The 116410-nt window shown below is 33.9% G+C and overlaps 5 protein-coding genes, 2 long non-coding RNA genes and 1 pseudogene across 9 annotated transcripts; 7 read left to right on the top strand and 1 right to left on the bottom strand.

The window, feature by feature from the left end:
* Positions 1-19288: 19288 nt before the first annotated feature.
* LOC133191432 (uncharacterized) lies at positions 19289-21479 on the top strand. Of its 2 annotated transcripts, none has more exons than XM_061327189.1 (2): positions 19289-19790; positions 20613-21479. In XM_061327189.1, exons 1-2 carry the CDS (start codon positions 19681-19683, stop codon positions 21205-21207), a joined length of 705 nt encoding a protein of 234 aa, XP_061183173.1. In that variant the 5' UTR covers positions 19289-19680; the 3' UTR covers positions 21208-21479. The 2 variants fall into 2 exon arrangements, with proteins under 2 accessions (XP_061183173.1, XP_061183174.1); XM_061327190.1 differs by lacking the exon at positions 19289-19790 and adding an exon at positions 20438-20470.
* Positions 21480-28509: 7030 nt separating this feature from the next.
* LOC133191663 (neurogenic locus notch homolog protein 1-like) lies at positions 28510-38077 on the top strand. Its single transcript, XM_061327405.1, has 5 exons — positions 28510-28582; positions 30387-30568; positions 36390-36519; positions 36700-36762; positions 37260-38077. The coding sequence occupies exons 1-5, from the start codon at positions 28510-28512 to the stop codon at positions 38075-38077; spliced, it is 1266 nt and encodes a 421-aa protein (XP_061183389.1).
* A 32372-nt stretch (positions 38078-70449) lies between these two features.
* On the top strand, positions 70450-78246 carry LOC133191661 (protein dispatched-like; annotated as a pseudogene).
* A 4781-nt stretch (positions 78247-83027) lies between these two features.
* LOC133191431 (uncharacterized) lies at positions 83028-85036 on the bottom strand. Its single transcript, XM_061327188.1, has 3 exons — positions 84909-85036; positions 84271-84773; positions 83028-83401 (listed from the first exon to the last, which is right to left on the bottom strand). Exons 1-3 carry the CDS (start codon positions 85016-85018, stop codon positions 83343-83345), a joined length of 672 nt encoding a protein of 223 aa, XP_061183172.1. The 5' UTR covers positions 85019-85036; the 3' UTR covers positions 83028-83342.
* A 948-nt stretch (positions 85037-85984) lies between these two features.
* On the top strand, positions 85985-94336 carry LOC133191157 (von Willebrand factor A domain-containing protein 7-like). Its single transcript, XM_061326866.1, has 12 exons — positions 85985-86357; positions 86570-86692; positions 86915-87088; positions 87186-87249; positions 87530-87627; positions 88336-88524; positions 88741-88932; positions 89372-89491; positions 91310-91468; positions 93638-93754; positions 93850-94004; positions 94115-94336. The coding sequence occupies exons 1-12, from the start codon at positions 86054-86056 to the stop codon at positions 94190-94192; spliced, it is 1773 nt and encodes a 590-aa protein (XP_061182850.1). The 5' UTR covers positions 85985-86053; the 3' UTR covers positions 94193-94336.
* Positions 94337-94859: 523 nt separating this feature from the next.
* LOC133191158 (uncharacterized) lies at positions 94860-100033 on the top strand. The gene is made up of 3 exons (XR_009721664.1): positions 94860-95043; positions 99012-99272; positions 99911-100033. It is a non-coding gene; the product is annotated as an uncharacterized LOC133191158 (long non-coding RNA).
* A 2615-nt stretch (positions 100034-102648) lies between these two features.
* LOC133191430 (uncharacterized) lies at positions 102649-105009 on the top strand. The gene is made up of 3 exons (XR_009721685.1): positions 102649-102832; positions 104456-104740; positions 104885-105009. It is a non-coding gene; the product is annotated as an uncharacterized LOC133191430 (long non-coding RNA).
* A 5034-nt stretch (positions 105010-110043) lies between these two features.
* On the top strand, positions 110044-113195 carry LOC133191429 (uncharacterized). Of its 2 annotated transcripts, none has more exons than XR_009721684.1 (3): positions 110044-110185; positions 112534-112827; positions 112949-113195. XR_009721684.1 is itself a non-coding variant. In XM_061327186.1 (3 exons), exons 1-3 carry the CDS (start codon positions 110562-110564, stop codon positions 112980-112982), a joined length of 366 nt encoding a protein of 121 aa, XP_061183170.1. In that variant the 5' UTR covers positions 110532-110561; the 3' UTR covers positions 112983-113195. The 2 variants fall into 2 exon arrangements, 1 of the variants encoding a protein (XP_061183170.1); XM_061327186.1 differs by lacking the exon at positions 110044-110185 and adding an exon at positions 110532-110599.
* Positions 113196-116410: the final 3215 nt, after the last annotated feature.

Genomic DNA, 116410 nt, shown 5'->3' with positions numbered 1-116410 from the left:
TTTGGTAGGGAAAACTCCGATATAGGGTTTAAAAAAGATAAGCATCTAATTTTCCAATCTCCTATGCAGAGTTGTCGTTCGTTTCTCTCAGAATGTATGAGCCGATGGTGGAGAGTGCTAATTTTCGTTCCGTTACAGGACCAAACCCGAGTCCGACTCCACGAACAGGTACTTAAAAAAGACTGAAGGATATTTCTTCCGCTCTTATCAAGAAACTGATGAACTCTATGCATCGTACAATCCGAGCTGCAATTGCTGTGCATGGGCGGACTTGCAATTGCACGCTGTGATTGAAGAGATGTTTGTGGGTGGGGGGTTCGAATGGTTACCTGCAACTCTCTAAAAGTCGGAAGATATAGCGTCCACTTTTCAATCAATTCTCCGGCGCTTTTAAATCATTTTCTTGTTTTACTGTTAAAATATGTGTTTGCAAATAATACCATTAAATAGAAATCTGCAGTTATTCGTAGTTAACTGCTTGTTACATTTCTTTTTTATGTCAGTATATAAACAATGAAATGAATTAATTTTCTTTGATGTTGATGCTGAATTTACGGTTGCAACCATTACAGAAAAAATACATATCCCGCTTACGCGGATTATGCATTTTTTTTTCTGTAATATAGTTGCAACCGTTAATTCCTGAAATTGTCTAACCTTGATCAACTAGTAGGACGATTTTATACATCAGGTTATGTAAAACTATTCACTGAAATAAAAATGAAGTCTTTGTACTACCAGGTAAATGTATTTACATTTTTTTCTTATGTGCTTTAAAATGCGTATTTAATTGTTTTTATCTTGGTAAATCTTTTTTGCAAAATCGATTGAATTATAAATACACATGTACTTATATGTATAAATATAATTTTACAGTTTTTTTTTTTTACATATCAATAACTCCATTTGTATTTCTTGGAGTACGAGTGACATTCATATTTTCTCATTCCGTCATGAAAAGTAACAACCAATTTTACATACCAAAGGGCAATGTATTTTAATATTTGCTAATGACATCCATATTTACATATTTTTTTTCTTGTTGATTCTGTACTGAGGATTATTTTTAAGACTTCATGATTCCAATGTTGTAGGTGTACTGTGATACTGTATATATAAAGTACATAATTAAAGGTTTTGTGGTTGTCGCGTTTGTCGATTTATGAGCCTTGTTTATTTAAAAAAAAAAAAAAAAGATTGAAGTTATTGGATGTATTCAAACCTACTCGAAGTTGTCAATTTATTTTTTGACATCATTGATTCGTTGAAACATTCAAAAATGTTCAGAAGAGGGGCATTATGATACAAGTTGAAATTTTGAACCGGAAACTGTTTCTAACAAAGCTTGTGATTGGTTGATAGGGGCATGGCCACTGGCATGCGATGAGGAGGTCCTCTGTCAAATCGCTATCCGATATGGAGACTGCCAAACACTTGAAAAACACTTCACATGAAGTGCAGGGCCCCATTTTTAGTAACGAAACTTCCGACAATTTGCGCTGGAAAATACCCATCGTGTTTTTAATTCAAAATATGATTTAACCAATTACATGTATTCATCACTGATCAAAATAAAGCGAGAAAAAAAATTACATTAGAGATAGATATATTTTCATGTAATTTGTTTATATGATTTTTTTTATGCACCAGAGAGTTTTTTTTATGACATTCTCATGATGAGTTTCAAAAACTCTGTCGGTCATGACTCCCCCCTGTGTATAAAAAGCGAATGACAGCACGAAGTATTAACATCAATGAAAATAAAACAACGTATTTATACTGGGCCACTTCCCATAAGTCCTGATATTATGTGTTACAAATACCCTTAGCCCTTGAAAATTAATGTTGCATGTGAGATAATGATAGTTTTAGGTTTCAAATAAAATACATATTAATGAAAAGGAAATGTTTATTTGAACGATTTAAAAGCGAGTAAAGTTACCCGTAGGGTAGGATGACTATGGATTTCTAGTATTCATTCAGTAACCGCTTAACACCACTTTTCTATGGTAATAATTTTTTTATTGTGATGAAATACTAGTAGCAGCAAATCTTTGGTAAAGAAAGAGTTTTTTCTCATTAGTTAATCCTGTTTTATGACATAAAAATATTACAATATCAAGACTATAAATACTTTTTTCTCTTATATCACAGACGTCAAAAGATTGCAAATTAAGCATCAGTGCCTCTCTACGAAGTATTTCAAAATTATTAGCGGTCATAGCATGACAGTATTAACTGCAAAAGTGCCACTAATACGTTTTTCATTTCTCCCTTTTTTCATGCCTTTCGTTGAAGAAAGCGTTTTTTTCAAGTGGTGCATTTGAATAGTGCCATTAATCCGCTTTCATTTCTTCCGCGACATGCTTTCCGTTCGAGAAAACCGTTATAGATTCTCAAGTGCTGAATATGGATGATAAGACTTTGGTTTTAAAAACCTTCTAAAATGTGTAATGCTTCTGTTGATTAAACATGTCTTTTTGTAGAAAAAATCTCAAATGCGCCTCAGTTACTGATAGCAATAAAAGAAAAAATACATACACTGTACTGTACTGCGTCACCCAGGCGACTTATTGCTACATTATCTGTCTTTTGTCCTCATGTGTAGTCCGTCGGTGGTAATTTTTAAAAACATTTTCAGCTTCTTCACGTAAACTGCTGAACCAGTTTCAACCAACTTTGGATAATATATAGAATTTTTGGGTAAATGGGAACATAAATTGAGAATTTCAAGCTGTTTTCCTTGGGCCTAAGGGGCAGGACAAAAACCATTAAAATTAATGTAATCTTCAAAAAATTTCTTTACTCCTGTACATCAAGAAGTCGAACTGTTGATTGAGTCCTCTTTCAAAATTGTGAAATTCATAGCCCCAGGGTCAGGGGTTATGTCGTTAGGACGAGACTCTTCTTTAATCTCTGTAAAAATGCTTAAATTCTTTAATAAATGCCTCTGCCTGTATATAAGCAGACAAACTAAATTACTTACTTACTTACTGCCCGTGACGGCTTTGGCGTATAGGACAGTAACGAGGGTTCTCCATCCTTGTCTGTCACTGGCTAGCTTTTGGAGTGTGCCCCAGCTTCTCTTTTGTTCTTTAAGTTCGACTTCCACTTCCGCCGCCAAGTGACTTTGGGCCTTCCTCTCTTCCGTTTTCCCTCTGGTGTCCAGAAGAGAGCTGTCTTTATGATGCTGTCCGAGTCCCTTCTAAGTACATGGCCAAGCCAGTTCCAGCGTCTTCTGATGATGATTGTGGCCATGTCCTCTTGCTGGCACCTGTTGAGAAGGTCTTGATTTGAGATGGTATTGGGCCAAAATATTCTTAAGATCCTTCTCAGGGACTTTGTATGAAATGTTGACAGCTTGTTCAGGTCACTCTCTGTCATTCTCCAACACTCTGATCCATACAAAAGGATAGGTAGAATGCAGCTTTTGTATAGTTTCAGCTTTGTTCTTGTTGTGTACTGACTTGATCTCCAAACAGTATGTAGGTTGTTAAAAGCTGCTCTTGCCTTGAATAGTCTCTCTTTGATGTCGGTCTCTGCTCCACCATCTGTTGTTACTTTGCTACCCAAGTATTTAAAGGTGTTGGTGCATGGAAGGATGTGATTATCCACTTTGACCGCTTGTGGGTTGTTTACATTTAGGGTCATGACCTCTGTTTTTTTTTGTGCTTATCTTCAGTCCAATGCTTCCTGCATATTTTTGTAGTCTGCTGGTTTTCTCTTGAATGTGCTGGTGGGAGTGGGAGAATAAGACTATATCATCAGCAAAGTCCAGGTCTTCTAGTGTTGTAAATGTACCCCATCTGATGCCTCTCGGAATGTCAGATGACCCAGTCAATGGCTATGATGAATAGTGTTGATGACATTAAACAGCCTTGACGGACTCCTGTTTTAACGTCAAACTCGATGCTGGTGTTTCCAACTCTGCATCTGAAGTTGACATAAAAACTCTTAATGACGTCTATTAGATGTTGTGGGATGCCATATGACCGCACAATTTTCCAGAGACTGTCTCTATGAATGCTGTCGAAGGCTTTTTCGAAATCAATAAAATTAATATATAACTGTCGTTGCCATTCTGTACACTGTTCAATGATGTTTCTTAGTGTAAATATTTGATCAATACATCCTCGCCCTGGCCTAAATCCTGCTTGTTCTTACGCAGTTTGACATCTACAGCTATGGATATCCTTCTGATGATGATTTTAGCCATGATCTTACTTGGGATGGAAAGCAGTGTTATTCCTCGCCAATTGTTGCAATCATTTAGGTTGCCTTTCTTTGGTATTTTAATGATGACTCCATGGTTCCACTCATCTGGTATGGTGTTTCTTTTCCAGATGTCATGGAAAATTGGCTGTAAGAAGTGGATCTGTTTTGAACAATTCTGCATTTAAGTTGTCATATCCAGGGGCTTTTCCATTTTTTAGAGTTTGTATTGCAGAGACAATTTCTGGAATTTGTGATGGTTCAATGATGTGGTCATTTGCTGGATAACTGATGTCAGGTTCACGAGTTAGAGGTGGTCTGTTTAAGATTTCCTTAAAATGCTCTGTCTATCCTTCATTTCCTTTTCTGATGACAGCAACTTTCCTGTTTTGTCCTTGAAAGGTAGATTGGGAGATGGTCCATTCCTGCCACTCAGTGCCTTGGTTATTTTGTAAAGGTTTCCTTGCTCTCCTCTATTGGCTGCCTCTTCTGCTTTTGTTGCTAGGTCATCTATGTGTGCTGTCTTGTCTGCACGTAGAGCCTTTTTCACTTCCTTCTCTATTTCACTGTATTCCCTTTGATGTCTCTCTTTGAGTCTCAGAGATTTGGCCTCATTTACTTTCTTTTTGGCATCTCTTCTTGAGTCAATCATTATCCATGTTCTAGGCATTATCCAGTCTTTACTCCTATGCTTCTGCCTATAACCAATACATTTCTCACTAGTTTCAGTGTAGATGTTGCTAATTTTTTTCCCACTTTTTGTCGATTGATGTTGCATATATGTTGTCCTCTGGTTCCAAATTTTGTAATATATCGGACTTATTCTTGAGCATGATGTTGAATTCATGTCGTACCTTGATGTCTTTAAGTTTATCCACATCAAATTTCTTTCTTGCCATGTTCTTTCTCTCTGTGCTACGCAGTTTTAGTTTGATAGTTGCTGTTACCAGGTGGTGATCGCTATCAACATCGGCACCTCTCTTTACCCTCACATCCAATAATGATTGTCTTCATTTTCCATTTATCATGATGTGGTCAATTTGACTTTTGTCTCTCATGTTTGGAGAGTGCCAGGTTAACTTATGAATGTTCTGGTGGGGGGATACCGGTAGTGTTCCTCCAATTACATAGTTGTTGGTGGTACAAAACTCTACAAGTCTCTCTCCATTTTCATTCATGCTTCCACAACCATGTCGTCCCATTGCCCTATTGTATAGTTCATTATCTGCTCCGACTTAGCATTCATTTCACCCATGATGATCTTAATATCTTAAGATCATGATGATCTTAATATCATGGTCTGGTGTGTTGTCTAGTTATTGCTGTAGTTGTTCATAAAAAGCACTCTTATGTTCTTCATCTGCATCGTTAGTGGGTGCATAGCACTGGAATAATGTCATGTTGACTTGCTTTCCTCTAAGCCGTACTGTTAACAATCTACTGTTGATTGGTTTCCATTCCATTAAAGACTTCTCAACCCCTTTTTTGAGAATAACTGCAACCCCTTCATGATGTTGTCCTGGTCGAGAAGATGGACAGACAAACTAAATGCATAGTTATAATGAACAAGGATGTCTCTTCTAAAATTGTGAAATTCATGGCCCCTGGGTCAATGGTTCTGGTTTTAGTGAGAGACTCTAATTTGTTCAGGTACTGAAAATGCATAAATTCTTTTAAATGTTTTTCTCTCCTCCATTGTATTCAGCAGAGGAACTAAGTGCATAATTATGATGAACAAGGGTGGCTCTTCCAAAATTGTGAAGTTTACTGCCCCTTAATCAGGGGTTCTGTACTAGGACAGGCTTCTATTTATCATATAAAGGAAATATATTCATTTTCTGCTCCTGAGCATCTAGCAATTACAAGTTTTAATGACTAAGAGGGTTTTTATCAGACTTGTGAAATTCATGACCACTAGTCAGAGGTTCTGGTGCTATGAGGGGGCAGGAAAAAGATATCCATTTATGAGTTATTGCAAATTATCATCCAACTAACTAATTTGTTGATCCTTGATCTTCCCTTTTCTTTTGTTTTTTGAGCTCTTGGGCTTTTTGTTTGAGGATGGTTTTAACCCCACCCCCACCCCCCACCCCAAACCTCTTACATGGCTTGTATCTGACCGACAATCGTGACCTAGTTTGCAGTCGCTTTCTATAGTGCATATCAAGGACTAAAAAATAAAATATTTTTTTCCATCGTTGGAACCCACAGGTTTTCTCTTCGTTACACTACATTCAACTTGAATGTAGTGTAACGGAGAGAAAACCCGTGGGTTACGATGATGATTTTTTTTCGTATTTTTGAATGCCCATAACACTAACATGTAAATTTGTATTGATATGTGAAAGAGCCATAGCGCATTTGATAGGCATTTTCGCCTACTGTAGTAGTGATTTCTCAAAAACATTTTTAAACCAATATTTTTTTGTACACTCTTAGTTAATACATTAGTAAACTCAAATTACACTATTATAGTATTTAAATATTAATAGTTCCCTCATACGATTAATATAGAAATTGTTCAGTTTGTATGAATTATATAGAAAATATTAAGGTAGCTACCTAAACTATGACAAACTGTTGCCAAAGACCACCCTTAACCAGAAAAACAACTTCTGAATAATTTTATTTGGGTATGACTACACCTTATTACATTTAGATAATTTTGGTTAAAGATGGTCTTAACATTGAAAATGATAAAAATATATATTTAATTTTCCTTCTCATATTTCCGTAAGATTTACTAATCTGTCTAAAATTTATCATTTTGATGTCAATGAATTCGTGGCGCAGGGGTATAATCGCTGGACTGAAAATCTTATGATTCCGAGATCGAGACCATTATTTTAATTTTTTTTTTTTTTGCGTTTCTTTTCTACGTTTTTTTTTTTTTTAAATTTTATATTGAACACAATTTCGAAAAGTTTCAATATACACGTTACACTTTGAAAGTATCTCGGGAAAAACAGTCTAAACTATTTTATTAAATTTTACAAATTAATACCTTTCTTTTATTGTTAAAGATTTTCTTAACCTTTTGTCTCGAAACTAGAGTAATGAGCATGTAAATGACTTTTATATGTTATACTTGCACTTAAGAAAATATACCACGTCCACAAATGATATTATATACGTTGGCTTTGAATTGAACAGGAATGTCTATAAATAGAAACGGGTGATTTCCTTTTAAATTCTCGAGTCGGCCGTGTCGTCGGCAAGGCAGCTATGGCTCTTTAGATTAAGAAAGAATTAAATAATACAATTCTGATAAGGCATGTCAAGCTTATGCACGGTATTTGGGGACTGAAAAAATATTTTTCATATCTAGTGTCTTAATATGAAAAGTTACGATTGTTGTTTATTTGTCACTTTTTATCAAGATTTATGTTATGAAATGTGCGTATTGACAAGGGAAAATATTAAAATCGTTATAAAGAATAAACATCTCGCAATAAGGAGTTAGTAATCCCGTTATAACGAATTTAGATATCTCGTTATACCGAATTAGTTATCTAGTTATATCAAGTTAGTTATCTTGTTATAACGAATAAATTGCATCGTTACAACAGTTAGTTATCTCGTTATAACGAGTTAGCTATCTTGTTTTAACGAGTAAATAACTTAAAACGACGAGCTCGTTATCTCAATATAATGGAGTAAGTTATTTCGTTTAAAGAGTAAATATCTCATAATAACGTATTGTCTCGTTAAAACGAAATAATTATCTTGCTTTAACGAGTTACTAGTATCTCGTTATAACTAGTTAGTTAATTCGTTATAACAAGTAAGTTATTATACAGTTAAAGTATATCATTGAGGGAGTTAGCAAGATTCCAGTTTCTCAAGGCCAGGACCATTTCCCGAGGCTTCGCCTTGGGAAATAGTCCTGGCCGAGGGGAACTGGAATTTTGCTAACCCCCGCAATGATAAACTTTTAACTGCTTTATTATATCGATACAAACGTAAAATTTAGAGGATTCAGATAGCGTGATTTCAAAGCAGGGATTAGCTCACTGAACTAACACATGGGGATTAGTCCATTCACATATCATACCAATGTTAAAGTAAAACCTAGAGGATTACGGATAACCGGGAATTAGCTTTCGAAGCAGGGATTAGCTCACTTGACTAAAACACTGGGATTAACGATTTCTAGGGAGAAAGTCACATCTAACGATCTAATGTTATATAGGGAAAAAATCAGTAGAGGTATACCGGTAATAACTCGTTATAACGAATAGGGTATCTTAAAACGAGTTAATATTTCATAACAAACTAGTTATCTTAACATTATGAGCTTGTTATCTCGCTATAAGTTTTCTCGGTAAAATGAATTGATATCTCCTCATAATGAGTTATCTTGTTAAAACGAGTTAGATATCTCGTTAAAATGAGTTAGATATCTCGTTAAAATGAGTTAGTTATCTCGTTAAACGAGTAAGTTATCTCGTTATAACGACTAAGTTATGAAATATATCGTTATAACGATTTAGTAATGAGTTAGTTATCTTGTTATAACGAGTTATAAGCTCATAATAAATTAGTTATCTCAATATTATGACTTAGTATTTTCTTTATAACGAGTTAGTTTTCTCGTTATTATAGGTAATTTATCTCGTTATAACAAGTTAGTTAATTCGTCAATATCTCATAAGGAGCTAGTAATCTCGATATAATGATTTAGTTGTTTAGTAATAATGAGTTAATTATCTCGTTGGTTATCGCGTTGACAAACACGTTGATTATCGCCTTATTATGAGATAATGGATTATAAATGGCAGTAGTTTTAAACGATTTTGAATTTATTTTCTATACTTTCAATAATTATAACCCAGTTTTTTTTTTAAATTCAGTTGATAGATGATTAATTTCGCGCTAGGCTTTACTTTTCTTATGATGAAGTTTTGAGTCGTCATCATATTATAATTAGTAAAATAAACTCTGAAACAACCACTTAAACGCATGAGTGGCAATGCTGTTTTTAAGGCAATTCTTAAACAAACTTTCTACTTCGGTTTCAAATAGTGAACATAAATAAAAATGTGTAAACTAGTACAATGTATGCTATTGTTCCTTAAACACACTAATATGCTCAGTTTGAGGAGCATCAAACAAATATAAAAAATGTAGGAACAATTTTAACAATATGAAAAAAATTGCGATCGAAAATTATTATAATAATATAGAACACCACATTACAGATGCAAGTAAAAATAATTCGAAACTGTACTGGAAATTATTGAGAGATATATTTAAAGTTAAATCAACTACAGACATTCCCCCTCTACAGTATACTTCTATTAATGGTGATGCATCTATTGCTTTTTCAAATGAAGAGAAAATAGATGTTTTAAATGATTATTTTGCTTCTATTACTTGTATTGATGATAGCGACGCTGTGTTACCGGATTTTTTTCTGCTTGCAATAGCACATTTGAGACCATCTGTATTTGTGAACAAGAAATCATAGATATTATTTCAATTCTCCCTGTAAATAAGGCAATAGGCCCAGACAATATTAGTCACAAGATGTTGAAATCCACAATGTATACTATTGTAAAACCGTTATGTTTATTGTTTAACAGGTCATTAGTTGATTGTATTTTTCCTTGTAAATGGAAAGTTGCTAATGTTCTCCCTATATTTAAGAAAGATGATCCTTCTATTATGTCTAATTATAGACCTGTGTCATTGTTAAGTTGTATTGGTAAAGTAATGGATCGAATCATATTTAAACACTTGTATAATCACTTTCATGATAACAAACTTTTTTATAAATACCAAGCTGGATTTCTACCAAGTCACTCCACTGTATATCAATTAATTGAAACATATGATACTATTGTTAAAGCTATTGACAACGGTGAACATTGTTGCATGATATTTTGTGATCTTTCTAAAGCTTTTGATCGTGTATGGCATAAGGGTCTCTTGTTTAAACTCAGAACTTATGGTATAGAAGGAAATTTGTTTCAATGGTTAAAGAGTTACATAGAGGGTAGATCACAACGAGTTTTATACAGAAACTTATTATCTGACAAAAAACCTTTATATGCGGGTGTCCCTCAAGGCTCAGTGTTAGGACCTCTATTATTTCTTATATATGTAAATGATGTTGCTGAAGAAATGACAAGTTTTTGTAGACTATTTGCAGATGATAACTCCCTTCAGCAGTCATCTAAAAATGTCAATACTATCGAAAACAAACTGAATTATGATCTTAACAAGCTAGAAATTTGGTCGAAAAAATGGCTTCTTAAATTCAACTCTTCTAAAACTAAAGCAATATTTTTCAACTTGAGAGGAAGTGTTAATTATCCTAAACTCTTCTTCCAGCAAAGTCAGCTAGAATTTGTCTCTTCGCATAAACATTTAGGGATTTTTTTCTCACATGATCTTAGTTGGTCTACACATATTGATACTATTCTAACTAATGCGTATAAAAAATTGGGCTTATTAAAAAAACTTAAATTTGTAGTAAATCGGAAAACTCTTTCACTCATGTACACAACCTTTATTAGGCCACAATTAGAATATGCTTCACTGGTGTGGGGTGGGTGTAATGTAGGTGATAGCGAAAAATTAGAAAAATTACAATTATGTGCTGCTAGAATTGTCACAGGCTTAACTCTGTTAGCTTCTAAAGATGCACTTTACTTTGAAACTGGATGGGAACCATTACATGAAAGAAGGAAAAATACTAGATTAACTACAATGTACAAAATTTATAATAATCAAGTTCCTGAGTATCTGACTGATATAATCCCAAATTTGCGTTGTAATTCATCAAGTTACAGTACGAGAAATTCACATAACTATAACATACCCAAATGCAGATTACAAACCTACAAGTCAACTTTCATTCCCCTTGTTATTGATGAATGGAACTCATTACCTTTTGTTGTAAGAAATTCTTCCTCATTATCTATTTTTAAAAAGTCTATTTCTTATAATAAAACTATGCCACCCTCTTACTTCAGTTACGGAAATCGACGCTTAAATATATTACATACAAGTGAAGGCTTCGACACAACTGTGTACTTAATAGCGATCTTTTTCGATGTAATATAATCTTGAGTCCCTTATGTTCCTGTGGAAGAGTAGAGGACACCCATCATTATTTCTTCTCGTGCAAAAAATATACAGAAGCCAGAAAAGAATTTTTCGATAAATTTCTGCGAATGGGAAAATTACATACTGTCGATATTCATACATTACTCTGGGGAGATGAAAAGTTAAACAATGTTGAAAATGAATACTTATTTTCTATTGTACAAACATTTATTAAAAAGTCAGGTCGTTTTGGTTGATGCAATAATTACTTCTTGCAAATTCTATACAGCTTGTATATTGTATAATGTTTCTCTGATTATTATGCTTTTCTGTGTTTTATTCATTTTAAGCTGAAACCCATATATGTAAATATGTTTTGGTATAATTCATATGTAGGGAGAGGGCGTATTAAGTTTTAAGAACTTTTGCCCAATCCCAATTGTAAAGTTTATAGACAATAAAATATGTTCAAACCAAATATGTGCTCGACTTTGGTTGATTATTTCCATTACTGATACTATTTACTTTCTAAAAATGCAGAGATATTAACTATTAAGTCAATTATCATCTCGTTATAACGAGATAATTAATCGCTTCAATGAGTTAGTCCTCTTGTAAAACGAGATGGAAACTCATTATTACAAGATAATTAACTCGTTATAACGAGATAAATAATTTGTGATGACAAGACAACTCATTATAACGAAATACTAACTCGTCATAAACAGTGCGACATTTAACTCCGAACACGACATGGTCCAGAATTTTTACTGCCATTTCTAATTGTGATGTCCAAAAATAAATTATAGCACTTGGTGGGATTTCTTAGCAGTATCACAGGGTCTCATGTTGAACTCTCTCTCTCACTTATTTCCTTTTTTAAAGATATGAAGTCCTAAAAGTCAGAATCCCATGGGAGAATGGTGGGATTTTTTTTAGTTCTAACAACTATCCCGCCTTTCTTCCATGGGAGAAAAAGTGTCAGATGGGATATTTTCTCTCATTGGGATTTTTTCTCCCACAAATTTGCTCAGATGGGAAAAAACCCACGAAAATTGATAATGAGTCATTTTTTCCCATACATCGTTAAACATTGGGTATATCCCCTAGATTATGATAATGATATCTCACTCATTATAATCTATGGGATATACCCCATGTTACAATGTATATCGTAATATAACTCGTCACAAGATATTTACTCGTTATAACGGGATAACTACATGTTACTCGTTATTGCAAGATAAGCACACTCGTTATAACGAGATACCACTTTTTCTCTACTTTCTCAAAACGAGCCTGTCCATTTACACAACCACATTTATAAAGCAGTAATTAAATAATGCACACTGTAGGAATTATGTTGAACATAGTATCATAGCGTGCTTAGTGATAAAAAGTTTAAAAAAAAAACATCTCAAACTTCGACTACGTGTCAAAACATTAATTTTTCATATTTTACATGTAATCAGTGATGTTCCTAGTTTCGGATTATTCAGGTGTAAGTTTTGGACTTCCAAAATTCACCCTACCGACCTGAATTTATAATTAAACCGACGGTATTTTTATAATAAGAAGTTTTATTGTTTCTGGAAAGTTTCCTGATGATAAAAACACGTAACTATAAAGTAATTAATGACAGAACAGGTAGATATGTAAAATTGATAAAATAATTTTAAAAAATACTCCGGAGTTATTGTTTTGCTAATTGTTTTACTGTAGTAATTTTTCCTTATCTATATTACAGTATTTGGGAAAAAATCTCTGAAATTTCAGAATTGGTAGTTTTAAAGAATTTCTCATTGAAAAGGACATAACACGCTAATATTTAGATATTCAGAATTATCTATCTGATACACATGTAGTTTCTCATTTTCATTAATATTCTGTATCAAGTTGAGAACAAGTCTGTTAGAACATGAAAAAAGGAACCGTGCTGCATGTTAAGGTACCTTTTGAACACCGACGCCATTTTTTACAATATCGGTAAATCGAGTATTAGTTTAACAAGATAACAGGCAAATTATTATGAAATTAAACTAAAGAGTGCGACTTAATCTACACAGTATGTCTCACAGTTGCAGTACTGTGCATAATTTCAAGGTAAGTGCATTCGCAGAAAATTAATTCACAGACAATTGAATTATTGCCACAGCCTTCTTTTAATCACGTGACCTGCATGTGAGAGTTTAAAGTAAGCTCGGATGGCATGACTCCAAAGGTCTTTCACCTCAAGGGTAGCAAATTAAGAAGTAAACAAGATCCTTATGTTCATTCAAAATAAGTTTAACTTGACCTTCACTATACCTTGTCTTTCATTCAATATCTGTTGAAACTATTTATTGAAAATTTGCCTGAATAGAAATATATATGATAAAGTTTGATTTTTTTATTATTTGTTTTTATATATGTGTGCGTAAGAGCTTCTCCTCTTTTCGTCATGAAAAGAAATAACGGAAAATCACCAACAGCGCAGTGGATGCTCTTTTACCTTTCAAAGCAGTGACATATCATTTTAATTCTGACGTTTTACACCCTTGTAAACAGTGGTAAAAAAGTGGGAGTTAGAGAGGTAGTTTAGTTTTGTCAACAATATTTAAAAAAATCGTTTCTATAAGATCATTTCATGCCATAAAAACTGGCCTGTTTGAAAGAAGCTCTCCCTAACATTTTTCTCTAGATCAATGCCGGAAGCTATTTTGACGTGTTTATATCAAGAAGTTATTAGTCTTTACTTCGTCATCAGTCGTCGTAAATTACAAACTTAATGGCTTAATAAGCTTTTCTCCTTGTTATATCGACATTTTCATTTCCAAACTTAGTAAAAACATCGGAAATACATTTTGTTTAAAGTTTTTGTCAATGGTTAGATGATTTCAAGCATTTCAGAATCTTCCATTTTTCATCTGCTAGGTTATATATTTTAATCAATATTTCTCTTTTGAATTGTAAGTTGATGTCCATTTTGGACATTATACTGATAAACACAGGGTTTGTCATACAGAATATAAAATTCTCTTCAGTGATATTTTTTATTTGTATATCTCAAAAAAGTATTGGCGACATCGTAAATTAAGAATTGAAGGCTGTAAAAATACAAAGATTATTTGGAATTTAAAACTTAGAATTTATTTCACATGTATGAAAAAATTACCTATACAAATACTTCATAAATCTAAATATTATCTTAAAAGTACACATAAATTATATTCGTAATTTTGCACATATTAAAATTACGCATACCGCATCGTCGCAAGCCACGGGTTTTGTGTCCATTCTGTTTCCACAAAATTTGGAAATAGAATGGACACAAAACCCGTGGCTTGCGACGATGCGCATACCGGTATTAAAATATTTGCAATGCTGTAAAAATGAACGTTTTTAAATCCTTTTTAAAAATTAACAGCATTTTTATATAACATTACAATGTTATACTCAAAGGCTAGAAGGTCATATCAAAAAAGGAAATGTGAAAAAAAAAAAATAATAAAAAAAAAATAAAAATAGCAATAGTACTACAAGTAGTCTAAACTATACTAAGCCCTGTATATTTACAATTTGATATGTTTCATTTGAAAGTAGAAAAACAATTGATCTTAATTCATTAATTTTCCGATATATCTATCTATCTATCTATCTATCTATCTATCTATCAATCTATCATTGAAATGTGACGTAAATATTGTTAGATTTAAAAAAAAAAAACCGGAAATATAGCATAACCAAGTGAATCAAATAAAAATTAAACTGAAACTGGTATGGGGAACCAGGTTTTGATTGAATTGCCGTCATATAAGTAATTGCTAGAGGTGTCCGTAAAAGACCACCAGCGGTCCGGAGAGATCCTGATGACCCCTTACCTTGACTTATTGCTGGTCTGGCGCGTGATTTTATCACATGTGGGATAAATAGAAATTTGGGATTTTGATTTAATGCAAGCATATTACCCTCCATTGTCCATCCAGGAATGTAAGATATGTACTGGGATTAATTCAAGAATTCTTGTGATAGAAACTTTGATTTTTAAATATTTGTTTTAAATGTGGCGAGTCGTTTTTTACAATTGAAATTGTCCTCTAATGCTGAAGGTGATTTACTGTCTTTTCTTTAAAAAAAAAAAATTCTTATTATAATATATTATACTGCCTTCTGAAATCACCATTTTGAGTAAATACATAAATTGTTAAACTACATGTAATTATAACCCAAGATTTATATTTATTTTGAAAACATGATCCCGAATCATTTAGTCTTTTTGAGAGAAAAAAAATCATTTTTTAAAAATTCATAATACATTATACTTGTAACCTTCGTAACTTTTCCAACTACATGTTACTTTATAATTACGTAACTTACATATTTAACAGTTATATTTATTTGACAGTCACAAATCCACGGTCATCCAAAATATCCCCCACACCGAGACCTTGAAATAATCTCTTCCTCCGAGGGACCACGTAAACACCCTCCTCAAGCGATGACCTTGGTCTGAGCAGAGTCCCCATAAAATGACCAGGCATTACCAGAACAAACCTGTTGCTTTGAAAAATATTTTCTAAATTAAACTTTTCGGTTCAAGATTAGGGCCAAGGTTTTACCCAGAGGAAACTGCTCTGTCAGCAAGTTGTAAAAATCTTTTTAACCTTATCATATTTAATCCAAAATTGACTGAAAAGTGTCTGAAGCACGTTGCGTAATGAGCAGACACTTAGTTGTCGGTGAATGATTGATGCTGGTTTTATTATTCAGTAAGATTTTTTTCTGGGGTTGAATATATATTGCTGTTGCAAAGTCAGTCTAAAGTGCACAATTAATTATTCTGATAATATATCACTTAATGTGAGACAATTTGATAACGTTAAGAAATGTTCATTTATTAACGATTTTAAGTAATTTTAAAATGTATAAAAACGAGATATGCAAATTGCATGGGATAACATTGATTTTCTGTGCTCATTTGATATCCAAGGACTCTATAATCAAGACCCCCACCCAACCCCAACTCATCGCTAGTTTTCTATTGATAATCTTTAGATGGATTGATTTTGAATGTGTAGAAGAACAATTTTCTTTAATGATAAAGCAAGATTTGCTGTTTGTTAAATAAAAAAAGGGGGCATCTTCTTTTGATTTGAACATATTTTATTGCAATAAATATATACAATGGGATTGGGCACAAGTTCTAAAAACTTAATTCGCCCTCTCCCTACATGTTATATCACAAAAAATTCAATCAGACGTGTCCAACAGCATGTACAAAGTAAATTAACTCACAACATAGAAACATATACTGCTAAATTATTATCTATACACATTTTTAGAAAAATCAATTAAATCTGCCTGAATGCTGAATATAAGATTGAACAATAGAGAAGAGATATTCATTTTCAGCAATACTGAGTGAGGTATCCCCCCAGAGTAAAGTATGAGTGTCAACAATATGAACTTTATTAAATCTCAAAAACTTATCGAAGAAATCTTTCCTGGCCTCAGTGTAATTAGGACATGAGAAAAAATAATGATGTGTGTCTTCTACCTTACCACAAGAGCATAATGGACTAGATATTATGTTACACCTATAAAGATCAATGTTTAGCACACAATTGTGTCGGAGTCTAGTGTGCAGTATATTGTAGCGTCTTTTTCCAAAACTGAAATAAGGCGGGGCTATTGTTATTTTTTGTGTGATTTTACTTTTAAAAGCAGATAAGGAGCTCGAGAGTCTGGTGTCTAGCGATAAAGAATTCCACTCGTTTACTACAGTTGGTACAAATGATGATTTGTATGTTTGCAGTCTACAGACGGGTATATTATAATTTTGAGAGTTTCTTGTTGTATACGCGGAAGCATTACATCGCATTTCAGGTATAATTTCACGTAGATAATCAGGAACTAAATTATTATGAATTTTATACATGGTATTCAATCTCTGAATCTTGCGTCTATCAATGAGCGGTTCCCAGCCTGTTTCAAAGTACAAAGAGTCTCTAGATGCAATTAAGGTCAAGCCAGTAACAATCCGCGCTGCGTGTAGTTGCAATTTCTCTAATTTTTCAGAGTCGATAGCTAGACAACCACCCCATACATCTGAAGCGTATTCGAGCTGAGGGCGGATAAATGAAGTATACATGAGTGAAAGAGTCTTTCGATTTATTTTAAATTTAAGTTTTTTTAATAGACCAATTTTTTTGTATGCATTAGACAGTAAGATTTCAATGTGAGTTGACCAACTTAAGTTATATGAAAAAGTTACCCCTAAATGTTTGTGAGTTTGAACATATTCTAATTGGCTATCTTGGAATAGGAGTTTGGGAGGTTCTATGTTTTTTCTTGTGCTAAAAAATACAACCTTAGTTTTGGATGGATTAAATTTTAGTAACCATTTGTTTGACCACTCTTCAAGAGATAAAAGATCATTATTCAGATTACTTTCTATAGATTTAACACATTTAGATGCGTACTGCAAACTGTTATCATCAGCGAATAATCTACAAAAGCTTGACATCTTGTCAGATACATCATTTACATAAATTAAAAATAATAATGGACCTAATACAGAGCCTTGTGGAACGCCGGCATATAAGGAAGCCGAAGGGGATACCAAATTTTTGTAAATAACTCTTTGTGTTCTATTTTCTAAATAACTTTTTAACCAAAAGTACATATTACTCTCTATGCCATACATGTTTAGCTTAAACAAGAGCCCTTTGTGCCAGACACGGTCAAAGGCCTTAGATAAGTCACAAAAAATCGTACAACTGGATTTACCATCATCAATATTTCTAACAATATTATCGTATGTTTCTAACAATTGATAAACCGTAGAATGACCAGGCAAGAAACCAGCCTGGTATTTGTAAAAAATATTATTACAATGAAAGTAGTTATACAAGTGTTTAAATACAATACGTTCCATGACTTTACCAACACAACTTAACAATGAAATAGGTCTATAGTTTGACAAAACAGCTGGATCGTCTTTTTTAAAGAGAGGAATAACATTAGCTAATTCTTTTGATTGGGCTGTTATTTAAATATGTATATTTTATATATATATTTAAATTATTAATGCCTTTTACCTGTTCAAGTAAATAATTAATAATATGCATTTTACTTTAATTCAATACAAATTACGTATCTTTAATAACGAATAATTGGTTTCACCCCATTCCGTTTCTCGATTAAAATGCATTAAAAAAAAAAGTATCCAACACATATCAAGCGCTCTAAACTAATTAAATTGAATCGTACATTATTAAGATATTCATACCAAAGAAATATGAATTCATAACGCGGGACTTTTATTTTTATATCAATTCAAGAATTTGTTCCTCGAAACTAGAGCTCTTATATTTTGATTCAATTTAAAACATAGCGAATATAAAAACCTGATAAAATGATGCCAATAATAAACTGATGACAATTGTACATTTATTTATAATCTACGAAATTTGAAAACATTATGAGAAACAAATTGAAAGAAAATGAATGGAATCTTTGTTGAATGAAATATTAAACAAAAAGTTAAAATAAACAGGAAATGCTGCAATAAATCTCAAATATACGATAAAGTTTGATTGCTTATAGCATCTGTAGAATGTTCAAACATTCTCAGAAGCCAGAAAACCCAGACACTTGTCAACACTTAGGTTCAATAAGGAACCCGACACAGGAAAGTAGCGCCCTGCCAATAGACACGCTTCTGTCTCTAAAACTACCAACTCTACTGAGGCGTTACTTTCACTCTTTTACGCCGATTCAAATGGAATTTTTTCTGCAGGGTGATGACAAATTCGTTTGATTTTCATCACGGCAGGCAATAAAAACCCGCAGGATGAAGTAACTAGAGAAGCCGTAAGGCTAAGTCAAATTTCTGACGTTTATGGTTCTAATCACAAAAAGAGGAGGGTTTGATGCAATCAACTTTCATTTGAAAAATTTATGTACAATATGTACACATTTATATAACACATTAGTGTTTACATTATATTGCTATCTCTTATAAAAACTGCGATCCAGTTCAGCAGGGTTCATATCACTGTATCCTATATAAGCCGTCTGCCCTGTGTTGGGGTTTCATTACTTTTTGATTTACACCGCTTGACGACAACCTTTAAAGACGATTTAACTTTTTAAAACCTATGTAAACTCATCAAATCTACATCAAGACTTTTAACCTTTGGGAAGAGAGAACTGTATTTTTGCCGTTTAATATTGGCTTCCGCATAAAATTCGCCGCAGATCGAGTGAAATAATTGGAATTAGTGCAAAGTGTCTTTATCTATCGATATCATTTAAAGAATCTTCCCCCAGTGTCCGTTATCAGAGGACAGATGATAACCCTGGTATGCCTGCCTCCCGCGGAGGTGTTTATACAGCCCCTTACAATTCGGATATAAACGTACCCCGCATGAGATGTTCGGACCAGAAGCTTCCAAGCCAGCAACCAGCAAACATATAGTGCAGTCCAAACACTTTTCTAAAAGGATTTTATTATTTGCCTTTAGCTTTTCAGCAATTATAAGGTTTGTTGATTTTTTTCTTATTTTTGAAATTAATTTCTTTCTATTCTATTCAATTGTTTTCTTTTATCAAAGATATTTAAATTCATTTTAAATCTTTGATCATCGAGTGAAAAAAATTAAACAAATGTTCAAAAAAGAGAATATTCCTCAAAGGAAGTGTTGATTTTTTTTACTTTTTTTTTTACTTTTTTTTTTTTTTTGCAAATAATATTATAAAGACGGTTTTGATTTTAACCGAATTTGATTAAATTTCTTGTAAATACATATTTAAATTAGAAAAATCTTATTACTGTTCATGATTGAATAATTTCGTCTTAAAGTAAAAATAACTTCTTGGAGTAAAGTAAGAGAGCATATCTCTCTGTTATAGAGTAACGTGACAGACAGATATCAAAAGGTTAAAATGTATTCAGTGTGGAAGAAAACAAAAGTTCCTGATAAGAAGGGAAGCAATTAAGTGTTTTGTTTTCGAAGACAGTCAAAGGGAAATGTAATTGAATATTAAGAGATCGGCGGCTTCCACACAAATTGTTGTATAGCAATGATCTAAGATACAATTTCAATGTAATGACCGGAACTAGTAAGCGCTTTCTCCTCCCTTAATTAACTTATAAATACTAGAAAATCGTGTGAAAATCGTCTCATACACTTAGTGTATAATTGCTCGTTCAGAGATGTAGGTAGGCAAATATTTGTGACATATCTGGCATGATGCTTAGACTCTCAATGAATTGGTGAATTACTACTGCTCATTTTTAGCCTATACACATTTTATGTGAATCATTTGAATAAAAATATAAAATACTTTTAATTCATTTACAGAATGTTGGAGTTTATCTACTTTTTCTGCCTGATTGGAGTGACAACAAAGATCTTTGCTTTACCAATATTGTCTACAGATCTTAGAGACAACAATTATTTTGGCGTACCAAGGGATGTTGAGGACGTGTCCGTTCCAGCACAATTTCTCGTTAATTATGAAAACTTGATGAACTCTGATGAGGATTTGAGTTACCCTGTCTTGCCATTACCCCAGAATCCACCAGAATGGCTGATGACACTGATTCATAGGATCATGGCCAAGTCGTCTGGTTTTTCCAACAGACAAAAGCGCGGGTATCCGGATTATTCGGATCCAGCCCTCCAAGCAATTTTACGCGCCTTTTACAATACATATGGCGGATATGGTGGCAGAATGGGTCTCCGATATGGACGCTCAGTTCGATCTGTACGAAACCGTATCCCTGTTCAACATAGAATTTTCCATAATTCGTTTTTGAAACGAATGAAAGCAGACTCCCATTCCAGAGGTCGTTTTCGAAGGTCATCGTACAGACAAGATGAACTACGAAGACTTATTAGAATGTTTTATTCAAGGGGAAAAAATGTCGGACGCTTAGGTATGAAATTTGGCTGAAAAGTGTGTTTTATACCTACACGGTATCCTATTGACCTCAAAGGCAGCAGACTATTGAATGTTATTCGTGTAAGATATGGACCAGTGAGGGCGCTTCACGATGTTTGCAATGCACTCTCTTAAACAATGAGTTGATGAATCTCTCTGTTATGTAAATAATGTACATAGTGTATTTATTTATACTGTTTGTAAATATTGTATATATTGTGCAAGATAAAAAAAAAACTCGATAAATCTTTGAAAAAAAAAATTAAAAGTTTAAAAGTATAATATTTTTTTGGGAGTCAATCATTAATATCGATGCGATTGTTTGTGTGATTGTTGCTCAGTTCTGTCTGAATCTCTCTTTTTAATGTAACCTTTCATTCATATTGCGTAGTTTGCTATTGCCAAAAATAATTTTAAGTGAAACGCACGATTTATTACTACAGAAATGTTTTAAAGTTCTGTTTCAAGTAGTTAATATTCATGATGAAATGCTTAAATTTGATAGCTTATTTTTAAAGAAACTATTTGAGCCCAAGTATAATCAACTATAAAATTCAAAATTCAAAATGACTTTCAGTTCAAAATTATATTCAGATTGAGGTGTTCCTCATGCAGCAACCTTTTAAAAGAATTATTCGCATGCAAATGATTTATGAAAAAAGAGGGCAATTTTATTCCAGAAGACCTAAATTGTATTTGCACGCTTCCCCCATTTTATTCAAATTAAAATCGAACGAAATGAACAGATCGTTAATGTATATAATTACAGACCGGTGATTGATGAGAAATATTGGATGTAACGACCAATACAAAAAAATTATTTACACAAGAAAACTTTCATGCAAGGAACAGCTTAAGGCAATGTTATTGGTTGCCTAATTGTTAATTTTAACCTGATGGCACGCATTTTGGTGATAAAATATCATTCAAAAAACATTAAAGTGCTGCCGATCTTTCACTCGCCATCCCTGATGTGTTCTTCTGTACTGAATTGAAATATTACCGTATAGCTACCAAAACGATCGTTTACACCGAAGCTTTTAAAGTGTTTCAGTTTTATGATGTCATTACAGAAATTAAGTGTATCATATTGAGCTCTTCTAGTTAAAGTAATGGGGAACTGCAATATATGCATTTTGTTTAACTTATACGTCTCGTAGTTTTACAATGATCATTTAATGGCAGTGGCTCTCTGAAAGAAACATACACAGAAAAGCAAAAAGAAAGAAAAAACTGTCTAAATACTGGTAAAAAGCTGGTAGTTGATAGTTCAGCAAAAATATATCTTAAAAATAAAAATTAAAGTTATATTTCGATGATAAAAATAGTAAGAATAAAGTGTATTTTTTCTTCTTCAGGAAAGTTATATTCAGAATTAAATTGATTTTGCGTATATTTCGATAGAAAAAGTACTTAGTTTACAGTGTATTTATTCTTCTTCGCAAAAGTTATGTTGATTCTGAAATTGTAAAATTACAAACCTCAGGCTTTAAGACCATAAAATGAGAACAGACTTAAGTCAAAATTTTGATTTTTTAATATCTTGAGTTTTGTTTAATGCATTTGCTTAAAAAATTGCAATTTTGCATAACATTTAAATTCAAACATATAATGAAAATTTTGTTTATCAAAATTATTTCAAAAGTTATATTGGTTTAAAATTTTGACTTAAGTCTGTTCTCAGTTTATGGTCTTGGAGCCAGATCTCCAAATAAAAGGCAAACTACACCAATTAAAATGCTGGTTGGCGACGTCGACCGCTTGAGCCGTGTAACCGAAATATTGCTTGAAAAATTGTCACCACACCCTTAAAGAATACATGTATGTGTACATTATTTAATATAATAAGGACAGATGATACAAGCTTTCTTCAAAAATCATGAAAATAACAACAAAAAGCCATCTTTTTTTGTAAAATGAATTAAGTTTAGCCATATATATTTTTTAATTTTTCATTTAAAGTTTCATAATTACCTGTATGTCCTATAAAGTGATGAAAAGTTGTATAGATTTAAATGTATAAGGGAGACAGCATAAATTTAATTGAATGGTGAACATCACAGAAAGTTGACATTTTTTAATATTTCAGAAGTTGATATTCGGATCATTTAAAGCCAAAATTAATCCAATAATATGTATTAATCCAGGCATCCATTTTTTTTTTTTAATTATCTGTGCTTATCATGGAATTAAATACAGGGTTCATGTAATGGAATAATAGTGGTTGCCCTGTAAAGTTTGAATTTAACAAGGTAGCAGTAAAACAAGATTTACAATATGACTGTCAATAGTTATTGTAAATATTCCCTGTAAATTCAAAATTTACAATTATATGATAGTCCAGCTAAATTCTCCTATTCGTGGAGATTGATTTATTTTTATTTCGAGTATGCCGATTTCTTCACGGCTACCACAAAAAGCTCTGGTGCATTCCTGTCTAAATAAACATGAAACTCCTTTGCAATGTACTCGGCAGTAGTGATGAATAATTTGTTCGCTTTTGCATGATGTAGAATCATCAATTGGAGTCTGTGAATATTCCACATGTTCCATTTTATCAGTGAATGTAATTATGAAATGTCTATTCTACCCTGTAAAACTACTTTCAATTAAAAATACACTTAAAGAAATGCTACACTTATTTATTTCTAAGGTTAGCATTAATTCGGCATCTTTGACATCCAGTTTAAATTCATCAGCAGTTCATTCAGTTTTCACGTTTCCTATTGTATGAGGATTAATAGAGGTGTGGACCACAAACCACTCGGTCATTTTCTCTTATTAAACTGAAGCTTTCCATGTTCCTGGGTGTCACAAATCTCAGCTAAAAATTGTATGCTTTATCTATCTCTGTATTTTTTTTAATAATCAAAAAATTGCTTTGCTGATGATCACTGTGAAGCATAAACTAAACATCTTTTTTTTTTTTTTTTTTTTTTTTTTTTTTTTTTTTTTAAAGTTTTTTGTTGAAGCTTAAAATGCGTAGAACAAGAAAATAAAAACAAAAACAAACGAGTCAAAGTATCACAGTACATACGTTATATTTTGTTATTAAATGAATCTTTAAAATAAAGACTATGAAACTGTATATGCTATTCAATGATCTTAGAAATCGAATACAATATTGATGTAGATATTTCAAAAATAAATAAATCAATAAATATGAAGGACAACGAATATATATATATATATATATATATATATATATATATATATATATATATATATATATATATATATATATATATATATATATATATACTTGCGCTTTTTACACAAACTATATCACCTTATTCTTTAGAAAGAAATATTTTTGGTGCAAAATTTTGCATTCAGTATATTAAAGAGGGTTGCTATAAGTTAAAAAAAAAAAAGATATTGCTATAAATTATCTTCATCCGTAATCGCACTGTGAAGAATGAAAATTCACGGATTTTTTTTTTAAACTATCAATTTGCACTTTTTTCAAAGAAATTGAACGATAGTATCTTCTACAACTGTTGTAATCTGGAGAAATTCAATTCATGTAAAAAAAAGTTCTGAAATACCCCAAAAAACTCTTTGTATGGTTAACATTTGTCAGCTATACACCAATAGAGCGTCAAACAATTGGATTATCAGCAGAGTTCGTGGTGCACTAAGACTTGGAGTTGAGAAATTTAACATATGACACTCGATACCGATTTCTTATGTCAATTTTATATCAGTAGAATCTTGTTTTAAAGCTTTTGCTGAAGTCTCGATGAATGTCAGTATTTTAAATCAAAAATTCTAATTCATTGTATTTCAAACAATTCAATCGCATTACGTTTCGGAGGTATGGCTACTGTACCTTTTCCCTTCAACTCAAGTTATACCTGTTTAAGTCGATTGATTGATTGATTGTATGTTTTTTTACGTCCCATTCGAGAATTTTTCCACTCATATAGAGACGACACCATATACCAGTGAAGGGTTTCAAATTTTGACCTTTACTCGGCACTCAGGGCCATTGAGCAGTGAGGGATCTTTATCGTGCCAACGCCTACCGTGACACGGGGCCGCAGTTTTTAAGGTCTCATCCGAAGGACCCGCAACTTTCACTTCAAAGAGTCGAGCGCATGGCGAAGGTACAGTAACGGTTGCTACCCATTTTTTATCGACTTAGGTCAGTCGCGGCCGAGATTCGAACGCACGACCTCCCGATCACGGAGCGAGCGCTCTACCGAGCTACCGTGAACGGTGTTTAAGTTGAAAATAGCCCAAACAATTGATATGCAAAAATGAATTTCTTTAATAAATTGTTCTCTAGTGTTAATCACACATTGCTGTGGATTTGAAAGGGATTCACTCATAAATTACTATAGATGTACGATAAATAAAGCTAAGAGTACTTGGCTGCTTTTTTCTGTAACATTTACTTGTGAATATCAAAGGTACCCCGGTACACTTTCTCATATATCTTATAGCACCTTGATGTTTGTTAAGTACATGTATGAAGTGTTGTAACCGTAGTTCTCGGTCATTATTTGATGTGGTATGGGGGAAATTATGATACTACTGATTCACAGTAGGGCCATCACAGGGCAGCCTTGTTGTAGATAATGGGGATAAACCGATAATCCCTGTAATGTCTGCAAATCTAGACATTCAAAGAGAAAAAAAAACTGCTGCGTTTTACGTTTCTCATAATATTAAACTCCATAATCTTTAGAAGATAATTGGTAAATTGAAAAACCATCACACTCCACGTAATTCTTTTATCTTCGAAATAAAATGAACGCAACTTTGCTGTGATATCATTGTTGATCAAGTAAATAAAATCTCCATCTGCACATCGTAATGTTCCACGCCCTAAATCAAACGAAGGTATACTCTTTGTTCAACAGATAAATTGCAAATAATAAAAAAGGAGAGAAAAATGCATGTTCCAAGACAAAGAACCGAATTTTAACGACTTTCTTTATAATGACCTTGACACTTTATCAAAACATCAAGAGGTTAACAATCTTCAGTGCAGCTAACCTATATTTCCCAATAATTGGTAAGAGAACAAAAAATTAATAGATGTTTATCGAATTTACGTAAAACACATTGGATTACCATGCATCCTCCTTATAACAACCCCCTCTCATCTTTTAATTGCGAGCAGATCGCATGCGCCTAAGAAACTGATCACTTTTTATTGTGGAGGTGTAACCGAGCAATTACAAATTGATCCATCAAAGAAGAAATTGCAGATTACTAGCCGAACACGCACAGCAGTAGGGCACGTGACGTCATTTTTGGACAGACACAAAAGGCGCTTTTATGTTTGTGTAGATTTGAGAAAGGTTTAAATGCTTTGAGCAAAAACTGGAAGGAAAAAGAATCAATAAGTAATAAACTGAAAGATGAAAAATTAAACCACATCGATCCAGCTGTACTCTATCACAGTAAAGTAAAATAAAATGGTAAACAAATGAGTGCCTTTTGGCGACATTCATCATATAATACAATTTTCTGTTTCCCTCTTTAATTTGAAAGAACATTTGTCCCTAAGTTTATTTAAGTGCCAGGACCTCCAAACGCAGAAGGAAATGTACAGCATAAATAAAATGAATTACTTTATTGCCTGGTATTTTCCTTTATGCTCAAGTTATGGAAATCGATATCAAAAGCTCAGTGAATGACATATATCAGGAAGTGCATTGCAAATATCGAAGAAAAAATACCAAATCTGCCATATTTTATTGAAAAAATTGTATATAAAAAAAAGTTATGGTCAATTAAAGAACACACAATTGAATAACCCTAACGTGAAGATGAATGCTTTCTATGAAAATTCAAGTCTTCTAAATCAGTAGTATTAAGACTTCTTGATTATTAGTAAATACATGTAATAAATTTAAATTAGATTTTCAAGGATTGTAACAAAGAACTCAGGAGTATCCATCATCTTCCTGCAACTTTAAAATGAAATATTGTTCATATTTAATTAACCCAACTTATACACTTTCAGGCTGCATGTAATCCAAAATCACATTTAAAATTTCCAAAACATTTAGATCTGAAAAGAAATACCAACATTTTCTTTAGTTGAATGGACTCTGTACTTTACAACTGATAGTCATCTTCCACATCGCTGTAGAAGACTGACGCTAATTAAGGTTATGTTATATATGTCTACCTGATCAATACATAGGGTTCACGGCGGGTGTGAAGGGGATGCTTACTCCTCCTAGGCACCTGATCCCACCTCTTGAATTTCCGGAGGTCCGTGTGTTACTTCATACTCACAGATTTGTATTGTTTGTAGATTCTTTTTTAAATCGTTATCTTCACCTTTTTCATGTATGTATATCAATTCGACTCTTTCACAGAAAGTAAAGACGGGACATATACATGCATATATTTTTGTCATTCCGTAAGGTATGGGACCAAGACTTTTTTAATTAATTATTTTTTTTGCACCTGTCCCACCCTGGTAGTAAATTTTGTCTGGTTTCTAAAGCACAACTAATCAGGTCAGCTTTACAAATGGTTGCGTCTTCTGACGATTAGTAGTGCCAACGACAGTGTGAGCAATCTCATTTTGCTCCCATTGGTTCGTGACTGTAACTTTAGAGGGTACCACTGGTCTTCAGTTTCCTGGAAAGAGTTTCCTCATATTTTATCGGGCATAAAAAACCCAATAAAACTGAGACATAGGAATATTCCACAAAAACAAGAAGATCAAGACATTTCGTTCGTGCGATGGAACAGACATAACATCATGCAATAACTTATCTGCAAGTTGATCATTTTAATTACCTATTTATTTACAAGTAAACAATAATGCGTGGATATGTTTCCTTTTTACTGTATACTTTCTGATCTAAATGAAATGCTTGTTGATAAAAATGTTTGTTATCATGCTGTCAAAATAATGTAAAATGTATGTAAGCATACTGTCCAAACAATTATTCTGAATGTTGAATTCTACACTGAGAAATATGATAACAAGAGTTCTATTATTGGTTCTATTTCATCCGACTTAACATATAAACATGAAGCACATATATGTGTACAAAGATAATACTGATAAAGGTAAATGAGGTATCCTATGGTAAACTGACAAGTTGATGATCACGCATACCATGTTTAGTGGTTGATTATTTGTTGCTCTTCTTTATGTATAGAGATATGCTTTACGTTGAAATGGAATAATCTGATGATAGAAACGCCTACGACAGACCAAACTGAATGTTAATACTTATGACACACCACTCAGGACTATAACATACATATCAGTGATAAGCAGTCAGTCATTGACCTAGAATAATAGTCCACACAGATCCCCCAGGACCACTACTAATGGCGCCACTAATTGTCTGGTTTAGTGTCCTAGGCGCAGTCACAGCCCAGTCTTGCCAAGTCCATTCTGATAGTAAGTAGACAACCCTCTATCTGGTGCCGTCTGATATACTTCAAAATAACCAATGACATGATAAAAATGTATCTAAAAAAATAAACAATACAGACAACGTAAATAATCTGGAAAAAACCCCTTCTGAGTTAAGCAAAATAGTACGGTACTTTTTTTGTGGGGTTTCAATGTCTTAAAAAAGACAAAGTTTGATCAATTAAAAAGTGAAGATAAGGAGTAGTGATATCTACGAACAATACAAATCTGTAAACTGGGCATAAGAAAGGACTGCCGGAAATTCCAAAGGTAGGATCAGGTACCGAGGAGGAGTAAGCATCCCCTGTCGACCGGTGACACCCGCCGTGAGCCATATGTATGGATCACGTAGACGGAATATTCGATAGTCAAATTTAGTATAAAAACAAAGGTATAAGAATTGGTACGATATATGTCAGTCAAATTCCGTTACTTTCTATATGGAAATTTCTTGCAAGTATTAAATAGTTGTATTGTAAAAGTATTTACGTATTAAATCAAACCTCCAGTCTCGAGCAAACTTTATTGTAATTTGAAGAAAATTGGTTACAAATAAATTATCCGTGAAATTATTTCAAACAAAGGAGCAGAAATCGGTTAAATAATCTGCTTACCTTAAAGTACAAAATGTAAAAAACAAAACATGCTTTCCAAAAGTTTTTTCGTTTGCAAACTTAATCTGATCGTCCTTTCAGTTAAATAGCTAATTTTTCAGATTTAGTGACTTTTGAATTAATTTTTATGCACTCTTATATGACTTCAAATTTTTAAAACAAATTATTGGTTCTTTGACAATTTACCTTAAAATAGGGTATAATAAATCTGCTCTTGGGCTTTCAAAAACTAAAATGATATTTAAGTTCTTTTAAATAAGCAACAAACTATTACTATAATTCTATTTTTAATTCTTGTAAAAAGCAACAAACAAATACCAAGTTTTGCAAAGTAATTCAAACTTTTATTTTGTTAGATTACACACTGACATATTTATAATCAAAGAGACAAATTAAATATAAAATGTACCAGCAATAAACCATGTCATCTCATTACAAAGGATAATAAATTTATATCCTTTGGGGTATAAAATATCACCCTATAAAATATAACTATAAAAATATCAACCTGTAAAATATATCTGTAAAATATTCACCTATAAAATCCAACTTTGAAATATCACCCTAAAAAGAACGCTTTCATGAGATACTTGACCTGCCATTTTCTGCATGTGGTGCTTGAATTTTTTAAAGTTAGGTCAAAGTTTATGTACGATTTCACAAAGTACATGTATGTTAGGTTTTGTACATAAGATAGAAGCTAAATATAGAAGCGATTTTTTTTTTGTATCTGACAAAATGTGAAACGAAAATTAAATCAGAGGTCAAATTCAAGGTCAAAAGCTAACAAAAATCTGATTAAAGAAAACGTGTGAAAATCAGTGCATATGCTTTAGGTCTATATGCCCACCACTCACAATTTAGATGATAAACAATAATCGACATTATGAATTTTTAAAAGTAGGTCAAAGTTCAGGACCAAGACCTAATTACCTTCGTTTTTTATACATTCGATACATCCGCCGAGATTTACTGTTAGGTAGAGCAGACTCCAGGTAAGATGAACCATGAATATCGCTCTGTTTTTCAGACTATAAAACTATTTTTAAATAACAATTTAAAAGACTGGTGTTTATCACTTTCTACTAATTAAAAACAACACGTAGTTCTTAAAAAGGTCTTGCTTGTATTCTCTAAATGTATTAGTTTTGCTCAGTTGCTTTTATCTTTAACAGCTTTTGAGACAGACTTTTGTCAGATGAAGGCTGCTGTGGACGTCCTTAAAGGTGACACACAGCGGATCTCTAATAATGAAGTGGAACTCTCCAAACTATGGCACACCATTCGTGCAGAAACAAAGAGTATTTACGACAACCGTAAAATGATTGATGTCATAAAGAGAAATCTGACTGATTTGGTAAGTAACTTACTAGAAAACAATCGCCTTCTCAGTTAGAATTTTAAAAAAGTTGTAGAGAAAGCTTGTTTAAGTTAATTAATTTGCTTGTCAATATACATAGGATATTGATTATGTTTGATATTCAATTTCACTAAAACGTGTTTCCATAAAAAAAAAGCAAGGATGTGGAAACAAGCTTGTGGCCTGCGTAATGGCATAGAATGTACAGAACAGGCAATCAGATAATAAACTAATAAAATAACGTACGAGTTAGAGGGAAAGGGTGTACTTCCGTTTCAGAAATGAATGAAATTCTTGTGAACATAGAGAAAATGTAAATTTATTCACTGTATAACTTTATAAATAAATAAATAGTAAATGCATTAAAAAGTTCCATAAAAGTTTAATTAGTACTCAGCATGTTATGATTAATACACGTATACAAGTACATGAAGCTGTTAGCGCAAAGTAAACAAAGTAGTCCGTCGCGTTATTTGTGCGCAAATGGTTACATTTATCGGATGCCTCACATGAGATCAACCTGTGACCTGCCGAAGCCGATCACAAAAGTATGCAAGACACCTACTGATAAGTCCTCTATCCGCGTACATATTTCTATCAAGCAAAATACAATGTATTTGACAAAGTATTGTTGCTCCCTTGCAAAGTTTAAGTAATTCTCATAATTACAAATATTAAAATCTTACTAGATTGATTGATTGTTTAACGCCGAGTCGGCAGTACTTCAGGCCTTTTCGGCGGTCTAATTGAGTAAAACACCGTTTACAGAAATCAGTCTGTGATAAATATAATTTATAATGAAATATATGGAGATAACGAACAGTATTCAAGCTCAAAAGTCCATTAATCAATACAAAATAGGAGCAGAGCAAACACGGACCTCCAAACAGCAGAGGTGGGATCAGGTGCCATGGAGGAGTGAGCATCCCCTGCCGACCGGTCACACCCGCCGTGTGCTCCTTGTCATGATCGGGAAATAACGGAAAAATCCGTCGACAATTCAGTGTGTAAATAATGGCCTAACAATTAGTGTGAAAAACGTCAGTCAGCATTTGGCTCAATGATAAATTGTATTTGCTGACAAGGTCATTGTATCGACCATAGAACTTACGAATGATGACTTTAAACGACAAAAAATTTCAAATTTCATCAAATCGCCGTGTCATATGTGGACATTGGAGGTCTTTCAACCATAAATTTGTTTACCAACATGCTTTCGTAATGAAATAAAAATCAATGAAAGTGTCGAAATACATGAATTTTGAATACCATTGCTTATATTATATCACATTTTTTTAATCACGTAGTGAGAGTAATGCAAATTTCCAGGGACAAGGGAGGAACATTCTAAACTTTGATAACTTTTCATTTTTATAAAAAATTCTTTTCTCTATTACACGAATAAGTGATAGTCTTGAACATTATTAAGTAATAACAGCCAATATTAATAAATGTATGAAAAGCAATCATATAAATTACAGTTTAGGTAGCCATAAGTATCTGTTAAAGATGGCCATTTTTGTAAGACTATTGTACATTATTTGCAGATTTGGTACAATGTACTATAAACCAACTATTATTCGCGTCATCTTATATTCGCGATTCACCAGTTTGAAATTGATCTGCGACGAATAATTTTCGCGACTGAAAAACATCCTCCATAAATACAAAGCAAAATAAGTTGCTCGCGGCAAAATATTCGCGAGTTAAAGTAGGTCGCGAAACTCGCGAGTATTTCTCGCGTGCAAATAAAAGTTGGTAATTTACAGTATCAGTTATTTTAATGAGCCGACATCTTACCTCTTTCTATACACAATGAAGTTAATGTTGCATGATGTAAGTTTTTATTGCAGCCCCGTAGTACACGGGTTTAGGGTAGGGTTTCTGCACCCCTTTTCTGAGAATAGTTTTTTGATGTAGCTTTACTATGTAAATTTTCATTTAGCAGCTGCTTGCCCCCCTAACATACCCCCATTTGTGTTGCTGTACGGTCGAACACTGGCAAATTCCAGCATTTGGAAAAAATGAATCAAAAAGTTAGAGAAAGGCCCAACTCTCTCTGCCCCATAAGAAATAGAATTTTCGAGTTTGGGGTGTTTACGTTTATTTATTTATATTCATTTTGCTTGTTAATTTTTTTTGGAGGTTGCCCCACCCCACCCCACTTTCAAAAGACTGTATTGTATAATATAAGTGTCATAAGATGAAGTAAGTTGATAAAAAATGTGTTCCTTTTATAAATAGAATAACAAAATCAACATAATACAGATGTTTGTGAGATGTTTTAAAATGGAAAACTTGATACCACTAGCCAAGACCAGTTTGCTGAAACAATTTATGACTACCGACTGCACTTAGAATATAGTGAAGCAATTTGAGGGTTTTGATTTTTCTGTTTTGAATTTTTAAAAAAAATTATTATCTTGATGAGAATTTTATAGAGAAAAAGATCCCAATTATAATGAACTCAGTGTTCCTTGCTTTTAGCTTAATAAGCAACAACATTATGTTCTAAACACTTAGTTCTTAACCAATCTCGCAGATGATTGAAGATTAAAATCTAGGTTTTAAGTAATTTTTGTCGGATTATATGCCAAGGTAGTTTCTTTTGCTTTGTTGGCCTGCCGTTTTGTATATGGGGTAAGCCTTTATTTCGTTTAATCAGCATTATCTAATTATCACAGAGGTTTTGTTGATCATTTAGCAGCAAGAAGTCCATCCAAACAAGTGAAATAATTGTCTGCTTCTAAAGTGTAACTTAATGAATTGATTAAACGAAATCTGGAGAGAGAGAGAGAGAGAGAGAGAGAGAGAGATGCAAAAACGTGATCATTTTTAAATGAATAAGTATGATTTTATATATTGGTTTCTCTAAACAACTTGATTTGGGTGGATATCAGATCTAACTAATTTCGATTGATAAATTCACTGAATTTTTAACACTTTTCGATGTTCTTAGCTGTATATCTTCAAATTTGCGCATTTATTTAGCGGCGTGGAATTTTCTTACTTGGATTAAAAAAAGAAACAAGAACAATTCTTGCTTTCAAATTCTTTCTAATTCTATGTCTAGGATGACATAATTCAAAATAATGGTCTGAATGCCTTATTATTGATTACTGTATGATAATTCTGTTTTCATTGTCTGAAATGCACATAACAATATATACCGGGTAATTACAGTACTTACATACTAGTAGTGTAGCACATTAAACGTTTAAATATGTTTTTAATGTATTATACAGATTGGTTATTTTGCTGTAGGTGTAAATTCATGTACATGTATTTTAAAAAAGTATTTGGTAGAGCATTCTTCTTTATATTTTTCAGAATCTCAATGAGTTTGATAATTTTTATCCACTATACTTTAAGCCTCACATCTAAGAAAAAAAGGGGGCACCTACAATAAAACATATCCCATATCAAATTAAAAACGAAATAATTATTCGATTATTTCTGAATATTGCAATGAATTTCAGATATAATGTAAAAATTTCATACAAATAATTGATATAATTTTATCTTTTACTAGTATCAATCAGTTACGTTAATTTTGCCGATATTTAATGTAATACATTGTTAATAAAATACTCAAAAATATATAATTTGATATCCTATTGCTCAATATAAACAGCGCAAGGAGGGGCAGATCGCCAGATAACTGTTAGTAGATCATTATTAGGAAAAGGAAACCGACAGTGATGAAAGTACACTTTAATCTAAGCAGTGTCACACCTTTACATCAAAGTCGGGCATCCTGTAGGAAACAGGATTCAGATTTTGATCAGCGAAAATTATATTAAAAATGCGATAAAAATCTCGCACGACGCTAAATCTCGTACATCTTGAGACTTTGATGTGGACATTTTAATGTCCCTGCTTTATAAGTCTGGGTCACTTAAAAATCTAAATTATATTATTCGCTTTTGAATTAGTGATGCTGCATTACTTATGTTCATTTGATAAAATTTAATGTCATTTAATAATCATTTATAAACAAATGAAGAGCTTCATCAGATCACATGCATGCTAGACATATAGCATAACTTATACGACAATCTTCTACAATATTTATCAAAAACAGGCTCTAATTCTGGACATCGTAGAAAGAATGACATATTTTCCAATTGCAGCATATTGTTTCAAAATAAAATCTATGATAATATGTATAGACTACATGTACATATTTACGAAAAAAACATTTTTGCAATTGATATTAGTAATTTAAATTTGTCAAAAAATATAATCTCCTTAAACCGTCACGTAATTGAAGAATTAAAATTTGTCTACAAAATATATAGTTATATAGGTTAAATACTAATGTCAAGCAAGAGCGTCATCATTCTTCAAATATTTACAGATAAAATTATATTTATTATTATTTACAAAAAATACATCCTTTTGATTAAGATTGAGACTTTCAGAGTAAAGTATATATAACACATAGTTAATATATAGGTCAATCATTTGGTTAGATGTGACCATTGATAAATTATAAATAAAGCACTTGAAATCTAAATATAGCTTACTCTTTCTCATGTTTCACGTTGTACTGTCGTCCTATGTCTTAATATTTATACAAATAACATAAGAACAATCCAGGATTATAGATGTAAATCTCTACAGCTAACTCCCAAAATTTACAAGATTTTCATTCACAAATACCGTAAGCACAATGTAAGCCAATATATGTTTTCGGCGAGTTAAATTTAAAAAAAAGTTGATTCAAACTGTTTCTCTTTAAAAAATATTCGTAATCGTGAATGATTTAGTGCCACTTAAAGTCTAACTTAAATTTCTTAGAGAAATTAAATTTGAACACAGACTGGGTGTACTTCCACACGTTTTAATAAAACCCTAAATAGGTTTTCCTTTAGAGTCTCGAGACTCAGTTTTTTTCTCATATGATATGTGAGGTACCTGTGCAATAATTTAGTAAGGAGAATCTTAATTTAATAAAAAAAAAGTTTTATTTAAGTGGCCTGTAGCTTGGTCATTGCTTCGACATACATATACATGTGAATTTGTAAAACATATATATATATATATATATATATATATATATATATATATATATATATATATATATATATATATATATATATATATATATATATATACAGTGTATGAATGTTAGGGCACCTCTTGTCTGTGTCATTAAAGTATTGCAAAAACAATATTTGCCTCTTTTCGTATACAGGTAATTAAAAAACAAACAAGAACAAAACAAAACGAACAAAACATTGCATGTATAATATAATTTGATTCATCCATTTGGATGTGAAAAACGAGAACAAAGGGTCCTCTGCGAGCCCCAAAAAATTGTTAAATGAGCAAAATATGAAATTTGTAGTGCATGCCAGAAATATATATACACTTTGAAGTTAAAAATTTGGAAAATCAAACAGAATAATCTACAGGAATAATGTATTACAAAGATATTCTCTTTTTTTAATTTAAATTTTTGTATTAGAAATTTCTTTTTCTGTAAAAAGGAATAATACACTTCCAAAAAATGTTTACTTATTAGTTCCTACTTTTTTTTTTTAACGATTTGCATACATCATTCAACTTCAGAATAACGTGTGGAATAAAACTTAACCAATTTGTCGCCACCTATTTTTATGGTTCCATATCATTAGTGCATTAGGGAAGATCAAGCCAAACCAAGTATCAATTTTCTCAGAATCTAATTTCATGAAAATGAAAAGCTACCATTTATTTGGTACAGCTGTAGGTGTTTATCTTTATATACGTCTTCAGTGTCTTTGAAGGTTTTTTATTTATTAAAAGTTTTCTCTGAAAAATCATTTCATAGAGCATCGCACCGAATACCAACCCAGATGTAATGGAAAAATTACATAACATTACATCGACTGTGGACGATAAAATGAAAAACCTCACCGACACTGTGACAGCTCTCGAATCCCGGATGAGGCAATTAGAAAGTACTTACTGAAACTAATTACAGTAACAAGAGTCTATTAATTTCATAGCAGTAATTAATTTATAATCAATAGTTCAAGAATTATTATATTTTTTATTATTCACATGCCTTTTTGTAAGACTATAGGCACCACTGCAAGTGGTTTTAGTTATTATTTTGTTTATCTTAATTTTACAAACAGTAAAGTGCAGCAGCTGTGGCACGAGAGGTCATCCGTGTGATTTACACCCTTGTGAGAATGGAGGTAAATATTAAAAAAGTAGATTAAGTGGACATAAAAAATGTTGACATGATTTCTGTAAGAATCAAGAAAGATATTTGTTTTCTCGAGTTACACGTTTTCCGTAAATCAAATTAAAATTGAAAAGAAATTATCACTTAGCTCTGCAGTATTGTGCGACATGTTTAAAATCCTGTAGATTCCTTAATTTTCGTGAGTACTTATTATCGCGAAATCACTCTTTAACGTCAAATATAATAATTATTCGCGAATGGACGGTTGATCAAGAGAATTTACGTGGATTTCAGCACCATAAAAATAAAAGGGAGTAATTTTATTTTGCGAGTGGAGCTATTGGCGAAATTTCGTGATAATTATTTTCCTCGCGTATAATTAGGAATCTTCATTATTATTTCTAATATGCATTTTATTTTTGCTAGTTTATCTTGTACAAAAAAAGCTATAAACTTGATCGAGGTACATCATAAAATTCGCCTTCTTTCAATTTTTTTTAATTTAAGGAAAGTGCGTGGAGTTGGGGAAAGACTTTTACTGCGCATGTCCGTTAGGATTCGCGGGAAAACTGTGTGACGTTACCGATCATTGCATCCCATCGCCCTGTTTGAACAATGGGACGTGCGTGAATAATGTTGTGTCCCATACATGTCTGTGTTCTCTTCCTTATACCGGTCCAAACTGTACAATCGAACTGACCGTCTGCGACACCAACCCATGTGCAAGGGGCATGTGTGTACCTGATGGAAAGAACTTCAAGTGTCTGTGTGACCCAGGTTTCTACGGCGATCTCTGCAACAGCGTAGTCGACTTAAGTCTTATCACCACAGCATCTTCAACATTACCACCAAAAAGTACACCTTCAACATTACCATCAAAAAGCACAACTTCAACATTACCACCAAAAAGTACACCTTCAACATTACCAACAAAAAGTACAAATTCAACATTACCATCAAAAAGTACAATTTCAAAATTAACACCCAAGACAACACTTTCAACATTACCACAAAAAGGTACACCAAAGTCAACAATCAATCCAACAAACAGCACAGTACAAAATTCTACAAAACCATCATCACAGGCAACAAAGTCCTCTCTACCACCAGGAACAAATATAACCACTGCAGCCGACCCCTGTGTTACACCGTCTATTTGTAACGAACCCTCTGTTTGCGTTGCGCGAGGAGTTAATTATGAGTGTGTATGCCCCCAAACAAATAAAACTATCAATGACGCTTGTCTTGAACCAATACTCGTTAAACCTTTTGACATTTGCTGCATTCAAGACATATGTCAACCAATATCACAACCAATTTGTTGAAAGAGTCCATTTGTGACTCTCATTGCACTCAGGGAATGGGCAAATAAACAGAATTCTTGAAGATGTAACATATTTGATTTTCATGGAATCACGTTTCCATTTATGATTTCTGTTGATAATCGATTGATATTTAATCAGTATAAACCCATGACATTGAAATACTACTAAAAAGAAAAGTAATCACTGCTAGACTGTGTTCTTGTATAATTATAAACATTGGTTTATTGCAATTCTGATAGTCGCTACACAAAGTTTATGTAGCGACCACAGTGTATCACAATTTCAGAGCGATTCAAACATCTGATTTTAATCAGATTGATATGCTTCTTCGATCATTACTCCTAACTATTTTAAAAGCAATTATACTTATTAACTCGAGTGCTTGTTTCTCAACGTTCAAGTACCATGATCCCTCAATATAATGTAATCATTACAATCTGTCACTGTGGCTCAGCTCCCGCTCCCTGGCCTCCCCTGACATAAGTGTTCCTTAGCCAATCGCTCGGTACTTTGAAGTGAAAGTCACGGGTCTTTCGGATGAGACCGAGGCCCCGTGTTATGGCAGGCATTGGCACAAATAAAGATCCCTCACTGCTCAATGCGGCCCTGAGTGCCGAGTAATAAAGGTCTACATGTAAATTTGAAGACCTTCATCGGTATGTGATGACGTCTGTATATGAGTGAAAAATTCTCGAACTGGACATAAAACAACTAATCAATCATTACAATCAATAAATCCTAAGTCACATTTTAACTTGTTGTAAATGTTTGAACGTTTACCAGCTCATGGACCTAGAGTAATAAGTACTCTCGTAGAAATTTGAGGTATGATTAACAACAAACTGAAGATTGAACGATTATTTTACATGTACAATCAAGGGTTCAGCGTTCCTAAGTTAAATCGCCGACAACAGCAGTAACTAGAGACCTTAATTCTTGATGTACTGTATGACCTTATGTCAAGGTCGTTACACGGGTCGTAGCAACCACATGTTTGATTTCATTTCAAGTTAAAGTGCAGACAAGGTCTTTGACCGTCTACGAAACGGATATTTAGGCAAAAACAAAAAAGATCTTACCGTTTAAGGGGAGGAATAATTACAAATGACTAACGCTGTGGTATTTTATTTTTGTTTTGTCCGAATATAACCTTCCTGCAACATGATATTTTGCTATTCTACATTTGTAATATAGAATTTAAAGTGACGCAATTTTATTTATTAATGCACTAGATGAAATCCCGCGCAAGCGCGGGGAATTGAATTTATACCACTATCGACAGAAAAAAAATCTAATAATATATATTGTAGTTTCTACTGACAGCCTACAGGCTTATAGCAGGAAGAAATACTTTGTTCAAAATCCCGCATGAAGTAGAAATACGTCTCCAACCCCCCCCCCCCCCCCCCCTGTAAAACTTAAATAACAATATCATTTATTGACGTTTATTGTGAAACCTGTTATATACATTTTACTATGTTATGGATATTGTACTTCAAATGCTCTTATTTCATTTCCGTCACGAATAAAAGCAGTGAATATGCACATTTTACTGAGAAATAGACTTTTTTGGTAAAAATTCACAGGTACTTGGGTCTTGGTTTATAAATATGTATGTACCTTATTGATATGTAAAAACTGTACCTTACCTCTCTTTTTTTTTTTTTTTTTTTTTTACATATCAATAAGGTACATGTATACATATTTATAATCCAAGACCTAAAAGTACCTGTGTAAAAATTAGCTTTTATTTAACGCCCTATGAATACACTGGCGGATTTAGAGGGGGGCCCAACCCCCTCCCGTTTTGTGTCCAAAATATACATAAAATTTAATAAATCATTTTTTTGGTGTGTCCGTGGGCCCCTACCCCAACCCCAAACTGGTCCCCCCCCTTTCAAGATTCCTGGATCCGCCACTGGAATAGGCCGAGTATTTGATACAAAAGACTGTATTCAGAAAAAACTGAAATGCACAAAATTATATAACATAATTGTATTTGAATAATGCTTTATTCATTGATATTCTCTTTTCATGTAAGCAAGTTTATTACGAAGTACAAATTGTACTTCGGGTTCGTTGCCACGATGCTCAGTGAAGAATATATACAAATTTTACCGATAAATTTATTAGGAAAACCTACTACATATATGTAATAGTCTTTCGATATATAAATATATTCACAACTTACAGTTTTATCAATGATTTACCATTATTTCAAGGACCATTCACACAAAAGCTATTTTTTTTTGTTTTTCTTTTTAACATCGGGCTCGATGCTATATGATGTTCTAGAAGCTTCCGTCAATATCACGATCGGTGAATGACGAAAATAATTTGCACATTTCCCTTTTTAATCGGTTATCACAACTTATTTCTTTTATATCATTTAAATCAAGTTTTGATTGAATAATTCAGTAATGACGTTTAATGAAATAAATAAACGTTTGCTTGTTGTCAGTTTCATTAAAAATTGCCAGTAACTTTGATCCGCCAACCGGAAACGCCACCGTACTCACGTTTTTGCTATTTCATGGCTGTTTATAGAAAGCAAAAGTAGACTTTTAATTTAATGTACGATACTTACAATGCAAGTGAAATCTAAATATAGTTTACGGACATCATCTTGTATCGTGTGTAAGTAAGAACTCTGGTGCACCCGTTTCGGAGTTTATTTGCAAAATTTATTAATTTATAAGTATAGATTTTTCACGGTGAATGTTACACAATTTGTGCTTGATACTCAATGAAATCTGGAATCCATTGACAGAACGAATCGTGAACACGGCAAAAGCACGGACCCCTGGAAACAAGTAATATACAAACAACACACACTGAGGTTTTAGTCAATGTAACTAAATCAAGGTCAAAACAAAGAATGTGTGCTGGGGCAAGAAAGATAACCAGATTACGATAAGTAAAGTATAAAAAAAAAAAAAAACGCAAAATACCCGTGAAGTCGCTATATTTGTACATTTCATGTCTGAAAATAAAATTAAAAGAACAATAGAATATCTTAATGAATTAGCCTAAGTAGTTGAAGACCAGTATTTTGATGTCACCTGATTCACTCAGGTCACCCATCGTTATCTGTTTTCGTCCTCGTCGTGTGCCGTCCGTCCTGGGTTATCATTGGAACATTTTCAGATTCTTCTCTGGAACCAATTTTAGCATAGAACATCTATGCGTGAAGGGAATAAAAATTGTGAATTTCATGGTCCCTGCCTCTGGAGCCTAAGGGATATATGGGTCTAAAAACATCAAAATTAGTGCTAATTTTAAAAATTTTACTCCTGGGCATAATGAACTCAAACTGTTGACATTATTGTTATCAGCATTAAGATCTCTACCAAAATTGTGAAATTCATTCAAATTTCTGGAGTTAAGGTGGGCCCTAATGATCATATAGTGAAAATACATTATTTCTTTGAAAATCTTCTCTGGTCCTGGGTATATATCAGATAAACTAAGTGCACGGTTATGAAGATCAAAGCTGCCTCTTCCAAAGTTGTGAAAATTGTTGCCCCAGGATGAGGAGTTCTACGGGAGGGGGACTCTATTGAAATATAGTGAAAGCGCATTATTTCATTGATTATCTTCTCTGCCTCTGTGTATCAAGCAAAAACAAAACAAAACAAAAAAAAACAACTAAAAAATAACAACAACAAACATAAAAAACAAAAAAACTACATATATAGACATGATGAGCAAAGGTACCTCTCCCAATTTGTGGCCCCAGGGCTAGGAAATCAGGTTGGATAATTTGAGATTTCCCCATCAGACTTAGATTTTGGGAGCAGACATTACAGAAAATATTCCTTTGTAATTATTAGGGATGTCAAAATATTTATTTTCTTTAGTCGAATATTCGATTGCATTATTCGAACGATAGTCGAATATATTCGAAACTTTTTCGGAAACTAAAATTTTATTTCAAACTTCACTGGTACATGACATATTTAACCCCGAATCCCCTTTTCTTAATTTTATTAAAAAGTGACACCAAATGTTACATGCAGATGTTCACATGGACCTAAAATGTGGATAGCGTTTGTATATTCAATAAATATAGAGCTCTAGTTTCTCCAAAATGTATGATTTCCTCGTCATTCATGTTCATAAATCGGTCTGTAAAATCGGTTTTTTAGGAAGCATAAAAAAATGACAGTACGATATATTTTTTAAAGCTTATTAAAATGATGGGGGAGGGGGGACACACGGTATCTGTGATAATGTTAAACATTTGAATATACTTTTTGTACCAACTATCAATATGTCTTTAAAATAGGTAAAAGAATATTAATTTTAAAATAATTATCGTAATGTCCACGGTAATAATGGGTACATGGTATGAGATCAAGTCCAATTAATAATTTTACAAAGAAAGCGCGATGATTTTGTTACAAAAACAACACATTAATTGACAAATAATTTTCGCGGAAATGAAGCATTTCTAATTACTATACTCTCTATGTAAAGTCAGCATTTTTAATGAGGAAAATTATCTTCTCGACTGCGTCTTAGGAAAGACGGTTTCTCAATATTTGGATGAGAATTCCATCTCTTTATCACTCTTTTATTGAATTTATTTATTCGAATGTCGTTTCGTTATTCGATCGTCGGTCCATTCGACTGATAGTCGATATTGTGAAGTTTCTCCTTTCGTTTGCAGTATACTGAAATATCAACTTTAAATATGGAACGCCATAGCTGCCTGAAGGTCACTTTCATATTATATGAGGTGGTAAAATCATTATATGGAGTGGTTATTTCATTATATACATTAAGGAAATCTTTATATGATGTGATAAGTTCAATATACAGTGTATACAGTTAAAAAACATAGTTTGTGTGAACACGTTGCATGTGAAGTGCCAAGTTCATTTCATTCAGTGCGACACCATTACATGAAGTGAAAAATTTATTACGTGCAGTACTAACATCATTACATTATAAAGTAAAATTATTATATATATATTTTAAAACCATACTATGCAGTGGTAACATCTTTATATGAGGTGGTAAATAATTATATGCCGTTGTTAATTCTTTATATGAGGTGGTCAATTATTTATATGCTCTTCCAAGTCTTTTTTATTTAAATATTTTGGATTTCAACGTTTCGGCTTGAGCATCACTGAAGAGACATAATTTGTCGAAATGCGCATTTGGTGCATCAAAATTGGTACCGTATATGATTTACATGCTTTTATAGTCGTTTCATGTTATGCAGTGGTAACTTCTTTATCATTCTTTTATTATCAAACTGTTTATATACTATTAAAAATAACATACATGTAACAATGTCATGTAACAATGTAATTTATTCATGACCCCCTCCCCCCCCCCCCATACATTTAATGTATGCATGTGGTGGTCAATCAATTACATACTAATTATACACACAGCCCAAGTATTTAGCTTGATGCCTCATTCATCACTCGTCCAAATCTTATTTTGAAAGCTTATTCACCAAAGACAAAACTCTCTTTTTTGATCATTTATTATGAAACAGGCAATGATGTTTTAAAACAGGTGGAGGGGGAGAGATAGAGAATAATTGTGTACACAACTGTGTTCTAGACAACGATTACTGGCACTAAGGAAAGAATAGAGAACATGCTTATTACAACTACAGGCATGTGCGGACCTAGAGGGGGATTCGAGATAGGGTTCGGACCCCTTGAAGTTTGTTTAATTATGTGTACATAGTTATTTGTTTGTTTGTTGTTAAAAGTCCCTCTCGAAAACTTTTCAGTCATATAGAGACGCCATTTGCCGGTGAAGGGCCGCAAATTTAGACCTATACTCGGCACTCGGTGCCATTGAGCAGTGAGGAATCTCTTTCGTGCCAGCACCTACTGCGCATGGGACCTCGGTTTATTCGGTCTCATTCGAAGGACCGGTCTCCAAGTCCCACAGTGGGATTCGAACCCGCGGCGTAAGGATTAACTCCTTACTCCGCGACCCTAGAGGAAACGCTCTAGTAAAGTATGCATCATCCCCCCTCCCTACCAAATAATATATACTGTAAACCAACTTTTATTCGCGACGACTTTATTTCGCGATTTACCGAGGGTAAACTAGTTCGCGACGATTAGTTTTCGCGACCAAGCCTTTTTTTGATCTGTTGTTAATAGAAAGAGAGACTTTAAGGACCGGTTCGCGGCGAGAAATATTCGCGATGACGAGGCTCTCGCGAAAATTTCCACTGCATATAAGGATTTTACAGCCTAATGTAACGACATTATCACTTCATTACATTATTTAACCACTACATATAATGACATTGCCTCCTTATATAATGATAAAACCGCTGCATATAATAAAGTTATCACTGAATATAATGATTTTACCACTATATATAATGACTTCACCACTTCATATAACGGTTATACCACCTCATATAATATGAAAGTAACCTTCAGGCAGCTATGGCGTTCCATATTTATAAGTATCACCTTGTGAACGATGTACAGTTTTCCTAGCCGAGAGTTGAAGTGGAAATTGTGTACGCTGTATTTTGCATTTCGACGGCAATATTTACCAACTTGAAATTGTCTTGACACCATGGTTATTGGCTTGAAAGCGAGTTACTCCATATTCATAGAGATGATGCAAATTTCCTCTTCCAATGATTTCATTATCAGACAAGATGTGTTTGTGAAACACTGATGCCCCCGTATGGCAGCTTATGGCGAAGGTTAAAGTTTCTCAAATGCAAGTCAAACTCCAGGTCAAGAAATCAAAAATGTTGGTACCCAAAGAAAGGTCTTGTCTCAAGAAGTAAAGCTGTGTAATATGAAAGGTCAAACTCCAAGGTCAAGGTCAAAGTTTTTGTTATCTCAAGAAAGGTTTATTCACAGGGAATGCATATGTAAAGTATGAAAGACCTAACACCAACTGTTCAAAAGTTATGGCCAAGGTAAAAGTTTTTCAAAAGTAGGTCAAACTCCAAAGTCAAGGTCAAAGGGTCAAAGTTGTTGTTATCTAAAGAAAGGTCTTCTCACAAGAAATGCATATGTGAAGGATGAAAACCATAGCACTAACTGTTCGAAAGTTTTGGCCTAGGTTAAAATTTTCAAAATTGAAGTAGGTCTAACTCCAAGGTCAAAGTTGTTGGTATACAAAGAAAGGTATTGTCACATGGAGTACACATGCAAAGTATGAAAGACTTAGCACAAACTGTTGGCCATAATGGCCAAGGTTAAAGTTTTTTCAATAGTAGGTCAAACTTCAAGGTCAAAGATGTTGGTACTCAGAGGAAGGTCTTGTCACAAGGAATACACATGTGAAGTTTGAAAGCCTTAGCTCCAACTGTTCAAAAGGTATGGCAAAGGTTAAAGTCTCACAAAATTTTGTAAAAGTGGGTCAAACTCCAAGGTCAAGGTCAAATATGATGGTACCCAAAGAAAGGTCTTGTCACAAGGAATACACATGTGAAATATGAAAGCCATAGCTCCAACCAATCCAAAGGTATGGGCAAGGTTAAAGTTTTTCGGACAGACAGACAGACGGACGGACAGGGCAAAAACTATATGCCCCCGAATCTTCGATTACGGGGGCATAATAAAATCCAAACTTACTGAAGAACTTCTAAGATAATTGTAAGTGACCATCTTGGTAATTTTCCTGCCCCGTTAACATGACCATCTGTGAAATCCAGATTAAGTGTAAGTTCAACTTGCAGTCCTTCTCCTGTATGGATAACCTTTTTCAGACCCATTAGTTTCCAGCCATATGAGGTGCTGCTTGAAGTATTCTTTCCTTAACATCTACTTGCAGGTCACAATATCTATTTATGTGTTGATCATTTTCTGACGCGTACAGCGACTGAATGCTAGATTTTTGTGCCTTTCTACTACCTTGTTATAATAAAGAATGTGGGGAATAGCAATCAAAAATGATTTATCTTCCTCTTGAATCAGGTGAATACTGATGAGAGCGAGATCCGCTCTGGTCTGTTCTTCACGAATATTATTCAACAACTTTGCAAACCTTTTATCCCCTGCTTGACGCTTTTATGTGTCAGTTAAAAAAATATATATTATCAATCCATACACTAAAATCAACTGATTCAGGGAACGTAAATATCCAGCGATCCATGACTGGATAAAGCTGTAAACGACCTCCAAACAAATAGTATACACCTACTTACTGGCTATGAGGACAATAGCAAGTTTATCGTCCCCCAAGACAGCAAATATTTCCCGAGGCGCAGCCGAGGGAAATAGTTGCTGTCAAGGGGGACGATAAACTTGCTATTGTCCGAATAGTCAGTAAATTGGTGTTTTATTATATCGAAGCTTGTGTTACGTCACAATCTGGATAAAATCAGAAAAGCGAGGGAAACGGAATGCTGCCGGTGAATAGTTTGATGACTATTTCACCATGGGCTAATAGCACAAAAACTATTCCACGGTTTAAAAAAATAGCAGGTTTATTCGTCATATTTTTATATAGATAAAATTCAGAGGTATAATAATACAAATTGTCAAGAACCAGATAAGTCACGTTATTAAAGACCAATTTGGTAAAATTAGATTGATTGAATGTTGTATTACATCCCGTTTGAGAATTTTTCACTCATATAAAGACGTCACAATATACCAGTGAAGGGCTTCAAATTTAGACCTTTACTCGGCACTCAGGAACATTTAGCAGTGAGGGTTCTTTATCGTGTCAACGCCTACCGTGACACGGGGCCTCGGTTTTTAAGGTCTCATTAGAAAGACCCGCAACTTTCACTTCAAAGTGCCGAGCGCTTGGCGAAGGAACAGTTGCTACCAATTTTTATCGACTTAGGTCAGTCGCGGCCGTGATTCGAACACACGACCTTCCAATCACAGAGCGAGCGCTCTACCGGCTGAGCTACCGTGACGGTGATGTAAAGTTAGAAGTAATACATGTAGTTATTACAATACGTCAATTAGCGGCGTTGCGTCTCAAGGCGAGAACATGCGTTATGCATCAGACACAAGTATGTCCAGGGAACGGAGTTTTCACAGTCCATATTACGAGGGTGTCGGCAAGGGTTCTTCCCAATAGTGAACTGGCGTGTTGACGTTTCTGTAAGTGTTTCCGGAGAAGAGTTTCTTGAATTCAAAAAATGAGAGTATTAATAAAGGGTTTCACAGAAATAATACCAGTCTGGTCAAGGGCTCTCAATTTCCCACAAATTATGGTTATCCCTGTGTAGATCACAGGATGAATGGTCCATAAATAATGCGGAAAGACTCATATTTGTTTTGAAAATATTGGTCTTGTAACAAATTCAAGCTCGAAGGTGCGACCCCACTTGTTCACCTGCGACTCGACTTTTCTCGACATGATTTTTTTTTGTCTGTACATGTAAGTAAGTAAAATACGAGTGACCGACGCTTAGAGCCAGTATCACATTAATGTGTAGAAAACCTGTATGTAAAAGTGGAAACGCTATTGTCTTGGTTATTACTTTGGAAACACTGGTTGCTACACTGATGAATCCGCAAAAGTGATGCTCAAACCGCTCGGAGATATATAATTCCAAACATGCGTCGGAATTTTCAGCAGTTAATATTTTTTGGTTTAAGATTCGAACCCCGGAATCAGTCTGAATTGTACCGCGCAAAAATCAAAATTAAAGTTAGAAAACGTAGAGAAAAATTAGAAGAATTGGCTCAAGATATAAAATCATCACTCACTAAATATGCCTATCCAAATATCATTCCAGAAACCAGGGAACAATTAACTTGCAAAGGATTGTTTTATAGATTCCTTATTCGACGCTGAACTTTAATTGGCTGTGTATCAAGCCAAAACGTCATCGCTTCAACAAGCAGTCACATTAGCCCTTGAATGTGAAACTTTCCAGAATGAGCGAAAACAGAGATTGGATTTAAAATGTAGTAAGAGCAATGATTGAAATTCAGAACAATAACCCTTATTCCCAACACCCCACATGTTGCCTGAACTATGATAAAAAGGCACAATCTTTAGAACCCCACACATTTAAGCGTCCTAAGGAGCAGATGTACCAGTCACATCCTCAGTGGTAAGGCACATGTCATTATTGTGGTTTGATTAGACACTGGAAGGCCGAAGTTTTTGTTTGTTTGTTTGTTATGACCCCCCCCCCCCCTTGAGAATTTTTCACTCATATGGAGACCACACCACCTGCCGGTGGATGGCTGCAAATATAGACCTATACTCGGCATTCAGAGCCATTGAGCAGTGAGGGATCTTTATCGTGCCAGCTCAGCTCTTACTGCGACACGGGATCTCGGTTTACCTTTTGTTAATTTCTTTAGCAAATCAATGAAAGCAAGTTTTCCTTGCTTTTCAATTACCATTCTTTACATCCTCTCTTCTCTGTCCAACTCAAATCTGGCTTATTCCAATTTGAGCTGGGTTTTTTTCTGACCTCCGCACTTTCTATGCTTTTCGTTTTCATTTTCATTGAAATAGTCAACAAAATAAGTCTCTTCGTCTGAAAAATTCAATTAAATTCGAAAATAGTGTACATACATAAATTTATTTAACAATTATTGAGGTACATATGGTCAGTCAATGTTATATTTAATACAACATTCTACAACACTGTCCGGAAGGGGGGTTACATTAGCTTATTTAAAAAATTAAGTACATGTAGGTCGCACCTTTAGATGTAATTTACATGTAAATGCAAATAAATTACTACAAGATGATCCTAGTGAAATATTTTTAAAAATACCATATACACTGTGATGTAGTGTAGTAGGTGCAGTATAGTACATGTGCGTACCTTTCTTTGGTGTCAGACAATCTAGGGATCGCTTTCTAATTTCTTTCCCCAAGTTATCGGACTTTTCATTCTTCTCTTTCTTTCTCCTTTCTTCCTCATCTTTCAACTCCAGTACTTCGTCAATAATGTGATTTTTTTCCGTTACTTTATCAGTACCAGATCTTGAAAAAAGTACTTGATAATAATAATGAGTTTTCAAACTGTCTGATCTTAAGGTATGTCACTCGTCAGTTCTTGAGAAAATTTCAGTCAGAACCTCGTACTTCAAAACTAATTATTACAATTGATTTTTTCTAACATATTTGAATTAAACAATGCAAATTATACAACATTCAATTTCAAAACTGCTCACAAATTAAAATCATACAGAAACAAGATTTATGAGAGACTATTTCTTGTGGTGGAAGGATGTTTAGTAGAGAATTATTCCAATATACACATTTGTTAAATTCAATTAATGGAACTTAAGTTCTTCATATTTTTACCCAGAGAATTTTTTCCGTTATATTTAATGCATGTTTCAATAAATATTTTTAGAACAAATTTTACAAATTCACTCAACAGACTTTGCCAAAAAATGAAGATATATTGAAGAAGTCAAAATAAAATTGACACTTTTTTGCCTGAAAATCGCATATTTTGACCAATATCTTAAAATTTACACCACGCCACAACCTTTTCTTTCATCATTTAAACTTCACAATACTTCCAACCGATCAGCACTTAACGACCCTCTATACACTGCACACTAAAGAGGTCTAATTCGATGGAATTTTTAAGCAGTTAGAGTGATCTGCCCTTAGAAATAAAATTAAATTAATCTACAGCACATTACTATATATGTAATCAATTCAAACATTTCTAATTTTTTATTACGCCAAGATAAATTAATTGAACACCTTATTTGCATGCATTTTCTCAATGAAAATAAGCAACAGTGATTTGTGTTAATCAATGATTTGTGTTAATCAATGAAATAAGTCGCCCGCGTGGCGCAGTGGTTAGAGCGTCTGCTCTAGAGTCGCGAAGTAAGGAGTTGATCTTTACGTCGCGGGTTCGAATCCCACTGTGAGACGTGGAGACGGGTCCTTCGGATGAGACCGTATAAACCGAGGTCCCGTGTCGCAGTGGGTGCTGGCACGAAAAAGATCCCTCACTGCTCAATGGCCGTAAGTGCCGAGTATGGGACAAAATTTGCAGCTTTCCACCGGCAAGTGGTGGCGTCTCCATATGAGTGAAAAATTCTCGAGAGGGACGTTAAACAAAATACAATTAATCAATCAAATGTTGTCTTTGAAAATTTTTCCTGAGGGTAAATGGCAGGTTCCCTATGTTTAAAATAAAATAGATAGACACAGTATTTACACCTTTATATGATATAACTTTCTCAATGTCCAAAAACATTTTCATTAGTGTATAGAGGGTCCTTAATTCATAAAAAGTTTGATGCAAAAAAAAAATTTTATTGCCTATTAAGATTTTTAAGATACCAAATATGATACTTTTTTAGTGCAAAAAGTTCACATAATAATTTTATGCGCATTGATTTACATGATTTGTTCAATGATTATTCAAACTATTTTACGTAAAATAAGAATATACTTATCGCCAAGATTTCACTTCGTAAAATATGATAAAGGTTAAAGAGATTAACCTAAGAGATGCAATTTAAGCGCAAAAAGTCAAATTAAATGAACCGTTGCTCAGCAGACGCACACTGACCCGCAGATTTCTTTTTGATTTCGGAGTACATGTACTTATCTTAAATATACTTCTCAAAAATCCTTGATATAAAATGTACTTCTCAAAAAATCTTTGATATAACTCATGTCACGAGTGACATACCTTAAATCAGATCCTCTAGATCCGCTCCTTATTATCACATGAAGAATGTAGCGTAAATAATAAAATATATACAAGAAGCAGATCCAGACAAAATATACGGTAAGTATTTATTCAGAGAGAGAAAGAGAGTGAAAGTGCACCTTTTGAGATTCTCTCGGTTTCCTCGCTTATGCTGTTCAATGAGTAGCTGTGTCCACTGTCTCACTCTCCTTGAAACTAGAATAGATTCCGATGACAGGGTTGCGGCGATTTCTGCCCATTTTCACGGGATAACTGGCTACAATTTCCCTCAAAAGCCAGATGCCATCCTCAGTTTTAAAGCGAATTTGTTTTTATCTCTCGGTATTCATTTCCCCCTAATTTTCAAGGAAGATTAAAACATACAAATTAATATAGAAATAGTATAAGGAATCGAGCATTTGGTTCTAAAGAGGGGGAGGAGCTGGCAGATTTAGGAAATAAATATTCTGTCCTTGAAAATAATCTGTCCTCCACCAGCAAGATAAAAATCGTCTTGACTGGTTCCTAACCACCACCTTTCGGGAATAAAGAAGTTTGAATTAAGGCAATCAACAAAACTGGTGCCCCCTTAGAATATTGGAAGGTACCCCCCCCCCCATTTTTTTGCTTGTCAAACTTTTACATGGATGAAAATAAATAATATGTCTCTGATCATTAAGTTTTACGCGTGGATCTATAGAATTCTACAAGACCAGTGGCAACAATAAAAATAATATTAGTTCTTTGACTTATGAAATTGTAAGCATATATCACAGATAATTCAAGATGACGTCATTTCAAGGAGTCACTTTACAATGAATTTTTATGATCATATAATTTTGAGACTTAGATGATATGAAACAAGATACACCGATGAACGTAATTAATTCTTAAGATCACAACAAACTGCCTGAAAAATATATATTTTATAATTAGTTTAGGAAGCTACAAGTTTCTCACCTCCGTGTACTATTGAAGCCACAAGTTGTGTAAAACTTACAACTAAAACTAGTATTAATTGTAACGGGGACCGTTACAGATGTTCCCCAAACGCTCCCCAACTTCCTTTTGGTGTCTTATTCCCTGTAAGCTTCATTAAATAAGGCAATCAAGTATATTGGGGTTTTTTACGCATTACACGCGCGCACAGGCATGCATGCACAAAATGACCATGTCAACTTGTCTACACTTTTAATACATCTTTATATTCAAATTTCATTAAAAGATAAAAAAAAAAATCGGCTATATTAAGTATATCTGTCATTTTTCGCATTGCACGCGCGCGCACGTGCATGCATGTCCATGATGACCGTGTCATCTTGTCAACACTATTAATATATCTACATATTTTGGGTATCAAATCATTTCATCAAAAAGTATAAAAGTTACAGCTATATTAAGTATATTGGTCATTTTAGCATTGCATGCGCGCGCACGTGCATGCATATGCATGTTGACAATGTCGTCTTGTCTACATTTATAATATGTCTATATTCTGAGTATCAATTAAAGCATTACATCAAAAAATGTAAAAGTTATGGCTATATCAAATATATTGGTCATTTTACTCATTGCACGCGCACGCACGTGCATGCAAATGCATGCATGTGCGCGCTGATCATGTCATTTTGTCTACACTTCTAATATATATTTATATTCTGAGTTTCAAAGCAATTCATCAAAAAATATACAAGTTAATTCTATATCATTTGTATAGGTTATTTCAATCATTGCGCATGCGCACACGTGCATGAATGTGCATTCTGACCATGTCATCCTGTCTACACTATTGATATATCCTGATATCCTGAGTATCAAAGCATTTCATCAAAAGATATGAAAGTTATGGCTATATCAAGTATATTTGTCATTTTACTCATTGCACGCACACGCACGTGCACGCACGTGCATGCATGTGTGCACTTATCAAGTCCTCTTGTCTACACTTCTAATATATATTTATATTCTGAGTGTCAAAGCAATTCATCAAAAAATGTACAAGTTAAGTCTTTATCAATTGTATTAGTTTTTTCAATCAATGCGCATGCGCGCACGTGCATGCATGTGCATTCTGACCATGTCATCTTGTCTACACTATTAATATATCCTTATATTCTGAGTATCAAAGTATTTCATCAAAAGATATGAAAGTTATGGCTATATCAAGTATATTGGTCATTTTACTCATTGCACGCGCACGCACGTGCATGCACGTGCGCGCAAAATGACCTTCGTTCCGCAAATCTACATAACATTCCTATTAACCCTAAAAAGGTTTCAACTCAATTGGATGTATAGTTTCGGAGATCACTCACGGACAAAAAAGTACCCAGGAAGAAAAATAATAATAATAATAATAACTAGATACTTATTGCCTAGGCAATAACAGGTCTTCCGTTTTCTTGACTTCTTTGGAAAAAAACACAATCTTGTCAAAAAGATTACTCTAAATAATTAATAAAAGTTATCTCAAGGCTTCCAAAGATATGTAAATACAGATTAAAACAAACGTAATTACTTTTCTGTTTTCTTTATGTACTTCGTCATGAACGAAAGTGCTCCAAATGAATAAAATGTTCATTCTACACCTAAATTATTCACAACTGATCATCCCTAAAAGTTTCCATGAAAAACTACTCATGTTTGAGACAACTTCCGGTTTTTCGGTTGGCACTTCCGATGAAAATAATTTGCATGGTCATGGTCTTTCTTACATCTGCATTAGCCAAACATTTCTGTAAAAAGTAAAAAACTTTAAAAATTCACTTTTTTGCATCGCTTCCTGTCACGACCGGAAGTGACGGCAACGTACGATTTTTACATGATGTAGATAAACTGGTGACTGACTATCAGTTCTGAAAGTTTTAGACTTCAGTCATATACTGTTTTTGAGCAATCAGGTGAACAAAGTTTCAATTTGAGGACAGAAAAACACGCGACCGGAAGTGCATTTTCCTAAGATGGTTGACTTCACACTAGACAATTGCAGTCTCAATAACATATGTAAAAATCATTGCAAAAACTTTATCAATACGTGATATTTTTGAGAAAGTTAAAATCCCGATTACAAAGTTTCTCTCTTATAACCGGAAGTTGTCGTCTTTTGTTTCCAGTGAGACCAACACATATAGAAACGGTGAAAGAGATTCAATTAAATGATGCAAATTTTATTTCAAAAGAGAAAAGTTGAAATTTTTAATTTCTTTGATCACTTCCTGTAACGACCGGAAGTGACGGCTGACGCTATTAACCCAAAGGGTTAAGCTTACTCCTTAAGTTCTATTTCTCTTATAAGTATAGTGTCTTATTCTCTTACTGTTTCTGAGATCTCACTTTGACAAGTTCTTATTTTGCGGACAGTAAAACACGCGACCGGAAGTGAATTTTACCAAGATATTTGACGTTACTCGAGACATTTGCAGTCTAAATAACATATCTAAAAACCATTTCAAATACTTCAACCATAAGCGATATATATGGGAAAGTAAAATACTAAAATTATGTACTTTTTCGCTTATAACCGGAAGTTGACATTTTTGTTTCCGGTGGGACCAACATATTTCGAAACTGCAAAACAGATACAATAATGTGATGTAAGATTTAATTAAAATAAGAAAAGTTGAAATTTTCGATTTCTTTGACCACTTCCTGTGACGACCGGAAGTAACAACTGACGGATCTAAACCAATTCTGCAAACGTACTTGTCATGATCTATCACTCGTGAAAGTTTGGTATTTTAAGCTTTTACCGTTTCTGAGATCTCGTCCGGACATGATCTCTTTTGAAAAAACGGAAATCGAACATATCTGACGACCGGAACTGAATTTTGCAAAATCCTTCAAAATGTTTTAAGTTTATTATATTTGTCATAAACTCTGAAAGTTTCAAGAAAATCCACCAAGCCATCTCTGAGAAATTGCTTGGACAAAAAACGGGAAAAAAATAATAATAATAATAAACAGTAGAATCACTATAAGGTCTTCCGTCTGAAACGGAAGACCTTAACTAGAGCAAAGCTCGTTGCAAAGCAACGAGTGGGTCTTCCTTCTTAGCTTGTAAGTTAACGTCGTAATAAAAGGATAAATATTTGTTTAATTTCCACCTAAAGGTTACATGTTTCTGTTTAGATTGTCAACTTTGCTAACATTCTCTTTCTTCTTTGACCCAAATATCAAGAGACCTCATCTCCGGAACTCTGAATCTGGAGTGAGCATGAGGATATATAATTCAACTGTACTCTCTCCAACAGTACTCCTGAAATTGTATCCAAAACACTAATACTCCCAGACCCTCATTTCTTGAACTTTGACTTTTGATTTTTAATTTCTAGACTTTTCTATTCATCTAACATCTTTGATGCAATCATGTTAGTAACACGTGTCATACTACAGAATCATCAGTGTTTTGCTACATCACTGTCATAATAATTGCTTGACAAAACATTTACACAGCATAACTGCATAGTAAGTAATCCAAATGTGTTACTGATTGAGGATATCCATTGTTTGACAATCAGTAAGTAGAAAAATACTCTTACAAGAAATGCACAGGGATGATTTCAGTAAGACACGGTGTCACTTGTGGAAAATTTTAACATAACATCTTTTTTAGCCTTTAACTTAAAAGTTAAACTTCATTATCTCAAAAACCTATATCTAAATACATGTACCATTTATATGGTGAAGTGAGTTGGTACTCCCAACCCCTTATTCTTTAAGTTTTTTACCCTGTATGGTTATCTGGAGTCATTGGATATCTTGATGTTTAATCTTGGTCCAGTTGAAATTGAGAAAAAATGGTTTTACTGTACTTCTTGGGTTCATTTATTCAAATGTTTTACAAGGGGGGAAAAAGACACATATATTTACAATTTTGTAACATGTTAAAATAATCTTTTACATGTACATGTATATTACACATATATTCAAGCAAATTTTTTTAATAAGAATTCATTAAAAATATTTGAATCCATTGAAGTTGATTGCAGTAGATATAATGTGAATTATGAGCCTAAGACACAACAAGCAAATTTAAAGAAAAGTGGTCTCATTCTGTAATTTGTCAACTGAAAAAGTTTGATGATAATAGGCCTGAAACTGTTTAAAATATGCCTCTAAATCATTTTGAAAAAGAATGGCTGCAAAATTTCAAAAGTAGGTAACCATGAACTACTTTTGAGTCAACATGATACTAGGTCCTTAGATGCATCAATTGACAAGATTTGATGATCCTAATCCTTATAGTAAGCAAAATATCAACATTTTAATAAATGTAATTTTTGGTCAACTTTGAAGTGAGCGGTTCCCTGTGCAAATTTTAATCTACAATATATCCTCATCCTTTTGTGAAAGTTTGGTGATAATCTGCCCAGTGGTTCTTGAGAAGACGATTTTTTAGCAACCAGTACTTTTGGTTTTATTTACCTAATTATCTCCCCTTGTTTAAGGGTCACAACCCTAAGATTACTATAAACGAGAGCCCTTGGGCCATGGATACACTGTGACAAATTTGACACTAATTGGCCAAGGGGTTCTTGAGTTATGGCCCATATCCTAACAAGAGGCCCATGGGCCACAACACTCACCTGAGTTACTTTGGCCCTGCTGTTCTTCACCAGACCCTCCCTCCCTTGTAATACTTATTGCGGCCCCACCCTACCCCCGGGGGCCATGATTTGAAAAATTAGAATCTACACTACCCCAGGATGATTCCACATATGTTTCAGTTTTTCTGGTCCAGTGGTTCTTGAGAAGAAGATTTTTGAAGATTTTGCCTATATATTTTAAACTTTGATTCCCTATTGTTGCCCTGCCCTACCCCTGGGGGCCATGATTTGAAGAATTTAGAATCTACACTACCCCAGGATGCTTCAACATAAGTTTCAGCTTTTCTGGCCCAGTGTTTCTTGAGAAGAAGATTTTTAAAGATTTTGCCTATATATTTCAATGTAAAACTTTGATTCCCTATTGTGGCCCCGCCCTACCCCTGGGGGCCATGATTTGAAGAATTTAGAATCTACATTACCCCAGGATGCTTCCACATAACTTTCAGCTTTTCTGGCCCTGTGGTTCTTGAGAAGATTTTTTAATGACCCCATCCTATTTTTGTCTTCTCTTGATTATCTCCCCTTGTAAAGGGGGTTGGTCCTTCATTTTAACAAACTCCCCTTCACCCAAGGATGCTGTGTACCAACTTTGGTTAAATTTGGCTCAGTGGTTCTTGAGAAGAAGATAAAAATATGAAAAGTTTACAGACGGACGGACAGACAAACGGACAGACGACGGACAACTGGTGATCAGGAAAGCTCACTTAAGCTTTCAGCTCAGGTGAGCTAAAAAGTTTACATACACCGCACAAATGGCCATAGCATTAGCTCTTTGAGCCTTTGGCTCACAAGAGCTAAAAAGATAAAAAGAATTATGTATCTTAGAGTTGTCTATTTGTAATCAAAGCTATATTGAAATCAGACCAATTTCTTGAAATAAAAAATTGCACTGTTGTAGTGCAAAAAAATTAATGATATTTTACATGTTGCTACAATATTCAAAGAAGGCATGTTGCAAAATTTTGAATTAAATTAGAGGGGTTATGACTGTTTCATCGCTAATTATAGATGATCAATGCGAAAACACAAAGTTGAGAATTGCAATGTCATTGAAAGTCTTGGAGAGCACCGAGCTATTAAAAAATTATTTCTTCAGACAGGTCATTTTTCAAAGTGCACAGTAAATTTTCCTTAAATCAATGTGTCCACAAACTTTTCTAACAATCCTTGTTCATGTACATGCCCTTAGCACTGAAGTCATTTGAAATATGCACATGTTAACATTTGTTGTTGTATATGCCAAAATAGCAGTTCTCTCTAAATTTTTTTGTAAAAATACATATATTACAAGTTCTTAATGTATTAAGGCCTGATGTGTCCATAATCCTAGATGGAAGGACTTTTATCCTTGTGTGACTGTTTAAATTTCACTATGCTGCTTATTCTTTCTCATCTCCAAACAGATGCTCTTCTGGCAAATATGGTCATGCTTGGTATCAAATTTCAGTTATCAGATGGCAGTCACACCTATCCAAAAGAAATTGAAATTTCTCATTTAAAATTAAAAAAAAAACTGTACAACTTATAAATGATAAATAGCAATGTTAATTTTACTCGGACAGCTAAGTGGCACAGTCAGAGGCTTTAGTCAAATGAAAGTCGAGTACTCGTTGAAATTTAAATTAATTTTTCATGTCATTTTCCTTTTTGTCTTTAAGAGACTGCTAGCCTGTACAATATTTAAACTACGTTATAACCATTATACAACAAATTATTGAATCATTAACATTTCCGTAGTAATAAATATATGTATCAAATGTATTTGATTTCAAATATAATATTTACTGCCTGTGGTTTTTTTTTTTAGTACTTTGGGACTCTGGGCTGGGGCCCTCAGAATTGGGAATTTCAGCATCAATTAGGCTAAATTAGGAATCTCCCAGAAAGCCCAATCACTTAAAAAGCATTGTCAAAAAGCTTTGTTTTTGTCTTTGTATTACTTTAACAAACTATTGTTATAACTAATCAAGACTATTCTTGGTATGGATTATCTAATTACTTGCATCAAGAACAATTGTGGTATGAATTATCTAATTATGAAGAAATCCAACTTGGCTGAGGTGGCAGAGGATAGTTTTTTATTAATGCCAAACATGTGCCGAGGGGTCTGGGGTCTCCCCAAATTTTGGCTTGTTTTTCCAAGATTTGGGCCTCAGTCGCACCAATACAACCCATCCCCAGGCCCGAGCAAGCAGGATAAAACACCCAGTAGTCTGTAAATCAATGCATGCCCTAATGAAAATTCAACAATTGATATGGGGCCATTCATCTTCCCTCTGAGATACACACCTTCTTCTAAGGCCTACTGCTTTTCAGCTGAATTTCCTTTGCAACTGACCACGTGTCTTAGGTTCGCATTTACAACTCTGTATATGATAAGCATCATAGTGACACCTAAAAGTTGCACATCATTTTTTTCAGCAAGCACTTTGCTACACTGCAAATGTGTCCCATAATTATTCTAATCATTTTTCTACATAAAATATCACATCAAACAGGGGATATCTCAATTTTTTAAGAAATTTGAACGGGTCTTTTAGTACAAAACTATCCCCTGCCACCTTTAACTTTCAAAGTTTGTTTTTTAATTAAAATAACTTTCCATATTTAGAAAGTGCAATCAATTCTGAGTAAAAATATACTAAATATGTCTTATTTCAATGAAAAATAAAAAAGTTAGAGGCAAATAACTGACCCCACCAATTGTCGGTCAACCACCTTAACCCCATATTCTTTGTGTTAAATCAAAAATGACCAACTCCTACAATCCAAAAGAATCTATTTCTTATCAAAACAGTGTTCAATGGTAACTTTGATCAATTTCAAATGCAGCTACATATAAAAAATTCAATAAGAATTGCATGCCTTCATGAAATGTACTCACATGAAACACATACTCTCCTATTTTTGATGTTTTGAGAAATCCCATTTTACCTCTTAAAGGACTTATCGCATGTTTCTAAATTATTTGAAATTAAAAGCGTAAAACGTTCCTTATGACCACAGTTTTTAAATTTTGTGTTTTTACTGCTGATAAACCGCAGTAATTAACCAATTATTGACCCAAATGGAAACCCCTGAATTAAAAATCTAAGTTAATTAGATAGCGATCACGTGACCCTGTGACGTCAAAGGCGACAATGGCTGATCAGCTCTTCACGTAAATCTTACTAAAATATACACGATACAACCTGAATTTTCTGCGTTATGGACGACCAAATCACTGATTTTATCGATATGAAATTTCATATCCAACCTTATATTTTAGAATTGTCAGCAAGAAATAACCTGAAAAATCCGTTAACATTGTAAAAATAGCAGCGACGATAGCGAGGGAGACGCGGCGAAGACGAAGAAACTCGCCATCACAATACAATTTGATTTGTCATTTTATCACATGTATTAACTTATTTGATTCACAAATTTAATATTACATAACTTTGTTATTCTTCGTTTTTAACATGATATTAATTTTTGCAAGTATGCTTTCATATGTTTTGTAAAGGTTGGCGGTCTTGAAAAATAATTTTCCGATCATGAAACATTGCCGTAATCAGACCTACAGATTCTAAATGTTTGGAATAAAAAACTAAAATATCTCAAAATTCTTATACCTTATGACTAGTTAATGTTTCTATAGTAATTGAAAATCACGGTAGGAATTAACTTTTTCAGCATTTTTCATAATTAATCTGCATTTGTCGTTGATAACTTCGTAAATAGTGTGCAACTTTTCATCTCTCTATCACTGAATTGTCGCCTATGACGTCAGAGCAGTATTTCGCCGAAATCCGACTGAAATATGCATATTGCCGTATTTGAATTTCAACTCTCAATATCTCTTAAAATATGCTTTCAACAACGTTTATTGTATTCAGAATTTTAATAAACAAGGTTGTAGATAATATTTTTCATAAAATTAAGATTTTTGAAAAATCATGCGATAAGTCCTTTAATTGCTTGAATTTATACATCTACAGCTTGTTTGCAAAAAGAAAACCTAACCTATTTTTCAGGATATTTATTGTAATATACAAAAACCCCTCTTGCATCAAAGGTTCAAGAAGAAGTGTCCTGAAAATTGCAGTTATCTACCCTACCCCTCCAACCATTACCTGATTCTATAGAAAATATACTGTGGAAATCTGATTTTACTGACTGTCCTTTTTCTGAGTATATTTCCATTCAATTTCAATGTATCTGAGTGATCAAATACATGCATTTGATTCCCCTGAATAATTAAAGTGATCATCCTGTCCTTACTTGGCATTTGTGAGTAAATTTCAGGTGTTTAGTAGAATCCAATAATTACATGAAAATGTACATATTTCTGATATTTTGTTCATTAAATATGCAAAAAGACCATCTGTTTTGTTATAATTTAAAGAAAAATATATAATCTAAATGAAAATAATGAAAAGTTTAAGTTCTATCACATTATAGAAGACAAATGAGGGGGGAAATGAAGGGGAGGGGGGTATTTTTTTTATGTAATTATCAATAGTAAGATGGGTCTAATTTGAAAAAAAATTAAAGCACAGCAATTCTTTGAATAAATGTGGTTCTGTGAACTGATATTTTTGCATACTGACTCATTCTTTTCTCAAAATAATGATATTTAGTGAAAATACATATAAACAAGAGGCCCAGGGGCCACATCGCACACCTGAGCACTATGGCTAGGAAAAAGCAGAAATCAGTTCAGTCTTGAAAGGTTGAAAAGTTTAAATAAAAAAGTGGTTCGGGGGGGGGGGGGGGGGGGGGGGGGGAGGGGGGGTCATGAATTGAACAAATTTGAATCTACATTATCTGAGGATGCTTCCATGTAAATATGACCAATCATGGCATTGCTGTTCTTGAGTAGAAGATTTTTAAAGATTTAACCTATGTATTCCTATGTAAAAATTTGATCGCCCATTGTGGCCCCACCCGACCCCCGGGGGTCATGATTTGAACAAATTTGAATCTACACTACCTGAGGATGCTTCCATGTAAATATGACCAATCATGGCTTTGCTGTTCTTGAGAAGAAGATTTTTAAAGATTTTTCCTATATATTCCCATGTAAAACATTGATCGCCCATTGTGGCCCCACCCGACCCCCGGGGGTCATGATTTGAACAAACTTGAATCTACACTATCTGAGGATGCTACCATATAAATATGACCAATCATGGCTTTGCTGTTCTTGAGAAGAAGATTTCTTAAAGATTTTTCCTTTATATTCCTATGTAAAACTTTGATCGCCCATTGTGGCCCCACCCGACCCCCGGGGTCATTATTTGAACAAACTTGAATCTACACTACCTGAGGATGCTTCAATGTAAATATGACCAATCATGGCTTTGTTGTTTTTGAGAAGAAGATTTTTAAAGATTTTTCCTATATATTCCTATGTAAAACTTTGATCGCCCATTGTGGCCCCACCCGACCCCCGGGGGTCATGATTTGAACAAACTTGAATCTACACTACCTGAGGATGCTTCCATGTAAATATGACCAATCATGGCTTTGTTGTTTTTGAGAAGAAGATTTTTAAAGATTTTTCCTATATATTCCTATGTAAAACTTTGATCGCCCATTGTGGCCCCACCCGACCCCCGGGGGTCATGATTTGAACAAACTTGAATCTACACTACCTGAGGATGCTTCCATGTAAATATGACCAATCATGGCTTTGTTGTTTTTGAGAAGAAGATTTTTAAAGATTTTTCCTATATATTCCTATGTAAAACTTTGATCGCCCATTGTGGCCCCACCCGACCCCCGGGGGTCATGATTTGAACAAACTTGAATCTACACTACCTGAGGATGCTTCCATGTAAATATGACCAATCATGGCTTTGTTGTTTTTGAGAAGAAGATTTTTAAAGATTTTTCCTATATATTCCTATGTAAAACTTTGATCGCCCATTGTGGCCCCACCCGACCCCCGGGGGTCATGATTTGAACAAACTTGAATCTACACTATCTGAGGATGCTACCATATAAATATGACCAATCATGGCTTTGCTGTTGTTGAGAAGAAGATTTTTAAAGATTATTCCTATATATTCCTATGTAAAACTTTGATCGCCCATTGTGGCCCCACCCGACCCCCGGGGGTCATGATTTGAACAAACTTGAATCTACACTACCTGAGGATGCTTCCACATAAGTTTCATATTTTCAAGCACAGTGGTTCTTGAGAAGAAGATTTTTTAATGATGCCATTAATTTTTCACGAATTCTTAATTATCTCCCCTTGGAAGAAGGCGTGGCCCTTCATTTGAACAAACTTGAATCCCCTTTACCCAAGGATACTTTGTGGCAAGTTTGGTTGAAATTGGCCCAGTGGTTCTTGAGAAGAAGATGAAAATGTGAAAAGTTTACAACAACAACGACAACAACGACAACAGACAACGGACAAATTTTGATCAGAAAAGCTCACTTGAGCCTTTGGCTCGGGTGAGCTAAAAAGAGTAAGTTTATAATTTGTAATTTCAGTGATATCGCAATAACTGAGCCCCTTTAATTTTAATTAATACTAAGTGATATTGCATCAAAATTTGATAAAATATATGTGACAGTGCCCAAACTATTATTATGAAACAAATAAATTTTTCTCAGACAAAAATTGCCTTACTCTGTTAAGAATTGTTAAGCTGATGCTTCAAACTCTTTGAAAATGTGTACCCCCCTTGTGTTTAGGTCTCTCTACCTAAATGAATAAGAGTCAAATAAAAGAAATATGGTGAGTTTTGAAAATGGCATACATCAATAAACTTATTTAGAGAAGAATTAGACTAAATTACATATTTCTGAAAATTGGTGTTTTCTTGAAGGTGGCAGAGGATAGTTTTTTTAAATGCCAAACATGTGCCGAGGGGGTACACATATACATGCGATCCATAAAAACATGTACATGGGGACAGTTTTCCAGGGGCTAATTAATTACACTTCATATGCCCATGGCTCACAAATTATGTCAACAAATTACATGTAATTTGCCTAGTAGAGTGCACATGTACCAAAAATACACCTGGGGTCTCCCCAAATTTTGGCTTGTTTTTCCAAGATTTGGGCCTCAGTCGCACCAATACAACCCATCCCCAGGCCCGAGCGAGCAGGATAAAACACCCAGTAGTCTGTAAATCAATGTATGCCCTAATGAAAATTCACCAATTGATGTGGGGCCATTCACCTTCCCTCTGAGATACACACCTTCTTCTAAGGCCTACTGCTTTTCAGTGAATTTCCTCTGCAACTGACCATGTGTCTTAGGTTCGCATTTACAACTCTGTATATAAGCGTCATAGTGACACCTACATGTTGCACATCATTTATATCAGCAAGCACTCTGCTATACTGCAAATGTGTCCCATAATTATTCTAATCATTTTTCTACATAAATATCACATCAAACAGGGGATATCTCAATTCTTTAAGAAATTTGACCGGGTCTTTAGTACAAAACTATCCCCTGCCACCTGAACAACAAAACCTGCTTGAAAAACATGCAATAAACAAACTAAATTTGATCACATATTTTTTAAGTTTTTCTTTGGGAAAACTTCCATTACATTTTGGGAAAATACAGGCATATTTTCAATTGGGACTGGGGCCGAATTTCGGCCCCAAGTCGGCTCTAAAAAAATCACTGACTGCACATTTTATCTATATACAGAACATCAAATGCTCGTATTTATCCTTTCTTTTCCTGCTGCTAGTACATGTACCCGTTATTGATTTCTTACCTGAAGCCATTTGAATGTGTCTTGTCAGTGACCCGTGATTGTTAAACAATTAAGTGTAACTCTTATAAAAACAAAATTTTAATTATGAGATTTTTTGCATTCAATCAATACAATTTAAAAATGATTGATATTAATATCAGAAAGAAACACCTTTGAATTATGCTCATAACCATTCCCCAATTTACATGTATTTATAAAGTTTTATTATTCTTCATTAATTGGTACGTAGTTGCATTATATGAGATCTGAGATCTTACGAAATTGCAGGTTGAAACTTTACAATTTGGATCCGACATCTTTTAAAGTATGCCAATGCATGTTTGTCGAACAACAAAATTCCTTTGAACAATTAACAAAGACTGGTTAAGCCTTTCCCTGAGTTTGAACACTGATACGTTAATAAATGAACTGAGCAGATCCAATTTTTTTTTACATTGAATTTAAGAGTAGCAAATTTTAAACGAACAACCGACTTAACAAATTTTAGTCGATAGTCAGTATGATTGAATGATAGTCGAGTACTCGAATATTCATTGACACCCCTAATGAAACCATCAAACAGAGTTCAAAGATACTGTCACATTTTCCGTGTATTATTTGTAAAAAGTACTCTATTAAATAGATGTTTACATGCAGTCTATTACAAAATATAATATAAATAGGGATTAATTAGGAGTTTTTTTTCATGATTTCACAAAGGAAATGCACATAACTTACACATGTAAAAAATTTATTAGGGATGGCAATGGTCAACTGGGTAACCATCTAATCAGTCAGAAATATAGTAACCGGTTTAGTATGGGATGACGGGTTATGATTTTCATAACCGGTTAGTCGGTATTTTTTGCATAATATGTACTTTTTAAATAATAAGCCAGTACACATATTTTTTTTTTAAAAATTACCACTTAGATCATGTAGATAGCATGTGTAAAACTATTCTCATTCAAGCAGATGCTCGACTGTCTCCATAAACTCCTGCTCGTTGGAGTTTACGGAGACAGACAAGCATCTGCTTGAACGAGATTAGTTTAAAACTGAAAAGTTGCTATCGACTTATTAAATTATTCACAATATACAGCCACTGTGAAAACAAATCCCCATTATTTTGTCATTACAGTAAAACATGCTTATAAGTGCCAGGGACAAATAGTTTTGATTCATTATAAATGTATTCATTTTTCAGTTTAGTTTTCAGTATGTTTAAAAACCACAGGGAATGAAAATCACTTCACTATATGCTTCAATTCCTTATTTAAGTCTGTTCGCAGTAAGCGTGTTTTACTGTATAACCCAAATACCACTCTAAGTTTACATACCCCAATCATAAAAAATTCTATTTTCTAATTTCAAGAACTAATTTTTAACTAAACAATGTTTTACATGGTAATTAATCTAGTTCATTATCTGTAATGGTAGCCTAGTTGTAGGGCATTCATTTTGTAATCAGGAGGCCTGGGCTTGATTCTCATTTGCTTTGTCATTAACCTAAGACATAAACATTCAGGTAGTGAAGGTTCCTTCACCAAGCGCCCAGCATTAGAATGAAAGTCAAAGGTTTTTCAGATGAGACCTTAAAAACCTCACAGTAGATGTTGTGACAATAAAGAACCCTCACTGCTCAATGGCCTGAGTGCCTAGTATTTAGGTCTATGTTTGAAGCCCTTCACCAGTATGTGGTAATGTCTCTATGCGAGAGAAAAATTCTCAAGTAAGATGTAAAACAACATACAATCAATCAAAGTATCAGTAAGAAGCTGATCCTTACATCGCAGGTTCAAATCCCACAGCTGGATGTGGAGATAGGTTCCTCGGATGAAACCGTATGAACCGAGGTTCTGTGTCACAGAAGGTGCTGGCACGAAAAAGATCCCTCACTTCCCAAAGGCCATAAGTGTCAAGTACAGGTCTATATTTGCAGGCCTCCACCTGCAAGTGGTGGCATAATAATATGACTTAAAAAAATTTGAAGGGGCAATAAACAAAACACAAATCAATCCTTCAGTCTTATCACAGAAATAATTCAAACTTTTATGTATAAATATATTTCCAAATTTCTTTTGCAATTTAACTGAGTGACATTTTTGAGATTTTCCAATAATAATACACATTTACTAACTGGGTTTGAGGGCAACATGTGTTTTGTCGGACCCAAGAACCAAACTGTTTGCCTGAGGCCATTAAGCCGAAGGGAAACAGTTTGGTTCAAGGGGTCAGCAAATTGCATTTTACCCCGAGAACATGGTCAATAAATGTTTTGTTATATCTTTTACTTTCTTTTTTTGTTTGACATACATGTATTTTGTAGTGGCTTCCGTGATGTAAATTTCCTTTACCAGCACTGAGGTAAAACTCTGTCAATTCCGTAACTTTCGAACACCAACGAATGCAAATGAGATTTAACTAATCCCGCGCATACTGTAATATGTAAGCAGTCCAATGATCTCATCGACAGGTTCAATATCTCACTTTGCGGTTCAACATAGATTTTTTTATGATTGCTCATGAAACCTTGGAAATGTTAGACATTTTGAGTGTACACTGGTATAGATTTATATAAGAACAAATTTTTAAAGGTATAACAAATTATAATATTAATTAAGGCCCTAGTTATAACAGCTATTCATACTTGTTGAAGAATATATAACAATAATTATCATGTTTATACATGTAGTATGTTAGATAGTGTATTGTTGAATTTTTGCATTTTTTTTGTTTCAATAAAAAAAATAAGTCTTGGTGAAATTACATGCTCTCATGCATTTAAATATAAGGTAAAGCAATGGGGATTTGACAATGTCATGTCAGGGCTATAATAAGCAGAGACTGAACCATAAAATAGATAACATACATCAGTGTTTGTGCGAACATTTATACATTTGCTGGCATATACATGTAAACATCAGTGCTGTAAGCAGCTGTTAGATTTTTAAATAAGAAAAATTCTAACCTTCATTTCCATGGTCCACGCCAATCATATATTAAAATGTCACCGTGAACTCTTTCATCACTCGCTACATTTATCACAGAAAACTCCGACACAAGACTGTTCATCGCTGTTAATGTGATCGTCAGAATTTCCTCGTAAACAATTTGCGCAAGAATATATATATCCCTTTAAAACTAATGCTCCCTGTACGCAACCAAGGATTTTATGTGCTTCGTAGATGTGGATTAAACGTGCATGTCTACATACGGCTCGTAAGTTAAGAAAATGTACAACTGTCAACTTCACATATTTTCTTCTCATTTTCTGTCTGTAAATATGTAATTCCGACTTGCATGGCTATTTTCGGGGACGTACTAAAGACTTGATATACTAAAGACCTGATATTCGACCCGATGATTTTTCAAAAAATAAAATAATCGGATTGAGTGTTATACATGATTTATTTTTAAAAATTATTGATTATGAAGCATTATGCTATACTAAACTTCACTTTTTTTTAAAATATTTGCCAACAAAGCATCAGATCAAATCACGTTTTTCGTATGCCGTGTCTTTAGTGTCTTCTTCCCACAATGCCGCTCGTGATTGTTTACATCCAGGTTACAAACAAGAGGCCCCGTTTAAGACTCTTTCTATACGGATGCATTTGTAAATGTTGATTTACCTTTACTTGTGTAAATAACTTGCATTTATAAACGATTTAAATAACAGAAAACAGAAAAATCGAATCAAAACAATTTATTTAAAACACAACAACTATCTAAAACGGTACAAGCATGTGTTACGATGCCCTAAAAGGCGTGGCTGGTTTGTAGACAACTTGTTCCTGTACGATTCTCGAATAATTATTATATAAAATAGAATAAAATATAGCTCGGAGCTTGTTTCTCTTTATACCACATGACAAGATTTAATATGTTAGAAATTATGTCATTCAAACTTTTTCATAATATTTTAATATTTTTAGGTATCCAAAAAATACTTTTATGACCTGCTGTCCCCTGAATATAGGGGCCAGCCCCTTTTTCTTGATGTTATCTGAAAGCTCTCGTAATTACACACAACTTTTATTCTATATGTCTTACCAAATTTTTATCAGTTTAAAAGTTATTAAACAAAAAGCAGCAAAATTTCATAGAAAAATAATTCTTAAAACTTGCCGTCACATAGCTTCCGAACTTAAAAAAATTAGCCTACAATTTTAATGTTCTGCGCATCTGCAATGTATTAGTTACAAGTTCTCCAGTTTTCATGCAAATATCTTGTGTCGTTATTGAGAATTCTACTGGACAAGAGACCCTCCAAATATCGATTAAAGGGCAATAACTCATGAACGGGGGTATATATCAAAAATTTGAAAAAACCGTTTTTAGGCAATAATACATTGTATCTACCCTGAAAGTTTCATAGCAATCGGACAAAAGGTCTCCGAGAAATCGCCTGCTGAAAATCGGCGGGAAAAAAAAAATAAAATAATAATAAGAAACAGTAGAATAACAGTAGGGTCTTCCGAAGGAAGCTCGGAAGACCCTAATAAGAAACAGAGTAAAAACAATATGTTCCCAAACTTCGTTTGGGGAACATAATTACGCGGTATGCAAAACTGATAATTCGGTGATTTCCCAAGTTACAAGATGTACACGGTCATCTGATTATTACTGTCTTTTCAGAAAATTTTGAACAACACCTTGAGTGGTTATCTGCTGTTTAAGACAGATTACATGTGTTAGTTTGACAATATATATCGTAAGAAATATAGTTTGTTCAAACAAGTGTCCTTTTTAGGTCACATTGTTAGTTCCAAAGGCATAGCTTACAGACCCTGATAAAAAACAAGCATGTAAATCCTGGCCAGAACGAGTAAGCGAGTTACGAAGTTTCTTAGGAACATGTGCTTATTACAGGCGTTTCATAAAGTTATTTAGTGACATAGCAAAGCTTCTTTCCCAACTAACCGAAACATATTCTACATTTTCTTGGTTTGAAAATAATAAGGTTTCATTTCAGACTCAGGGATTGCCTTGCCTAACTACTGCACCAGTACTAGGATATCCTGATATAACACAAGAGTTCATTTTGGATGCAGATACAAGTGCATTCTGCATAGGAGGTGTGCTCTCCCAAATTTACTTACCTTGCCATTGGTCATTTGCAAAATAAATTATTTTGTTAAAAACATTCTGATTGTACGCACAAGTATTCCAAAGTTGATTTTAAAATGATGTTTGAGTTTCTAATTATTTCTTTGTAGTTCTTGAAGATCAAGTCTTTCAACAATCTGTCGGAATTCCCATGGGTACCAATTGCGCCCCTTTAATAGCAGACCTATTTTTGTATTCATAAGAAGCAGAATTAATTCAAAAACTTATACATGAGAAGAAGAAAACACTTGCTATGGCCTTCAACTCGACATTAACGACGACGTATTATCAATTAACAATAGTAACTTTCATTCATATGTCGACTCGATATATCCCAGTGAACTTGAAATAAAAGATACCATAGAGTTTGACACGTCTGTTTCATATTTAGATATTTCACTAGAAAAAAGACGTAAATGGTAACCTCAGAACAAAACTTTATGATAAATGTGTTTTCAATTTTTATATCTTGAATTTTCTTATTTATGTAGCAGCATACTCTTATCACCTGCATATGGAGTTTATGTCTTCCACTTGATTCGATATGCAAGAGCATGCTCTGCGTACGAACAATTTCTAAAACGAGGCAAGGGTTTGACAAACAAGTTGATAAAACAGGGATATCCATAGTCTCGTTTGAAGTCAACATTTCGCAAGTTCTATGGTCGATACATTGACCTTGTCATGATCAGTAAATAGAATCTATCATTAAGTGGAATGCTGACTGACGTTTTCCATACTTATTTTTTGGTCATTATTAACTGAATTGTCTAAGGATTTTCGCTTTGCCTGATCACGACAAGGAGCACACGGTGAGTGTCGACGGGGGATGCTTACTTCTCCATGACACCTGGCCTGAACCTCTGATGCTTTTAGATGTCCGTGTCTGCTTCCGATTTGTACTGCTTAATTTAAGTCCGGAAGAGACACTTCAACGAAGGTCATGGTGATGTCTTGAAATGCCATCATTGCCGCTTCGAATTGCCATCAACAAAGGAAATACCTGATGGTAGAACCCATTGAGAGAAGACATCTTGGCATGCCTATTAGGTACAACGTCAGGGAGAGAGCCACCTTTTGTCAGCTACCTTCCCCTGTAGTCATCTTCACTGATTATTGACCAAGCAGTATTTCTCGCCTGTCTCCCCCCCCCCCCCCCTCCCCAAAAGGCCAGACCTCTCCTAAGAAACATCTGAGACCAGCATCCTCTCAATCTCTTGTGACCACAGCTACCCAGGCTTTTAGCCTCATCGTGCTAAGTACCACAGCCTTCTGCAACTGTTCCCTTGACTCCGTTGAGGTCGCCCTCTATTTCCATCCCTAGGCAGCCCCATGGAGGCTGATCTGAACGGATCTGACAAGTCTACTGCTCCAAATAAGAAAGTCATCACAGGGAATCAGTTTCTGCCTAGCCCGACAGATTACGACATTGCCAGTCCTTTGCCAGGTCTTGAGGACTCACAGACAGCGGCCATACTTGTGCTCTCTGTGGGGCCAAAGCCTGCTGCTGTATCGGTATTTGATCCTCTGTCTGTTTCTGCCCTACCTCCCTAACTATTTTTGCATCTGCAACTGTGACATTATCTGAAGTTGTTCCGGCTCCTGTTATCTCACCTTCATCTACTATTGCATGTTAACCCTAATGTTAACCCTGCTTACGGTCCCCGGTCTGATCCTGTTGCTGAGCCTCTGAACCTTGAAGGATTCATTGATTGGAGTCTCCTTAACCTCTTGGATACATCTTTTGCTCTTGTACCTTCTGTGGTTGAAGCTTCTTCTGCTCAGTAAAAGGCTATCCTAACATACGTTCTTCACCGTAGCGAGATCTCACATCTTTTGGCGAAGGATCCGCGACTCTTCTTTGAAGCACCAAGTTCGATGGAGAATAACTTTGTTGGCCGTCTACTTCTTGAAACCAACGCTGAAACAGAACGATTGGGCGCTTCTTCCCACAAGGTATCTTTGATTCCACAGCGCATCATGTGATTCAACAGATGTAAGATTGTTATTTTCCGATCATGAGAAGGAGCATACGGCGGGAGTGACGGTCGGCAGGGGATGCTTACTCCTCCAGGGTACCTGATCCCACCCTGATGTTTTAGAGGTTCGTGTTTGCTCTGCTCCAATATTTGTACAATGTATTATTTAGTGGACTTTTGAGCTTGCATACTGTCCGTTATCTCTATATATTTCAATTAATACTAAATTTCATTCCTCGGAAGCACTGGCACTCGATTTATGCTTAAAATGAATTATTTGCGTTTTCCTACACTTCATGATTGGAGCTACACGATTCTGGTTGGGAGTTACCAATCAGGTTTGGGAACTTTGATACCATAGTAAGTTGGAATAAAATTGTATGGTATTTCCAGAGCTCTATCTATATATATTTCATACAATATTTTATTTGGGAACCAGTCATTGCCAGTATGCCAAACCCTCCATCCCTTTTTATATCTCCGCTCCGAAGGAAAGGGGGGTATACTGTTTTACCCTTGTGTGTCTGTCTGTCTGTCTGTCTGTCCGTAACAAATTTTTCGTCACAGTTTTCTCAACAACTACTCATCGCAGATGCTTGAAATTTTAGCATACACTTTGTTGAGGCATGCCATATGATGGGATTAATTTTTGTACGAATCCAATGTCAACTTCCTGTTTATCTGTGCGTCTGTCCGTACCATACATAACAAATTTTGGTCGTAGTTTTCTCAGCAACTACCGATTGCAGATGCTTGACATTTTAGCACACTCTTTGTTTAGGCATGTCATATGGTGGGAATCATTTTTGTTCGCATCCGATGTTATCTTCCTGTTAATCTGTGCGTCTGTCCGTACCATACAGAACAAATTTGGTCGCAGTTTTCTCAGCAACTACTAATTGCAGATGCTTGAAATTTTAGCACACTCTTTATTTAGGCCTGCAATATGGTAGGATTCATTTTTGTACGAATCTGAGGTAAACTCCTTGTTCATCCTTGTGTCTGTCCATAACTGAACTTGTGTACATTCACATCAAAGCAGGGGTATTACTAATGAGCATTGGCTCACAGACTTCTTGTTTGTATAGTATTACTTACCAGGTCAAAGTAATAACACAAGACAACCTGGTTTTGTGTAAATTTTATTACATATAGTAACTACTGTTTCTACAATAAATAATTGTTGAGACTTTATTGATAGACTTGCGGTGTTCTCTTTCTCTTATTAATCGCCACATACTACTAAAGATCTCCGCCCGGGTATGTCACAGATCATTTTAGTGATGACATGGTTGTAATTTGGCCGTTTGCTGCGGAGATGTCTGTAAATCTAAAGGAAGATAGGTTAATATGGCTAGCTAACGGCCCAGATCTTGAAAAAGACCCTTGTAATCTTTATCACTCAAATGGATGGTAAAGAAGCAAGGTAAAAACAAGATTCCAGCATTAAAAGACCTGGAGGGGAAAAAGACTCCCAGGGGACAATTAAACAGATCACGGGAGCTGTGTCTGTTTTTCATGGTGTGGTATATCAATTGAAAGAAAAGACATACAACCCCAACACCATACAACTATATTCTAAGTATAGATAAAAAGACAAGACGTGTTCATGAAACACTGATGCCCCTGTATGGAAGGCTCATGGCCAAGGTGAAAGTTTTTCAAAAGTAGACCAAACTCTAAGGTCAAGATGCTCAAATGAATAATGTTGGAACCCAAAGAAGGTATCCAAAGGAACATACGTATGAAATATGAAGGTCCTATTACAATGCCAAGGTTATTTTTTTTCAAAAGTAGGTCAAGGTCATGAGGTCAAAAAGTGTTGGTACCCAAAGAAATACGCATGTAAAACATAAAATCTCTAACACCGACCGATTGGAAGTTATTGCCAAGGTTAAAGTTTTTCAAAAGTAGGTAAAACTCCAAGGTCAAGGTCATGAGGGTAAAAAATATTGATATCCAAAGAAAGGTATTGTCACAAGAAAATCAAAACCCTAGCACCATCCTTCAGAAGGTATGTATTTAAAAAGTAGGTCAAGGTCCAAAGGGGAGAAACATAATGGTATCCAAAGAACGGTCTTGTCACAAAAAATGACACGTATGATAATGACTGTATGTTGTTTTACGTCCTATTTGAGAATTTTTCACTCATATAAAGACGTCACAATATACCGGTTAAGGGCTTCAAAGGATGTTGTGCCAAAACTACTCTCTGTTGCCCCCTTTTCTACGACGAATTATATTTATTCTACAACGATTTTGATAGTTTTTCAAACGAAAGTGAATAAATACTACGCCTTTTGAATAGTTTCAATAGTTCCAACGCATTTTAATTACGAGGATTACTGCATTATCTATGATTTTTTAGACCCCATGAGAGCAAAATTCGGCCTGGTTTGTGACAATAGGATCTTTTATGAAAAGAGAATATACGGGTCTTAGTACATTACAGGGGTATGCATGTCCGAGGAATCTACCTTATATGGCTATTGTTATTATTTCGAACATACATGTAGTCGCTTATCGAGAACAACTGTCCAATCCGATGACTGAACGACAAAACATGCTGGTTTAATTACTACATGTTGACATTTTATCACAGACACGTGGCTTTGGTTAATTTACACATTAACTCTACTACATTTCAAACTTTTAGTGGTCATCTTTTTTTTTACATGATAATACGTATGGAACCTCAGTGTTTACCGTTTTGGGTCGAGAAATTTACAATGAAACGTGTATTCACTGATTCTCGGAAATACGTGTAGCCAATTGCCTAGGGACGCTTTACAAAATTACGAAAATGTATTTAAAAAAAATTATTTGTAATTATGAGCAGGGAAATTGCAGATTCGTGTCTAATCTGTGACTCAAATGAATAAAAAAATGTTTATCGGAAAACAAGAAAAAAATATGCCTTTTTCCCAAGCATTAAATTTCTTTAAAATTTTTGTTGTACTCACTCGTAATGCAATTCATTGAGCTGATTGGTCGGTTAAAAAGTCACGCCGGTGCCTCGATTAGCATATGAATGTATTCTTACGTCAGAAAAAAATGTTTCGTCGATCTGTTCGTAATGGGGAAGACCAGCCAGATTTTACAATGTTTTAAACACAACATTTGAGCGCAGTTAGGTACAATTTTCTCCTTCCATATATAAGTAGATTTCAATAAAATACAGCGACCAACCAAATGAGAAAAATGTACCCACTTGCGCTCGTATATTTAAATGGCTTCAAAACGTGGGGCGGGGGCAAAATGCAGTGGGAATTGGATGTAAAGATGGTACCCCTACTCAAAATAGAAACATAATTTGGAAGATATTTTCGGTAAAAGTAGTATTCCATGACGGTACACATATCAGAGATTAAGTGGATGCAAAGATTGGAGTAAAATTTAGATATTTTATTTGTTGTCAATTTACCGGGGGCCGTATTGCACATCATCCTCTAGACCTTTACTTGGCACTCAGGGTCATTAAGCAGTGAGGGGTCATTATAGTGCCAGCGCCTACCGTTACACAGCCTCGGTTTTAAAGGTCTCATCCAAAGGACCCGCAACTTCTACTTCAAAGCGCCTAGTGCTTGGCGAAGGAACAGTTGCTATCTATTTTTTTTTTATCGACTTAGGTCAGTGGCAGCCGGGGCTCCAACCCACGACCTCCCGATCACGGAGCGAGCGCTCTACCACGGTATGACGAAATCAAAGAATAGAAAAGGAACTGGAAGGAATTAAAAACGAAGAAAATAAAAATGCACAAGAGTCGAAGAATTCCTTGCAAGCATCCTTCTGCTGCAGATTTATTGCAAACTTTCCGATATTAGCATTTTTCTTGTCATTGACAATTCACGTGTTTGCCATAGCAACGACAGTGTCTCTTATTGTAGCCAAGGGAAATGTTTTCCCTGTGGACTTTTAGAAGATACCCCTTGGCCTTGTCCTGTATAACGACAGCACCAGAAGGCAGGATTCAGCGTGGCGGAGTCGTGACGCCTACCCTAGGAGAATAGACCGACCTGTGCTCGGCGATCACTTTCCTTCCTGGCTAGGAAGGTAGGTCAAGGATACTGTAGAAGTTATCACACAAGTCGACATATTCAGTAAGTTGATGTACACTTTCAGTGATTATGGTTCCACTTATTGCCAAAAAAACGAGGATAAACATTGTGTAAACCGAGGACAATTATCCGATTTTTTTATGGTACATACAAAAACTTCAATTCTCGATTTACTAATTTAGATTTTTAAAATCCAAAACAGGTGCTATGCAGTGCAACAAAACTTAATGATGCTAAGGAGTATGTCAAATTCTTCCTTCCCAAAGGCTACGACCCCTGTTAGCCCGGAAGTGTCGCATCTATTACTAAATTATTCTTAACAATTGGTTATCCGTTAAATAAAAAGACTGAAGACCAGATTCGTGATTTTTTAGTCTTTGAGGTGAAAGCTAATTTAATACACATTCGTGATAATATCACTGGGGACAAAATGCATATGTACTTCACAAGCAAAATGATATTTGAAAGTGATACCATACAGCAAACATTTAGTTACGAATATTTTGGATTTTTTTCACCTAGTTTCCATATTTATTATTCTTGGCATTAGTGGAGACGACTTCTTTATGTTCCATGATTCTTGGTGCCTCACTGGCAAAGGGAACTACCTTTCACTAGCACATCGTCTAACTGTATTTTACAAGAGAACCACCAAAACCATTTTTGTGACATCAATGAAAACAAAGGCAGCTTTTCTGGTCAGTGGAACGTCCCCACTTTTGCCCATGAGATCATTCGGTCTCTTTACAGGTATATTATTTGGTGTCAACTATTTGTCATCGTCGCAAACCACGGCCAAAATGAACGATCCTCTTCTAGTCTGGCCGTAGTTGAATAAAAAGAGAATATTTCGTAGTTCATTAAAATATTGACCAATGCGAATAAAGCATAGTCGGATAATGAACTTTGACGCGACCTTTCAATACCCAATCGCAGTATACGAAACATTTCTTGTATACTGTTGATGTCAATTGCGATGGAAACAAATATTGTCATAGTCGGATAAGTCACCCGCGTGGTGCAGTGGTTAGAGCATCTGCTCTAGAGTCGTGCAGTAAGGAGTTGATCCTTACGTCGCGGGTTCGAATCCCACTGTGGAACGTGGAGACCGGTCCTTCGGATGAGACCGTATAAACCGAGGTCCCGTGTCACAGTAGGTGCTGGCACGAAAAAGATCCCTCACTGCTCAATGGCCGTAAGTGCCGAGTATAGGACAAAAATTTGCAGCTCTCCACCGGCAAGTGGTGGCGTCTCCATATGGGTGAAAAATTCTCGAGAGGGACGTTAAACAACATACAATCAATCAATCAACATAGTCGGATAATGAACTTTGACGCAACCTTTCAATACCCAATCGCGCGTAAATATTCAAGATTACGACATATTTCCCTCAATAAAACGAATTAGGATTATCCGTTATCTCGATATCATTAGGATATGAAGACAGAAGGGGATGCAATTCCAGGCTTGTTACTGAAAGACAGGATCACAGTTTGATTACTTAGAAGATTCAACGACAGAAGGACAAAAACAGTTATATAACCGTAGAAAAATCAGTAAAAAATTGAAGATTTGGAAATAATAATTCGGTTTTTGTGACACAGATTCTTTACCTTTATGAACGTCAGACGGGTCCGCATGGTTATGGGCTGTTTTTGGGATTTCGTTATTTTTCATATACATGTATAATGCTACCAATCTCGACCCTGACAGCAAACGAATTAAAATTTTCCGACCCTCGCCAAATCAAGGAACGGCAACGGTTCATCATACCTACACATTCCAAAGAAATTTTGGGGATGAGTACACCATCGTGTATTTGGTCTGGGGTCTGTTGGAGAGGAACATGTCGTAAAAAGTCTGATTTTTGTCGTGGCGAAATGGTTTGGGATGATACGCTTGACCCTTCGTCACCAGAAGCCCAGACGGCTATCTATGATTTGTGCCAACGTTTGAAAAATGCCACCGAATCAAAGATAACTCGTCTGAGAATAAGAACAAATGTCATTACTGGAAAACCAGAAGTCAGTTGCCACCTGACAACCATGAAACGCTTTCTTCTGAAAATGTTAAGAGGCTAGAGAAAGGAGCCAATCTGACCTGAATGTCAGTGTACCACTGGATCGGGCCAAAATGACAAAATTTATATTTTCTAACAGTCATATTTACAATAATTCACATTCTCCTCCGCAAGACTTCGATAGATGGTTGGAGATAGGATTAGAATACTGGATAACAAACAATTTAAGTATACAGGAGAAACCAATGAAAATTTTATCAAATCTGATTGTCGAGGAATACATTATGGGACAATCAAATATTGCTCGGAACACACAAGCAGAACCATACATGTACATTTATTATGGCACAAAACTTATATATTTTGGAATTCAAGTTAATTTATCCGATAATGTTTACACCTTGGGATATAGTGAGGGAAGCTCAATTTATTAAGCCTGGGAACATCTGATTACGGACGGAAAAGATAAAATGCCAGTATCTTTGAAGAATGGTTTTCAGTGCACAAGATATACATGGCACTGGATACGGGTCCTGGGGGTGCTTTCAAATTATGCAATCAGGGGGATATTCATTGGTTTGTCCTTGGTCCTTCCTTTACTTATCTTTACTACGATGAACATCATCATTGGGTTCCTAGCGTAGATCGATATACTCCTAGTGACGGTGTGTGTTGTGGGATAGATAGCTCTTCAAAGTTTAAAATCAAGGATGGTCGAATCTCTTAACTTGTGCATGGTCGTTGGACTTTCTGTAGATTATGTCGTTCATTTGGCAGAAGCCTACAATATGTTGCCATTTGAAACCCGATAGGACGAAATCTGGGACATGCTGGAAAAGATGGGACTCTCCGTCATTTCCAGTGCCTTAACCACATTTGGGGCCTCTGTTTTATGCAAGGTACTCAAATTCAGTTTATCTATGAATTTGGAAAATTTGTCATGATACATGTAACTGCAAGCATGTCTCTTCTATTCTCGCTGTTTGCTTTAACTTTTCTTACGTTGACCCTTGGTCCTGAAGGCGACGGCGTTGTTTCGGAGGTTTTGTCAAACAGTGCTACTGTGGAATAAAAAGGAAGAAATGTATGATTAGGGATGCTTCCCTCTATAAATTTACGATACTTAAGAATGGATTCATAACTGGTTTCTGAATAAAATATTCAAAGTATATTTCCTTTTATGGCTTATATATGGAGATGTAAGGTTTAAAGATTAAAAAAATCATAGTTTCATTTATGGTAAACTGGGTTTTAAATCAAGCAAGGATAATATTTTGGGCGTAAATTGATTGTATGTTGTTTAACGTTCCGTTTGAGAATGTTTCACTCATATAGAGACGTCACCATATACCGGTGAAGGGCTTCAAATTTAGACCTTTACTCGGCACTCGGGCCATTGAGCAGTGAGGGTTCTTTATCGTGCCAACGCCTACCGTGACACGGGGCCTCGGTTTTTAAGGTCTCATCCGAAAGACCCCTAATTTTTACTTCTAAGTGCCGAGCGCTTGGCGAAGGAACAGTTGCTACCTATTTTTGTCGACTTAGGTCAGTCGCAGTCGTGATTCGAACACACGACCTTCCGACCGACTGAGCTACCGTGACACTATGGCGTAGAGTTTAAAAACATCACATGATCTGACTTTAAAATTTACTTCACTGTAATGAATTTAGTTGACACTTTTAAACGATTAAAGGTGAAAGGGGTTTTCTGACGTGAATTAAGTTATAATTAGGGACTGTAGTTTTAAAATGTAATAAATACATGTAAATATGATTTACCAAACAAACTACAATCTTGTTACTTTTGTAAGCTTCCAGTACAAGAGCAGATTTGAGTTTAAAAAATCGGCAAACGCTGCCCCCCCCCCCTCTTATTTAACGTTTGTTTTTAATCGTTTTGTATCGTCATGTGACTTCATCATTAATTTATGACATATAAAACATCGTTTATTGAATTTTGTCATATTATCTGATAAACCTTATGCTCTATCATCTTTTTATGCAGGAAAAAAAACCCATATGTTTCTAATTAAAGTAGCCATCACATGATTGGCAACAGTATTTCGTTTTGATCCTTACTGTTAAGGAAAAGGATAATGACCTTGACCTGACCTTGCTGTTTAAATAAGACGGTCAAATTTGATTTAGTTGATACCATCACTGAGCGTTTTTGTCTTCCTTAATATTCGAAAATTTCAATAATTATACCCTCTCCCCCGCAAACGAAGATTGGGGGGTATATATAGGAATCACCTTGTCCGTCCGTCTGTCTGTCTGTGCAAACGTGTCAGGTCAATATCTTTCTCACAGAGAAGCATTAGAATCTACTACTTTGCACAAAGATTGCTTATAACCTGAGGGTGTGTCATGACCTTGACCCAAGGTCATATGGGCAGTTCAAGGTTACTGAAAGAAAAATTTCATAATTTATGTCTGTTCCATATCTTCTTATGGATAAACTTGGCGAGTTCCCATTTTACACAAAGATTGTTCATGACCTGAGGATGTCATGACTTTGACCCAAGGTCATTTGGGCAAGTTCAAGGTCACTGAAAGAAAAAGTTCTTAATTCGTGTCCAGTCCACATCTTTCTTATGGATAAACTTGGTGAGTTCCCATTTTACACAAAGATTGCCTATGACCCGAGGATCTGTCATGACCTTGAAGTAAGGTCATTTGGGCAATTTCAAGGTCACTGACAGAAAAAGTTCATAATTCATGTCCGGTCTGTATCTTTCTTATGGAGAATAATGTTGGGAGTTTCCAATTCACACAGATTGCTTATGACCTGAGGGTGTGTCATGATCTTGACCTATAGTCACTGTAGAAAAAATTGATAAATAATGCATCCATACTTTGCAATAGAGAAATACTTGAAAAATTGTCATTTATTTTTTCAATATAATAAAAAAAATGTTATTATAAGTATTGATGTTTTATTAGGCTGCGCCTTAGTTTCATTCATCAAAAAATAAAATGAGCAATTACCGGTAAATGTTTAAACAAATTGTGAACACCTCTTAGATCCACCGAATACTAGTATTAGTGACTTGGCACCTTCTCTGAAAAACCTTGCGGGGGTATTTGTCCATTTTGGACAGTTTTAGTTTTAAATACAATAAATATAAAAAGCAATCCATCCATAAGGAGTTAAATGACAAATAGAGACATGCCTACGTCATAGAATCTGTTCATGCATTACATTTTTATAATCATCAGTACTTGTGTCAATGGAGACTTCTATCCCAAAGGGAACATTTCCACAGGCTTTTACATATTTATTAAGACAGATTTTTAAAAATAAATAAATAAATAAATACTTGTAATCTTGAAACATTGCAAATTGATTCTGAATGCAGGACAAAATAAATCATTCGAACACTTTATCTGCATATTCTTCCACAACAGCGTTTTTGTCTTTCAATACTTTGTTATCTATGAACATATTTTCCTTTGTGGTAAATGTCTTATATCCTGTATGTTTTTATGGTGTTGTTATAGCTATTCTTAATATTTTTTAGGAAGTTCTTTCTTTACACCTAAACAGATAAGGGATAAAAAGTTCCTCTGATTATCAAGCGTGACTGAAGATATTTTCCTCATCATATTTGATATCGATAAACTTGCACCTTGTTACATAAGAAACGCCTTGATAAATTTGCTGTTAAACACGTAAAAATCAATGCATTGAGACTACTAAGTGCACTATTGACTGTGCATACGTTTTGGTCTATATGTTGTATTTTTTTCCCCAGGCTTATATATAGTGTATATTTTTGGGTCTATATGGTGTATATTATTTGGTCTATATGTTATATATTTTTGGGGCCTATGTGTTGAATATTTTTTTGGTTTATATGTTGTATATTTTTTTGTCTTTATTTTGTTTACTATTTTTTATCTATATATTGTATATTTTTGGGTCTATGGTGTATATTTTTGGGGTCTAAATGTTGAATATTTTTTGTTCTATAAGTTTTATATATTTTTTTTTCTATATGTTATATAGTTTTTTATGTGTTTTTTTATTTTTGGTCGATATGTTGTATGGTTTTTTGGGTCTATATTTTGTTTATATTTGTTTATATGTTGTATATTTTTGGTCTATATGTCGTATATTTTTTGGTCTACATGTTGTATATTTTTTGGTCTACATGTTGTATATTTTTAAATTATAATGTTTTACCTTTACAACGAAGTATCAGCTTTTGTATTCGTCGATGAAAATTTTTCGTAAAAAAAGTATCAATGTAGACTTAATTCTGTTGTCTGGATTGTCAAGGAAACATACATTACCACAGGCTTTTACATATTCAGAAAGAATTATTGTGTGTTGAAAATTAATACTCTTGAAATATTTGAATTTGAGGCGGTCTTTTAATGAATTTGAAGGAATCAAATAAAGCAATTTGTTCATAATTTTGTCATATTGTAATTTTTGAATTTACCAGGTGGTAGTAACCACAAAAATTACAATATGACAATTGTCTTATTGTAATTTTTGTATTTACTACCACCCGGTTAATTCAAAAATTACAATATGACAATTTAATTAAAAACAAGTACAAATAAACAAACTTTTATTTTAAATAAACATATCTTTGAATCAAGTACTTTTACTACTTATTAGGTTTGTTACTGTCTACAGAAATTTATCTGGTTGTTTATTAATCTCATATTGGCCTCCGCCTCGTCGTCTAGGAGATTGATCAACCCGATATCTGTATGTCTTTAGACAGTCAGTAACTAACCAAGTAAGTAATTTATTTTCTCGAGGGTCATAGTGTGAAACACATAAACACAAGACAAGGCCTATCAACGCTGGTTTATCAAAGGAGGGGGTGGGGGGACAGACAAAAATAATTGTTAAATAAGAAAAAAACCCATCAAAACTCGGGAGGTGGTAGGATCTTTCTCTACGTTTTCGGAATTATTTTTAATGCAATAAAATGGCACTGATACAGAATCTACAGCAAAACAATATTCTTAACACAGCATGAGCCCCCTTACTACAACGGGCCTGCAAATAGAGATGATCAAGATTATGGAATACAACATATTTTAACTCTCTCAATTTACTTTGTCAGATATTGATTTTCACCTGCCGTACATAGAAATATATATAGCCGACAGTCACGTGTCTTTTAAACCTATGAAACTGCGACGTTTCAATCCGGGGGAAAATCATGCTTAATAGTATGTGCGCTAGATATATCTGGCAACAAATTTTAATTGCGCGAATATGTAAGAACACACAATTGAAAATTTTCAAAATTCAATATACAGCTTTACATTGATGGTTGCATGTTTTATTCATCCGAATAGAGATTAAAGTGATTTGGATTGCGGCTGGCTGATTTAAAACTTGTGCCAATCACAATAATATCACACGTGGTTTGAGAATTTCAGTTTAGTTTAAACTCGTTCAATCAATCCACGATTCCAGTTTAGTTAGGAGGTAATGCAGTTGATTGACACTGTACATGTTCATGTACGTTTACTAGAAGTTTGAGGAAAATAAGCGAGTACATTTTAATACATATATTAGTTGCACGTTCTTACAAATCATGCTCTGTCAAAGAGGTAAAAGAGGCAATATTAACAATTGTTATACAAATTAAAACCAAGAAAGAGGCCATGTGTGGATGGATTAATTTTCATGTTGATTCTATAGTTAAACGTTTCTGCGAGAATATTTCATATTGAAATGGCACAAACTATTGACGTTTTCAGCTGCAGCATATCGGCTAAATGTGTTGATACCACTTACTACAACATAGCCCAAAACTGTTGTCGTTCAAGGTGATAAAGTAAACTGAAACACATATCTATGTGCTTTTTATTATTGTCGAACTTTTAACAGGCATGGATCAGTAGACTTATTTACACGTACAAAACATCAGTATCATTCTTGAAATACTCCTGAACGATTAAGCTAGCTTAATTCGACTGACGAAAAATGCAGATCATGCAGGGGTTTTTTTCCCTAGAAATAAACATTGCACAATTGTTTTAGTCACATATATTTGATTTTCATAATAATTACAAACAAAATAGTAAAACAAAGTATGAAGAATAACCGACAAAAGCAAATGTTACATGTATATATTACATTAACAAGCACTTCACAATCCCCTTTGTCAATGCACACTTGGTTTTCTGTTGATTCTAAATATCCCACAATGGTTTTGCTTTGTCCATCACTTCCATTGACACATCTGTCTTTTCTAAGATTTGAAATAAATTTAAAATTATAAATATATACACAACATTAACAACTTCACATATATATAAAACTGAAATCTTGAACCAACTTTATATTAGAAATCGTGAAAGTGAATGATCATTTTTGCAATATCCAGCACAGGCACCTGACAAATGGTTGTTGTAACACCCCCAACCCTTCTACTGAGGATTTTATTTAGACACAATAACCTAGCAAATATACATGAATTCCTAGTCTATCATACCAATATATCAATCTTTGATATCATTTTCCGTTTTTGTCAAGTTTTAGAGATTGGCCCTTTATGGTATATAAAAATACTAAGGTAAGAAACAAAATCTTGTGAACACACAGGGTGCCCCGCTTCGAGGGAGATTTTCAACATTAATAGAGCATTGTCAATGATTTATGCAAGAGGCAATTATTTTACAAACCTTTTATAGTCAAAACCCGGTCATAATGATTTATTTGTCCTAAATTTATGTTAATTTACCCAATTTCCTTTCGCTGGCAATCTTATTGTTGGTCTTGGAAAACATCCAAGGAGTTCCGTTTAGGTATCTCTAGATTTTTCATAACGCTAAACAAAGTAGTACTTGATGACTTCCTGTTTGGCAGACAGTGGAAGGAATTCTGGTAAATAATCCCAAACTTAGGACAAATAAATCATTTTGACCTGGTGTGACTATAAAAGGTTTCTAAAACATATCCCTGAACTATAATACACTAAGAATTTATGTATATTTGCTAAGTTATCGTGTCTTAAAAAATTCTCAGTAGGAGGGAGGGGGGGGGGTTACCCCAACCATACGCAAGGTGCCCGATATCCAGCGTCCCTTGTATACAACATTAAAGAGAATATAAACATACCAGAGTGTAATGAAAATGGCAATGGGTCACCCATTTTAGGTCTCGACAATCCTCCTTTTGTGGACTCGTCAATAACCAATGTTTTTCTAAATCTCGTTGGGCTGGGTGAGTTGACAGGAGTCAGGTCTTCGCCAATCGAATGAGCGTACGACATCCGCGTGTGATAAGACGGAGGGCGCATGTCACTCAATGGTCTCCCACTTCCGTAAAATACATCATCATCAGTGGCAAGTACCATTGGCATTGGACGCGGTTCAACGTCCGGCAGTGCAACCTCGCTTAGGATGCTAGTTCTGCGCATTTGTGATTCTCCTGATTTGGACTCGCGGAAATCAGAAATGCTGCTGAGTCGGCGGAAAGCCTTCAGTTGCACATTATCGTTTACTTCTTTGTAATCGTGTGGGGGAACCCCGATCTCCAAGTCGTCTGCTTCGTACAAATCGTTAAGAATGACATCTTCCTGAAGCTCATCTAGTAGATCTCTCTGAGAGCTATACTCTGTGCTACAATGTAACGTGAAACGTTTGTTTTCATAATTCTTTTAATAATTTATTTTAACATTGAAACTTATTGTAAAAAATCTCTTTTGTTGAAAAAGATATGATTAGAATTGAAACTTTATAAATAGTTTAGCATACTTGGTTTTATGTTTCCTCCATATGAATATTCCCACACCAATTCCAACAAGTGCTTCTGCACCGAATAAAATAAGAACAAATTCCCAAATCTCTAGCATATTGCTATACATCTCATGAATTGGAAGTTCCCAACTGAATATAAAATTTGTAAATGATTCTAAGATACTAGATGCATGCATGGTACTAAAAATTGAGAGTATACGTTATATTCGTAGATGATACGTTAAAAATCACAGTCGCTAATTTACAAGACAGCATTTTGTTTTTAAAAAATATCCAATTAAAACAAATAGAAAATAAAATTTAAAAAAGAAGTGAATTTTACACAAGATTTTAAAACAAACCCATACAATTCTAGAGCTCAGTAGACAAAAAAAGACAATACCTTGTCTCAGAAAATGTCCATGTTAGAATGCCGAGGTTTGTTTTAATCCTGTCACACGAATCTATGGACCCTGGCAAAGTTCTTTTTAGTATTGATAATTCTTATCGATGCTAAGTGCTTGTTTATGTCGCAAGGTACGACAATTTATTTAAATTTTAAATTTACACAGCTATTAAAGTCTTCTTATAAAACGCTTTGAAAGGGATAGGTATAGATTTTACCATCGATCAAATTCATTTTTTCCCCAATTTTTTTAGTTTAGATACTTGGACAACCAGCTTTGAGTCAGGTCATCCAATTATTGAAGTACAATGTTTGAACACGTATCCGAACTATTGCAAAAAATTTGAATTGGTTACATTTTCATTTTTTGTAATGGTCTAATTAAATACCAATGCTGTTGTTGACATGAATATTAAAATACATTTATAACGTTAAATTAGAAATGAAAATATTAATTATACTATTTTCTACAAAAAAGGCAACGGCTTTGCATGCTAACCAACGATTTGTGTATGCAATAAAACGAAAAAGATTAACTATGACCTACAGACAACTTTTAAAATTTGTCTCAAATCTAAAGACAACTGTCTTTTAAAATTGCTTTTTTTTTCTTATCTACATTCTAATCTACAAGGCAGAAAACTATTGGAATGATAACTATGGAATGTCCTCAAGCGATCAGAACTTGGGATTTGTTTGTTTATCAATCAGGAGGTTGTGTCAATCTAGACCATAATGCACACGAACCCAGTGCAGTATGACAAAACCTCTCTTTCTCTCCCGTAGTTCCATATCTAACACTGTTGTTACAATGATCCTTTTGTCGTTATATTCTCTGTTTATTGTTGGTGTTGATGCATTCATTCCTAATGCCTTTACGCCGTATATCACTGACAAGGATTACACTCACCAAGATCTGACGGAACGCGGTATTTTGTTGGCGGTTGCTGAGTATTTCGAGAGTAAAGCCGCCCCTGGACAATCCGCCCCACCCCAGGCTGGATCTCTGACGGGGATAGTAAATATAACAGCACGGAAACTGTTTGACACTTACTATGGGTGTAAGTATAAAACTGGGGAAATCGATGTATTCCAAGACAAAGATGACACGGCAGATTTAATTTATACTTGTAGAAAAAGTCTCTCATTTTCTCACAATGCAGTGCGTTTTTCAAGAGGATAGAACCACAGAGTACAATACTAATCTAATGAACATGTTTTTACATGTACTTCAAAGTCAATTTTTATGTCTGATTTTATATTTTTATTCAAGCTTACGTTCCAGAGAAGAAGTTTCAATCTGCCATTGATGATATTGTCAATCACAACTCTCGAGTGGACCGAGATCACCCAAGAGAGGCTGCCTGGCATTTCAATGGCGAACAAATCAGCCAAGGTTTTGCATTTCTCTCGGTTTTAGACGGTTGAAGTATATTTTAGCTATTTCAGTTTTATGGATTTTCCAAATAAGCAACAAAATATACGGAATTGGTGTTTGTATTTTAAATCTACTTGATACCATTATCTTGCCTATTCATTGGTATATTCAGTAAGTTAATAACATTTGAGTATAATAAAAATCAACTATTTTTGAAGTAAAACTCATTTGTTTTAAAAGGGAATGATATTTTATTGAACCTACGATCGTCAGCTTTTGACGCCTTAAATGTCTCGCAACCAAATTATGCCACGGCTCGTAATATGATTGGACAATACTTGCATGTTCTTCAAGATTTCTATAGCAACACGAACTGGAAGAATATTAACACATCGACTTACTACAGTGATTTAGGTATGAAGATTCAAAATTTGTTCTCAAATGATAAATAAACAATTCATTAAGATTTCTGCGTACTCAGTGTTTGACACGCTATATTTTCTCACATCAGGCGTTCCTGGCAAATCACTACTTCCTATAGCAGCCTCATCTGAGGAAACCTGTAAAAACTGTGGGTTCGTACAATATCAACCTCTTTTACTGTTAAAACAAAAACAAAACAAAACCAAAAACAAAACAAAACCAAAAAACAACAACAAACAAACAAACAAACCAAAAGATAGATCCAAAGTGCTATGTTGAACCACTAGGTGTTTTGCTTTAATTGGAATCCGTAACGCTTAGTTATCAATCTATGCTATATTTAAATCTGCCATGTATTTCATTATGTATTATATGTATCAAAATAAATACAAATCACTCCATTGCTGTCGTATTACGATCTTATTTTCACAGAGCTTTGCTTCCTTGTTTGTTTGATCAGCCGGTGTTGCCCAACAACAACAAACTGACCAGCGGATACAGGAGTGGACAAGATATCGTTAAACCGTCACGTATGTCACCTTCTACTAATATTCTTATCTAACTTAGTACAGTTTATGTGTAATCAAAAATTCAAAATGATCTGATACATGTATGCTTTATTAAGATCAAGGACCTTCTGGTCATGTGAGGTTTTACCAATCAATAAAACAAATCATGTAAATATAAGGAATAAATGTCAGATTTTTTTTATTTTATGATGATGATGCGTGATAATTTTATGCATAAACGCCTTATGCAAACTATCACGCGAGCCAATTGCTTGATCACATCAAAAAACCCAAAAAATTAGAAGTTATTCCTTAAGTATTGTTAGCATTCACTCATTGTTAGATAGTCACTCTCACTCGTTACATATCATACTAGATAAATATTAACTCCAGTGTGCATTGCTCTCTTTCCATCGTAACACCAATGTTAAGTTTTTCTTCTGCCCCAGTATCACTGACCGTCTTAAAAATAACCCTTGTGAAATTGCTGCAAACCCTAACTCCCAAGTCTCAAAGGGTTGAGATTGTAAAATTAAATTAAGGCTTCTAATAGTGTTATGTTTTCTTTTTAGTGGCCAATTACATATGTTAATATATGTTTAGAAAGAAAAGTTTTACAAGCATGTCGTACAATTTCCACATTTAACACATTCAAGCACAGAACTGAAGATCAATAGAAGCTGCAATTTTTTACAGTATGATCGAAATTAAAAAAAAAAATATTTGCAGGACCAACAACAGATCCACAAGGAAAATGCAGTCATGGCGGGAAACTTGACACTAGTGCCACTACATCTGCTGCTGTGGGGGGAATAAACAAAGAAACAACGACAGCGGCCTACTCACCTCTCTCTATTGATCACAATGTAGTTTCAGACCTTGCCATTCAACATACGAAATATTTCTTCTCTGGCAAAAGTAAAATAAATCTGTATTGAGAAGTAAATTGAAATTTCTTGTCACTTTTGAGGCTTTATCTAGAATAAGTAAATAATATGAAGAGGACATTTTCACTCTAGCTTTCAAAACGTTTTACGACATACCGTTTGGTTTTTCCTGTCGTAGGTTCTCTCCAAATAAAGAACTTTTACTGGATACATATACTAACGTATAGTTTATTTATTTTCAAAATAGCTTATGGATTGAGAGCTGTGTTTGGGGATAGTAAATTTGAAAATCTTCTACAGCTTCACGCTGGAATATCTCTCTGCTTTGTTATTGATACCAGTGTTTCTACAGAAAGGGACGCAATCAAACAAGAAATTCAGAAACTGGTATCCTCTGGAAGTAATCCATACAACTATATATTGGTGTACACAAATCAAGGTAAGGGTGACAGATAATGTTTGAATTTTGAAATTTTATTATCAAATTAAATAATTAATTTAATTCAATTTTTATTTTTTTTTCGATATCTGATAATGAGGATTCGTTCCTCTTAAACAAGTACTTCGTATTTGTTTATGAACACTTTCGATATGAAATGTTTAAATGTGTAATGTTTTTTAGGATATATATATATATATATATATATATATATATATATATATATATATATATATATATATATATATATATATATATATATATATATATCTTATAGATATCGTAGTCTGAAAATACTTCTTAAGAGCCAATGTTTCTATTTACAAATTTTTAAATAATAAAAAAAAATATATAAGTTTTTTATCCTTTCTTAATTTTAATTTTTTCATGAATACTGTAATTGATATTTTCTTTGGGTATATTTCTTCTACAAATTCAGGTCAAAGTACGCCGACGGTTATAACAAAAACCAATGGTAATGATATAATATCTGCCTTCAGTTCCATTAACATACCAACGAACCATTCCTGTACCTACTCCGTATCAGGGACAGAAGCAGGTATTGTAATCAGTGTAGTCGTGTAGTGGACATACACATGATACATGGTGGATTTGTATTTTTAAAATGTGTTACCATTACAATATTAACATGTTCATGTGTATAGATTATTTCTTTCCATCACGATAAAACGGAAATCAATTTAACTGGAAATAAGTAAGAATTAATTTTCAAAGGCCCGTAGGAATCAATTTCATGGGGGGGGGGGGGGCACTATCAAGAAAAAAATAAGATCATCATTATAAAGTCTTCGTTGTTATTGAGGGGGCACAGTCATAAAGTGGTTATGTTTTCTATAGTATACTGTATATCGGCACAATTATAGTGGCCCCCAGGTTCCTGTGACCATGTTTCAGATCTATAAAAAACAAAATAATATACCGGTATAGATACAAAGCATAAAATTGGCCGTAAACTTTCATGTGTAGATCATGATACCTGATAACTATGTCACGTGAGGATGCCGATGATTTCTGCAGATAATACAGTGTGATAATGGTCTTAATATTAAATGTTTAGTGTTCGAAAAAATTATTATTGCATCAATAGCATCTGTAGTAAATTCAAAACAAATCTTTTCAATTGTTTAACTTCTTTCTTATCTGGAAACCCGTATTGGTTTTTCCTTTATACATTACACTCTCATTCTGGGGAGCATTTCTTTTAAAAACTTTTTTTTAATAAAATAACAAATTAATAAACTGGTAAAAAATGTATAAAAAAAAAAAAAAAAAAAAAAAAAAAAAAAAAAAAAACCTTTAAAAACATTAATAACAATCATTAAAGCTATACACGCTATAATTTGTGTTTATTATTTATTTTGTCTACCAAATAAAATTACCAAAATGTTGTGAATTATACAATTGAAATCGAACGCATTACAAATATGTCAAATTATAATTATTTATTTCCCAACTAGGAAAGAATGCCTCTATTTGAATTAATGTATCAGGTGACACTGTCGCAACTTTTAGATTCATAAAAAATGGCGTCGAGAAAACGAGGTAGGCTTTTGGTTTACAATTAACTTGGACATGAATGGCAAACGTCTTACTCATAATGAGTTATCTTTTAAAGCTACCGGTATCTTTGTTTTCATAATCGTGTTCAAAATGCAGCGTGCCTCTTTTTCTATGATTTCCCGCGGACATGTGTTAAGATTGTTTACACACTTTCCTCATTAACCATTCATCGATACAAATATTTATTGGCACAAACACAATTACAATAATTGGCTAAGACCCATTGAACATCACAAGATAATGTTTACATAATTTTATGTAGTAATAAGTAGATTTAAGATTTTATTAAAACCAAGAGACATACATCTCATAGGTATAAATATATTATACATATAGTTCACACTAGAACATTTCATATGAGCAAGATATAAAGTACATGTATAATATTAAGTATAAATAAATAAATAAAAAAAATTGTAAATCCAACAGTTCATTCACGAAAAGGCATCAATTCTTAATTGCAGATTTTGCTTAATTGCATTGTTATTACAAGGGCGTATTTAGTAAAATTTTGTGGAAAGTATTATTTTTTATTCTTCAATATGTTTTCTCAAATCATTTAAAATTCGGGGGTTTTAGCGTGTATAACTTAAAGAAATAATATAAAACAAATTTTTTATTCATGACTTTCTTGCAAGCTATCAATAAGGAATTATTCTATCGAATAAGTAAGAAATGACACCCCCTTTCCCCTTCTGCACTTTCTAACAAAACCACAAATAGATCGGCTGCTGCTTCAGCCTATTAAAAAAATCTTTTTCTTCGTTAAAAAGCCTGGTTATATTTAATTTTTTAGCGGTTACAGCGGCAGAATATGGATCCAAAATCTATGTATTCAGTGACGCTACACCGAAGAATGATATAACAATAAGATACATACAAGCCATGGCTACAGAGAAAGACTTAAGGATATCATTTCTTCTCACTGGACAATGTAAACAGAAACGCTCCACAAGTAAGTAATTAAAATTGTACTTGTTATGATTTAAAGCAAGTTGTTACTTATATTAAAATAAACATATTTTTTAGATGACTGAGCCGACGGCCCAAGTGACTTTTCTGATCAAAATTTATCCGTTGTCGTCGTCGCTGTAAACTTTTCACATTTTCAACTTCTTCTCAAGAGCCACTGCGCCAATTTAAACCAAATTTGCTACTAAGCATCCGTTATAAAGGGATTCAGGTTTGTTCAATTGAATGGTCACGTTCTCTTTCAAGGGGAAAATTTAATTTTAGTGAAAATGGCATATTTCGAAGACTCTTCTCAAGAACAACTGCACAAGAAATGATGAAACTTTTGTGAAAGCTTCTATATACAATCATATTCAAATCATGACCCCTGGGGGTAGGGTGGGGTCACAATGGACGGGTAAAGGTTTAAATAAGAATACCTAGGAAAACTCTTTAAAAATCTTCTTGTGAAGGACAGCAAAGCTATGGTAAGTCATATTTTAAAGGAAGCATCATCAGGTAGTGATGATTCAAATCTGTTCAAATAATGACCCTTGAGAGTAGGTTGGGGTCTCAACAGGATATCAAAGTTATACATAGAAATATATAGGAAATATCTTAAAAACATTTTCTGGTGACCTGCAAGGCCATGATCAGTCATATTCATACAGAAATATCCTCAGGTAACGTAGATTCATTTTTTTTAAATCATGACCCCTAGGGGTAGGATGGGACCAAAACAGGGGATAAAAGTTATACATAGAAGTTAATAGAATATATCTTAAAAATCATCTTTTGATAATGTGCAAAGCCATGATTAGTCATATTAATAAAGATGAATCCTCAGGTAGTGTACATTTAAAATTGTTCAAATCATGACCCTAGAGTTCGAGTGGGGCCACATCAGGGGATCAAAGTTATAATATGAATATTTAGGGAAAATCTTTAAAATCTTCTCAAGAAAAGCAAAGCAATTATAAGTCATTTTAATAAAGAAACATTCTTAGGTAGATTCAAGTTTGTGAAAATCATGACTCCTGGGAGTAGGATCGGGCCACAACAGGAGATCAAAGTTGTACATAGGAATATATATAAAAACCTTTGAAACTCATTTTCTCAAGAACAAAGTCGTGATAAGTCATATTAATACAGAACCATCCTCAGGAAGTGTAGATTAAAGTTTGTTCAAATCATGACCTCTGACGGTACATGTAAGGTGGGGCCACATTAGACAATCAAAAAATCAAAATCTTTAAAATTCATCTCAAGAACAGCAAGGTCATATTAATCGTATTAAATGTAAGCAATTTTGTTTAAATAATCATCCCATGTGAGAAGGTCGGGACTACTTAAACTTTTCAGTACTGAACTGAATTCTTCTTTTCTCCAACCAATGCGCTCAAATGAGCGATGTGACCCAAGGGCTCCTTGTTTTGTAAATACACTTATCAATTAAAGAGGCATAGATACAGATTTGTTTACAGACTTCAAAATGGTTAATAGAATTTCATGACTTTTATGTCGCGAGAGCATTTCACACCGACAAAAGATGTGTTTAAAAAACTTTTTTTTAAATCTGAAACTTAAGAAAACTACGAATTTTGGGCTTGTTTGTTTGTCATACATCATTGTCCTTTCCAAAACTTAAATTTATCATTAAACAATTGGAAAAATCTATGTTGGATTCGTAAAAGATATTAAAACTATTCTAGTCATCAATAAAAGTCGAAATAGAAATGTAAGAAAGCAGAACCTACGTGCCAGTGTTGTCATTTCGTGTTCAGTGATGTGTACAAATCGAACACACCTTCTAAAAAATAAACATAAACAATAATAGTGCTCGAGCCCATTTTTGCGAACACAGATGTTTGGTGTAAGGTAATGAAAGATACCGTTGTCGTTGACTATACAGAATTGCCATTTTGGTTCAATTCATTAAAGTGAAGTTTTTTTTTATTACAAAATAGAAAATGAACAAATTGGCACTGTAAGTTTGTCTCTGCACCTATAAACACATATGGTCAGAGACAATACTTTTTGTAACCTTTTGTTTGATTGATACTTTCTGCATTCATGACTCTTAATGCTTTAAGGTACAATGTATTGTTATTGATGGTTTAGCTTTATTCATAACACTGTGAACATACGTCTTCTACGTAAATGTTTATTGCAGACAAATGGTCTTTTCTTTTTAAAACCAAAAGAGAAGAACAAAAACAATTACACTTCACACACCAGTTTCTAGTTCCGAGTGGGAGTAATTGGATTAGGTCAACAAGTCCTATAACAGGTGCGTTCTATTTTCCAAAATAGTGGAATACATTAATACCTGTCTTTATATGTAAACAGGAAATTAATATTGTGAAAATTTTCTTTTGTTGATAGGAAAAAAGGTTTTATTGTCAGTGAGAATTAATGATCCAGATGCTATAATATCACTGGATTCCATCAGAATTGGCAACCTCAAACAGGCACTACATAAACTTAAAAGAGGTCGCATGTCTGGAGTATATTCTACATTTATATCAGACTTCCCAAAAGTAAGCGTATTTCAATCCAATTCCTTCTCTTGAGTTTTGAAAAAAGATAAGCTGCCAAGGAAACTTATTGCTAATTTTGCTATATTAATGAAAAGCTTTCTGATTCACAGATCCAAGGCTTAGACGTCTTCGTTCAGGGGATGACCAAAGATGGACTAATTTTTCAAAATAAATCACAGGAAATATAATTTAATTTGATAAACTGCTTTGTCATTCTGAATAATATTCCGTCCAACAGAATGATTTATTCCACTTCATTCAAGAATAGACATTGTATATTTTATATGACCACTTACAAGGAGGATGAAAAATTTTGTTCTTATTATTTATGATGCTTTCTATTTATAAATAAAATTTGCAATTCCAGTCATTTCGATGATGTTCTTTCGCAAGACTTGGAGAGACGTAACTTTTCAAATCCCAAAATCTTCATAGATGTTAAGAGATAAATACTGCACAAGTCACATACTAATGTAAAGTGTTAATTGGATCCATTCAATCATTATTCAAGGTCTCTTGCCTGAAATTGAACGAATATTGGACGTAATTAAATATGGTGATAACGAACAAGCTCAAAAGTTTATTGAAAAAATACAGATCGGGTGCAGAGCAAACACGGACCTCTAAAACATCAGAGGTGGGATCAGGTGCTATGGAGGAGTTAGCATCCTCTGCCGACCGGTCACATCCGCCGTGTGAAGAAGATCTTAAGATTTGCAAAATCATTTTCTGGCGCAATCTTATGTACGATGTAAATTACATAACAGGAATTTATTTACATCTGATTATTTTAAACTGAGATTAGTGTTGAAGTGAGGCGTGTCTTTTCAAGGATCATATTAAGATGTATATATTCTTAAACTGATAATTACTGACGAAAGGCATACAGCATAACATGTCGACATTCATCAAGAAACCTAATTTACATCTTCCAAACTATACATGCCTGAAGTCATTAATGATTATTGTGTCGCTGTTCTTAAGAGAACAGTCGTGTCGTTTTGTGATATTTATTATTTGAACGGCTGTCTAAAATAAGGTATGTACAAAATGTCTCCACACATTTTTCAGCCATATCTGTATAGGTAGCTGCTCAGTGTATGATGGTGATACACATGTCAATATCGTCATCAGGACGGATTACTTATTTTGAATAATGTACTTGTACCAACAATTATGCTAAGAATGAAATAACATTTCTTTTAAAATCGGTTTTTAACATGCGATTTGTTTTTATATATTGGAGGGTTTTTGTTACTGTTGATGTACAAGAGACTTTTCATGCCAAGATTTCTGTTAGCTTATCAATACCTATATTTATACTCTGAACATTTCCAATGCAATAGGATAATGCATGGTAGTGAAGCTAAAAATATCAAATTTAACAATACAAATTGAGAGCAGAGCAAACAAGGGCCCTGAAAACGTAAAAAAATGGATCAGGTGCCAAGGATCAAAGTATATGGGTCGCCCATGTGGCGCAGTGGTTAGAGCGTATGCTCTAGAGTCGCGGAGTAAGGAGTTGATCCTTATGTCGCGGGTTCAAATCCCACTGCGGGACGTGGAGACCGGTCCTTCGGATGAGACCGTATAAACCGAGGTCCCGTGTCACAGTAGGTGCTGGCACGATAAAGATCCCTATCTACTCAATAGCCCTGAGTGCCGAGTATAGGTCAAAATTTGTAGCCCTCCACCGGCAAGTGGTGGCGTCTCCATATAAGTGAAATATTCTCGAGAGGGACGTTAAACAACAATCAATCAATCAAGGAGTATGTATTCCTTGTCGACAGATCATACCGACCTTGAGTCCTTTGTCTTGATCTTATAAACGGAGTACTTCTAGCCAAATCAGTCAACATTCAAGTAACGACAGGTTATATTTGCAAATAATTTCATTGTAATGACTGAAATTGGAGAAGGGATGAATTTGAACGACAATGTTAATAACCTTGTAACATCAATATCTTTGATAGTAGTCTGCCTCAGTTTAGAAGTTGAATCGTACGCAGAACATGCATGCTCTTGTGTATCGCACCAACTAAGAGACATTCATGCATGACATTCTTAAGAGACTACCCTACCTATAATGTATTCGTAAACTTCATAAAAATCCCTACAATCAAATATCTATTGCCGGGTCAAGCAAATGCTCTACCGAGTCCCTATTTTTACTCCTTACAAAAATATGTTGTAAAGATAAACTTCAGACGTACTGTGGTATAGCATGCTCTAGAAGTGTATCAGATGGGGATTCTCAAAAAACTCCTTAAAAATGGGCTTTTTTTTTTTTTAATTTTATCATAGATAACTGCTTCTTCAATATAAATGGAACTCAAAAATTTTCACATCTAGTGATTTGTCTTCAACAAAATTACTTTGTTAAAAATCACACTGTTTCTACACACAAGCAGGATGAAGTTGATATTAAAAGGATGCTGCTGGAGTTCCTCCTTGACAACATTTATGTAGTCTTTGGAGACCAGGTCTTCCAACAAAATGTTGGAATTTTGTTAGGCACTAATTGTGCTCCTTTATTAGCCGACCTGTTTTTATATTCCTATGAAGCAGAATTTATTCAAAAATTTCTACTTGAGAAAAAGAAAACACTTGCTGTGGCCTTCAACTCGACATTCAGATGTATTGACTCACGGCGGGTGTGACCGGTCAACAGGGGATGCTTTTTCCTCCTATGCACCTGATCTCACCTCTGGAATTTGGAGGGGTCCGTGTTGAATGCCCTGTACACATTTTTAATTTATCAATGAATGATAGTTATTTCAATTTATATGTCGACTCGATATATTAAGCATCCCCTGTTGACCGGTCACAACTGCCGTGTGCCCTATGTATTGGTCATGTAGACGGAATTTTACGCAGTCAAATTCAGTATAAAACAAAGGCCCAACAATTGGTATGAAGTGTTTGACAAATGAGATGACTTCAGCTTTTTCATCATCAACTTTCCCTATTTATTCAGTAATATACCGTTCTGCCCTGCACATAGGGTTTATGTCTCCCAATGCATTCGAGCATGCTCCGAGTCCAATCAATTTTTAAACGGAGGCAGACTACTGACAGATAAGTTGATGTTACAAAGATTTGAACAACCTCGTTTATTTATAGTCAGCATTTCGTAAATTCTATGGTCGTTATAATGACTTAGCAAATATAGCCGATCATTGGGTCGTACATTTTTTTCGTATTTTTTATACCAACTGTTAAGCCTTTGTTTTAATACTAAATTTGACTACGGCTACGGAATATTTCGTCTACCCGATCAATACTTAGTGCTCAAGGCGGGTGTGAATGGTCGACAAGGAATGATTACTCCTCCCAGGCACTGATTCCACCTCTGGAATTTCCGGGGGTCCGTGTTCTGAGATTTGAGTTGGAAATAAGGAATCAAAGTGTGAGTGAAAATGAATATTGCTGATTGATAAAATGCCGTAGATATACATGTATCTGAATATTGAATTGAAGGCAACATCAAGAACATGCTAGAGAGAGTCAGTTATACTTGTTCAAAATAGAATTTTATATACTTACGAATAATTTTGCATCTTTATTAGATACACTGAAATGCATCCAGAAGATTTTCATAATTAAATTCAAGAATCTTTCTATATTTTCTATTTCTAAAGTTAGCGTGCATAATTATTATGAATTATGATAAAATTGAAACAAACTGCAGGATTCTAGTAGTATTATGTTAAAATATATACAGAACAATTTATTAAAGGTTATAAATATGGTTTTAGGTCTATATGCATACTTCTTTTCAAAAATACCGATGCAATGTCAGTGTTTACCAACTCTAGAGAGGGACGTTAAATTATGATGAATTAATGACTATTTATTCAGGCTAAAAGATGTGTGTATGGGTTATTTGATTTTGTAAACTTAAATTTCACTATTGAACTGCCCCCCGGAACTATACGAAGTGTTCAACATTCAATGGAAATGAACCAGTCTAATAAGCATTATATCCCCATTTTATACTTAAAGCATATTCTTAAAAACGACTGATTAATTAAAAGCTTTCAAAGCATGACAGGAAAATGCATATTTGTGCATTTTTAATTTCAACTCACGAAAGAGCCGGAAAACTGGTTTTAAAAAATAAAGCAAATAAATAAAACCGGTGTTCATTTAAACGTCTTTCAAAACAATCACACTGAGATAGGACTTAGTAAATATTATTGTTATACCTTTAAAAATGGGTTCCTTGTAAATCTATACTCAAAACGTCCAACATTTTCAATGTTTTACTGAGCGGTCATAAACATTTCGATGTTTGACCGCAGAGTGAGATTTTGGGCATGTCGATGAGATATTGCACCGCTTACGTCACACTGTGGCCTGGGTGGGATCTGCTTCTTCTAATTTACATTCGCTGGAGTTCGACAGTGACAAAATTGACCGATTTTTACCGCAGTGCGGGCAAAGGAAATATACATCTTGGAAACCAGCACGATACATGTTTGTCAAAAATAAATAAATAAAAGGTATAACAAAACATTTATTGACTGTCTTCTCGGCAAAATGCGTTTTGTCGATCCCTCGAACTAAACTGTTTGCCTGAGGCCGTCAGGCCGAAGGCAATCAGTTTGGTTCTTGGATCCGACAAAACGCATGTTGCCTTCGAACCCTTTCAATAAATGTATATTACTAACACCTATATAAGTGCATAGACGCGAACAGCTGACGGTACTCTAGGATATCTAATGATATTCACAATATCAAAGAGTATGTTAGAATCATGTGGAACATCTCTCTGCTTATCAACAAACTGAACAATAACATGGTGAATGATTGTTCAGTTTATCAGAGTGTTTATAGAATTAAACATATTATTTGATAGAGCAAATGTTCACCAAAAACATTCTTATAGGTGAGGTAAGAGAAACTCTCCTAAAACATATTTCCGATTGGTTCCACCTGATTGCGATCACCCTGAGAAAATATGGTTCAAGTAAATGATATAAAATACTGGTATTTTCTTTTCAGATAAGGAAAAAAGATGCTTAATTCAAAATACTTGCCTATATTTGCTTTATATATTCTTTACAACCTCGTAAATGTGAGCTCAGCACCATTAGCAGAGACAAGAGGTTCTATTGTACCTATTCGGGTGGAGGAGAAAGATGGCAAATTGGATCTTACTCTGGATGTACGCCTAAATGTAAAGGAGGATAACTCTACCCCTTCTCCTGTGCCAAACTTAAATGGCATCAATCTTAAACTTCTGTGTACCTATGTGAAAAATTTGTAAGTGGTGGAAAATGATTTTTCCCAGTTCTCAAATAGAAACATATTGACATAATTTCATATTTTACATTTTCATAAGTCTTAAGCGTTTATAAAATACTCTTAATATTATAGCTGCAGAACTGTAGCTCGATCTCTGCTTGAGAAAATTCGGACAAATAAAGCAGAGAACTACATATCTAAGTGTTGTTAAATATATGGTTAGTTATCGGATACTGTTCTTAAAGCAGGGGAAAGCATAAACTACAAGAAATAATACCCAAAGTGAGCGACAAAAATCGAAGTTTTTTTTAATTTTACATCGCTTGGATCTGTAGCTCTCTGCTTTACCTGTCCGAATTTTCTCAAGCACAGAGCAACAGTTCTGCAGCTATTAATATTAATACTAACTAAGGTATAAACGCTTATAACGCAGTGCCAGGAACGGACGATTTTGCTTCGCTATAAACGTAATTCTTAATATCAATATGATTCAAAACCACGGGCAATAAAAACCACTTCGCTGAAAAGGTCACTTCATTATAAAAGTTTACCTTAAAAGCGTGTTTTACTGTATGACTAAGTAGAGTTGTTTGTTAACACAACCATGTTAAAGAGTAACACATTTGAATTATTAGAATATATCAATTTTATTGCAGATGTCAAAACCAGTATGACAGCTGGGGAAAGAGAAGATAAGAATTCCTGCTATTTGTTGCCTCGAATGTTACTGTTGTTATTATGTAATTGCCTTAATACACCATTAAATATGAAAACTCTGACTTTCAAATTAATAATATCTCACCCACAGGATGGATATTGACAGGCTATGTCACGGTGTGCCATTAATGAAACATTGCTTAAAGCTAAAATACTGTCCAAAACGGCAGATGTGTGTTTATTAATAACAATTTAGTCCCCCGCTATCGGTGTCTTATTGGTTGGGATGCAGTTATTTATGGCATAATGTAACTGTCTTGTTTGTGTGCCCTGTCTTGTCTGTGCATCATATAAAAAAATATATAATTTATTGAATTAATTATAAAAACCTAAAGTCTCCTCCGGTTTCACCGGTAGGGGACTAATAACAGTTATGGTAAAGCTTAAAGCTTCTCAAAACAGCTTCAAACCTCAAGATCAAGAGGTCAAATATCATAATACAATCTGAAAAGTCGTATCACAAGTAATAGACATGTGAAAAAGTATGAAAGCCTTGTCTCTTCTAGAGCAAAAGTTATGGCCAAAGTGAAAAGTTTCGATAAGTAGGTCAAGAAGTCGAGCATGATGTACCTTTCTGAAAAGTGTTGTCATGGATATTTTACACGTAAAATTATGAAAGCCCCATTTTGTCTCATTCAACAGTTATTACATATGTTCAATTAATGTTAAAAGACTGTAGGTCAAACTTTAAAGTAAAGGTCATGAGGTCAAAAAACAGAAAACATTCGGAAAGGTCTTGAAACAGGTCACATCACACATCAAATATAAATGCCCTATCTTCTCTCAGTAGACGTACATTTTTTCCAGTGGGATTAATTTACGCTATGTACGCGGACACATAATTTCCGCGGACCTAGAGTGTTTTAATACACACTCAATGGCAATCGAAGCAATGCGCGTAATTTTCTACCCGCGGATTGAACAGAAATTGTTATTCCGCGGAATTATGACCCCGTGGAAAAAGTACGTTTAGTAGTTTTTTTTTGAAAATTACGTAAAATTCAAGGCCATGGGGTCAAATCTTATATCGTATTCGAAAACCTTTTGCAACAGGTATTGCACTTGTCAAATATGAATGCTCTGTCACTCTCATTCAAAATGTATCATCAATGTTAAAATTTTGAAAATTAGGTCACATTGACGGGAAGGTGACGTCAAAAATCAGAGCATGCTCAAAAAAGCCTTTCACAGGTAATGCATATGTCAAATATGAAAGCCCTATCTCTACTCATTCAAAAATTATTATAAATATTGATACAATTTTTGAACAGTAGGTCAAAATTCAAGGTAATGGGATCGAAAATCATGGTATTCTTGAAAAGGTCGTGTCACAGGTAATGTAAGACTGTTTTAGTCTGATGTAGGCAAAAATACAATGACACTGTGTGACGTCATCCATATGCTCGTTCCCGACGTCAGAGCTGTAATGGTAAAAGGGACAGCCGAGACTGCAAAACTTCTGGTTGAACATATTGTTTGACTTTTTAAGAATGTCATTCCTACAGATAATGTTTTCTTTTAAGAAGGACTGTTTTTGTCTTTATGTCTGCTTGCCTTTCCAACCACAATCAAACAAGAACATAACTCCTCTTTAAATAATAAAAATGTTCATTTATTGAAATATGCAATAGATGACAGTGAATCAAAAGCACAGTATAAAAACATGTACAAAGGTCACTATAAAAGTTATATACATCAACATCAAAAGTTAAGAGACAAATAAAATCAAGTTTGTACCTGAGAGCAACAACGAGTTACATCAAATGACTAGATACAATTTGGCATGATTGACATAAAATATATAACCAAATGGGTCTCAAGAATGGTGTCAATCTGTGTTCTCGGGCAAAATGCGTTTTGTCGACCCCTCGCAGGCGCGGATCCAGGAATTGAAGTTAGGGGGGCGCAAAAAGTAGGCAAGGGGTCTGGGGCCGCCTTGAGGCTACCGAGTAGACATTTTTACATTTCCTCTACTAAACTATGATTTACACTAACTTTTACAATTTGGGGGGGGGGGGGGGGAGGGGGCGGGGGCGCTCCCCTTAAATATGCCACTGCCTCGAACCAAACTGTTTGCCGAACAGTTTGGTTCTTGGGTCCGACAAAACGCACGTTGCCCTCGAACCCAGTCAATAAATGTATAATGTCTGTCACGCAAACGTTATCATGAAATTGTGGGGACAGTATCCTCTTATGTACAGTGCATTTTGACCTCTTGACCTTTAACTTTTTGACATCAGAATTAAAATATTATATGAGATAATATATCTTAGGTGGTACCTCTGTATCGAGATTGATGTGAAACTGTTCTCAAGATATTGATCCGACAACACTAGCTCTTCCGACATACTGACCAATAAACAGATACAAACCAATGTTTTCTTCAGAGACGAGGAGAGACGTAAATTATTGTTATGTATATGGGCATGTTTGAAACCAATTTTTATTATTTTTAAGTAAATCTAGGCTGCAATAACAACATTTAGAAAATCAATATTTAGGTTTCATTGTATATAAACGATAATTTTGACGTCAGTGTTTACATTTATGATATTACTTATGCACGCTTCCTTGGAAATTTGCATATATGTCTTAATAGTATGCAAAAATTGTTTGCCCACTTTCATTTTTAATTATATATGATACGCCTTACCATGTATTCCTCTAAATGGAGTGGTTAAGGTGGACTCTTAAACCACAGAGATAATTCGTACACAAGGAATTGTTGAAACTCATCACAACTAATTTGCATAACCGCAACCTTTCTGCCTGAAGTCATTAACGATTATTATGTGGTAGTTATAAAGAGAATCCTGTAAATGCTGTTTTAAAGTAAAAATCAACAACCGTCAAAATACAAGGTATGTTTAACATTTATCTATGTATTCTAGTCATGATCCTTAGTAAAATGTATATATCATTGTACAAAACCAAATACATTTTTCATTCATAACAACATATTAAACCTATATAAAAAATAAAGTTTTGTAATGGTTTGTATAAAAAATTTAAGAATAAATTAAATAGGGTTTTCACTTTGGAATTTTTTTTAAAATCACTACACTGTAGATTTTTATTTTAAAAAGCCTATATTAATGTTATAGCGAGCGCAGCGAGCGGCGCGAAGCGCCGCTCGTCACTGCGAGCTCTAACGACAACGCCTGGGCGAAGAGAAAATTCGGACTACTGCACATTCATTCAATAGAATTTTTTTTCCGCAGTAATTCTGACCCACAATGCATCGCTTCTTGTTCTCGCTGCTAACTTCGTTCACGCGGTGACACAACTAAAATTTCACAAAAAAATAAACTCACCTTAATTTAATGGCTATTGCATGCAGATAGTAGATTAAACATTCTTTGTTAAAATATTTGCACTTTTTAAACTTTGTTTATGGAAATGCAGCTAACATACGACGTCATGTGACGTCACAGTCTAGACGTTCCAAATGTCTCGTGTGGTTTGAAGAGGCGGATCTTAAAATGAAGTGAACAATGCGCTCGCCCCAACGGTCGCACCGTCAATATATTAAAAACGCATTATGAAGATCAACCTGTTTTTAAGTGTGCTATTACAAAAATCCGGCCTAAAGGTTTAACAGGTAATTTATTTAGCATGGGTCACGGCTTCGCATATTGTTTCTGAAATAGCCTGCAAAGTTTAATTAATTCCTCTGCATGGATTTCTTAAAACAGTTTCGTTGTGGTAGTGTAAAACTCCTATGAGTAAAGAGAATTGAGGGTAATTTTCTGTTTAATAATTCATAAGAAAACATATCTTTGTAAAATTGAATTTGTAGCTAAAATGCAAACACCTTCAAAAGCACAAATTAATTTATTGTTCTTCTTAATTAATATTATATGTGATTTTTAAAAAGTAAATACATGTTAGGTTTGTTATAGTTATTATCTTGCTTTAGTTAATATTTCTAATTGAGTGACATAGTATTCATTAATAAGACCAATAAAACGGATAAAACTTCCAGGAGTTCCAATAACAAACTGCATCAGTAATGTAGTATTCTCCAATGGCTCTCAGGGGCATGAAGAAGTTGCTATTTGAACATTCACGTTTCTTAAACATAGCTTTTCCGAATGTCTTTTCAAAGTTCCATGCAAGAATCACTATTGTGTCAATTTTCACATTTAATCATTTTTCTGAAGAAGATTTACTTCGATGTCCATAGGTAACGCCCATCACTTTAACAATGCACTAGAAATATGAGTTAATAGAAAATCCTTACTACGAGTATGAAAAAATTGAAATTCACAAGTCGCAATTGACTTGTTTTGAACATTCTAATAAGGCTAAGGTTGACTTAAGCTGTAGTTTTATTTTGTTGACGAGGAAGTGTGAAATCTTTTTTAGCATTCTTTCCTTATATTTATTTTAATTCTTGCCAATTTCTGTAACATTGATAATCATCAAGTGTATCCAAAATTCATTGTTTTATATATATATATAATTTAAATTGTATATTTTAGTTCTATCCGGATCAGAAACAAGAGGATGTTGGATTCCAAATACTTTGCTATATTTGTATTAAACATTATGATAAACAATATTTTTGGAAGTGTAATCCCAACTGTTGGAACCGAGACATTAACGAATTCCACAAATACATCACAAGTTCACTTGGGGGATAATGTTCTGGGTCAAGCTCTGGACATTAACATTAATGTTGAGGCAAAGATTAAAGAGCCTGTCACCGCTAGTCTGGATTTAAGTAAAGTCAATCTAAAAGTGCTTTGTTCGATTTTCAAAGATTTGTAAGTACATTTCTATTTGTATGTTTTTATCTTTCATTAAATTTTTTGCCTACTGGTATAATATGTATCTTGATTTTGAGGAAAAGCATTTTTTGTTACCAGTGAATTACCCAAAATCATTTGATTATTCATTTTTTTTTTCAGATGTCAAAACCAGTATGACAGTTGGGGTGGATAAAGAAACAGAAGAAGAATTTTATGTTGATGTATGTAAAAATTTAAAAAAAAAAAAAGGAAAGAAAACAATAAACAAATTATCGCATTTAAAATGATAGAGTTTTATATTGATAACTGGCCAAAAGGAGGCACAATGACATACTGATTTGTAATACTGAAGACTTTTTTGCCAAAGGCTCGAAGAAAAGTATGTCTATAACAACAGCTGCTTCTTATTTCTTGCGGTGTTGTGTACTTGTATCATCATTAATATTACGTACTACCGAAAGATTCGCCATCTTGACTTTGTTTCTTTTAAATGATTTATTGTTATCGTTTATGCATTTGTCATTCAATGTAATAATGAATGTTGTTCCAATTTGTCTTCAAACAATACGTGACATTACTTAAATACAAGATATCGTTATTATTTATTCGTTATAACTTAAGTTATATCTAAATTGAATGTAAAGAAATTGATTTGAGCAGAATTATGAACGTTTTGTTTTTGGAAGTTAATTTCTACTAAGTAGCAAATTACTGAAAAAATCGAAACAAAATATAAATGGCAACTTCTACCATGGTTGGATAACGTTAACAAAAAGCAATCATTTAACAATACAACAATGAAATAAAAAATATAAAATCATTTCTAAATGAACGAGTCATTGAACAATAGTCAAGTTGAAAAATACTACTTAACCATGCCAGGTCACTGTAAAACACAATCTAGAAGCTGAAAAGCACAGCTTTGACCCCGAAAAACACTGCGTAAATTAAAACATATATTACTTGTATAAATGAGAAAATTCAATATCGCAAATAAAATCGGCGGTGAAAAAAAAATGGATGGGTTGCTTATCAATTCAACACGTAATTTACATAACCATCTACATTGCAATGAATTATCAATCTCTTCCAGAAAGCTGACTATCTCAGTTATTCTGCGAAAAATTTTTTATCAAATTAACATAATACTGTTCGTTATCTCCATATTTCATTTCAATAAACAATTTTAAAGGCCCATTGTACTTTTGACAATATCAAACCCGGATATGCATTGGTTCTCAGTAGTATTTAATTATTACCAAGTGTCAGCAATGACTTGACATAAAAATATCAATATAATTTTTATTAAATACTGCAATTAACTTTTTGTATAGATGTCAAATAATGTAAAGAAGTAAAACATGTTTTAATCTCTCGGGGAGGACCAAGTCAAGTGGTCCACGATCAAAAAATCTTTTTATCCCTTCAATGATTAGTGATCCTTACATACCTGTATGAATTACGAAGTCGTTTACAATAGATATATATTTTTGTTTTTCTAAATGAACGAAAAAAGCAAAACTGGACTTAAAAAATTGCACATTGTATTGGTACATGTAGTATAAGCAAAATTTTAAGGCAAATTCGATTAGTATTAGCAACATACGATACAAACTGAGTAACTGACGATCAAACTTAGTAAGAATAAACTTAGATGAAAGAGATGAAAAAATCCATTTACAGTATCTATTGTTGATACGACCTTTTTCTGAAGCTTTTTTGGCTTAATTCAATTATAAAGCTACACAATCTTTAATGCTTAAAAAATACACACTGAAATATTCTGTTTAGTTATTTCAATTCATGGAAGTGTATATTTTGCTAATTTTTCTTTTGACACGTAACCGCTACTGATAACGATCATTGATCAGCCTCTGAATTTGTATAAATAACACATATCGAAAACAGAAAGCCAAAACGGACTCGTGGAAACATCAAAGATAGGGTCAAATGTCTTAGAAGTAAATGTACGTCTTTCTACTGGACACACTTACCGAGTGCTCTCTGTACTAATAAGATAAAGGGAGTAAATTTAGTATGAAACGAAAAAAAGCTGAAGATAACGAACATTGATCGATTTCAAAAAAAAATCTACAAACAATACAAATCTGTGAAAGGGGCATAAAACAGGGAACCCCGGAAATATATCTAAATGTCGAGTATAAGGCCACAGCAAGATTTTTTTTTATCATGTAGAAGTTTCTGAATAAATTCTGCTTCATAGAAATATAAAATCAGATCAGCTTATGAAGGGGCACAATGTGTCCATCGGAATTCCGTGTATGCTCTGCTCCAAATTTATACTGGTGCTATGGACCTTTGAGCTTGATTACTGTTCGTTCGTGGTAGATGTGGTAGTAAAACTGAGTTCTTCTAAAATGCAGTTGGAATAATGAACCTTACAAAAACAAAGAATATATCATTACAAGCTTTAGCAGCTGGAACCAAATAATATTAGTCATGTAATCTTACTAATTCTTTTAGCACTTCCGGTCAACTGAAAACGGAAGGGTAGATAGTTCACATTTTGTACTCTAAATTTCTAATGCGAATCTTTAATATATTTCTAAAAAGCTTTATCCATTCTGACAGAGTATCAAGGCCTTCCTTTAGCCCATCGTCTAGCATACTCCTTGACTGATGAGTTCATAATAAAATGAAGTTCTGCCACCATTTGAAAGACGTGGGCTCACTGAATGCAGGACCTTTAAAAATGATAGCTTTTAAAACTCTTAGAAGGACTTTGTTTTAGACGGTCAATATCTATGCACTGTAGAGTTTGTTTATAATTGAAAATGTGAATAATTGAAACGGTTGAAGAATAAATGTAGGAAATGCAAGGTGAAGACTTCAACTTCAAGATCATGTGTTGGGCAACATCCATAATCATAAATACTAACTGTATTCTGCTGTTGAAAAATCCAAGGATCGACTTGCTATAGCTTCCTAATAATAATAATAATAAGTTTTAAAGGCACAGAGTAAAGTTTATTGCAAATGTGATTTAAATCCAAATTGTTTATTGACAAAAGGTAATAGCGAATGAAATGAAACATCGTGTATATTTTGCTTATTTTAAGAATGATGACCATGACTGTGCTTACGTCTGTGCGTTCTATTAAAAAGTCCAATCATATTCAAATTGGTACACTGCCGGCTTGAAAGACTTCCTATATAATTGATGTATTCATGTATCAAGGGGAATAAAACATTGAGGTAATCTTGATACTCTCCAAATGCCCTTACGACATATTAAGATTTTTCTAATTGTAAACAGTTTTGCATTCAACAAGAATGATTTAATTTTACCTAATTTTATAAGTGGTAGCCTCTGCAATACTTTCAGAAACCTTATGCTACATACAACTAATTATGAGAGGTCCTCATGTAATGAGCTTTCAGTATTTTTGTATAGGCTATGACCTAAAAGTATGTGCTTTTCTTTCTTTAATTAATTTTGACCTTGTTTGAGTGTCGTGCAATCATAATACCCTTGCAATAGTAATTTCCTCATGTGTTTCAGACAGAATCGCCAAATTTCTTTTCTTAGATATTCATATGTAGACAATAAATAAATATGAAATGCACAATTTTCATCGGATGATCTTGAGATGTAGATAATGTATATGTTTCTCGCATAAAGAAGAAAATTTTATTTCTTTCCCAAAGATGAAGACCCAGAAAATATCAGTTTTCATTTCTCATAACATTGGACAGTCTACATGATCTATGAGTAATGATCTTCACTACTCCTCAGGTCATATTCTTTCTTAGCTTTGTAATAAATCACTAAAATTATTCATTCAATGTTTTTGTCTCGTATATCTTTCTTGCTGTAGAGGTTATATGGTAAAAGATGAAGATAACGAACAATCATCAATCTTATAAATCCAGAAAATAAAAAGAATCGTTAACAGGCAAAAATACGGACCTCTAGAATACCAGAGGTGGGATCAAGTGCCTAGGAAGAGTAAGAATCCCCTGTCTACCGGTCACACTCACCGTGAGCCCTATGTATTGATTAATCAATTAGATGGAGTAATCCGAAGCCAAATTAAGTATAAGAACAAAGGATTCACAATTAGTATGAAATATGACAATCAAATGCGACCCAATGATAGGTTATATTTGCTGCAGATATAGCTGCTTTTTCAATAAAAATGGAACTCGTTAATTTACTTAACTTGTCATTAGTCACTTGCAAAATTATTTTGTTAAAAAACATTCTGATTGCATACACAAGTACTCTGATGTGTGATATTCAAAATCTTATACATGAGAAGAAGAAAACACTTGTTGTGGCCTTCAACTCGACATTTAGAAATGTATTTAGATATGTATTATCAATCAACAATAGTTATATTTCCATTCATATGTCTACACGATATATTCCAGTGAGCTTGAAATAAAAGATACCTCAGAGTCTGACACATTTGTTACATATTTGGATATTTTACTAGAAAAAGACATTAATGGTAACCTAACAACTAACCTGTATGATAAACGTAATGACTTGAACTTTTCAATCGTCAACTTCCAATACTTATGCAGCAATATACCATAATCACCTGCATACGGGGTTTATATTTCCCAGTTGATTCGATTTGTGTGTGTAAAAATACTCTCATCTAATTGGTATTTGTTTTTGAATCATTAGAATATTGACTATTTATAATTTGAAAAAATGCCAAACTGCATTTAATGTAAAACAATTTATCCTATGTACGAATAATTTCTTAAACGAGACAGCTATTTATAAACAATAAAGCAGGGGTATGAACAGTTCGTTTGAAGTCAACATTTTGAAAATTCTATGGTTCAATACAACGACCTAGTCAGCAAATACAATCTATCATTTAGTCGAATACCGACTGGCTTTTTTTCATACAAATTCTTAGGCCATTAATTGTTGTTCTAAATTTGTATGTTTCAACTTTTAAGCTTGTTTACTGTTTGTTATCTCCATATTTCATTGAAAGAAAGAAAGAAAATTGTGATGTTAATAAAAACCTCCAGGAAGCTTTTTTTTTTTTTTTTTTTTTTTTTTTTTTTAAACTAGCACATCAACATAAAGAACAATCAACAACCGAGCCCCTAATTGAAAGATAAATCTGATGTCACTCTGTTGTTTACATTTGTGATATATCTCTTATGCACTCTTCAAAGGAAATTTGTCTACAATAAATATCTAAATTATATGAATAAATTGTTTATACACTATCAAGTAATTATATAATTTAACCATGTATTCCTCTCAAGGGAATAGTTAACATGGACTCTTTCTTGACTTTATAAACCGTAGAGAGAGTTCGTATACAACGAGTTGTTGAAACTCACCATAACTAATTTGCATAACCACAACCTTTCTGTCTGAGGTCATTAATGATGATGTGGAAGTTATGAAGAGAATCCTGTGGATGATAATTTAAAGTGAACCATCCAAAACTGTCATATTATAAGGTATGCTTTACATTATTCTATTGTTTTTTGGACATGATCCATACATAAGTAAAATGCATCTGTTTTTATATATTATGAAAACATTTCTCATTAAATGAACTAAACTGTAAATATACCAAATAGTATGACTTTGAAATGGGTGTATATATGATTGATAAGAACGTATTAAAATGGGTTTTTCTTTAATCAAAGCTAGATGTTTATTTTTCAAAGTCTTGATTAATCATATATAAAGTTGTAAAGATTTTAAATGTGCAATTAAAAAATCAGGTTTAATAGCCTACAGGTAATTTATTAAGCGAGGGACAAGGCTTATAAATCCCAGGATTTATGTTCGTAATTAATTTGTCTGCATGGATTTTGCACAGCAGTTTATATGTGGGAATGTAGAATTCCTAAGCACAGAGACTGTAGGTAATTGAATTTTAGTTCTAAAAAAGTAAAACGTGGATGTATTTTAAGAGCACAAATTAATAATGAATTGTTCTTTCAATTTGTTTATGGTGATTATATGTTAATTTTAGGAAGAATATATATTATATTAGGCCTTTTTTTCTCTCGAAATATGGTTGAAATATTGCCGACTCGGCGTTAAACAATAATTATCAATCAATCAATCCTGCTTTGTTAATATCTCCCATTCCCCCAAAATTAGATCTATATATAATATTCATTGACTTTATTTTTTGTGGAATCTCATTTGAAAATGTAATCGTAAAATGTTTTTCATATTCTTTAGGTCTTCTAAAATATTGCGTATGGGAAAAAACTAAGGTTAAATATGTATTTTAAAAAAATTTGCACTTTGAAGTAAATAGTGTTTATTAATATGATTGATAGAAAGATAACACTGTTACAGTGTTCAGAGAAACAACATACATCAGTTATGTAGTTTTTATCATTTGTACTGATTTGTATTACCATGTAACCGTGATTACACGTAGAATTTAGCAGATTCTTTTTTTGACATACGTGTTCTCACCCGTATGCATTGTAAAAGTTTTGTAGAAGAATCATAATGAAGTCAATTTACTTTAAATCATTGACATTGTTCCAAAGTCTGGAAGTGGCCCGTTACTTGAACAATGCACTCAGAATACTTGTAACTTGCGTGAATGCACACTGCTACCCTACAAAATTAAAAAAAGCATGCTCTAAGTACGATCAACTTTTAAACCGAGGCAGGCTACTGATAGATTAGTGGATGTTACGTGGATTTCAGTAACTTCGTTTTAAGTCGTAAATACTATGGTCGTTATAATGACCTTTTAAACAAATATTATTGGGCTATTGGAGTTATTTTAGTCAATATTTGTACGAGATAGCTGAACAAATGCACGAGCTTGCGAATGCATTTGTACAACCAACTCGTACCAATATTTACCAAAATAAGTTCAATAAATACTATATTGTATACCTAAAACATATTCCATTGATTTATATTGATTGTTTAATTTAAAAAACTCAAAATTAAAGAGAATATTTCATTATCGGTAATTCGGTATTTAAATTAAAACTGTGCAATATCAGCGTTTGTCCTGTGAGTGTTCAATATATTTACTTAATTTCTATGACCCTTCCAAGTGTTATAAGTTGCTTATTGAGGTTTTTATTGAGGCTAATAGGTAGCAAATTATTAATCAATAATTTCAAATTTCTGTGAAAATAGACACATCTTACGTAGCAGCCACTACCCATAATAAATATTGCAGCTGAACATGATCAGACCACATCATTTGTTTACAACGGGGTCGTTGATACTGAACGCTCGCATTCGGAATATTTCGGGGCATACGCAAATACATAATGCCAGCTAAGCCGTTCAATTAAACGCCAAGATGCTTGTCAAACGCTAAGATTTTCAAGACTTTTAGTATTTTTTTTATAAAGACTATTTATTAGCTATATAATATTTTTTTATTGATTTATATTGTGACTTACATACTTCATGCTAATCATTAGGCCTTTGTTTTTATAAATAAAATTAAATATGACAATGGAATATTCCCTCTACCTGCTCAATACAAAGGGCGGGTGTGACCGGTCAACAGGTGATGCTTACTTCTCTAAGACACCTGATCCAAACTCTGGAATTTCCAGGGTTCCGTGTTCCATGCCCTGTTCACAAATTTGTATTTCTTCGATCACAGTTTTCACTGAATTCCAAAATATAGGCCCCAAGATTGAAGGAAAAATGTAAAATTCTACCTATTAAGGCCAAGAATTTTAAAACATCCCATCATTTAACTTTTTATTTATTTTGATCCTTGTTGAAACACTTAACATAAATAATTATATAATGCAATTAAATAGCTATATTTTATAATGTAGACACATATGTATTTCAGTTCTTTTGAGTTCAGAAACAAGAGGATGGTAGATTCCAAATACATCGCATTATTTGCATTCTACATTATAATAAATAATATCTATGGAAGTGTGACCTCCATGCAAGGGACAACCGGCAACAAAACTGTCGGGACGGAGGCAAAAACAAATTCCACAAATACATCGCAAGTTAACTTGGGGAAAAATGTGTTGGATCCAGCTCTGGGCATCAAGCTTGATCTTAAGGCAAAGACGCCTTCTCTAAATTTAAATAAAGCCAGTCTAAAAACCCTTTGTACGATTTTAAAAGACTTGTAAGTACATTTCTTTTTTATGTCTATCTTTTTTCTTTTGTACTACTATTTGTTTCTTCACTTTCAAGAAAACGCAGTTTATTTATTAATGTACTAAAATCATTTGATCATTCATTTTCAGATGTCAAAACCAGTATGACAGTTGGGGGAAATGAGAAAAAAATTCAGCATATTTTTGTTAAAGATGTTCCAAAAAGAAAGCAAAACAAAATATTAAGCCAAATATATCACTTTATTAATATATAATATATTTTTGATTTGAGTTTCATATTGTTAACTCGCCAAAAAGAAGTATTGCCATACAGATTTGTAATATTAAAGAACATTTGCCAAAGGCTTAAATAAAATTATTTCTGGAGACAGATGAAGCAGCTTCTTATTTCTTGTGGTTTTGTGTACTTGCATTACGATCACTATTGATATTCCCGTGATAAAATATTAATGAAACTGGGGTCACCTTCTTGATTTATTTTCATTTAAAGATTTTCGTTGTCAGTTGGGCATTTAAATGAAAATTGTACAGTACTGCCCTCAGACCATGAGCACCATTACTTTACTACAAAATATCGCTATTTTCATATAAAGTCATTTAAACCAAAAAAAAAAAAAAAAAAAAAAAAACAACTTTTAACTGAAACAAAAATGAGTGTAAAAGAAACTCATTTGAGCAGAATTATAAACCCTTTTTGTTTTAGGAAAGTTAATTAAATGGTATGGATTGCCGGAGAAATTGAATCAAAGTACAAATGACAGCTTTTATCATTGTTGGGTAAAATTAATAAGAAACATCCATCTAGCAACACAAAAATATAACCTCGTCAATGAATGTTTTTTGGTTGGTTGGTTGATTAACGTCCATTCGAGAATTTTTCACTCAGATTAAGACGCCACCACTTGCCGGTGGAGGGCTGTAAATTTAGACCTGTACTCGAAACTTAGGGCATTAGAGCAGTGGGGGATCTTTTTCGTTCAAGTTTGAATAACTATATCTAACCAGACCATTGTAAAACACAGTCTAGAAGCTGAACAGTCTAGCATAAACCCCAAATAACACAACTGCGTAACTGAGAAATATATTTTAGTTATCTACAATAAGAAAATGCAATACCAAAAATGCAAATTCTGAAAAACAAATTAAGGGTTGTCTTAAAATCCAATACAATATTGACCGATCAATTGTAGAATCAACCCGTCAATTATCAACCATTTCCACACAATGGGAAAATTAACCGTCTCAATTATTCCACGAAGTCAACTTTTATTACATAGACATATTCAACAGGCAAAGATCCAGTTTACTTTTCATAATATCAAACCCGGACAACAACTGGTATCAGTAGTAGTCAGTCCCTACCAAGTGTCAGTGATAAGTTGAAATAACAAATATCAATAATACTTTTAGTAAATACAGCAATTGACTTTGTATGTAGTTGCAATATAGCTTGAAACAACAAAAAACGTTTTGTCACTCCACATGGGAGAACCAAATATAGTGGTCCTAGCATGGTCATCTTCATATACCCTCTTTTCTTTTTGAAAAATTGCTGAATTTTGACAATTTTAATAATTGACAGTTTTCCTTTGCTGAAAATGAAATGTGAAGATAAGGAACAGTGAATATTTTCTGAAGTCCATTTAAACAATAAAATTCATGATTAGAGCCGCCAACAAATATAGAAAATAGAGGTGGGATCAGGTGCCTGGAGGAGTGAGCACCCCCTGTCGACCTGTCCCCATACCCCCCCCCCCCAACCCGTGTTCCCAGTCATGATTGGGTAAACGGAAAAATCCGTAGTCAATTCGGTGTGTCAATAATGGCCTAACAATTTAAAAAGTCTTCAGTCAACATTTACCTAACTACAGATTGTATTTGCAAACAAGGTCATTATATAGACCTAGAATTTGTAATATGTTGACTTTAAATGAGGTTGTTGATATTCTTGTATCATCAACTTATTTGTCAAAGGCTGTTTTGTTTTAGACATTTTCGTACATAGAACATGCTCTTGCGTATCGAATGAATTGGGAGACATAAACTCCATATGCAGGTGACGATGGTAAATTGCTGCGTAAGAAAAGTTTACAATAGAAAAGTTAAAGGCATCATAAAGTTTAGTTGTCAGTTTGCCATCAATGTCTTTCTCTAGTATTATAAAGCAGATGTGTGATAAAAGAATTAGAAAGACTACATGAACAATATGATTGATTAATTAAATTTATGTTGTTTTACGTCCCGTTCGTTTCCCTCATTTAGAGACGTCATCATATACCGCTGAAGGGCTTCAAATTTAGACCTTTACCCGGCACTCAGGGTCATTGAGGGTTCTTTATCATGCCAACGCCTACCGTGACACGGGGCCTCGGTTTTAAGAGTCTCATCCGAAGGACCCGCAACTTTCACTTCAAAGTGCCGAGCGCTTAGCAAAGGAACAGTTACTGTCTATTTTTTATTGACTTAGGTCAGTCGCGGCGTAAACAATATGTTATGGTTCCAAAAGACAAGGCTTGTAATAAAATCGTCTTTGTTTGTGAGCTCTTTACTATAACTATAAAGAAATTGGTTTCAATTCTACGTCTTGAAATACAACTTATACTCATAGTTCACTTTCTAATGATATAATTCTTTAGAATCACATTTCAGTCTTTAATACTTTAATATTCCAGTCAACCAAGGTGTGTTTGATCTACACTACCTATTCTGAATTCATAAACTTCATAAAAATCCTTAAATCAAAGATGCATTGCCGGGTCTAGCAATGAAAATCATATACGGTACCAATTTTGATGCACCAGATGCGCATTTCGACAAATTATGTCTCTTTAGTGATGCTCAAGCCGAAACGCTGGAAATCCAAAATATTTAAACAAAAAAGACTTGGATGAGCTGAAAAAGGTGCCAAAGACTGGGGCCAAATACGTCGAAGGATCAGAGCTATGCAACTTTTATACCAAGCCCCTATCTTTATTCTTTACAAAAATATTAACTGCTGTAAAGGAGAAACTTCAGACGTACATGTAGCGTGCTACAGTATATTCTAGAAGTGGCGTTAATCAGATGTGGATTCTCAAAACTCCAAAGAACTCTTAAAAAATTTTAAAATACATTTTTTCCAAAAGTCAGTGACATCCAAATGCATGACTTTTCTACACTATATACAACCACTACAAACGATAAATTTAAAACTAGAATTTGATATTACAGAAAATTGCTTCTTCAAAGAAAATGGCTATGATTTGTTATCGACAAAATCACTTTGTTGCAAAATCATTTTGATTCTACACACAAGTACTCTGAAGTTGATATTCCTCATTGACAACATTTATGCAGTCTTTGGAGACCAGGTCTTCCAATGAACTGTTGGAATTTCGATGTGCACTAAATGTGCTCCTTTATTGGCCGATTTGTTTTTATATTACATGTTCTATGAAGCAGAAGTTATTAAAAAACTTCTACATTCAGATATATCAACGACGTTTTAACAATGAACAATAGTTACTTCGATATACCCCATTTAATTAGAAATAACTGACGAGACAGTGTCTGCCACATCTGTTTCATTTTTGGATGCATTACTGACTATAG

The sequence above is a fragment of the Saccostrea echinata genome, unplaced genomic scaffold (assembly GCF_033153115.1).
Source record: "Saccostrea echinata isolate AGI-Se365-2 ecotype Australia unplaced genomic scaffold, CSIRO_AGI_Sech_v1 ptg000023l, whole genome shotgun sequence".
NCBI classification, from domain to species: domain Eukaryota; kingdom Metazoa; phylum Mollusca; class Bivalvia; order Ostreida; family Ostreidae; genus Saccostrea; species Saccostrea echinata.
The sequence above is the reverse complement of the archived record's forward strand: the minus strand, read 5'-3'. Positions and strand labels throughout refer to the sequence as shown.

What these genes read in the sequence shown, in the direction of transcription:
- LOC133191432 (XM_061327189.1), top strand. Translation starts at nt 19,681, where the DNA reads ATGTTCGGACCAGAAGCTTCCAAGCCAGCAACCAGCAAACATATAGTG. An exon ending in AGCTTTTCAGCAATTATAAG is followed by an intron (nt 19,791 to 20,612) that starts GTTTGTTGATTT and finishes ATTCATTTACAG; the next exon opens with AATGTTGGAGTTTATCTACT.
- LOC133191663 (XM_061327405.1), top strand. Translation starts at nt 28,510, where the DNA reads ATGGCGCCACTAATTGTCTGGTTTAGTGTCCTAGGCGCAGTCACAGCC. An exon ending in AGAGAAATCTGACTGATTTG is followed by an intron (nt 30,569 to 36,389) that starts GTAAGTAACTTA and finishes ATCATTTCATAG; the next exon opens with AGCATCGCACCGAATACCAA. An exon ending in ACACCCTTGTGAGAATGGAG is followed by an intron (nt 36,763 to 37,259) that starts GTAAATATTAAA and finishes TTTTAATTTAAG; the next exon opens with GAAAGTGCGTGGAGTTGGGG.
- LOC133191431 (XM_061327188.1), bottom strand. Translation starts at nt 85,018, where the DNA reads ATGTATAGCAATATGCTAGAGATTTGGGAATTTGTTCTTATTTTATTC. An exon ending in TGGAGGAAACATAAAACCAA is followed by an intron (nt 84,774 to 84,908) that starts GTATGCTAAACT and finishes GTTACATTGTAG; the next exon opens with CACAGAGTATAGCTCTCAGA. An exon ending in GCCATTTTCATTACACTCTG is followed by an intron (nt 83,402 to 84,270) that starts GTATGTTTATAT and finishes TTCAAATCTTAG; the next exon opens with AAAAGACAGATGTGTCAATG.
- LOC133191157 (XM_061326866.1), top strand. Translation starts at nt 86,054, where the DNA reads ATGACAAAACCTCTCTTTCTCTCCCGTAGTTCCATATCTAACACTGTT. An exon ending in TGGCGAACAAATCAGCCAAG is followed by an intron (nt 86,693 to 86,914) that starts GTTTTGCATTTC and finishes TTGTTTTAAAAG; the next exon opens with GGAATGATATTTTATTGAAC. An exon ending in GACTTACTACAGTGATTTAG is followed by an intron (nt 87,089 to 87,185) that starts GTATGAAGATTC and finishes TTCTCACATCAG; the next exon opens with GCGTTCCTGGCAAATCACTA.
- LOC133191429 (XM_061327186.1), top strand. Translation starts at nt 110,562, where the DNA reads ATGTGGGAATGTAGAATTCCTAAGCACAGAGACTGTAG. An exon ending in CCTAAGCACAGAGACTGTAG is followed by an intron (nt 110,600 to 112,533) that starts GTAATTGAATTT and finishes TATGTATTTCAG; the next exon opens with TTCTTTTGAGTTCAGAAACA. An exon ending in TGTACGATTTTAAAAGACTT is followed by an intron (nt 112,828 to 112,948) that starts GTAAGTACATTT and finishes ATTCATTTTCAG; the next exon opens with ATGTCAAAACCAGTATGACA.